This window comes from Dipteris shenzhenensis, chromosome 28 (assembly GCF_047967505.1).
Source record: "Dipteris shenzhenensis isolate YYH24624 ecotype China chromosome 28, Dip_SZ_1.0, whole genome shotgun sequence".
NCBI lineage: Eukaryota > Viridiplantae > Streptophyta > Polypodiopsida > Gleicheniales > Dipteridaceae > Dipteris > Dipteris shenzhenensis.
The window spans coordinates 6,478,183-6,622,361 of NC_141623.1; the positions used below are offsets into that span (position 1 = coordinate 6,478,183).

The 144,179-nt window shown below is 42.7% G+C and overlaps 3 protein-coding genes and 1 non-coding gene across 6 annotated transcripts; 3 read left to right on the forward strand and 1 right to left on the reverse strand.

Annotated features, from left to right (window-relative positions):
• The first annotated feature begins 9,728 nt into the window (after nucleotides 1-9,728).
• On the forward strand, nucleotides 9,729-11,843 carry LOC147883104 (hAT transposon superfamily protein). The gene is made up of 2 exons (XM_087399247.1): nucleotides 9,729-10,261; nucleotides 10,789-11,843. Exons 1-2 carry the CDS (start codon nucleotides 10,049-10,051, stop codon nucleotides 10,963-10,965), a joined length of 390 nt encoding a protein of 129 aa, XP_087255373.1. The 5' UTR covers nucleotides 9,729-10,048; the 3' UTR covers nucleotides 10,966-11,843.
• Nucleotides 11,844-12,670: 827 nt separating this feature from the next.
• ATZW10 (centromere/kinetochore protein, putative (ZW10)) lies at nucleotides 12,671-69,321 on the reverse strand. Of its 3 annotated transcripts, none has more exons than XM_087399943.1 (14): nucleotides 68,483-69,321; nucleotides 68,205-68,351; nucleotides 65,155-65,316; nucleotides 64,904-65,062; nucleotides 64,431-64,664; nucleotides 64,197-64,337; nucleotides 64,004-64,096; nucleotides 59,724-59,819; nucleotides 32,509-32,637; nucleotides 32,331-32,408; nucleotides 30,624-30,782; nucleotides 30,312-30,481; nucleotides 30,069-30,151; nucleotides 12,671-13,319 (listed from the first exon to the last, which is right to left on the reverse strand). In XM_087399943.1, exons 1-13 carry the CDS (start codon nucleotides 69,140-69,142, stop codon nucleotides 30,070-30,072), a joined length of 2,310 nt encoding a protein of 769 aa, XP_087256069.1. In that variant the 5' UTR covers nucleotides 69,143-69,321; the 3' UTR covers nucleotides 12,671-13,319; nucleotide 30,069. The 3 variants fall into 3 exon arrangements, with proteins under 3 accessions (XP_087256069.1, XP_087256068.1, XP_087256067.1); XM_087399942.1 differs by having other exon boundaries at nucleotides 12,675-13,319; nucleotides 30,316-30,481; nucleotides 64,197-64,334; nucleotides 68,483-69,318; XM_087399941.1 differs by having other exon boundaries at nucleotides 12,675-13,319; nucleotides 30,316-30,481; nucleotides 68,483-69,318.
• A 40,680-nt stretch (nucleotides 69,322-110,001) lies between these two features.
• On the forward strand, nucleotides 110,002-110,621 carry LOC147883106 (histone H2B.11-like). The gene has a single exon (XM_087399278.1). The coding sequence runs from the start codon at nucleotides 110,041-110,043 to the stop codon at nucleotides 110,470-110,472; it is 432 nt and encodes a 143-aa protein (XP_087255404.1). The 5' UTR covers nucleotides 110,002-110,040; the 3' UTR covers nucleotides 110,473-110,621.
• A 26,824-nt stretch (nucleotides 110,622-137,445) lies between these two features.
• LOC147883107 (U5 spliceosomal RNA) lies at nucleotides 137,446-137,560 on the forward strand. The gene has a single exon (XR_015543833.1). It is a non-coding gene; the product is annotated as a U5 spliceosomal RNA (small nuclear RNA).
• Nucleotides 137,561-144,179: the final 6,619 nt, after the last annotated feature.

The following is a 144,179-nucleotide window of genomic DNA, read 5'->3' on the forward strand; positions in this document are numbered from 1 at the left end:
ACAAGGAAACAAGTGGAGGAGAGAAGAGAAAGAGAGAGTGCCACTGCATGGGGTCCAATTCTTGCTTCCCATCTATAGTATTCATAATTGTAATTCCAAAAAGCAAAGAGCCAATAATAGTACACCCAAAAGCATCCCTTGTCCATAATCAGAGGGATTGCTCAACATAGCTCCATGAGCTTAAAATATCACAAGGCTTAATATGCCCTCATCCATAATTAATTAAAATAAATTAGCCCACGGCTTATAATTCATTACTTCACAATATGGCCCATGGCCTTTGATAGCCATTAGATACTTCGATCAATCCAAATCACCTTCACCATCTCCGTTCCTTGTTATCCCACTCATCATCTGTAATTAAGCCACCAATTATGTTAGTTGTTACAATGAATTGATGAATCATCACACCAACTAATCCCAACACAATTGTACGCTTGATATACAGACATCAAAATACATTCCTTGCGACCAATTGCAATAACACTAGTAACACTAGTGGCATTAGTATTAACATGGAATCACCCACAATACTAACCATCTAGCTTGGCAAAAACATAGGTAGTTAGGCATCCCCAATTAAACCCCACAAAGCATCCACTAGGACCCCCATCACGTTCGGTGCACCATAGTCACACTTGACTAAAATAAAATAATTTCCATAGGAAGAAATATCGGAAATAAAATTCTGTAACATCAAGTCATATCATTGGCACAAAATAACAAGTTTTCTTATGCAATTGAGTCCTCCTATCCCTCAACTTTGAGATGATATGGACAAGCCAAGGGTTGAAGGGGACTGCACAAGAGAAGGGAAGGAGGAAAAATATCTTTGTTTCCTTGGAGTTGAAGGTGAACACACATTATTTTTATGATTGTTAATAATGGAGAAATGGATTGAAAGATATAAAAGGAGCAAGAGGAAGATAAAAGAGCTCTTTAAAAAATCTATAATTGTCAACCTTATCATCCCAAGCAATTGCATTATTGAGAAAATGCACAATAGCAAATTGGAAAGTTGCAACTCTTTTAAGACATAGGGGCTAGATAGTGCCAAGGGTTGTGATCTTCATGTACATTACTTCTTGTTTTGTGATATTCATGTACCTTACTTCATGTTTTAATGCTACTCATAACTTTAAAGTAAGATACGAATGATCTTCCATCCATTGATTTGAGAATGTGAATGTAACATGTATCTACAAAAGCACTAGATGTATTTTGTGTCCAATGTTTCATTCAATGCAACATGTTCATATGGATACCCTGTCTACATAGCGAAGGTTGATTTGAAGTGCAATACCTTAAATAATGTTCATGGAATGCCTCTTGTAATAGATGTGAGCAAGTACAAGGGATCATAAACAATTATGTATGAAGTCAATTATGTCAAACCTAATAAGATATTATAAACATGAGTTGTAAAGAAATTGACTTGTTTAGCTTAATGAATGTCAAATGGGTCAAAGTGATGGTGTAGACTTGCTCAAGCAACTGTTACAAAAAACTACAATGGATGTTTTACCATTGACATAACCAAATATGGAAAAACCTCATGGATACATTTGTTTAACCTCATCACCTATACTAAGTGTGGTTAGTGGCTTTCATACCTCTACAAGGTTCTTTTTGAATAATTAGAAATGTAAAATTACATATCATTGATGGTTTCATAAAAAAAATCTCTTAGAATCTTTTTTTAAAAATCTCTTACAATATTTTCTAACTAGGTTCACTTGGATAGCAAGTGGTGGTATGTGGTTAACATTGCACATAGGAAATGACATGTCTTTGAAGATCCAAAGATTGAGGAAGAGATGAAAATTGTGCTCATCAATGATGTTTATTAGTGAGATGGCACTATGTGTTGCACAGAATGAGGATGCTTTGAGCTCCTCATATGACTCAAACTTAGATCTAGGAGAACTAATTTTAAATTGGAAGGACACCTAAGATTTAGCAAATGATGAGTGAAATAATTTATGGAAAGTCATGAGAGGCCCTCAATGAGCCATATCATTACTAAAAATATGTCTATGATTCAAGGACACACATTTTATGATTAAGTCTCCTCCAAATGATCTATTCATGGCTTTCATTATATGTGAATTTGATTTCTATGCATCTCTAATCCCTACATGTCCAAGTGTCAACCCCCATTGAAAATACTCTTTATATTCCTATCTATATTGTTTAAGCTTCCTTTGATTGTTTTTCCATCATTTTTCAGTATAGAAAATCTTGACGATTATTTTGATTTCCTCTTTTTTCCCAATTCAATACCATAGAAGAAAAGCATTTAAATTGGAAGCATGTAGTAGTTGTTCTCTCTCTCTCTCTCTCTCTCTCTCTCTCTCTCTCTCTCTCTCTCATTTGTAAGACTATTGTATGCAAATGTTGTCCTTTTTGTGTTCTCATCAACCATTTTTGATAATAGGGGGAGCCAATGTATTATTTTTTTATCTTAAATAAGTTATTTTTTATATCTCTAGGAAAAATTTACATCCAATTCCTATCATATATTATTCAGGAACTACAAGCAGTTTACATACCTTGTCATTCAGTATATATTCTATATGTTGCTAACATCATCATCAAGAAATAGCCAGTAGTACAAAGTGAACATCAATTGATGGGTCAGAAACTCATTTCCCATCCTAGTGGTCCTAATTATGTTCCTGCACCTACTTCAAGAGTTGAGCAAGTTGTTCATTAAACTTTAACACCTCTTGTGTTTTTAGCATTTCTTTTTCTTGTCCAACCATATCATTATGTGCTCTAATGTAGCTCCAATATTATGATTTGAGTTTAAAGGTATCCCCAAGTAACATACTTTTCTAGTCGATGGGATCTCCCAGATGAAGCTATAAAATTTTCTAGATTCTTCTAGTATGTGGGTAGGATATAAAAAGATGAAATACATCCGCCTTGTGACCCTAGCATTTTGCATTTTCAATGACTCATCCCAATTCTTTCCCCTCTAGAGTTAGGCCAAATTGCTTTCAATAGTAGACATTTCTTAGGTATGTCCATGTACCAAATCCTGTAAAATCTATCTTTCCAATAGTAAATATTGTTAGATAACTTTTGTTTTGAGAGTATCCATGTGCCCATGTGTTGAGAGTATTAGGTGTCCATGTGTCCATATTTTATGGGTATCCATGCCTTTCCAATAGTAATTAGTGTTAGCTAGATTTTGTTTTGATAGTATACATGTGCCTATTCTCTTTTGGATCCACAATGCAAGTGCTTTGACAAAACTTTTATATAGTTGAGCATAGTTTGAAGCCTCCAATTTCTTGATTCCATTTCCTTCTATTGTTAGGGAGTAGCTTTATTATACCCTCATTTATAGGATTGGGAAACTATACTTATGAAATAGTTTCATGCCAAAGAAGGAGGAGGCAAGGGCTAAGAGGCTCCCCAAAAAACTTTATAAACATCTATATGTGGCCCACCTTCCTGTGAAGTCTTCCCATTAGCCATCTACGACCTATTTCAACACCTTGAAAGTTAAAGGAGTTCCCAATAGAAGTGTCAAAGTTTTAAGATACCTTAACTCTAGCCTGTTGACATTTTATTCTAGCCCTAATTACCTCCTCATTGGGAATCACTATTTTGGACAATAGACCTTGAAAATGTGGAGGAAATTTGATCTATTCTCTTCAAAAGAATCCACTATGGAGGCATCATTTTTATTTAAAAAATGATTTTTTAAAGTTAACTTGAAGGTTTCCTTAGTGGGCCTATTAATGTGTCCTACCACCACTTAAAGATCCACCTAGTTTTTTAGAATTTTAGTAGCAAAAAATGACACATGTTGATGAAGAATAGATGTGAATTGGCACCAATACCATGTCCTTTTTTTTCCCATTGATAGTATGTCTTTGAGAATGTAGATCAAACAAACAGTCCAAAGAGCAGCTATTTGATACACTTCCTATGCCATTATTGATGTATGGGGTTGACGTTCTTTTTGGAGGGATGAGACCCACCTATAATTTTTAGAATGCTCTATAATCAATGTTGTCACTTTTCTATGATTTCCAAGTTTTGAGGTTTTTGTCTCTATAAACATGGTCAATTGTTCATCATAGTAGAGTGATGAAAGTTGTAGCATAGGGCCTTGTGTCATATTCTAGTTGGTGATGTAGGCTTAAGCATAGGAAATAATCCTTGCATGAGCGTTCGTATCTTCTTTCAAAGGGTTTGATGGGGGTTCTCATTTTGATATAGAGTTTCAATATTTATGAAGAATGTAGGGTTAAGGAGGGCTCTTAGGGTTAAGGGATGGAGAGCTTGTTTCCTTCATGGATCAAGGGGGGTAAGGGTTGAAAAATCAGAATGGAGCGTGAGAGAAGGAGCGGGGAGGATAGGGAGGAAAGAGTGCTGAAAAGGTGGAGAAGGAATGGGAGAGGAAAGGGAGAGAGGGAGAGGGAAGGAGGGGTTGGGACTACAAGAGTATGGGTTGCAAGGGTTCAAATTGTTGCAAGGGTGAAAGGTTCTTGCAAGTGTGAGAACATACTAGTATACATTGATAGTGTAAAAGGGAATATGGACACAATCGGTTAGAACATGCTAATATCCTATGTGTGTGTGTGTGTGTGTGTGTGTGTGTGTGTGTGTGCATGTGCGCGTGCACAATTTTCTTACTACGACTAGGGGCACGATAAGCAATGTGAGGAGGGGGAAAGGGGCAAGATGAATATTGGGAGGAAATAGAGGCAAGGGGTAAGACATGCATTGGGAGGGGATAGGGGAAAAAATAGGTGAGGCAATACCTTGTTTCATAGTAGCAAACATGAGAAGGGGCAAAGGCAAAATAGGCAAGGGGGGAGCGAGAAATGTGGAGGGAGAAACATTAGGACTGGGAAAAGAGGGGGGGTAGCAAAACAAAACAAGCAAAGTGAGGGTCTTCAAGGAGAACTACATGGGAAAAAACAAGCAAAGTGAGGGTCTTCGAGGAGAACTACATGGGAAAAGGGAGGGGAGGTTTCTAGAGAGCATGGAGGGGGGAAATTCAAGAGTGAGGGGTTCTTGAGGGACATGGGAAAATTGAGAAAAGGGGGGGAGGGGGGGGGTGGACCTATGTTAAAGGAAATAGAGAGGTGAGGGGGGAACACGAGGGGAGTGGTGATAGATGTCATGTACGAGTATGAACATTGTGGGGGGGATTATGAGGTGAGGTAATTTTCAAGGGAGGCTAGAGAGAAAGAGGGGGTTGAAAGCATAATGGGAAAGACAAAAAAGAAGAGGGAGAAAGAAGTGGAGGTGTTAGAGGTGGAGGGGGTGAAATTTGTGCAGGATATAAAAAGTGGAGGGTGGAAATGGTGGAGGGGGTCAAATTGGTGGTTGGATATAGATCGAAGGTGGTGGAAATGGTAGGAGGTGAAAATCCGTGGAAGAGACAGAGGAAGTACTATGAGAGAGGGTTCAAAAGAAAAAGGGGGGATGCAAAAATGAAGAAGGGTGGGGGGTTTTCAAGGATCATTGCTAGATTGATTCTAGCTTAGCTATACCAAAAGCATTTTCATTCTCCATGCCTTTAAGTTTTGGATTTTCTTTTTTACATTAGCTTATGCATTACTTGCATCTACTTGGGATGCTAGTCTCCTTAGCAACAATGCAAAATATTCTACTTTATTTATCATTTCCAAGTTTCAAGATTTTGGTCACTTTCAAATATGGTTGGTTGGTCATCATAGTAGAGTTATCATAGTTGCAACATACACCATTCCGATTGGAGAATTAGGCTTAAGCATGGAAAATGGTTCTTGCATAGGTCTTCATGAGGAGGGTCGATTCTTCAAATAGTTTGTTGAAGGTTCTCACCTCCATTGACGTTCAAGGGATTAGAAATAGGTTAGGGTTAAGAGGTATGACTAGGAGTTCAAGGTTGAGAAAGAGCTTAAGGATTTAGGAAGACAGGTGCTAGGTTGAGGGGTGGAGAGCTTGTCTCCTTCAGGAATTAAGGGGAGTAAGGTTTAAGAAGTCTAAAGTACAGTTCTTGGGATATAAATATAGAGTGGAAAATGGAGAGATGGACTGTGAAGATAAAATGGAGATAAGAATCGAGGGGGAGGGTAGATTTAACAAGAAGGAAGGAAAGAGTGGTGTGAGTAAGAGAGAGAAGGGGTGAGAGAGGACAAGGGAGAGAAGGAGGAGGGGTTGCGATTACAAGGGTGAGAGCATGCTAATACACTTTGATAGTATAAGGAAGCATGGATACAAGGAGATCAAGCACATGAACACAAAAAGTGAATTGAACACTAAATAAAAAAGAGTGGGCATTCTTTTAGGAGATATTTATATATGTTCTTGAGTTTCTATCTCTAGCCGAAAGATCTATGAAGGGTTAGTCTTTCTCTCTCTAGCCTCAAAATACAATTGGCTTTGGAAACAAGGGTCTTGGTGTAAAATGGTGTAAAATGGGTCTTGGTCTTTGGAAACCAGGCCCTTGGTGTAAAATGGATGCTACATTAGACAGAGGTGAAAATAGAGTCTTAATTATAGCATTGTCATCCTTTTTTCGTTGATCTTATAGTGAGCATCTTTCTCTCACTAATCTAGTATTTCTCTCTCTAAATCATGATTTTAGGAGCATGTCCATATGCTTTCAAGATCAAGATATTACAAATGCTATGCATTGCTTGTTGACTCTTTGGGATACTCTATAGATTGGTACACAAATAGCATTAGTATTAGACAAGAAATCTATACATTTAACTACTTGGGAAGGAGGGCATAGTAATATAGATTTTCAAGGTGCAAGTAGCATGCTAGCCAAGGCACGGAAGACCCATTTGCAAGGCTTGTATAGCCATCTCCAAAAAATAGACAATCGTTTCTCCTCTTCATTCCCAAGGTAGATAGATAAATGAATATGCAAATAGAATAAAATGAAGATATTAAGGAAAAACATGTAGGGCATTGAGAATAAAGAGAAGCCCCTTACTACAAGATGACCAGGGAAATCAAGTAGTATTCATGTAGAGGGTCATTTGTGCTTGTATATGGTATGCATGGTAGGTTGAGTTAGGGTACGTTGTGTGACTATTATCTACTCTAAGTTAGAGAGTAGATGTGTTCTTATGGACTAAAGGTAACCCTAGTAGGGTTCAAATATATTGTATCATGTTCATGAACATGATGTAGGAGGTGTGCATATTTATATGACACCTTGTGCTACATCTCTTGATTTTGTTACAGAGTAACCTCCTCACTATCCAACATGTTATTAGAGTTACATGTTTAACATGAAGTGGATGTCATGGAGACAAGTCCATTCCATACGTGATGAGTGAGTGTGAGCAAAAGGAGATTCTTATTTCACCATCTTGGGAAGTGGGAGTGAACGGGTTTGGGGAGTGCGAAGACTTGGGAAGTGGGATTGGCATAAACAAAGATCTAGCACGTGCCCCTCGCATTCCCCCCCGCTGGCCCGTGTGTGCCTTGGCCCTTCTCCTCCTTTTTTTAAATCTTTGGAAAGACATGATGCTTGTACAGTTATGGAAAGATGTTGCCAGTAAGCATGGCATACGCTATTGAAGGAGGTGATGAAGGGGCTAAAATATGAAGAGAAAAGGAAGAAGGAAAAAGAGGAGGGCATGAGGAGACGAAGGAAAGAGATAGTGGTCAATGGATTTGAACAACAATTGATCGAGAAGGGTACCAGAAGAAGGTGATGGCAAATGATTGTGAGGAAAGGGCAAGGATGTAAGGAGGACGTGGTGGAGGGAATGTGCAAGAAGTCCAGTTAGTTGATGTACATTGATAGAGGCAAAAGCAAATAAAATGACTAGAGGAGAGGGGCATGTAAAATTTGGTGTGGGACACGGCCAAAGACACTGCCATGAACTCCTAAGGTCATCTTCTTCCTCCTATTACCATTTATCGTCTTGCAATTGACCACTTCATTTCAACTCTAATTCTCAACCCATTGTGTAATAAGGGTTGTCCGTGGTGTTGAACCAAAAATACTTCCACATGTAGAAACACAAGGACAATGGCATGCGCTACCCAAATTAATTACAAAGCAAAACACTAATTCAAAAGCCTCATTTTTTTTGGGGGGGTTTAAAGGTGGAATTATCAAAATGCTTAATAGAGATACGAATACCCCAATTTTTGCATCAACCTATGGATGAAAAAGTGATTAACTAATTTAGGGAAGAATATCAATAAGGTTTTGAAAGGCAATGAAAACAAAGGGTGCCATGACTCTCAAGATATTTTCCAAGGCCAATGGGTTCCAAAAAAAAATTTGTGGATATTTTACATCCAAGATAGTCAAGTTTGTTTTTTTGTGAAGGTTGTGTTTATGGTACACTACCTTTTTAGGATGTTGTGTCATGACATTGAACTTTTTAACGCCTTGCAATCCATTTTTTGGTAGGTAGTTTTTTAGATATTTAGCAATGCAAAAGGAGCTCTACTTGATGCTTTGGTTTACTTGTCTTAGCAAAGAATGATCATTAACTTTTTTGATTTACTTTCTTATTTTGAGAGCACTCAATTATATTGTTACTTGACCAAAGGAAGATACAAGGGTGGGGCTAATATTCTGGTCACTACACTTGGTCCAACTTTTGTACACAATCTTGACAAATACGAGCTAATAGCAAAATTCCATCAAGCAATAAAATTAGCATTAGACATCCACAAGGTTACAACCATCAATTTTATCCTTTCATGGCAAGACAAGCTGTACAAATCCTCTCCCATGATCAACAATGTAGAATTGGAAAACAAAAAAGGAGACCTACAACAATAGATCACTTGTCAATGGTACAACAGAGTTGCTTTTTCTCAACAGACTATTGCTACTCAATTTTGATAAACAACTCTTGAGTCTATGATATTATGATTCTAAAGAAAACTTTCAAGATTTTTACATAAATTAAGGAAAAATGATATTTCTTCCATCAACATTTAGGTTTTTGGTTCTCAAAGAAGCATGCATGAGATTTAAACCAAGGCTACTGGAAACATGATTTCCATATGTTTCCCATTATCTGGCGTTTTTGAAATGTGGAAATGCTTGGGAAACGTCTGCATGCAAGTAGCGTTGGAAAAAATCAAAATTTGGGCCATTCAACATCGGTGGATTGGTCGTTGGCGATGAATTGAGATTTCCAAATCTCTTTGACGGATTAGCATCCCACGAAGCACTCTGATTGGAATTGCTTCCACAAATCTTCTGGCGAGATTTCTTGACGTAATCCCCTTCCTCACAGTCCTTGTGACTTGCATGCACCCATGTATGACAGAGAAAGGGGCGGAACTTGCATGCAGGCCGTTATTATCCCAATCCTGCGTCGACAGCGATGTGCTGTGTATTGCGTTGAGCACTTGGCAAGCCTTCGACTACCGTTCGTCTCCATCGACACTCGTTCTAGCAATGCAAGATAGTCGACGTTCTAGTCATGGTCAGTGATTACTTTCAAGTCCTTCACTTTTCGTGATAGTTTGACAATTTAACATGTTGGCGATCGCTTCTAGTTGATGCGCTGTGTAGGTGCAGGCTCGTTGTAGTTCATCTCTCTCTCTCTCTCTCTCTATCCTTCCTCTCCTTCTACTCTCTCTCTCTCTCTCTCTCTCTCTCTCTCTCTCTCTCTCTCGATCCTTCCTCTCCCTCTACTCTCTAGCACTCTTCTCAATCCATTCTATCCTCCCGCTCTCATATCTCCCCCTCCCCCCTCTCTCTCTCACGCACGCCCCCACCTTTCGCTCCCTCTACTCTCGAGCAATCTTCTCAATCCATTATTTCCTTCCGCTCGATGAATGACGGCACCAATGAGGATCAATTGCAGTGCTTTTGTATGCATTGCGTCTCAAGAGAACTCATCTTTTCTCAGTGCACCTGCCCGCTCAATCTCTCTTCTGCTCTCTCCCTTGATGATGCAATCTGTCAAAGGGCACTTCAACAAGTGCATAGATTTCATTTGCACACCTGAGTGGTACTGTCCCTTTTACCACCGACTAGAAGCTGCCTGCCAAGGGAACAACAAAAGATTTGTCACAATAAGGTCTTTTCACTTTGTTCAAGATGCCACGCTCTGCACAAGATCCTAAGCCGCTTTACAAGCATGTTGAAGAAAAGGGTACCTTTGCCAAAGGAGGTAGCAAGAAGTGGTCCTACTCTTTTTGTGGATTGGAATGTTGTGGATCATACTCTCGTGTGTGTGCCCATCTTCTAGGGATAAAGAACGTTGGTGTTCAAGTTTGCAAGAAGGTGCCAGCAGATGAGAAGCTAGCCATGGTAGGTTAAGATCATGAATCTTTTAGCAAGAAGCAGAAGGGTACTGTTGGTACCAATTTGAGTGCAGGCCCGAAGATTTTATCTCAGTTAACCATGCCAACAATATACAACAATGCTTCAAGGGAGGAGGCTGATGAGGCTGTGGCATGTTGCTTCTATGCCAATGGATTATAATTTTCTCTTGCATGGTCTCCATATTTCACACACATGGTAGGTGCAGTTGCTTCATTTGGAAGGGGATATCAACCTCCAAACTATGAGAAGCTCCATACCTCTCTTCTGGAGGAGAGAGCAAGAGTGTCAAGGAGCCGATCCACAATTGAATCTTCTTGGCCGTATTATGGATGTTCGATTGTTTTTGATGGCTGGACAAAGACTGCAAAGAGGCCTCTTCTTAACATTGTGTTTTGCAGTGCACAAGGAATTGTATTCAAGAGATCCATAGATACTAGTGGAGAGGCAAAGACTGGAGAATACATTGCAGCAGCATTAAGAGACTATATTGGGGGTGGTCCCTGAACATGTAGTTTCAGGTTGTTACTAGGAATGCCTCTAATTCCAAGCTAGCTGGTAATCTTGTGGAGCAAGAGTTCAAACATATCTTTTGGACCTTGTGTGCTGCCCATTGTTTGACCTTGTTGTTGAAGGACCTTTCAACCCTGGCGTGGATGGAGTTGGCAATCGGTCATGGCAAGGCATCTTGAATCATGAAGCACCAAGAGCCATGCTATCCAAATTTTCAAAACTGAAGTTGTTGAAGCCAAGTGATACTAGATTTGCAACAAACTTCATCATGCTCCATCGCTTGATAAAGGTAAAAGCGTGCTTGAAGCGGATGGCTGTCAAGCAAGATTGGGATGATTGGAGAGGTAGCAATGATGAAGCCCTTCGGATTCAAAACACCATACTGTCAACCTCTTTTTGGGATGTAGTGGAGAAGTATATGTGAGAGCATGTTGGCCTATCATGCTCATGTTATGATTGGTGGACAAGGGTGACGCATCTCTTGGTGTGATTTATGAAGGTATTGATCAAATGCTTGAGAATATAAAAGAGGCCCTAGCTTGAGAAAGCAATGGAGACATTATGTATGACGAAATAAGAGAGATTGCAAAAGTGAGATGGGATATACTTCATTGTCCTTTCCATGCAATAGTCTTTCTTCTAAATCCAAAATGGTTCTGCAAGAATCCACAAGAAGATGCTGAAGTGATGAGAGACTAGAGGCAAATTTTGGATAGAGTGGGGAAGGATGCTGCAGACAGAACTTTGATGAACGATCAATTGTCAATGTATCTTGGCCACGTTGTTCGCTTCTTCAAATAGAGGATGCTTGGTGGGAAAACTCTGATTCGGATACCCCTCAATTGCAAAAGTTGGCGATCAAGCTCCTCTCACAAGTATCGAGTTCCTCTATAACAGAGTCGAATTGGTCCACCAATGGATTTATCCAGTCTGTGAAACGCTATCGGCTTGCTCATAAAATGGCTGAGGATCTTGTGTATGTGCACAGCAACCTTAGGCCTCTTTTTAGAAGTGATCCATCATATAAGTCCGGCCCTTCTTAGAACTAGGAAGTTCACAAGGGGGAAGAGGATGATGGTGCACTTTCCATGTAATCTTTAACTTGTAATATCCATGTGCAATGAGCACATTTTATTTATATGCTGAAATTAATGACATCTAGCTTGTGTACGTGCATGTGTTGCCTGTAAATTACTTGCAAGTGTTGCCTGTAAATTCTTTATCAAGTACATGCTGCGAATTACTTGTCATGTACTTGCTGTAGCAATTAAAATTTTACTTAATGGATCGAACAAGTCATCTAGCTTCGCTCAGCCTACCCCTGCCACTTCATCACTCAGTTTTCACATGTCTTTACTCAGCCTACCCCTAACGTTTCCTATTGATCCAATCAACGTTTCGGAAATGGTTCAAGCACATGACGTTTCCTGCGTGGAAATGTTTCGTACAACATTGCTTTAAACTAGAACTTGTGATCTTGCAAATCTTTAGTTATCTCATTTGTACAAGACTGCTGAATCATTCTCAACTCCTACTTTCAAGCAAAAGACCAGTGTTAAGTATCATCTCTTTACATTTTAACTGGCATTGCAATGCATGTATGGAATTATTGGTGAAGTTTTTGGGAGATGGGTAAGTCACTCTCAAGTACAAGATGCTCTAGGCTGAGCTTGTAATTTTGTACTCCTTGATTTCCCTCTCTCTCTCTCTCTCTCTCTCTCTCTCTCTCTCGCGTACAAGATGCTCTAGGCTGAGCTTGCAATTTTGTACTCCTTGGATTCTCTCTCTCTCTCTCCAGTACAAGATGCTCTAAGCTGAGCTTGCAATTCTGTACTCCTTGGATTCTTCTCTCTCTCTATCTCTCTCTCTCTCTCTCTCTCGCTCGCTCTTTGCAGCAACAACAAGATTTTCAAAAGAGCAAAATTGAATTGATGATCTATTTACTTGTTTAATATGAGAGCACTCAATTTCACTGTTTTTTGTTTGAATTCCTCGCAATATTCATCTCTAAAATACTGCCCGACTCTAAATTGGCAGATCCTTTTTTATTTGCAGGTTTTACTCCCAATAGGCAAGATTTTAAAAAACAAATATAACTTGACAAGCACCATTGTAATTCTGGAAAGGCAATTTCTGTCACCATTTATGTAGAAGCATTTACTCGAGGTAGACTGGCCGCGTGCAGAAAAAGTAGGCCAATCTGTCACAGCTGCTGGGTGCAAAATGTTCCTTCATAGTGTGAACACTTAGCCATCGACCCTGCATTGGAAGGGGTCGTATTGTCTGGTTAAGTCATTTTCTACACTTTGATGTGAGAGGGGTGTATTTAAAGTGGCATATGTGCCATCTTCATCTTTGTGACCCACTTACGAGGTTTACTAGATTCTGACAGTAGTTGTGACGCTGAACGGCATACATATTCAATAGCCTATGAGCCTCTTCCATCCTCGGAAAACTGCTTTGCAGCAATTCTCTGAAGGCTTTCTTTCCTCAAACCTGTATCTGAGAATACAGCCTTGATGAGCTTGTGGATCTGCAAGAGATAACAAGACATAAGCTAACTACACAGTCCTCTTGCCCCCTGCCCCTCCGTGTTCTGTCTACTTGGGTTTGGTCTTTAAAGATCATTAAGATAATTTTGTGGACATCTCTCTCTCTCTCTCTCTCTCTCTCGCACACACACACAAAACACACCACCCCCCCCCTGTAAGAAAATAGTACGCAGCGGAAGATAACAACAAAACGCAAGTACACGATGGAAAGCTGGAGAGAATACAAAAATTCTGATATACCAAACTGCTGATACAACTGATGGTTGGCTGTCCACCCGTGCGCTCTACAGACAGAGCTTCGATGGTGATCTAGACAGATGCTGGACGGAGGACTATGAGCGTGAAGAACTGGTGATCTGATGATAGGGGGTGGCCACTTATATAGTGTAAGTGGTTGACGGTCGGCCCTGTAATAGGCAGTCGGCCTAATAGACAGTCGGCCTGGAAGACCACCGACCCTTCAGAAAACATGCCGTCGGGCAGATGAAGGATCGCGCATAGGTCATACCGTCGGGCCTGGGGCTACCGGCAGCCCCCGGACCCTGCCGCTGGGGGCTTTACCCCCAGACCCCCACCGGGGGCCTGCGCCCCCCGGACCCCCTGCTGGCGGGGGGGCTATCGCCCCCCCGAACCCCCCCTTTGTGCAGATGGGTATCTACTCTTGGCTCCTAAGCCGTCTCATAACCATCTGGTCTACTCTAAGACCCCTTCCAGTGTCTAAACTGGGGATCCCTCCCAATATCCGATACCCATCATGGCTTCTCCTCATATGGGGGCCTTACAACATTGGGTACACAGAATATTGGTGGGTTACATGAGAGGTGGATATTTGAGCTAACTCTAACACCCCCCCAAAAAAAAGAAAAACAAGAGAGAGAGAGATGGGAAGAACAAAAACAAAGACAAAAAAGGTTGCAAAACATAATCCATTTGCTTGTTTCAATTCTCAAAAAATTACAGATAAATGCGGGTTTTGACCTTATGATGGTCATCCACAAGGTTAAAACACACGTCTATCTGAAATTGTTTAACCTACAAGGGTTACAATAGGATATTATTGCTTTGTCAGGAATTACAACCAGTGCTCGAGATCTTGAATATGGGTACTGGCTGCTTCGTGACCATGGTCTGGAGCTTCCTGCACATACTGGGCCTCAGTTTTAGCCCCTGTTGAACTTATTGCAGGCTTGTTTTAAGACACCCGTTCGGCAGGACCCAGATATGGCCTTGGGCCGCTACTCATAAAGGGGCCTTCCGAATCTTGATCTTTTGAGTTCTTGTATCAGGGCATTTTCCTCAAATCTTCATGATAGTCCTGTAGGGTCTTCTCCATCCACTCCTAAAGATCTACCAAGACTTTTGATTTAGCCTCCCACTCGTCCTGAGGTTGCCCAATTGCAATTGGATTGCATCTCGTTCAGCTGTCACCTTGGTCCATGCTGAGGTTGCTGTAGGTGGAAACTCCTTTCGCGCAGCTAATCTTCTTTAGATGCTTGATTTTCTTGCTTTGATTATGGCTTCTAGGCTCACACTTGCCCAAACGAGCAATTAGTTCCATAAAGTATTTAGCACACCCACATGCTATGCATGCATTTCATCCACTTCGGTTTTCTAGATTTGTCCTTGAGCTACATGGACTTCAGCGAAAATGGCTTGTGAATTTGGGCATCTTGCACCTGGAGGTTGTGCAAGAGGTCGTTCAGCTCTTCTTGGAGCTTTCCTTTAACTATCCAGGTGTCATTGAAGCACATTACTCGCCGAGACACCCAATTTTATTGGATATAGTGTAGAGCGTGCAATGATCAGTTAGCTTGGGCAAGTCTTTCTTGGCAAAAAATTTGCATATACTGCCACTTAGCTCTCCTTCAGTGTGGAATAAGAATTTTCAAAGAGAGAGTGGAGGTGAAGGATTTTGTTCGTTATTAGACACCCTGTTCTCAGCTTTGGCCAGCTCGATTACGACCTGGCTGTGTCTGTTGTATCCTCCGGGTCTAAATCCTCCCCTTGCTTCCATAGATCGTCGCAGCTGTTCAGCAATTACCATGGTTGTCAACACTTCAACTAGCTTGGCTGTCTCATTCAATACTTTGCTGGTCACCAACTCACTTCATCGTGCTGATTGCTAGCTAGTTGTGCCCATCTCAGGCTTCCATTGCCTCAGTCCCATAATTTCTTTCCTGCAACCTCAAGGCTCGATCTTGGCTGCCCTCTTACTGGACTAGAAAGGGTTCTGCTGGAAGAGATTGAGTGGGCTTCTTAAGGGTCAATGCTTCCTCAGGCTTCTGTTAGATGGCAAACATTGAGTGGGTTTGGTTTGCTTCATAAGTCAAGTATAGGTCTAGAGGGGTCTGCCATATGGCACGTCTGCATGCATGGCGTGAGGATTCTAGGGGGTCAGAGACGGTTCCTTTGATCATGGGGACTACTTGGCACAACAGATCAAGGCGTAATTGTTGGTGGTGATAGCGGTGTCCAGTGTCTTTCACAAGAGTCGCTGGCGAGGTGCTTTGCACGTAAGAAGCCGCCCGAGATGTAGTCTATTCTGCAATACAAGGTTTCCTTGTCTATTCTTTGTGTCGGTTTTCCTTCTTTTGCTCAGTTTGTGAATTCAGTTAGTGGTGGTGAATAATTTAAAGTTTAACAATTAGTATCAAAGCCAGGTTGTAGCAGCAAGATGGAGTCCAAGGCTGAGGCGGCGAAGCTTGTTATCTTCACCAGTTCAAATTTCCCTGCATGGCAACTAACAGTCCGACTGTACCTCATGGAGAAGGGTCTATGGCCCATCGTTTCAGGTGCTGAGAAGGAAGACTCTGAGAGCAGCAAAAGGAGAACTTAGTGGCTGTGACTTGTGGCTGTGATAGAGTTAATGAAATAGAGGGTTTTAATAAGGATTTCATCCTCAGCAAGAATTCAATGCAGGTGAGATATTCTCACCAATGGACCAATCCAGAGATAACAAGTTGTGAAAAAAACAAAAAGGGTGCTTTTTCTCTTTCACTATCAATCAATTACTAAGCCCTACCCCTTTGGGGTAGGCCAAAAAGAGAAGTGGATAGAAAGCAAAAAGCAAGATAATCTAAATGAGCAAGGTGGTCCATTATTTTTTAATTTACATAGAATTAAATGTTAAAATTCACAAAAAGAGTTAAGAACTCGCCACTATAGCACTCCTCAAGGGAGGTAGTGCTAAAATCCTCATCTGTGTGTTCTCTTTAATAGCCTACGTTTATGTAGTATACTTTTACATAGTAATTCATGAAGATAAGAATGAAAAAGGATAAGAATGAACATGTGTATCTTCATTTTCATCTCTTGGTTCATCATATTCCAAGAATACATCATACGTGTTAGGAAATGCATGCACACTCGAGCATATTTCACACGACACCACTTTGAAGGCTATGGCCATACACAATGGCTACTTCAAAGCCAGGAGGAATGTATTTAGCTTATGGTGGCAATTAGCAATAGTAGGGGCACAATCACTAAGGTAGGATACACAAATATTTTCCATCTATTTCCAATTTTACTTTTATTCGAGTGAGTAGCAGAAAGATGGAATAAGGTATGCCGCTTAAAGAAAGCCCTCTGTGGATTGAAGCAAGTATCCCGGGCCTGGTATTCTAGGATACATGCTCATTTGCTTACACTTGGCTTTCAGAACAGCCCTACTGAGGCTACTCTTTACATCCGCAAGAGTGGGACAGATTTGCTGATTTTAGTTCTCTATGTGGATGACATGCTTGTGACTGTGACTCATGTTGAGCAAATTATAGCTTTTGAGCTTGACTTAAAGAAGACGTTTGCTTGTGTCTGATCTTGAAGCATGTCTTGAGATATCTCAAAGGCACTCAGCATTTGGGCCTCCTTGATGAGGCTGACTCTTCATTTGTTATAGAGATCAATCATCCCCTGTGCACCACTCTTGTGCATCTTTTTGTTTCTTTTAATGATAGTTCATGTATCTAGGATTCATTGTAGTGGGAGAGGCGGAATCTACGTGCCCTCGATATTCTGGGTAGGGCTCGTGGAGCCAGGTACAATCATCACTTGGATTTGACAGCAAGTGCGTCTGAAAACTGGAGAGCCCTTGAAACTCTGTTTGGAGCTCGAATTAAAATTTTTCGAAGGTAATACTGAAGCAGAAGTTCTTTAGTTTGAAGATGGTTTCCTGAGATGATTGCCACCTTACTGGATGATGAACGACGGCAGAAGCTTGAAGACAACTATCATACCGAGGGTGCCTATCTTGTGAAGACAGTTGCAGGCAAAGGTACGAAGACGGATCTGAAGTGCGGGTATTGTGGCAAGCAGGGCACAAGGAAGACTATTGCTTCAGGAAGAGAGATGACACTGAACGAAAGAACAAAGAAGCCGGAAAGCAAAAAGAGGCTGCCCATGCTGTCGCAAAAGAGTTTTCCGGGATGTGTGTTGTCAATGATTAGACACACTACAAAGATTATGCATTCTGAGGAAGACTATTGCTTCAGGAAGAGAGATGACACTGAACGAAAGAACAAAGAAGCCGAAAAAGTAAAAAGAGGCTGCCCATGCTGTCGCAGAAGGGATGTGTGTTGTCGTTGACAACACACACTACGAAGATTACGCATTCTGAGGTTGCAGAATGGTCTCTGGTGGACAACTAAGAGTCAATAAAGATTGTAATAAAAGCCAAAAACACCCGGTAGGGTTGAGGCCTTTAGTGTGTCTAGATTTGGTCAGTCAAGCTTTTTGGTGGGAATATACACAAAGGTGGAGGCTGAAAACAGTTTTCCTCTTCTTAGTTGTGAAAGCCAAAAGAACTCTTCTAGTACAAAAGAATAGGTGAACCCTATATGTGGGTCTTAAATCAAACTCAGCTACCTAAGGTGGCATACTAACTGAGCCACTAACTAGAGTACATAAAGATAGCTATCATCCAGCTATTATTCATGGGCGGTATACCAACCGCATCTGCAGCTAACAAGTCGGTGACATAAATGCACAACGGTCACCCTGGCATATCACGAGAGCTCGATATCTCAACATTTATTATGTTTCTAAAATATGCTTGTGATTTTATAGATGAGTGATAGGATGAAAGTGCATGTTCAAGAAAGAAATGCTCCCAAGAAAACTTCAACAAAATCCAAGAAGCAAAAGGTATGTTTTTCAAAACCGAAATGAAAAGCTCTAAAGGATTTCCTTACCACAGGAATTAAATGTTTTAGTACATTTTCTTTTTTTTAAATTTTGAATGTGGGATGTAACATGTTTTGAAATGTCCAATTTAATTTGATAATAGGACTTAGCACTACTTCCTCTTTACCAAGCTATAGTGATTGTCATTCGGTCGTGTCAGTGCATTGCAAATTTCTCAGGGCAGCATGCTTTTGAAAAGCACTCACTTGATTTGTGAGTTGGTCTAGCTGCTCAAGTGTGTCGTTCTGTCAAATTATATGCAGGGTTCTTTGTTTTGAATCTTGTGATTCTGTTGGCTGTATGCAACTCCTCTTGAGATTCACCCACTCTTGGTTTGAGGGGGGTGTTGGATGGCAAACCTTGAGTGGGTTTGGTTTGCTTCATAGGTCAAGTATAGGTCTAGGGGGGTCTGCCATATGGCACGTCTGCATGCATGGTGTGAGGATTCTAGGGCATCAAAGACGGTTCCTTTGATCATGGCGACTACTTGGCGCAACAGATCGATAGCGGTGTCCAACATCTTTTATGAGAGTCGTGGCAAGGTGTTTGCACATAAGAAGCCGCCCGAGATGTAGTCTATTCTGCAATACAAGCTTTACTTGTCTATTCTTTGTATCGGTTTTCCTTCTTTTGCTCAGTTCGTGAATTCAGTTAGTGGTGGGAGTAATTTAAAGTTTAATAGCTTCTCCTTGTGGAGCTAGAAGTAGATGAAGATGTCAAAGGAATAGAAGGCTGCCCCGAAGGCTTCTTTTGGAGGGGAAACTATTATCCTTGTGACACTTGCACCATTACTATGGCTTCTTGCCCAATGCGTGCTATCAGTTTCCTCTTCCAGCCATTTATAGCTCCACTTATCAGTTGGTTTTGTATCATACACAAATGAGGTCCCTATTTGCATTGATTATGTATCAACCTTTCAACTGTTCCTGAAGGGCTTCATGTAAAGCTCCCAGAAAGTCCAGAATTCTTGCCACAAAGGAAGATGGAATGTTGTTACGGCTGTGTCTCCTTCTTTGTTACCTTGCTAATCATGAACCCTTGAGACATTCTGAAACTTTCTGGCTGAACCAGCCAATCAGGAGGTAGAGATCGGGTGTTTTGAGTTCAAAGGCTTTCTCAATCAGCTTCAAGGTGACGGATCCTACTTGATCATGAATTTGCAAATTATTTCGGCCTCCGTCATAGCTTGTTAATGAGTGTGTATGCTTCTCCCTCCTAGAAAATCTGCCAATACAATACCTTGAATGCTGAGTTTCATCTATTGCAACAAACGCCTTGATTCCTTTGGCCCATTGAATCAAGTAGGGAGGTTGGATATAGGCTCGACCAGCCTTTTGGAGAGTTTCTGTTGTGCTTGGGTTTCTGAATGGCACTTGGGAGCCAACATGTGCTTGAAGGCAAAGCAAAGAAGACTTTAAGGAAAGGCTCGCACTACATTTCATGAAGTCAATAGCCACTACCACCACAACATTTGGAGTCTTGCATATGTGCAAGATGCCTGCCATTTCCCGAACCTCTTGGTTAGATCTGCCAACGTGTGATAATCATTACCAAGCAACCCTCTATCCACGTTCTGATTTTCGCATCTAACTGTACGTCAATCTGGTCTCTTGATGCCTCTTGGTTCGGGTTGATGTGACTACCACTTGGGCTGTAGGGTTTATGTGTGCTGATTTTGACCCACTTAAGAACTAGGTTCCTTGCAAATCTTTGAGATGTAAAGTCTCCAATGGGTTAGAATGTATGTTCTGCCTAGTTTATGATTAGGCTAGTCCTAATTGACAATTCTAAAGCAACACATGGATAACAATGTGCCTATCATGCCATGCTTTTCTTCGCCTTTGTATGGCATTTCAATTTTTACAACATACCTAAGTCATGATTAGATTTGACAATCCAACCTACAAAACCCAAATCACAAAATTGAGGATAGTTGGTTCGTTGAACTTTGGAAGAAAACCTTGAGATTGATTTAACAGAGGACTCGTGAAAGATCTGCATGCCCTCTAGAAAGGCAGTGATGTGTATCAACAAAAAACTAGGTTTAATGTAACACACATTTTTTTTTAAAAACAAGATGTATGGAGCCTTATATCACTAAGGCTCCACTCATATAGTTTCAAAGCATAAGATTTGGCATGATGTGGACTAATTTATCTGTTCAGAACTTAATGGGAATCAGGGCATAGAGGAGCTCCAGAGTTCCAAGCCGTTTCTGACAGCCAATAAGATCCTTAGCGACCAAAAGGTGGTACAGGTCACAAAGATTCATTACAACTCCTAGTTACATGAAAAGAACAAACCCAAAAGACAAGGAATTTGCCTGAACCTGCTATGTCAGATTTCATTGCTTAGTACCATTGATCTCAATGTAACTTGTTCCACTACCATGATCGTTAAATGTTTTCACTTGTTCTCCCACCTGAGATATGGACTGCCAGTCTGATCACAATTACACCTACTCCAGTTCGCCTTGTTAGTTTGCTTGTTTGTTGGATGCTATGCATGCTCATGTGGGTATGAGTACTTCACAATATCGACTTGGTATTGAGTTTGGGCAGAAGGCTCTTGTTTGTTGGCCTATGCCTTGGCCCTGTAGAGGAAAGCATTGTGTGGCCTGGATGGATGCACTATATGGTAGTGTTTTTGTTAAGGTCTTAATGTTTTTGCTATCTTTCATGCTGGGCAATATGCATGTGGGGGCTGGGGGGGGCCTAAGTCTCTTGATGAGTTCTTCTACAGTGGATGGCAATTTTACTCATTATGCTTTAGATACCGGATGATGGACCTTCCGTGGGAAGATGAGTCCATACAGCTGCTGAGCACGTGTTATGTACTCCGCAGCTGGGGGGGGGGGGGGGGATGTGATGTGAAAATCTATTTTATTGCTATATGAGGTGTTTTATGATTTTTAGTGATGCTGAGCGAGAGGCTATGTAAAGGTATTTTGTGAACCCCCCTCCGCTATGGAGTCTAGAGGGAGGTAGGGTGTTGTGTGAGCTCTTTGATGAGACCCGTTTCGTGCCAATCTGGTAACCGGAAGCCGAGATATGTAATTAAACGTGGTTTTGTTGGGTCTACATCCCAAGAGGGGGGATGTAGAGTGTCTTAATTAAAGGTTTAGACCTAGTGTAAAGAGGAGGATGGGGAATTCTCTCGAGGATTGGAGGTGAGTGTGTTTCCATTTATGAGGGTGTGTATAGAATGGGATGGAGAGTTTTCTTTGGATATACAGGAAGGCTTTTCGCTGTGCACGATGGTCTTCTCCCTCCTTCACCCCCTGCTTGCATCTCAAGCTTGAAATAGGCGTAGCACACGAATGGATAAATTGAGTTTCACCATTAACCTCCTACACCATCATTGTCTGTGAATTCAGTTATATGACATCGTGAGTGCCTACTACTAAGCTCAAGAAGTATGCTGAGTGTTTCATACAAGCTCACATCTATCTCAAGTGTTTTTTCTCAGCCAACGTTAAGCCTGGCTATCTTCGTGCTTGGTTTGCTAATTAACTATCAATCATGCATACCTCATTACCGACTCTCTAGCTGCATTGCTTTAGGTTCAGCTTACAAAACCTAGTTAAGATTGGATATTCAGCAACAAAACCATTTAACAACAGAAAGGAAAGAGAGGAAGTTAAAGAGAGATATTCTTTCTAATTATACGTCAACAAGACTTAACATTCCACGTCGTCTTTTCACTCGCATCTATCTTACACTTGAGTTTATACACAAGATTGCTCCAAATCCTTCAACCACCATGCACTTCACAATCCTTCCACACAATTGTTCTCTACCTAACCCCCTATGACAATTCCAATAGGGCTTTTTACCTCTCTCTTCTTTTCTACAAAGAGGGTGGTTCTTATATATAAAACTCCGGAACCTTCAGCACAGAACCTTCCACATCCCAAAATCACTCTCTGTGGATTCAAGAAAAGTCTGTGTTTCATTGTAAAAGCTCTTTGTTAATTCAAGTTTTGGCCTAATCTTGAATCTCCTTGGTGCTATCTAGCAAGATTCTTGGGCACACATGTGGCATTCCCCACTCTTCCCCATTAGCTACTTTTGAGTGGCATTCTTGGGGTGTCCAATAACAAATATTGCTTCAACATTGGATCTGGGTTGACAACATGGAGCAACACGAAGCAAAGCATTGTTTCTCTGTCCTCAATGGAAGGGTCAATATAGAAGAGCAACAATGCGATGAGACATCACCACCACCCGGAGTAGCTACATATTCATCATAGTTAGCTGAATGAGCACACCAAGCTAAAGCTGCAAGTAGAGGCGGCTAGGTGTGTGCAGAGTACTTATGCCATTCCTCACGAGCTATATGGGTATGGCAAGGTGACAAGATGAAAATACACTTTTCTAAACCATTGATCTAGTAGATGAAAGACATAAAACATGGCAAATGCATATGGATCCTCAAAAAATCTTGGAGATGACTACCTCCTTCCAGTGTGACAAGAAACGTTTCTAGATTTTACTAGGTGTTTCGTCTAGAAATGGGTATTTAAAATGTATTTTATATGAATTATATATAAAACATAAATAATTATCTTCAGATTCTCTCTCTCTCTCTCTGAAAAGAGCCCTCAAATACACATATACACATTGAGCACTCTCAAAAGAGTCAAGACACAGGTGACAACCTGTACTAGGGTGTTTCGCCTGTTTCGGCGAAACATTTAGTCTAGAAACATTTCTAAGTGTTTCGCTTGCTAGAAACACGTTTTTTGGTTACACTGCCTCCTTCTATAGTTAGTTGTTTTGGGTTGAGAAGCATACACCCTAGGTAATGCTACCTGAGAAGACGTTTGGTCCCAAGTTCCTCTGTTGTCATATAGCCCATGATGTGCCGATGGGAGGCCCCTTTTACAAACACTGAGATGCTTCAAGCCTTGAAGGCCCTTCTAGTACAGACGTGCCTCAGAGAAGATGGACTACCTTATGTATTTTTTCAACAATATTTAAGACATGATAGGTACTCCACTCTACTTTGCATATCAAGAGATTTTTAGTTAGGGAATATGCCCTCTTCTCTTTCGTATAGATGGATATGTTTGATCCTCAAGGGGAAGGGTAGGGCTGACATTTGCCAGTGGAGACCAGGCACTTGGACATAATCTATATACGATCTTATGTCCCATTTCCCACATCATTCACGACACGCACTTTGCCTTTCCCACCAAGACCGGAGCATCTTGGTCAACATGTTCACTTTCTAGGAGGCCATTGATTGGGCTCACAAAGAGTCTCACTCCCTTGTGATCCTTCAGTTGAAGTTCAACAAGACATATGGCATGGAGCCTTCTCCCAAGGAACCATGCAGTTTTGAGCATGTCAACTCAATGAGGTCTTCGTGTTGTATGCAAGCAACTACTCCAATCAGCTACTTATTGGAGGCGCCACGGAGGCGGCCTTCCCTCTCACATGCTCAATACGCTTTGCTTGCTGCCATCTTTCTTGTTCCTCTCTCTTGAGGAAGCGTTGGGATACTTTCTCTATTCACAGTAGTTAGGGATGGTTTGGATGCACCTTCTGATCCATCAAGAGGAACAAATTTTGGACAGAGTTTCTAGATAATCTACACTCTTTGTGGAGGGCTCATTTGCAAGGCTAGACTGAGTAAGACTCCTACCACATGTTTATTGACTGGCTTATGGAGCCATAACAATCACTTGGAACAATTGAGTGACATAGTCTTGAAAACAATGTATTATTAAGGCATTGGCCAATGTACCTATTAGTTGGAAGGTTACGGGCACTTACTATCCTTATCTAAGTTTTTTTTCTCCTAACTATTGTTAGAGGTTGAGTGACGAGTTAGTATTAGCACGTGTGGTTTTAACGCTAGTTGGGTGCCACCCTAGGGTTTTGTCATCTTGGGCAGTCCTTGTACTCTCATTCTTCATGTTGAATATTAAGTTCAGGTTGCTCCATCTCCCACACTTCCAAGCTCTCATTTTGTTCACGAGCTAGGTTGCCCTTCACTCCTAGCACCTCCCCTATAAAGAAAGTTCTCGGAGACAAATAAAACAACACTGAAGACTAATGATAGCTGAAGAAGAAATATATATCACCAAAGGAACTCAATACAAGAGAAGGTATGAGAGAGAAGCTTTGGAGGGAGCAAACATCAGTCCTCCAGGGCAGCCAATTGTAGTGGACTTCTGCACTAGCTCCACAAGTTGGAACTGAACCAGATCTGGGACAGCAAACTGATGCAAGGTTTGCTGCAGATTTGGAGCAAAAAGAACAAAGATGGAGCAGAAGTTGGGGCAGATCTAAAGCAGAAGTTGGGGGCAGATCTGGAGCAGAAGTAGGGGCAGATCTGGAGCAGAAGGAGAGGCAGAGAGGAGGCAGCCAGGAGGCAGGAAGGAGAGGCAGAGAGGAGGCAGCCAGGAGGCAGGAAGGAGGCAGGAGCTCAGGGTGTGCAGGAACCTCAGGAGCAGAAGTGGTGAGTGAGCACCTAGGCCCCCCCCTTTAAATAGGGAAGGGCCAGTCGGTCAACCAGCTGGTCGGCCCATGTGGCCGACCTGGCCAGTCTGGTCGGCTAGATTGGCTTGGTAAGAATGTCAGCATGATTATCGACAACTGGAACATATACCAATCGAATAGTACCCAATTCCACTTGCTCACGAGTAAAATGAAAGTGTACCCCAACATGTTTGGTGCGGTTGGAAAAAATGGGATTGCCGGCGAGAGCGATGGCACTTTTGTTGTCGATGTAGAGGATCGTTGGTTCAGTACAAGGAAAGTGTAGCTCTACCAGAAACTGCCGGAGATATATGGCCTCTGTGGTACAATCATACAAGGCCCAGTATTCAGCCTCAGTAGAAGATCCAGCAACAGTTTCTTGTTTACGGCTGGACCAAGAAACAGGTGCTGAGCTGAACGAGAAAATGTAGCCGCCATGAGAACGGCGATTGTCCGAGTCGCCAGCCCAGTCGGCAGTGTATCCCTGTAGTGTTAGTCCTGGTTTGAAATGTAAACCATAAGAGTAAGTACCACGTATGAACTGCAAGATACGAATACATGCATGCCAATGAGTGTGCTTGGGTTCATTAAAGTACTAACTGAGAATGGAAACTGAGTAAGAAAGATCCGGACCAGTGTGAATGAGCCAGAGCAGCTTGCCAACAACCTGACGATAGAGATGCTCATCAAAGGGAGGAGACTCCAAGTATTTTGAGAGCTTGGTTGTGGGATCCAAGGGAGTGGCAGCTAGCTTAGGCTCGTGGGGAATGATCTGATCAAGGAGTTGAAGAGCATATTTCTGTTGAGAAACAAAGATGCCACCAGAATGCTGAACAACTTCCATGCCCAAGAAATAGGAGAGAAGACTGAGATCGGTCATCTCGAATGTGGTGCTGAGTTGAGTTTTAATGAATTGAAGTGTGGTGGTGGTAGAGCCCAAAAGCAAAAGATCATCTACGTAAAGTAAGATAAAGCAAACCCCCTCTGAAGATTGATGTATATATAAATTCGGGATCAAAAGGAGTGGAATGAAACCCATTAGTTTTGAGGAAGGTGTCTATTCGGTGGAACCACGACCGAGGTGCTTGTTTAAGCCCATAAAGAGCTTTGCGGAGACGGAATACCTTATTTTCATGGCCAGGAGGAGAAAAACCTGGTGGGGGAGCCACATAGACTTCCTCATCAAGGTAGCCATTGAGAAAGGCACTCTTGACATCCATCTGATAGATAGACCAGCTGTGATGAGCGGCTAGGGCGAGAAGAAGGCGAAAGGATGTTAATCGAGCAGTAGGTGCAAAGGTTTCCTCATAATCGATACCATGTTTTTGGCGAAATCCTTGCACTACTAAGCGAGCTTTGTACTTGTCCAGTGTTCCATCGGCTTTGAGTTTTGTTCGGAAGATCCACTTGGTTCCTATGACCTTTTTGTGACTGGGTCGATCGACCAAAATCCAGGTCTCATTGCGATCAATGCTCTCAAGCTCATGTTTCCATGGCACATCAGCAGAGAGAATAGAGGAATTTTTTAGAACATCTCTTTCATTGAAGACCACATCACGGCGAACAACAACTTTGTTTGTGCGAGGATCAAATAAGCGATAAGCTTTGGCTTCCGCTGAGTAGCCAACGAGAAGTAGAAGTTCAGCACGAGGTTCTAGTTTACCGCGAGCATCATTGGGAGTATGAGTGTACGCCCGGCGTCCAAAGATGCGGATATGAGAAATAGAGGGTCAGTAGCCATAGAAGGCCTCAAAAGGCGTCATGTTCGGGATGGGCTGAGTAGGGCAACGATTAAGGAGATAGACAGAAGTATTCACAGCTTCTGGCTAGAGACGTTCAAGCAACTCGGCTGCAAAAAGCATGAAACGTGCCATGTTCATGACTGTGCGTTGTCTCCGTTCGACACGAGCATTTTGGGAGGGCGAATTGGGAGATGTGAGATGGCGTTGGATACCATACTCGTGAAGGAAGTGAGTGAATTCATGGGAAATGAATTCACCACCATTATCACTACGAGCAATCCCAATAGGCTTTCCCGTTTGGTTCATGACCAATCGAGCCCAAGTAGCAAAGAAGGAAAAAGTGTCAGATTTCTCTTTCATGAAGAACACCCATTGATATTGAGAGTAATCATCCACAATTAAGAAGAAATATTGTGAGCCATTCAATGAAGGAACAGGAGATTTGCCACTAATATCGAGGTGGATTAGACGCAATATCTCACTGGCTCGAGAAGTGGAATGAGAAGGAAAAGGAGTTCGGCTTTGTTTGCCTAATTGGCATGGACGGCAAATATCTTTGGCTCGCGATAATTTAGGTAGGCCATCAACCAGATGATCCCAAGACATTTCATATAAAGAGTCATAGGACAAATGTCCCAGACGATAATGCCATAATCGTTCTGTGTCAGTTGGATCTTTCAAGGTAGCAAGACCATGAAGCCGATGAAACTTAGAGCCGGTATTGGAGGGAGTCTCAAGAAATTGAGTTATGAGGTACAGACCATGAGGTTGGGCTTCGCCCCGAGCTAAAAGGAGTCCCGATGTCTCATCTATGATTTCGACATGCATCTTTGTAAATAGCACCGCGCGACCAAGAAGGCAAAGTTGATGGACGGAAAGAAGATTGACCCCTAATTGGGGGACATAAAACACTTGATCCAATCGAGCAAGATTGGGGCCTTTGTCGGTATCAAATGTGATTGAACCAACGCCATGAATAGCGACAGAGTTATGGCCACAACGGACTCCCCCTGTTGCCGGTTGGCGAGAAATGAAGAGATCATGATGAGGGGTCATATGATGAGTGGCTCCACTATCCACAATCCAAGGGGCTTTAGAGCCACATGGAAGAGTATGAAATGCTGATCCAGATATGGATGGGGAGGAGTCAAGCTCGGTGATATGGATCAAGGCTTGAGAAGTGAAGTCTAGAGAATCTCCAGTGGACCAGTCAGACAGGCCTTCGGGAGTTATGAAAGGAGGGGATGGGGTGAAATGATTAGTGACATGGCCCTGTGGTCTCCAAAGACCAGCGTTAGGTGGAGGAGGACCACTCCTAGGGCACCAACGAGGTGGCAGAGGAGTCGTGGTGGGGGGCTGTGGAAGAATGCCTTTGGCTTTGGAGCGACATTCGTCATCAACATGCCCAACTTTCTGGCAATGCTGACAAAACCGATTCTTTTTGGGAAGGTTGTGCTAGGCGGGTTTAATACCAAAGGAGTTATTGGAGTTAGGAGTGGGAGAGGGCTTCCCAGAGCTGAGTTGATCTTTTTGAATCCCCGAGAGAAGAGCCCCCTCTGAAGCAGGAACACTATGTTTTTGGTGGACCTGAGAGTAGAGACGAGCATAACGCAAAAGTTGACATTCGAACTCATAAAAAGTAGGAAGGGAGGGTTGAGAAATGATTTGCTGCATAAAACTAAAATACTTGGCCGGGAGATTGTTCAAAAAGAAAGTAACTTGGTCATCCTCGGATTTGGGAGGACCAGTTGTGGCAAATTCAGCAACTAACCGCCGGTAGTTTGCCAGTTTGACCTTGAGATCATCGTCAGCAGTGACCTCAATGCTTCAGCCACAGAGATCAAAGCCAAGCTCGAGAATCTTTATGCCACATCTACTGGACCTGACCGACGAGCTTTATCTGTTCTATTGCATGATCTATCACTCTCTGAAGTAATAGATAATGGTAAGTAATATTTGGGTACTCTACCCTGGGTTGTTTCCCAAAAATGAATGAAATAAATGATGTGTGTTGAGTCTAAAGGTCCTCTGCCTTGGATAGTCCTCCTAAAATGATGTATTGCTTTTATATTTATGGTGTGTGGCTTCATGTCCCTAATTAGTCCCTGGAGCCAAGAGGGGGATGTACTATGGGAGCCATGTATTGGCTTTGATAGGGTCTCATTATCAGGCCTGGCATGTGAGTTCCAAGATTTGGTGCATTGGTTTCCTAGACCACTGAGTTATTAATGCATCCATGCTGAGACATGAGCCTCTAAGTCATGTTTGGGACGTCAAGCCATGTGAGTGCTCAATCCGACCTCTAAACCATGCTCAGACTTCAGCCTCTGAGTTAGTATGGGAGCCATGTCTAGTTCTGACATTGCATAGCGTAAGAGATTCCGTCATTGTCATGTTCTGTCCTTGGTTCCATTCCAGTAGTCTCTCACCTTGCCTACATGGGGGGGTGTTAGAACATGAAGTCAAGTTGAGTCAGTTTAGTGTGTTCTAGTGAGTTCAAGTGTGAGTTTTAGTCTAGTGTGTCCTATGCATGCCACGTGTGTGGGCTCTATATAAGAGTTGTACTTATCAAGCCTACAAGCTCTTTGGTCTACAAGTGAGTACTTTCATTTTGGTTCATTGCTATTGCTATTTCATTTCCATTTCATTACGTCTCTCTTTGAGTATCAATATCTCTCTCCCTAGCCTACCCTCTCTGTCTCTCCCTCTCCACCATGTGCCTTCAGGCAACACGTTCATCTTGCCACCACTCTCTTCAATATATGGATAAACACTATTTTCTCCTTGTGTGCAATTTGAAAGCAAGGCACAAAGGGTTCCAGGAAGACCACCAAGCATTGTGAGCATTTCTGCACGGCATGGCCTGCACGTAACTTCTACATTCTCATGCCACTGGTTGTATAGCCCACCGTACTGAGTGTTTGCACCTACTTCCGGCTTATGATAACCGATGAGCCATGACCTGGAGAAGCAAGCTACAAGACAGCCAAGATTCTCTTTTTTTTCCAGAAAAGACAACCAGGATTCTCCTTCAGGGGCTCACGCATAGCTGATTCTTCGTATTGTTTTCAAAGCCTTTAGTAGAACATCCTTTTTCCACCTCAGATGAGGGGGGGTTGCGCTTGAAAGAGTATCAGGAGATTCTGATACCAGCCTTGCATTCAGCCCAACCTTTCTGTCTACATGGGATTCCTGCCCTACCCTCCCTGCTACTTTTACAACCCCAGCATACAGATTCCAACTCCTGCTAGGACAATATATAAACAGTCTTACCAAACTTGCAATGTAATGAAGGCGACAAGGAGTTTCCAATAACAACCTCAATGGAAGAAAATCCACACACGCTTAAGTTGCCACTCTCCCATGCTTGAGTGATGGCTATCAAGGACATGTCCAAAAGCTCTGCAAAAAAGAGACATTAAAAGCAAACCGGTTAAGTTAGCAAAAGCAGTAATTTTTTCAATAAGAAGCGAGCTTTTCCCTTCATAATCAGCATGTACAACTATTCTAAAACAACAGCACTGAGATGCTATTGGAACCCGTCATGAAAAGAATTGCATACTTGCCTGCGAGCCGCAAAAGTTTACACCAGCTTGGAACCAACTCTCCTATTTGGTTCAGTGGACTCTGAGATCTTCTGTTTGATTTGTTTTGGTTCTCAGGAGCATCACTGACTAAGCTTTGCAGCATTGGAAGCAATCTTTCCTCTAGGGAAAAGATCAATCTACGAAGCTAATATCAACCAAGACAATGATTAAGTACCAAAATTGAAACAGTGGTAATTTGCAAAGCTGATAACACCACAAATTCGATATACATAGAAACAAACTGCGACCTCCCCACCCCGGGGGGGGGAAGAGAGGAGGAATAACACCTGCTCAGTCTCCTTCATATCCATGTCGTCCAGGTCGAGAATCTCAGATGCCAACCGTTCAAAGACTGAATTCAGCAATGATCCCATTGATTTTGTGTATATACTGCTTCCCATTACTGTTTGCCAAATCATACGAACCTTTTCCAGCAGAAAAACTACCTGTAGTCCATCCATTCAACTCACACTATATTTTTTTACAGAGTCAATCAAGCCAAGGCTTCTTCAAGAACAAGTGCAACTAGCTGTTACTTGTAAACATTCAACATCAGAAGCAAGGACCCCCCCCCCCCCTCCCCTAGCTCTATACATGACAGGCTTTGGGAGGGGATTAGGAGTTCCCCACCAAGACCCGGTTCTACCACGATCGCTTTTTGAGAGTATCAGAGGATGGAGTGATTGTCAAACCCCAATACCTAGTGCACAGAGGAGACTCACATGCATTGAGGATAGCCACTGGGCAAATGCGGGTCTCGTCCCAACAACTGAGAATTAAGACAGGGAGAGCCGCAAGCACACCAGAAGATCAGCAGATCTGCAGGTTATGCACACTAGAGGAGCTGGAGACCAAGAAGCATTTGCCCGATCTACTATGAGATCCGTGGACACTACAATTGTCTCTTTCGGGAGGGGCTTGGTTTTGGGCCACTCTCGTGATTGATCCACTTTCATGACCAAGTCTGCGTTGGCCTCTATATGATTCAGATGCAACAACACTGAGAGAGCCTACTGAGACAAACCAAACACCAAGAGGTAGGGGTAGAGATAGATCGAGCACAGCAACATGTCACCGATTTCTATGTATTTGAGTCAGCCCTAGGGCATGGTGGCACAGCAACATGTCACCGATTTCTATGCATTTGAGTCAGCCCTAGGGCATGGTGGCATATAGGAGTAAGAGCAGAGTGGATCAACAAGAAGACACGACGTGGAGCGGCGGAGCCAAAGACAGAGACCACGCACGATGCAGAGTATGACCAGACCACGTACGATGGAGGTCCAGCCTATCTCATCTCTCCTTAGAGGGAACCGTCTGAGCTGAGGTTTTTGCTTGTCGAATATAGAGATCGCGGAGACCACACCCCCTGCCACAGTGAGAGAAAATTCAACGAATATCAATACGAGATATCTTTGCAGCTCACCGGAGAGCCACCATGGCACCTGGCTATGTATTTTGACTACTGGTACTAGTTTTGAGTTTTGAGTTTTGAGCTTCAAGCTTATTAGTATTAGTATAGCACTCCACAAGGGCCGTAACAAGCCCTTTGCCTCAGCCCACAATGGCTTGTATTAGTTACTTTGATTGTACTTTGTCTCATATGGTTGCTAGGCCTCCCGAAGACGTAAACCTCTCTCTCTCTCTCTCTCTCCCCCCACTCCCCCGGTGCATGCAAAACAAGTTTTCATGAGGAAGACAATAAACACTCCATAGCACAGCCTCTGATCACAAGGTAAACAAAGGTAAGGAGCCTCAATGCCAGTCATATGACCATGATTATCTTCACTGATTCACACATGAATCTAAATTCAGCCGTAAAACCATGTCTAGCACACAAAATGATTTGTACATGGATAAAAGGGGCTAACTCTGTCTTCAGGCAAGAAAATCTAGAGCAGCACACAACCTCCTCATATTATAACATAATAGTCAACCTTCACTATAAAAAAAAGAGGCTGAAATGTGAAGTAGAAAGAGAATTCAGAATTAACCTGGTCAATGGCAAGGCTTGCCATCTCATAAGCTTGGATTTTATTTGTATTCTGAAACCCATTCCCCTGATCGAGAGCCTGTAAGCCACAGTGAATTAAGATATAATCAAAATCCCTCTCTGCGAAGGTCACCTTAATGCAAGACAAGAATAGCACAGTTCAATCCGAGAATATATACCTGATCAAGGCTAGACCTAATGATCTGAAGCTGTTGCTCAAGAGTATCAGCTGCTATTCCTTGAAAAAGGAGAGCTAAATCAACAACTACAAATCTTTCTTTCAGCTTTAGAGGGAGTGTTTCTCTATACTGCACATGAAGCACCACTGAAAGAACTTTTATAAGAGTCAAAACAGGCAAAATGAAATTTCCAACAACCTTGCAAATAAATCCAAAATAAAGCATGTGGCATAGATAACAAATGCCCTCTCAATTGATATTTCATTTTGAAACCAGCATCAGGACCCACAGACCAAATTTTGTTAATTGCTCCTCTTTAAACTCAATTTGCTTGAACTTTTTTTTATAGAGAATCATGTGTAACAGTCCATCCTACATTATGCTCAAGTAAGAGAGAGGAATCATCAATGCCTAGGTGTTCGACATATGTGCAAACATAGATAGGACTAATAATCAAAATCCTTTGTGCATCCTACCTAAAGAACTTGGAAGTTAAAAAGACTCATAATAAAAGAAAACAACCACTATAAGTGGCAAGCTTTCCCATATTGCCACATTGGAAACACACACAAGTATTTTTATGCCCAAATAACACCAATTGAAGATGACTTTGGGTTAAGTTCTACGCCTCGGTAAAATACCTTGGTGTACCTAGGAGATATACCCAGTGGCTCCATACACTTTATCTAAGTCAATTTGCTTACCTCAACACAATCTGATGTACCTGTGACTCCAGCCTATCTGACAGATATCACACATCAAAACGTTTCTGCCACTAAAGCCTTTTGTTCATATAGGCACCTTACCACTGTGTGTTGAGGTGATTCATTTGCGTGCCGCCCATATACGTCCTTCAGTCCGCTGCAGCGCCTTTGGATCTGTATCCCATTACTGTTCATCAGAGTTTGGATGGAGCTCTGCAGTTCCCTCACAACATGCAGAGTACTTCCCTCAATGCACAACGATTGCGAATGGCTGGCTAGTACACATGCTCACACACAAACGACGATTGTGATTGGCTACACACGTACACATGCACAATACGGGAGTGGCTGCAATCTTGCAATCTTCCATATGAAACTTCTTCAGGAGACTGTCACACACTTTAGCTGACCCATGAAGGTGCTATCTGAATCTCTCCAGAACCCAATTCCAAGACAATAGTCCATAAGTCCAAGATCTTTCATGTCGAACTCTACAGAAGATAAGTCTTTTCAACCTTTTGATGAAGCTATCATTGCTTCCAGTGACAACCAGATCATATACGTACAAAAGTGCAATAGTAATGTCTTCCCCTATTTTCGTATAGATTCTAGCTTTGATGCTATGTTGATTTCACCGCCAATTGGGCATAGAAAGCAAGCCATGTATGACAATGTGGGAATGCAGCCACGCATGCAAGCCATAGCATATGCTCCCATGCCTAATGTTCAGCCAAGCATGGCTCTCCCTAGTAAAGGGAATGCTGCAAATATACAACCATCTTTGGGACAGCCAATATCAAATGTATATAAAGAATTTAAGGATGGTGGTTCTCATGTCAAGTTTGATACATATAATGGAGTATAGGATAGGTACAAAGCCCTCACATTCCTTCAACAGTTTGATGCTGCATTTCTTGGGGGTTTGTTTACAGAAGCATCCAAGATGAGGAAGGTCGCCACATTTTTGAAAGGCAATGCACTTAAGTGGTACACCAACCTTATGCTTCATGGAGATGCACCTGCTACTTGGCTGGAATTTAAGCAAGTGTTCTCTTCTACTTGGCTTACTCCAACTTTTGAAGTTGAAGTACTTTCACACTGGCATGACTTGTCATACAAACTTTGCAAGAATCTTGATGATTACACCCAAAGGTTTTGGGATGTTTTGCTGCCATTGAGCTCTTACAGGCATGTTTCTTTGAAAGAGCAAATAGAGAGGTACTATTGTGGATTGCCTAGTGAGCTACGTGATTATTGCATCAAAACCAAGGTGGGTTCTATGACTCAATTAATTGAGAATGCAAGGACAGCATATGCATGGATGGAGGAGAAGAATTTGGGCTTTATGGACAGCAAGAAAGAAGACAACAAATGGGCTGCCAGACACCAGGATAAGGACATCAAATCTGAAAATAAAAATTATGGCAAACGACCGTTTCAAAAGGGAGGAAAAGCCCAATTCAAAGCTGGTCAAAGGCGTGGACAGCCTAATAAACAACCCCGTACCAAGTTATCTGATGAAGAGAAAAAGTCACTCATGGAGCAAAACAAATGTTTTATATACAAAGGAGAGAGACACCACTCTTATAATTGCCCATTCAAGAAAAGAGACAGGTCAGATGATGATAAGAATGGTGATAAACAGGCTGATCGGAAGGGCAAAAGGCCTAAACCTTCCACAGGACTTCTTCCAAATGTGATTGGGAGTTTGCCACATGCACATGATGAAGAAGAAACGAAAAAGCATGAGATGTGCAGAGCATGGGGAAAAATCAGAAATCAGAATTGTTTGTTTTTCTTTGATTCTGGGGCAAAGGCGAATTTCATAACTCCTGTTATGGCAGGAAGGCTTGGCATCAAGCCTGAGGAAATGGGGCCATCCGGCATGTGTGATATGGCCAACCCTAAACTCAACACACCTGTCACTCCTATCATTGGCAAGTTGAGGATGCATATCCAAGGATATCAGGATGCAGAGGACTTCTACATTATGCCTTTGCCAGAGTGTGATGCTTTGCTTGGGATGCTTTGGATGTACAGGGTGGGGGCTGATGTGCAGATGAGAAACAAGAAGATTTCTTTAACTCATAGAGGCAAAAATCATGTACTTGATGTAAAGTTGAAAGGGGAGTCCATCCCTGTAGTTTCAGCTTCTTGTATTTCCAATGTAATAAAGCGTCATATTTCAGCGTACTTGATTTTTGTCAAAGAGGACAGCCAACCAGTTCAAGAAGGCTCTACTCTTTCTGCTTTAGATAGAGAAAGGGCTACTTTTATTTCAGATTTTCAGGATTGTTTCTCAGATGCACTTCCTCAAGAATTACCTCCCAAGCGGCCCGAGGATCATCAAATTGATATAATTCCAGGAAGCTCACCGCCTAATATACCTCCCTATCGTGTCAGTAAGGCACAACACGAAGAGATAATGTCACAAGTGAAGGAACTCTTGGAAAAGGAATTAATACAGCCAAGTAATTCTCCTTACTGTTCCCATGTGTTGCTTGTGCAAAAGAAGAATGGCAGTTGAAGAATGTGTATTGATTATAGGGCTTTGAATAAAGTCACAATTAAGAACCGTTTTCCAATTCCACACATTGATGATATTTTGGATCGGTTGGAAGGTTCCTCAATGTTCAGTCGTATTGACCTTAAAAGTGGATACCATCAGACAAGGATACGGCCTGAAGATGTCTACAAGACTGCCTTCCGCACTTCATTTGGCTTATATGAGTTCCTTGTGATGCCTTTTGGTTTGACTAATGCACCTACCACTTTCAATAGAATGATGGACATAATTTTTAGAGCACACAGAAAGTTTGTGGGCACTTTCTTCGATGACATCATTGTGTTCTCTAAAAATGAGCAGGAGATGCATGAGATTCATTTTCTCGGTCATATAGTGTCAGAGGATGGAGTCAAGATGGATCCTGCAAAAGTTGAGGCCATAAGGAGTTGGCCAATTTTGAAAAATCTGCATGAAGTCAGAAGCTTTCTTGGGTTGTGTTCATACTATCGGAGGTTTATAAAGTACTTTGCAGAAATTGCTTCTCCTTTGCATGCTTTACAAAAGAAAGCTGTACCGTTTCGGTGGGGACCAAAAGAAAATGCAGCTTTTGAAGAGCTGAAGCAAAAGTTGTGTTCTGAACCCGTTATTATCTTGCCAGATCTTGCAAAACCCTTTGCTGTAACTTGTGATGCATGTGGGAACAGCATAGGAGGCACTTTGATGCAGGATGGCAGAGTGGTTGCATATGAGAGTAGAGTTCTCAAAGATGCTGAATTGTACTTGCAGACATACGAGAAGGAAATGTTAGCAGTGATACATGCTTTGACCACATGGAAACATTACCTTCTTGGAGCTGATTTTTATGTGCAGACAAATCATCAGTCACTTAGATATTTTCACGCAGAGAAAATTATCTGAAAAGCACATGAGATGGGCTAACTTCCTCTCAATGTTTCATTTTCAAATTGTACATGTGCCGGGTAACAAAAATGTCGTGGCTAATCCACTTTCCAAGAAACCACAGCCTGAAGCAGTCTCCAAGAAACCCAATGTTTCAGCAGTGAGCATTGCTTACAACAATGTGTTAGATGTGATGAAAGATCAATATGTTAATGATGCCGATTTTTCAACTATTTATGATCAGCTTTGTGATGGTCAAAGGCATGATCACTATATGTTGAAAGAGGGTTTCATTTTGATGCATGGACGACTCTATGTCACTGATCAGATGCGATAGAAAGTCATAATGGAAAGTCATGCTCCTCCATATGCAGGACATAGGGGAATTACAGCAACAATTACAGCAGTGGAGCAATACTTTTATTGGCCATCTTTGAGGAAAGATGTGGAAGAATATGTGAGAACATGCATGGTTTGTCAGAAAGTAAAGTCCAACAGGCAGAAGGCACCTCGGTTGTTACCGCAGGGAATTGGTATTCACAGAAGGTGATTGGGTTTTGCTGCGTTTTCAGAAGGCAAGGCTGAAAAATAAGAAAGGCAAGGAAAGGTTGTACACAAAGCTGAACATACATTACTATGGTCCTTTCCACGTTTCTGAAAAGATAAACGAGGTAGCTTACAGGTTGAAGTTGCCTCCGCATTGGAAGATACATAATGCCTTTCATGTGAGCTTATTAAAGCAATATCATGGAGATATTCCCGAGGATTTACCTGATGAGATGCAGCCTGAAGTGGAAGAACATGATGAACTTTTGGTCCCAGAGCAGATTCTGGCACACAGAGATAGAAAGCTCAAGGGTAAAGTTATCCGTTGCTACTTGGTAAAATTTCAAAATTACCCATCACTTGATGCGAAATGGATGGAGGAAGGTGAACTGGTAGATTCACCTGGGATATTGCAGCTTTACCTTGATGCTTTCCAATTAAAGCCGACTGCCGGGCTCCTACTGGTAGTTTAGCAGAGCGAGCGTCTGGAGCATTACCTGCTGTTCGAGAGGGGGATAGCACCTCCACTCCCTCAGTACAGACAGGCTCACCTTAATTTCATGAGGTCGCTTGATGATACTGTATGTTTCATCCGAGATACTGAGCTCACAGTATTTCTGCTGTGAGACTTCATGATATTGATGCATCTTGACTATTGATCGCTGAGGATCACATAGATTTTGAGCAGTGTATATGGATGGATGCATGCCTCTCCTAGCCATATTTTCACTGTCTCTGTATACTATAGCTGCGGCTTTCTTGTATACTCTTTTATGCTATATTTCGTGCTCACTCCTGTGTTTTGGGGCAGCAAACTGTGGTTTGCTGTTTCAAGAGTGGGGTATGTCACGGGGGCATGAAATTCTAAGTACTTTAATGTACTACAAGACCATGACAACGTTGGTTTTAAAAGTCCAAGCATGGGCTTAATAATGTGTAATTAAACGCGGCATGGTGCCTAGCACATAAGCGTAATTAATCCCTAGGCCCAAAGGCATTCCAAGGAATTAAAAGAGTGGTTGTTGGAAAATAATGATGTGGCATTTTTAATGGGCCCCCTAGAGGGCCATGTACCTTCAGTGGCCCCCCCTAGAGTTCCAGGTGGCTCTAGTACCTTCTACATGCTCCTTTGCCATTCCTGGACCTTCCTGAGCCTTCTAAACTTCACGTGTTTGGTTTTCTCTCTCATCTTCTCCCTTTGTTGAGATTTTGGACTGGTTTTTCAGCCTCCTTCAGCTGAATTCCGTTTTTCTTCATAACTCCTCACCTGTTTGGATTCCTCGACTTCCATTTGGCCCGATGGCTTCCCCTCTGCCTCCCCTTCGTAGTGACATGCTTTTCCCTCCGTGCATTTGGTAGAAGGGGCAGAGCTGAGCACTTTTTTTGCTGGTCGAATTTGCAAAAGTGGCTTTTTCTGGACCTTTTTGCTTCTACCGCCTCCTGGGCCTCTCCTCTTGCAAAGCTACAGCTTTCTGTTGAATTTCGAGTGGTCCCACGCGCTGGTTGACTTGTTTTTCTCAGTTTTGGAGGACTTTCCGGCAATGAAACTTCTCCAAAACCTTCTCAATGCATTCCTCTCTGAAGCACGCTTCTTTTGAGCCCAAGAACTCCCATTTCTTCGTGATAGAAGTGCTTCTTTTCGCATTTTTCAGTGGAATTCTTGCTGGTCGGCTCTTGTAAATGCTCTTTCTTCATGCCTTTGCACTCCTCTTTGGCTGAGAATGCAATTGGGCATTGGCTACTATGTCCTCTTGGCGATTGAGGACTTGGTTCGAGTTTTCAAGGCTTGGTGAGTTGTGATTTTACTGCTGCAATTTCTTTTTGCCATAAGCTATTGGTTGGCCTCGTGTGCCGCCTCTTTCTAGGCTCACAGGTGCCCAGGCAGTGCTACATGAGTCATTATTTGGTTGGGTACTTTGCTGATTTTATTTTGGAGCTTTGAAAAGCTTTGTGAATGCCATCTGGAAACGACTCAAAGAGAGTGCAGCTGGGGTGCAGTGTGATTGCATCTGGACAGCCAATGGAATTGCACTCGGAAAAGAGAATGCCTTTGGGTTGAGCCTATGGGTTAAGTGCACTTATGTGATGGTGTTCTATGCTTGAAAGCCTTGCGAAGGCTTAGTGAATTGGGGCTGCGTGCTCAGTTGCAGGGAAGGTCTCCCAGATGCAACTTGTAATCATTTCACTGTGAAATATAAAGAAATACCGAAAGGGGCGCCACGGTGTTTGGGGCCCATCGGGTGCACTTGTCTATGTTTGTTGAGCAGGGGCATTCTAGCCTCCATCCCTTTTTCAGTGGTTTTGTTTGTGAACAAATGGGTAAATGCCAAATGGTGATCATGCAATGGTTAATGGTTGTGATATATGCTTTGTGAGCTGTAAATAAGTGCTGAAGTGATTAAAGGTTAAGTTCCACTGCCCTCTGAGTGATAAGAGGCCGGTTTCAGACCCTCCATCATAATAGATACATATGGGACCTAGCTTTTTGGAATCAAGCAATGGTGGAGGATCTCCTTTTCAAATATGTGCTGGTATTTTTTGATGACATCCTCATCTACAACAAGGATAAGCAAGAGCACATCAGAAATGTCAAGCAAGTGCTGGAAATTTTGAGGTTGCATCAGCTTTATACTAAACCCAACAAATGCACTTTTATGGCACAAGAGGTTGAGTATCTTGGTCACATTGTGAGCAAGGATGGCATTCGATTGGATCCTGCAAAGGTGAAATGCATTGAGGATTGGCCGCAGCCACGCAACCCTACTCAATTGAGGGGATTCCTAGGTCTTGCTTCCTTCTACAGGCGCTTTATTCACAAGTTTGCCGAGAGGGCAGCCCCTCTGACAGACCTTTTGAAGAAGGATGCTTTTATGTGGTCTACAGATGCACAGCGCAGCTTTGAAGACCTGAAATTCGCCCTCACTCATGCTCCTGTGTTGGTATGCCCTGATTTTTCACGTACTTTCATTGTGGAGGCAGATGCCAGTGGCAAAGGATTAGGGGTTGTGCTAAAACAGGAACATGGGGTAATTGCAGGAAATTGGATGCCAAGGAACTAGATTATCATTTGTATGATCAGGAAATGTTGGCTATCCTCCATGCTTTCGAAAAATGGCACCACTACTTGTATGGTAGCAAAATCAAGGTTAAGACAAATCATAGGACACTCAGGTATTTCCTTACGCAGCCAAACTTGTCAATGAAGCAAAAGAGGTGGCTGGCTAAGGTTCAGTCTTATGATTTCGACATCGAGTACAAGAAACGGAAAGAAAACATGGTTGCAGATGCCTTATCCCGTATGTGGGCTTGCAGTTTGTCTGCCATTTCTACCATCTACCAGGAGTGGATTCATGGTATTCAAGAAGAATACATGCACGATTCTAAGGCAGCTTCCATATTTGTGGAGTTATAGAGGCCATCGAGCCAGGGGCATGATGAATTTAAGCTGCATAATGGGCTGTTGTGGTCCAAGGACAGAATTTATTTGGTGCCAGATTCAAAGTACCGGCATGCTGAATTTAAGCTGCATAATGGGCTGTTGTGGTGCAAGGACAGAACTTATTTGGTGCCAGATTCAAAGTACCGACTGCTGGTCTTGCAGGACATGCACTCATCTCCTATGGCAGGACATGCGGGTATTACTAAGACATATGAAAAGGTCAAACATAGCTTTATCTGGGATGGCTTGTGGCGGGATGTAGTTAAATTTGTCATTGAATGTTTGCCCTGCCAGCAAAATAAAGTGGACAGCCGGTTACCTGCGGGTCTCTTGCAGCCATCACCTATTCCAGAAGGCAAATGGACTCACACTGCTATGGATTTCATCACAGGGTTGCCTTCCACAGAGCGGGGATGGGATAGCAATTTTCTGGTGGTTGACAGAATGGCAAAGCAAGCAAGCCCATTTCATACCCACTAAGACCCGTTATTCAGCATCATAGGTTGCTTGGCAGTTCATCAAGCATGTTTTTTTGGATCATGCTTTCCCTCAGGAGATTGTCAGCGACAAAGATGCAAAATTTATGGGTCACTTTTGGCAGGAATTATTTACAGGAGTGGGTACTTCTCTTACACCTAGCACTGCTTACCACCCTAAGATGGATGGACAAGTATTTGAGGCATTTCTGTCATGACACACAGAAGTCTTAGGATAAGTGGTTGGCACTCGCTCAATTTTGTTACAACAGTACCAAGCACATCTCTATTGGCATGAGCCCGTTCGAGGCTATGTATGGATGCACAGTGGGTATGCCATCTTTAGTTGCAGACATGGCTGTGAAAAATCAGCAAGCAAGAAATGACTTGGAGAGTATGGATGCCCTTCTGCAATTGGCTAAAACGAATATGTAGGATGCCCAAGCCAAGCTGAAGAAGTATGCGGATGAACGCAGGAGGTATCTGTCTTTTAAAGAAGGGGATTATGTGCACTTACGCCTCCATAAGAACCGTTATGCCTCGCTGAAGGGTAACACCAACACGAAGCTTGCTCACAGGTATTGCGGTCCCTACAGAATCATCCACAAAGTTGGCGAGGTGCCATATGAGTTGGAGCTACCCAGGACCTCCAGGATTCATAATGTTTTCCATGTGTCCTTGCTGAAGCCACATGTCGGACAGCATGTCCAAGTACTTCCTGAGCTACCACCTATGGATGAGGAGGGCCACATACTCTATGTTCCGGAGCGCATCATGGGTTTCAGGGATCACGTATTCCGAAACAAAGTCTACACCGAGTATCTTATCAAGTGGCAAGGACTCCCTGAAGATGAGAACTCATGGCAGCCAGAGAGCATTGTCTAGGACAATCCCTATCTCCTACCGGGCTGATTATTATTTGCTGTTTGCTGCACCTATTTAACAGCCCACATATGAAATTTTGAGGGCAAAATTCTATGGGAAGGGATGGCTGTAATGAAGGGGGAAAAGAGGCCAAGTTAGAGGCCCTTTAGGGGGGAAATGTGGAGGGACTATATAAGTCTCCATCCACCCCCTACTATGTACTTTTTGATGTGACATCTAATCCTATCTACTCTCCCTTCCTCCTTCTTGCCTACGCTCACTCACTCTCTCTCTCTCTTCCCTACTCCATTTCAATCTCTCCCTCTCTTTCCTACTTCATTCTCTCTCCTACCCTTTTCCCTCCCTCTTCCCCTCTCTCTCTCTCTTTCCCCTTTCTGCTCCTCTATCCCCCTTTCTCCAAATCTGTCCCTACCCCTTCTCTATAGGGTCCACCTCTGCCTCAGCTTCAGCTTCAACTTCAGTCTCAGCTCCGGTCTCAGTTACATCGTCATCCTCAGCTTCAACCTCATCGTCAGCTCCCAGTTCCAGTTTCAGCTCCACTTCCATCCACAGTTACAACTACTGGCTCTGATATACCCCTACCCATGACATCGATTGCTCCACCCTCCCCTAGGATAGAGGGGTTGTCACTGACACCATCTCTTCCATCTCTCCCTTTTTCTCCCACTACAACTCTCTCTCCGATTATGACACCTACAGCAAAGGCTTTTATGACATTGACTAGGCAAGAAGCAAAGGCAAAAAGTCTACTACAAGCTATGTTGTTCCACTCAGCGAGGACAGTATTTCCTAGGTGAGCAAGAAACAAAATACGATTGCTCTTTCTTCCACTGAGGCTAAGTACATGGCAGCAAATGCAGGAATGTGTGAAGTGACTACCTGGTGATCTTAGCATAGTACAGGAGACTGAAGTCCCTACTGGTTACAACAGTCAATCATGCATTGCTTTGGCTAAGAAACATGTGGATCACTTGAGAATGAAGCACATTGATATAGATATCCCTTCATCCATGAAAGGTGGAAAATCAGCAGATCCAAATGATCTATTTTTCTACCAAGGACAATCCAATAGACATGCTCACCAAAACTATATTAACAAAGGAGAAAATTTTTATATGCAGGCATCTCCTTTATATATAAGGTAACTTTTTTGGAGGGAAATTGATGTTGCATGATGATGTAATCTCTAAGAATCGAGTCGGACTCCTATAACCATTTTGCATTATGGGTAGGATTGTTGGGCTGCGCCAACATGGATTGGGCCCTCATGGGTTTGTAATTGTCAACGTTGCACACATTGCGGAAGCATAAACTTGAGAGAGTAATTGAAAAAGAAAGACAAAAATAAAGTTTATTAAAGTTTGCTAAAGACCGATGGGTCTACGACACGTCCACCATAATCATATAGAGCCATCCTGGCATCATCATCCTCATGTGGGGTACATGTCCACCAGAATCATATAGCCATCCTGGCATCATCATTCTCATGTGGGGATGCACTCTGATCCAATACAATACAATAGACAAACAAAACGTCAAGCTACACCCAACGGCAGACTAGGCAGTGTAGGCAAGAAGCCCGTAATGGATTGTTGTCTGCTATCTGGGTGAGTAATCTATCGTGCCCTCCTAGCCACTACCCAACCTCTGACGAGCGCCAATGTAACCCCGGTCGGCTGCACCCCAGGTCTGAAAATAGATATGTCAGCGAGTGTGATATGTGCGTCTGTCCTCTGCCAAGTGTGCCGCATCTCGGTTTCATGGTCTATGCCTCTCCTACTAACCGTGGTTGGGATAGCAACCTGCTCTACCTGGAAGAACTCTGTGATCCTACTCTGGGATGGACCGGCACGGTCCCCTACTCCTGTCTCCTCGATCTGATCGGACAATCTCTATGCCAAACTGCCTCGTGAATAAAAGCTACCAAGCATCTCTCATCTAGGTATAGGAGGAGTCTGGAGAGGCCCTCAAATCCGTCTCTGAAAAGGCAATGTAATCTCATAGTAGACTGGGCAATGGAAGAAAAAGTGCTCCTCTGACTCCACCTCATGGCACTCACACAATGTGCAAATACGACCGTCCCTGGGTATCCCCTCTCCTCACCCACTCTCGGTACAGAGTCGATGCGATGATATACGTAACTGTCCAAGGGCAATCCTGAGTGAATGTGGTCGATGGATCTAGGTGTACCCTGGTGGATGATGCCCTCCGCTCAAAAGTGCAAGCAATGGTCCCAATAGAAACTGAGCTCTGCATGTGCTAGCCAAGTCCTGAATGTGTGTAGCTGCAGGATATCCTCCCGAATGATTGGGTTGAATTCGTTGCCCCGAAATAGGACAAATCGAGCGTCAATGCTGTACTGGAAGGGTGGCAGCCTGTCTATATGAAACCCAATCTCTCAAACCACCGCATGTGCATGCATACCAACATCTCTGATCACCCTGAGCTGCTGATGCCATGGAAGATGCTAGTGCCAACCAACGTAGCATGCATCGCCATGTGGTACATGAGCCATACGCGCGCACACGATAGAGGTAAGTGCTAGTCTAGAATGCCGCATCTAACTATAGTGGGGATGCCCTGAACTCAGCCCGAATGATCTGATGAGGAACAGATGGCTTGCTGCGTATCATCCGTAAGAGTAGAAGAGCGTGTAATCTCTCCACTCAAATCCACTCTGTGTCAAAGAGGTCTGGTCCCCAACAAGTGCTACCATACATGCCCGAGACATGCCCACGGTCTCGGACCAAGGAGTTGAAAAGGAGAACCTTGGTCCGCAGGACTTGATAGTGCGAGTGGAAGCATTGTCTCTCCAATCGGGCTAGAGAGGCGTAACCTCTACTCATGCAGCCCTACATCGCCGGTCTCATCGTGAAGATAGGTCCAGAAAACAGAACTCCCAAGTATGTGTCACGAGGACGTGAAATTATGGGACTTGTGATTTGCAACTCCCGTAATTTGCACACGACTGACTTGAGCCTCTCTGGGGCGTAAGGGTCCGGCCATGGGGCGAGACTTGGGGAATTAAAATTCCCTAGTGGGCCCTTGGAAATAGTGAATGTGCGCCCAATTACTAGGCAATTAATTCCTAGGGCCAAAGTGTGCAACAGGGGGGCCAAAAGAGTGGTGCAATTAAAAATTGCTAATTTTAGCACACGACTCCAAAAAGAGCCTAGAGGCCTTCTTTTGGATTCGGAAGGCCAAATCAGTTCAAGAAGAAGAAGCCAGATCATCAGTTGTGAGCTGCTAGAGCCTGCCAGGTGCTGCTAGAGCAAAATCACCTTTTACTAGGAGCTTCCAGAGCCTGCCAGGGAAAATCATCATCAACCAGGGCCAGTACCAATGCATCCACGGCCTGCCGGACAAAATCGCACTTGATCCAGGAGCCTATTGCAAATTGCGATTTCAGCCAGGGTGTCCTGTGCAGATTGTGATTTCACTTGTGAGTCCTCTGGGCTGTGCTAGGTGATTGCACCCTGTTCTGGAGCTGTTTTCAGGTGTTTCCAAGCTGCTACATGAAACTGCGATCTGTTTCCAGGTGTTTCCAAGCTACTACAGAAAATTGTGATTTGTTTCCAGGTGTATCCAGGCTCTGCAGGATCTGGATTTTCCAGCCCCGGTGACCTTTCTTATGTGGATACGGGTAGAAGAAGGCTTGTCTTTGCCAGCTTTTGTTGTTCCTGGATTGGTTGCTAGCTAGTCATTGCATTTGGGTTTCTTTCCTCGCGAAGAAAGGCTGATTTATGTTGTTGGGCAGTGGCCAGAGAGGCTATAGATTGAGGCTACCCGTTGGGCTATGTGGCTGCAACTCCTCATGCGGGCCCATCAGCCCATGCACGCATCATCACTGAAAGCGGAGAGGCTAGGAACGGGGAGTGGAAAGGCTGGATGTGAGTCCTGAGCTTTCTAATGAGGGAGTGACTGGTACACTGTGATTCTCAAAAGCTAACTCTGCTTGGACATTCTTCAGCTTTAAGTCTAGCAGCTTGTTCTTCTCCTCCCACAGGGCCTTCTCCTTCTCCCGCCAATACTGCTTGTCCTCCACGTTCAATGACCTTCTCCGCCTGCTCGATGGAGAGAGAGAGAGAGAGAGAGAGAGAGAGAGAGACACACACACACACACACACACACACAGGTTGAGGCAAGATAACTTCGTTAACAGCATGGAGATGCATTGCTAGCAAATGGTGTGGGTGGAAGAAATGGAATGATCAAAGTGTGAAAAGGGGGACCTCTTTATAGGGGAATCCCTGGCAGTATAAAGAGAATCCCTGGCAGAACTGACCGACCAGCCGACTGGTACCCAGCCGCTTGGCCTAACCTAACTGACCGACTGACCCAACCCAGATCTGGTCGGGTTAACTCAACCTAGTCTAGGTCTCAAGTTGGCCTCTAGCTGGCCATTAACATGCCTGGTTATTAGCCCATTATGTGGCTTATACCAGGCCCTAAACCCACTTGCTAACACACTATACCTCTATCTCGGTAGGCACACCCACAGAGCACCCCTTATTGGAATGGATAAGACGAAAAGTCTTTCCACACACTTACGTACACAAGACAAGAGATGTGAATCGGCTTAGTAACCGATTGCAACCGCAAACGTCCTATAAGATGTAACTGTACTCATGCAATACGGTCATTCTTTGTGTGCATCCCCCCGAGTCTTCTCGCTCTCGCTATGGCTTTCTTGCTGAGTTTTCTCAAGCCTCTTGGCTCTTTGTCTCTTTCTGACATGGTATCAGATGTTCTTTTCTCTCCTGAGACCTGTGCTCAGCCCATAACTTCCGCTGCCCAGCGTCTCCCTGCTGGTCAATCTATCTATGGCGCACTCTTTGCTTCCTTGCAAGAATCCTTGACACTTCAATCTCGTCCTTTACTTGTTTTTCAATGCGAAGACAATTCCCCAGGCACTGCTCCTTTCCTGCTACACCGACCTAATCTAAACCGCTTAAGTGATGACCCTCCTGCAAGCTCCCACACAGGCGCCGTCACTCAACCTCCCAGTGACCATAGTCTGAAGCATCCCCCTGCAGACACCTCCCATGTCGCTTCCCTGTTCAAAGGCGCACTCTCTACGATGACGCTCATTTCCTCAAGCGCTCACCCAGATGCATCGCACGTTGTTGCATCTGCTCAAGGAGCTCCTTTTATGGACGGACTTCCCTTGAGTATCATCAAAGGCCCTGCTGTGATTCTCAAAGGCCCTGCTGCAGCCACAGCTAATGGCTTGATTCAGGCCTCTGCTGCCTCTATCGCCTTGACAAGAGGCTATGCCTCCAAAGGCTTCAACGTCCAGCCATCACCAAGTTCTCACAGCAGCATACACCTTGTGCATAGTGCTATTCAGCCGCCCAATGTTGCAAGCTTTACTTCCTCCCTCAATCTTGGCGATGCTTTGTATCTTGATAACAACACCGTTGCACTTAGTCCGGACGAGCAATCAGCTGCCTCTCATCACGTTGCAGACAAATTTGACAAAGATTTCTCTGTTGGTGGACTTCTCTCTGTAGGCACTGATCACAACTCCATAATTGTTGATCGCCACATTGCAAATACAATTATTGCATCTTGCAACTACATCGACAACCTGCTCAATGAAATCAAAGCTCCACCTACCGTTTGGTTCTCCATTCTGCCGATGTTTCACTGCGATGACCATTTCTTGGTGCATTTGATCACCTCCTACAGTGACAACACAACCAGTCAAGATTTTTCTGTTGCATACGGTGCCTCCTTCAGGCTGCATAACAATTTTCCACACGTTGCTGTGATGTTCGTGCCAACTGATGTTCCTCCGGGCACCTGTTTCACTCTGCTCAGCCATGGTTCACGAAGCCTCATCGATGGCTGTGCTCACTTGCTTCCATGCAGAGATCCGGGCGCACTTCATGCAAATGTGGTTGCATTTCAAGATCAAGCTCTAAGCAACGTCAAGTTCCTTCCTTGCTATGTGGAAATCTTTATGGCATTACTGTTGTCTACGCACCTATGACTTTCTTTCATACAGTCTTGATCAACTACCACATCTACTGCAACAACAATCTTTACGGACCGTTCCCAAGTTTTGTTTCCTCTGCTTTGAATTATTGTTCCTTGCTGACCAGAAAACCTTTCTTCGAGCAATATTTAGCCTTCATCCATGGCCCACCTCACCAAGCTGCAGCCCAGACTGAAGTATTATCTAGCAATAGAACAATTCAGATTGCAAAGGACTTCCTACATGCTGCTCCTTTCATACACACTGAGTATGCAGATGATTCCACACTTCTCTATCCAGCACTTGCAGCTTCTCATGCACGCCTCTCATTTCGTGCAGTTTCGGTTCGAGCAAACACTGAGGATTGTAATGCCCACATGTTCACTCTCCACTCTCTCTTGAAAGCGGACGCGCAGAGGGTATCCCACGAGAGGGCCGCCTTTGCCCACTTTGCGACTTGTAGGAGATTGAGTCGGAGGAGCACTTTGCTTTTAGATGTCCTATCTATTATGCCATTCGAGGCCGGTACCATTGCCTCTTCCGCGACGGATTCGGCCCCCTCCAACACATGCTGCAGTTCCCGGATCAGCGATGCCTAGCCGCTTTCTTACATGAGATGACTCGCCACCGAGATACCTCTCTCCGAGCACGGCGACACGCGCAGCACACACAGCGTGAGGACACCCAGCGGCCCATCACTGATTTCTTCCAGTCACAGGATACCTCTCCTCAGTCTAGCCGACGACGCGGACGTGAGCGAGAGCCAGAGCCACGACAGCTGCACCAGCGGACAGACTCACACATCCGGGTCCATGACATCTCCTCTCTGCTCTCTACCCGCCCCACCGGGGTTACCGTTGCCCTCATCCACAGGGCCACCCGCCACCCCCGACGACCGAGCTCGACTAGGCCGCGTGACGTCAGAGGCCAATCATCTATCGCAGGGTTTTTTCCGGCCTCCCATTTGACGGCCCCTCTATGATTGGTCTCTGACGATCACCACCTGCACATATATATTGTATCTCCCCCCTCTGCCCCATTTTTGGTGCCCCCCCCTTCTTTTTTGTATCATCTGGAGGTTGACACATATTTTTTGTATCAGGACTAGACACACCATCCTTCATAACCTCTTTTTTGTAGAAACGGTTGGCTGGCCCGTTTGGAGACCGCCACCGTTATGCTCATTGTATCAGTTATCTTTAGTCTCATAGACCTTCACGGTCTCCCGAAGACTTTAATAAACTCTCTTTCTTTCTTTCTTTCTCTCTCTCTCTCCAGCTTCATACGTCTAGGGCTTGAGGGGGAGAGGAGTTCCCCACCAAGATCGAGTTCTACGATGACCACTTCCTGAGGGTCTCGGAGTATGGTCTCATCATCAGACCTCAGTGTCTCGTGGAAAGGAGAGTCTCACATGCACTGAGGATCGCCATCAAACAGTTGCGAGTCTCATCACATCAACTGAGGATTGAGGCAGGGAGAGCAGCAGGCATACCCAGAGAGTAGAGGATCTACAGACTATGCCCGATGGGGGAGGTCGAGACAAAGGAGCACTTTCTACGTGTCGTCCAGTCTACTATGAGATCTGAGGGCGATATAACTGCCTCTTTCAGGAGGGGCATGGCTTTGGTCCACTTACACGGCTGATCCATTTCTCCGACCAGGCTTGTGTTGGGCTCTATCTGCTGATTGAGATGCGACGACACAAAGATATATTGATGCGACAGACCAAAGAGCAGCAACAAGCGATGCCACAGGTCACTGAGATCGACCGAGCACAGACACGTGTTACAGACTTCTATGCATCTAAGTCAACTACCGGGGAGGCTGAGGGATAGGAGCTTGATGAGATGAGAGCATCATGGATTATAGTGAGAGTCACCACCACGATGCTGCTAGACGAGAGGCACACACTCCACATGCGGCACGGAGAGTGACCAAAGCACACACGATCGAGGTCCGGTTTAATTCAGCCCTCCTCAGAGGAGACTACCAGAGACGAGGTGTTACCCTTGACACAGCCCATATACAAAGATTGAGGAGACCACACCCTCCGCTGCCTCGACAGCAAGAGCTCATCACATTCCATTAGAGAGCCACCAGGGTACTTGGATATATGGAGCCTGGACATATATAGGAGCATTAGCTTTGAGCACCTAATACTATTTTGCTATTTTGCTCTGAGCAGCTGTCAGAAAACAACAGAAAAATCAGAGAAAATCCTCCTCCATTCCCCTCCACATTCACCCATTCTCCTCCGCTCCAACCTACAGCCCCGACCCATAGCCCCGCCTTCTGCCCCCTCCATTAAGCTCTCCCGCTCCCCGCCTTTTTTCAGCCCCCTGGGGGTACCTCCCGTCATGGGGGGGGGGGCTCATGCTCCCGCTCCTGCAGTAAGACCTGCACCGAACACGGGTCAGTCAAACGAAATGGGGAAAGGTGGCAAAGATACAGATAAAGTCGCCAAGAAAGATGACAACAAAGACAAGAAACAAACACAGCTGAAACTCGAGGATGTGAACACACGCTACAACCGCAGTGGACTCAGAGTTGACAGCAAAGCAAAGGCGGGGTCTGTAATGAAGGGGAAAAAGAGGCCAAGTTAGAGGCCCTTTAGGGGGGAAATGTGGAGGGACTATATAAGTCTCCATCCACCCCCTACTATGTACTTTTTGATGTGAGATCTAATCCTATCTACTCTCCCTTCCTCCTTCCTACCTATGCTCACTCACTCTCTCTCTCTCTCTTCCCTACTCCCTTTCAATCTCTCCCTCCCTTTCCTACTTCATTCTCTCTCTCCTACCCTTTTCCCTCCCTCTTCCCCTCTCTCTCTCTCCTTTCTGCTCCTATCCCCCTTTCTCCAAATCTGTCCCTACCCCTTCTCTACATTGGTATCAGAGCCCCTTCCTAGGGCCCTGTTTCGGAACTAGCTTCAACATCAAGCTGTCAACGCCAAATCTTACCCAGCCAACGTAAATCTGTCAAAGCTCCTATCAACGCCAAATCCTACCGTACGATGCACGTGATTTCTGGCAGAATGTGGAGCATTTGCTAGCTGCAACGAATCCCAGCTCCAAGCATCGTCAAATCTGCTGGCCTTTCAATTGGTAAATCCCGAGGGCTGTGGCATCAAATTCCAAGGGCTGAAGGCATCCTTCAAACCCGTGCGACGTGCAGCTAGAGCCGTGTGCATCCCGACGTGCACCATCAACCATGCGATGTGCAGACCCGTGTGCTAGAGCCGTGTGCATTCCGACGTGCGCCATCAACGAGACCAAGAGCCCGTCCGTCAAATCTTCGAGACGCCGTCCTATTCACCGCCCTCCCGCGCCCATGCGTTGCCCTAATCGACGCCGTCGCCGCTCCGCTTTTTTTTCTTTCCTGCAAACCTTAGCCTACAAGGTTTGCTACCTATGTGAGACTAACAAGGGTTGGGTTAGTTTGGTTAGGTTTGGTTAGGTCTAGCTAGTTTTGTGGGTTGAGTTACTTTGATTAGGTTTAGTTAGTTTGGTTGGGTTTAGGTTCAATTAGTTGGCTAGGTTAGGTTAGTGCTAACTAGGGTTAAATGGTCTAGTCAGGTTATCTTAGGTCAATGTCCTAACTGTCTTACCAGTCATAGGTTAGGAGTCCTAACTGTCTTAGGTGACTTAGGGAACCCCACCCCCCTAAAAAAAAGAAGAAGAAGAACAAGAAGAAGAAGAGGGTAAACAGTTCACTTTCAGCCTCTTTTTAGGGGCCTTTCAGAGCCCGTTTGGAGCCATTTTGGCTCTGTTTCGAAGCTTCTTCGGCGACCTTTCTTCTGAGCCTCTCCATCAACATTTTCGTGTTTTCCACACACTATCTCAGGGCTCATTACAGCAGAGTTTTGTTATCCATTTCTCCTTGCCTACATTCGAGCTCCTCTCCAAGAACAGTCACCATGGCACCGAAGCATGTCCCTCGTGATATATCGCATGACACTGATGAGGCTACTCAGTATGAGCAAGTGCCCACCACAGTGGTTGCATCCATTGGTGGCGCAGAGGTTCCTTCCACTCAGCCTCTCTCTCCTGCATCCCACGAAGTGCAAGCAGCGCAAGTGCAAGCAGCGCAGACGCAGTTTCTAGATGCCCTTTCCTCTATGCTCCAAGGTGCTTTCTGCCAGATAGGACAGGAGTTCAGCCAACAGCTTACCACAGCCATGGCTATGCAGGATACGGCTCTTGTCCAGATGGGACAGCAGATCACATCTGCCATTGCTATGCAGGATAAGGGTAAGCAGCCCGCACCCCAGCAAGGGGACCATTCAGACAGTCAGGATGTTTTGTCTGCTCCACGCAAGGGTTTTACGATAGATGCCCATCGTGCCTATGAGCATCAGTCTTCTGGACCATTGCATGTACCCCAACTTGGGGATTATCTGGACATAGATGATGCATTTTCTGTGCCACAGAGCACCTTCTTGCAGGATGTCAGGCCATCTTTTGGCTCTCAGCTTTCTGCATCTATGCAAGCTGAGCCGTCTCTTTTGGGCCGACCCGTTGGTGTGCATCCAGCTTGTGCATCCAGCTAGTGCTCCTTTCACCGCACCAAGGAGTATGCCTAGAGTTGGCTTGGGTTTACATGGCAACCCACACCCTTGGGAGAGAGGTCAGTCCTCTTCTTAGCCCTTTGGTATGCCATCATTTCGGAGAGATGCATTTGGTAGAGAGACCCAGCCCGGAGTTCATGCTCCTATCCCTCCGCCAGTGTGCACATATAGCCAGACGCAGCCAGTGCATCATATGGCAACAGCTTCTACACAGTAGGGGGTTGGTGGTGGGCAACAAGCCACTTTTGATGACATGTTGGCAGATTCTTTGCGTTCATAAAGGGCCCTACTTGAGGCCATCAACCTTGAGATACCCTTCTCCGATTATGTGAACCTCAAGCGTGATGATGCCCGCACTTTTGGAGGTCACACACACAAGAATTATGCAGCCAAGGATATGAAGGACAAACTCACAGTGCATAAGTTTAAAGGAGACACTCGCACTCCCAATGAGTTGGAGGAGTGGCTCATGAAGCTGGAAGACTATTTCCGCTTCTACCCCAGCTTTAAGACCTGAAATTCGCCCTCACTCATGCTCCTGTGTTGGTATGCCCTGATTTTTCACGTACTTTCATTGTGGAGACAGATGCCAGTGGCAAAGGATTAGGGGTTGTGCTAAGACAGGAACACGGGGTGATTGCAGGAAATTGGATGCCAAGGAGCTAGATTATCATTTGTATGATCAGGAAATGTTGGCTATCCTCCATGCTTTCGAAAAATGGCACCACTACCTGTATGGTAGCAAAATCAAGGTTAAGACAGATCATAGGACACTCAGGTATTTCCCTACGCAGCCGAACTTGTCAATGAAGCAGAGAGGTGGCTGGCTAAGGTTCAGTCTTATGATTTCGACATCGAGCACAGGAAAGGGAAAGAAAACATGGTTGCAGATGCCTTATCCCGTATGTGGGCTTGCAGTTTGTCTGCCATTTCTACCATCTACCAGGAGTGGATTCATGGTATTCAAGAAGAATACATGCAGGATTCTAAGGCAGCTTCCATATTTGTGGAGTTACAGAGGCCATCGAGCAAGGGGCATGCTGAATTTAAGCTGCATAATGGGCTGTTGTGGTGCAAGGACAGAATTTATTTGGTGCCAGATTCAAAGTACCGGCATGCTGAATTTAAGCTGCATAATGGGCTGTTGTGGTGCAAGGACAGAATCTATTTGGTGCCAGATTCAAAGTACCGACTGCTGGTCTTACAGGACATGCACTCATCTCCTATGGTAGGACATGCAGGTATTACTAAGACATATGAAAAGGTCAAACATAGCTTTATCTGGGATGGCTTGTGGCGGGATGTAGTTGAATTTGTCATTGAATGTTTGCCCTGCCAGCAAAATAAAGTGGACAGCCGGTTACCCGCAGGTCTCTTGCAGCCATTACCTATTCCAGAAGGCAAATGGACTCACATTGCTATGGATTCCATCACAGGGTTGCCTTCCACAGAGCAGGGATGGGATAGCATTTTTGTGGTGGTTGACAGAATGACGAAGCAAGCCATTTCATACCCACTAAGACCCGTTATTCAGCATCACAGGTTGCTTGGCAGTTCATCGAGCATGTTTTTAAGCATCATGGTTTACCTCAGGAGATTGTCAGCGACAGAGATGCAAAATTTATGGGTCACTTTTGGCAGGAATTATTTACAGCAGTGGGTACTTCTCTTACACCTAGCACTGCTTACCACCCTGAGACGGATGGACAGTCAGAAAGGGTGAACAAATGGCTGGAGGAGTATTTGAGGCATTTCTGCCATGACACATAGAAGTCTTGGGATAAGTGGTTGGCACTTGCTGAATTTTGTTACAACAGTACCAAGCACATCTCTATTGGCATGAGCCCGTTCGAGGCTATGTATGGATGCACAGTGGGTATGCCATCTTTAGTTGCAGACATGGCTGTGAAAAATCAGCAAGCAAGAAATGACTTGGAGAGTATGGATGCCCTTCTACAATTGGCTAAAAAGAATATGCAGGATGCCCAAGCCAAGCAGAAGAAGTATGCGGATGAATGCAGAAGGTATCTGTCTTTTGAAGAAGGGGATTATGTGCACTTACGCCTCCATAAGAACCGTTATGCCTCGCTGAAGGGTAACACCAACACGAAGCTTGCTCACAGGTATTGCGGTCCCTACAGGATCATCCACAAAGTTGGCGAGGTGGCGTATGAGTTGGAGCTACCCAGGACCTCCAAGATTCATAATGTTTTCCATGTGTCCTTGCTGAAGCCACATGTCGGACAGCATGTCCAAGTACTTCCTGAGCTACCACCTATGGATGAGGAGGGCCACATACTCTATGTTCCAGAGTGCATCATGGGTTTCAGCGATCACGTACTCCGAAACAAAGTCTACACCGAGTATCTTATCAAGTGGCAAGGACTCCCTGAAGATGAGAACTCATGGTAGCCAGAGAGCATTGTCTAGGACAATCCCTATCTCCTACCGGGCTGATTATTATTTGCTGTTTGCTGCACCTATTTAACAGCCCGCATATGAAATTTTGAGGGCAAAATTCTATGGGAAGGGATGGCTGTAATGAAGGGGGAAAAGAGGCCAAGTTAGAGGCCCTTTAATGGGGAAATGTGGAGGGACTATATAAGTATCCATCCACCCCCTACTATGTACTTTTTGATGTGGCATCTAATCCTATCTACTCTCCCTTCCTCCTTACTACCTACGCTCACTCACTCTCTCTCTCTCTTCCCTACTCCCTTTCAATCTCTCCCTCTCTTTCCTACTTCATTCTCTCTCTCCTACCCTTTTCCCTCCCTCTTCCCCTCTCTCTCTCTCCTTTCTGCTCCTCTATCCCCCTTTCTCCAAATCTGTCCCTACCCCTTCTCTACAGGGTCCACCTCTGCCTCAGCTTCAGCTTCAGCTTCAGTCTCAGCTCCGGTATCAGTTACATCCTCATCCTCAGCTTTAGCGCCAGCCTCAGCTTCAACCTCAGTGTCAGCTCCAGTTCCAGTTTCAGCTCCACTTTCAGCTCCACTTCCGTCCACAGCCTCTACAGTTACAGCTACTGGCTCTAATATACCCCTACGCATGATACCGATTGCTCCACCCTCCCCTAGGATAGAGGGGTTGTCACTGACACCATCTCTCCCTTTTTCTCCCACTACAATTCTCTCTCTGATTATGACACCTACTTTGGAGGGTCATACACTGTTCTGCACTACTCGACCTTTTTCTCCCCTCTGCCTCTCTGTCAGCCCGTGTTCCCACACCCCCCTGGGATCGCCTCCTCCAGGCCACTATCATATCCATACCGCACCCATCTCACCCAATCATCACCCAGCCTCCAGTCTCATCCTCACACTTTCATGCCACAATCCTTTCAATTACCGCTAGAGCACGGACGAGCTGACCTACCAGAGGCTTGCGAGAACTTGCTGATGGAGGCTCATAGCATCCGAGAGCGCGAGAGGGAGCTGTCACGCTTCGCACAAGAGCACACACGCTTCTCCCAAGAGCAGGCGCGTCTCATATAGGAGCAGTCTCAGGCTAGCGATCTCCATGGATGAGGATCTCACTCCACTACAGGTTGAGGAGAGGCGCTTTCTGTTGCAGCAGCGGGATCACGCCCGCAAGGAGGGGAAAAGTAGTACGAGATGGACGACTCCTTATAGGCTCCCGTCAGGCACCCACCTCTCCTCCCGCATAGGGAGGCGGGGTCTATGAGACTCAAACATTCGAGACTCTATCCTGTACCATCTAGAACTGTAATGGTACCTTACGGTCAGAACCAAGGAACTTCTCGGAATCCTATACAGGTCACGACATAGTCTTTTATACAGAGGCACATCAGAGTCCAGAGCGCCCACTCCCAGTAGTCAGCGGGTATACATGGGAGTCTGCCTACAGAGATGAGACGAGGGCTACAGGAGGCGTTCGAGGGTCAGGAGGAGTTGCAGTCCTTTACAGATCCACACTTTTGGGGGTCTCAATGGAGCAAAGAGATACACATTCTAGGTTTCTCTGGATCCGGATTCGGCACATGGATAGCCACTTCCCCCCCCCCCCCCGAGACCTCCCGCTTTGCTAGAGATATTCGAGGGAAGGATGAGACATCCCCATTTGCTGCTCTTTATCAGTCCATTGTTGACTTCTCTAGCCACGAAGAAGTCCTCCTAGTTCGGGACTTCAACGCGAAGACCGGCGCTCGTCAGACACCACTCCTCGACTTCAGGGATGATTTCACTCTACTGCCAGGCATTGACCTCAAGGAGGTAGGTATGCTACGAGTTTCGGCTGACAGAGGAGGACCGTTCACATCTTATGGACAGGCCCTATTAGACCTCAGCAGGATGCATGATCTCATTATTTATAATGGTCTTGACAAATGGCCCACATCAGGTGGCTTCACGTGTTTTCCACATGGGGGAGGCTTCAAGGTTGTGGACTACATCATGGGATCCCCTGCCTTCACATCTCGCATCACTGACTTTACCGTAGCACCTCTCCCTCCAGGGGCTGATCATACCTATCTTTTCTTTAGCATTTCTACCCCCCGTTGCACAGCACTTTCTACCCCGTTGAGTTCTTACTCCACCTACCATGATATACGCTTTAATCGCGATCACTCACCTACTTACTCTGGTCGTCTGTACATACTTCTCGCATACATTGACTTTATACCCCTATTAGAGGATAGTGTTGTCCTAGTCACCCGCTCACTACATGAGACTGCTCTTCACGCATTTCCCCACACCGCCCGCTCCACTTGCCCACCACCACCTGGGACCGTACCCTGTAATAGCTGGTACGATGATGATTGTAAGGCTTTACGCTATCAGCTCAGATTTGAAACCAAAAACAATCTTCCGAGCGAACCAGAGACGCTACGCGAGTACCGTCGATTGGTACGCAGGAAGAAACTTGACTTTGTGTGCCGGAACGAGGAGTAGCTACTGAACATTATGTTCAGTAACAACTCTAAGGACTTTTGGCAGAGATTTCTAGAGGGACGGTCCCCCTCACCACTCACTGACATGCCACGTCCCACATCCTACACCCTCTTCACTGGGGGGGGGTAAAAGGATGCCGTAATGAAACTTCATAATGGCCGAGCGAAGGATCATGAGGGACTATGCACTGAGTTCATTGCATATGGAATTAATCTCCTAGCCCCGATCTTAGCAAAGCTATTCAATGAAGCTGTTTGCTTGGGGTTTCCACGCACCTGGACCATTAACACTATCTCACCCATTCACAAGGCAAGGGATCCCATGAGCCCGGAGAACTACGGGACCATTATGATTAGAGCCGTTCCTCACCAAATCATTTGGGCGGAGTTTGGGTCACCCCCATTACAGCTAGATGCTGCATTTCAGGTCATCACGTATCTGTACCGAGTCAGGGAGTGTGGGGACTACACCTCTGGGCGTAGTAGGATGCCATGGCTAGCACTGTCCTCTTCTATGGCACTAGCAACAGGGGGACACCAGAGGTCCTTGTATGCACGCACAGAGAGATGGTTTGAGGGACTAGAGCTCCCCATGGACAGACTACCTCCATTCCAGTATAGCATGGATGCTCCGTTCTCTCCCCTCCTATCACATGACGTCAACCAGGTTATCCGTGAGGATCTACTACAGCTACACACATTCCACAATTGGTTGAGCTCGAGTGATCTTCCAGTAAAGATGGGCTTCTACAGAGATCACTTCTTACATATCACAACGGAGAGTTTCATTGATCCACCAGGATACACACAGATTCACCTACCCCTCTCGTTGAGGATCTCTCTTGGGCAGTTCCTGGTCTCTTCACACAGACTTCGTATCGAGAGCGGCAGAGCAGAGCAATCACCCAAGGAGAGACGCATATGCACACTGTGTGACATGCAGGAGGTTGGGACAGAGGAGCATTTCATCTTCAGGTGTTCTATTTACTATGAGATCCGAGGGTGTTTCTACTGTCTCTTCAAAGATAGTTATGGGGTTTTGGCCCGTTTCCTCTCCTACCCAAACCAACGGTGTTTGGCTGGTTTCATTCATGAGGTGCTTAGAAACTGCGAGAGGATACTCTGAGCACGGAGACAGGAGCAGACTTCTTTCTCGATTGATACCTCTCAGAGCTCTATCATGGAGTTCTTTCAGCCAGATCACATAGACCCCCACGAGACGAGACCTCGACATGACCGTGACCCAGAGCCTGTGACCCGACAGCTCAGACAGAGGGTTGACACACATATCATACTTGGGGACATCCCCTCCTTGTTTAGGGTCGGAGCCCGACCGACGGGGGTCACAGTGGCCCGAGTTAGACGCAGAACTACGACCAGGAGACGTACCAGGACTGCACCCTTGAGGGGTTGATAGCGCTCTATTGCTGACCTCATGCCTCCACTGCCTCATCCATCCTGATGTCCTGCTGCTGCTGATGATGATGATGATGATGATGATGATGATGATGATGATGATGATGTTGATGATGATGATGATGATGATGCTGAGATTGATATATAGTCGACTATCGACATGACTATGTTGTACTATGTTGTACTTAGGACTTAGTACTGCCATTTTTCATTTTTTGCATTCTGCATTGGTGTGGATGCTCATTTAGTACAGCTCGTTGCATCAGGTTTTTCACAGTCTCATAGACCCATCGGTCTTCCGAAGACTTTAATAAACTTTCTTTTTTTCTTTCTTTCTTTCACTAGTTTAGCACATTAGCTTTCAGCAAGGGCCTTAGTGAGGCCTTTGCTGCAGCCCATAGCGGCTTGTATGAGTTACTTTTGGTTTTGTACTTTGTCTCATAGGCCCGTAAGGCCTCCTGCAGTCATTAATACATCTCTCTCTCTCTCTCTCTCTCTCTCTCTCTCTCTCCATATATATATATATATATATATATATAAACTTGAGAAAGCTGAAATACATTGCACGCATTAGAAAGTATAAAGGATTGTTGATTTTGTAGAAAACCATTAACACTAGACTAATATATTACACACACACACACACACACACACATATATATGAATCAAGGCACATGCCCAAACTCATTCTCTAAAAACACAACACATAGTGCAGATTCAATCGCATGGCAAGCACTCATAAGGTTGAAAACCACAAACTCCATCATGCATAGTAGGGACTAGCTACTATGTGTGTTCAAACTGTGTGTTCAAACTGTGTGTGAAGATGTGATTCTATAATTCACCAATGGTAAATGCTACAAATTCTGCAATAGAGAGCAATGCACCTGATAGGATAGCCCAAGAATTTCATGGGCAAGGTAAAGACAATCGTTGTGGTAAATTATAGCCTCTTGACTTAAGCTATGTAATTCCCTAGCAAGCTGCAGCACAATCAACTCAGCTTAAATATCCAACTGGAGATCAACCTGACCTTCAATGATCTAGTAATAAGTCAAATATGGCTTTCAATAAATTCCCTGTAACTTTCCATGACAAAGAATAAGAAGCCAAACCAGGACACAGCATGTATGATACATGTAGTAACCCCTAACACTACAAGCTTTTGTTGAATACTTGATATATGTAAAAAACACTCAAATGCGAAGGTAAGAACACATGCATTTTTTAATCGAAAAAGTTGTACCTCACAAGCATATTTGTACGCATTTGATACACACATATGGTTAGCATATGTGTATCTAAGCAAGTCTTGTGAGAATGTACATACCAATGAGATGATGAGTGTATGCATGTGTATTTGAGCAAGTCTACCTGTGTATATAAATATGCAATTCTGTGTCTTTCCATCATATATATGCATGTGTGCACATTCAAATAAAATGCATGTGTGTGCATGCTTATGCAAGCATATCTCTCTCTACATTCTAATCCAGTCAGAATTTTGTACATGCCCAAACACTTGTATGTACATAAATGTACGTATGCTTTCTCTCTGTACCTGAAGGACATCACCAGACTCCAAAGCTCCCAGCCCTTCTAGAAGATCATCAACTTGCTGTGGTTAGGGTTTCCAGCCCTACTTGGTGCCCATAGATGCTGCAAATTGACTCCAAAGCACCCAGACCTGCTGCGAATAGGATTCCAAGGAGCCTAGCACTGCTGCGATTTGGTCTAAGGGTGCCCAAGATCCTCTACAAGCTATTCCAGGAAGTAGAGCCATATTGTGATTTGTTCCAGAAGCTGTTTTGTGTGTTGCAAACTGCTCAAAAGTGTCATGACAACAGTGATTTTATTGCTCAAGAATTTTCAAGTATCTTAAGGTTTGGTTACAAATAGTGCATGCATCACAATGTGATTATTTGCAGAATGAAGTGCATCCCCAACCTCCTCTAACTCCACACTGCTGCAGCACTCTCTCCTCTCAGAACGAGTAGTTGCTACAAAAACATGTCTCCGACTTCAGAAAACCTTTGAAAATGTTTTCCAGAAACGTGCCTTGTGGTTGGTACCCTAGCCTTTCATTGAGCTGGGAAATCGCCATACATTGGCTACTGATATGTGTATATACTTGTAAACTACAAAAGAAATTAAATTTATGTATTGACATGTATTTCAACATTCCAGCCTTCAAGTTTCACGAACTTATTACTGAGAAACAAATAATAAGAAACCTAACATGAGCACAGATACTCACTATCATGCCTGTTGAATTAGTTTCTTTCATACTTGTTACATAGCATGCGTGTTTTTTAACTGGGTCGCTTCACAAAAAAGCTTTCAGAAGGTTTTAAAACTGCAAATGTTTTCCACTTTTTGGAATGTTTGGTTGCAAGTGTGCTCAGAATCTGCTCTTCCCATCTTTTCCAACTCCCTTCTTTCTCCTCCTCCTCTGCTAACTCCATTCCCTTCCATCGACTTGCTATTCCCCCTTCACCTATTGGTATCAGACCCCAACCTGGGCCCATCGCCCAGACAGCTCTCCTTCGCTCAGCACCCTCTGTTCCCCTCCACGCGGGCTGCAGGGCCATCTTCACTTGCTGGTCTGGGCAACCCACTTGCACATTGCGCACACCAGAATATGAGATAGTGGGAGTGATTTACAGCAAAGCATGTGGCACAGTAACCCTCCATTTGAAGGCAACAATGTTGCCAACCATCACAGCTAACTCACATGTAACCCACAGCTCACAAGCCTGCCAGAGCAGCTCATCTAGCCTATGAGCGGCAACACACAACCCCAAAATAGTTGGGGCTTAATTCTGAGGTCTCATACAAGCAAACCTTGAGTTTTAACCCTCCCATCGAACCATAGCAAGCACTATGCGGAGGTGCAGCCACGTTTAACTAGTTTTTCAGCTGTTTGGACACCAGTCCCAAGAGGAGCAACTTCCAAGAAAACGGGATGTGCATTCAAATTAGCCCTCACTAAGGCCGACAAACCAGAAAATTCCAATAAAGATGCCCCTCTGCGGTATGGGCCAGATGTGTAGAAATTTGACTTAGGCGTGCATTATGAAGGGGGCAAAATCAGCTGTACAAATGGTTTCTTAAGGGGCTCAACACGAGACAACATTGAACACCCATACAGTCTAGCAAGAATGAGTTCCAACAGCACAAACACCCAGGTGCAAGAAGATTGGCAGATTCCACAACATCAGAATCTTGAGCCTTCAATTAAAGAAAATCTATGACTTTGCTCTGCACGAGAAGCCCATCATAGCATAAGAATGGCTTTCGGCACAAAATAGATGGATAAGCTGCCTACGGCGGCGATGTGGCACACACCAAGGCCCTGTATGTTTCAACTATCAATCCTCATCGAAGGGAGAAGGTAGCATAGAACACCTTACCCACCCACAACATCTACCACTTCGAAGGTCCCTTCACCTTGAATCCCTCCAGATTGGAGAGTAATGCCCTTCTTCGGTTGAGGCCTAGGGAGCTGAGAATGCATGGGAAAGTGACCGGTGTCCTTAGAAATTGGAGGCTTGAAACGAGACGAGCACCTGCCGCCTTCTTCTGTGCCCAGTTTCTGCTTTTGGGTTTCTTTCTCCTCGTAAGTGCGTTGACCAATTCGCCCGCAACAACCATAGTGCTTTATGAAGAATAGTCCTCTCCATTGCTCCATTGCAGCGCAGGATCCACAAACCGAACCGGTAGATACCCGTTGGGTCACCGCCTCTGTAGCAACACTTGGATATGTTGACTTGTTCATAAGCTAGACTGTTTGGGGTCCATTCAGACAAATGTATCTGATGGTTTCCCTATGCATAGGGTACGAGCTAGGTAGTGAATTCCCCTTTTCAATCCACTGTAAAGAAAGGCCTTCTTTAGTTGAAGAACAACGAAAAAAGTGACCATTGCTCTTCCTGCTAGTGATTGTGAAATGCTGCTGCTATTTGCACTGAAGGCCATTCGAAGGGAGAGAGAAGCAACCTGTGATTCACATGATTGATTTCTTCAGCATTGCCTCACTAACTAAATTAGCCTGCTACTCGTTCATCTTGGCGCACTCAAAAGGTTGTAGCGTTAGCTGTTTCTTTGTTGCATCAAAGTTGCTGGCTGCCCAGAGTCTGCTGCTATTGGTCGATCTCTAGAAAGGACTGCAAACAAACGTGAAAAGAAGCGGCAACTGAGAGTTTCTTGCTGCTGCAATTACTCTGGGTTTTGGCCTCGAATGCTTGCTGCTGCATCAATACCCATTTTACTGCTGCAGTTCATGGCCTGATACAAACCTGTAAGTTGCCCCCCTTTTCTTAATTGCTGTCAAGACTCAAGTATTTCCAGTTAGCATTCTAGTCCGTGGACTTTGCATTGGTAGCAAATATTTGCGAATTCAAGAGGGCAACAGGCTTGTATCTGAGGCAGAGTATGCAGGCACTTGAGGCACTCTGTGTATTATAGTGACATCTGCGGGTTATGCAGTATATCTGAGGCACTTCCGACACTCTGTGTATATGCTTAAAGCAATAGTGATTTTTGTGTTGGCACTAGTTGGTATCTTTCTTTCAGAGCAGGCAGTTGCATTGGGTAGCAAGTTTATGACGCATGGAATGGATCTCAGCGAATGCAGGCAGTGGTGAAACCTTGTGAGGTTGTGCACACACTTTGTGAGGGTGTCTGTGATTCAACAGTGGCCCTTTGTATGCAGGCAGCTAGTTGGTATTTTTCTTTTGGAACAGACTGTTGCATTGGACAGTAAGGTTATGAGACAGCATATATGCCTTCATCCAGAAAAATGTCACTGCCAAAGTTTAGCATGACTTAGAGAGGGTGAAGACTCTTGCAGCTGACAAAAAGCGAAAAAAGTGCCCAAGTCAGGGTTAAAAAGTAAGCAGATGAACATGAGAGGCATTGAAACTTTGTGAGTGAGACTGTCCGCGCTTGCAGATTACACAGATACTAGACAGCAACCCTTTGCTAAAGGGCTCACCATGGAGATCTGTCAATGGTAATTTTAAGGGGCATATTCTCTTTGGGCTAAGATTGTTCTGAATTGGTAAAGGATGCCCATTTTTGTTCCCATGGGACTACAATGCATTATTCTGTACCTTTTTTTCAGGATGGAAAAAAAAAATGAAGTATATAAAGTAGTCAATGCTACCTTCACAGGTACAATAGCAGAATAAAGAAGGAGAGCGTCACGAGCCGTATCATAAAGCTCAACTGATATTCTTGAGGCAGCCAAACATGCATCCTGCAGTCAAGGACGGTAATTATTGTTAGATGTAAACGCTAGTAATGATAATGTCGGAAAACTTTATAGATTTTTATAGTCAAGGTAGCTGAATCTATACCTCCAGAACTTCATGCACAATCTGCATCAACTGCTTGGCTGCAGGGGAAATTACACACCTCTCACATTGAAATAGTAATTCGGCTGAGTTTTCTTCAGAGACCTTGTCTGTAGAACCCTGTTCATTTCTTTTTTCCCTCTGCTGCAATAGCAGTCAATTAGCATACAGCCAGACAGCAAGCCGAAAAAAAGTTTTGGAGAACAGCACTTTGGAGTTTAAGGTTCTTGAATTTACTGAGAAAACATTGAAATCAGATCGAACAAGCAATCGTCTAGTTCTTGCTAGGACTCGGATTTTCTTCCTCGAAGCAAAGTGCAATTCAACATCTGAAGCAAACTTCCCAAGCCTGTCACTGTCCCCATGTAGCTTAGGAATGAAATTGAGTCCGCTCAAAGCTGTTTCAAATTCGTTTGTCAAATTAGCCAATTCCTGGAAATGAGCAACCTCTGTGGCCTCATTAGGTACAGCCTGTAATATACCAGAAACAATGTATTGAAATGTCTCCAAAATGGCAAAAAGATGAAGAAGTATGAGCAGCTAATTGACCCCATTCTTGAATATGAGAAAGTCTTGTCCCATATGATCATAAGACTTTCCATTCAGTCCATGGACTCTTCTTCAGAGTGGATAAAAGGGAAGCAGAAAGTAGCATTGCCTGGATATGCCAATTAATAGAAGATGCACAGAGAGAGAGAGAGAGAGAGTACCTTTGAAAGGTAGCCAGAGATGATTGCATCAGCCATCCGAGGCCAAATAAACCGGCCTAATTCTTTTATCCAGGGGTCATGATTACAGCATAAATGCTGGCGAAGAAATCCCACTACCTTTAGAAGCTTTGGATACAAAGGACCCAGTACTTTGCCATCCTAGAAAAGTCATTACCAATCAGAAACCATCCCAAAACTTCCCAATAGCCAAAGCCAAATCCTTCCATCCTAAGAAGAGAGGAGTTGCATACCTCAGAGGTAGATCTACAAGACCAAAGCAGAACAGCTTTTTCCGTTGCAGAGCCTGCTTCAGAAATGTTAATCTTGAAAGGATCTTGCAGTATAGAGCCTATGACAGACTTCAATAATTTATCTGCGAACTTTGCAAATGCTGTCTCTAGCACTCCAATTTTCTGCCAAAACACACATGGCATCAGTGAAGAACCACAATCCTGTGTTGAAAGAAATCAAGTAAATTGTTTTTTGGGGAAGATCAACAAAGAAAGGCAACCTGCCTTGATCCACACTATGTTTTCCTTGCTAGCGAGACCTCCACATGAAAAAAGACAGTGCAGACAGAGAGAACACATTCATTTCATCAGTGGCCACAACCATTCTGCTGATGGCAATGTTACACAGACTTCTTTCCATGAGGCTTCCAGTGCACACATATCATTGCGACCAGTAGACAGCAGGAATCATGGCCCTACTGCCCTTTGGCCCACCTCTGAATAACCAACACTCTATATGTGCACCTTGTATGCTTCAGACATGGAACAGCCACCAAAAAACTCAATTGAGGAGCCTTAAGTCTCTCAAGGTCTATCTCAAATTTTCCTGCGCCTTAGACAGCATGGTATGCCAACTATGATATCTATGTGTACAAAATTTTAAAACCTTACAAGTTGTTTAAGTAGCCACTTTTCCAAATATTCACAAAGCATTCAATAACGATATCTCTTCTACAATGATTCCACGCTGAAGGTCACATCCCCTCTCCTCTTCATTCCCTGCTCACTGCTTGGGGTCGCTATGTAGACTACTGACCTCTAATCTGGAGAGCATAGCTTGGGAGAGCACATCAACACATGTACAATCTTGTAATCCAGCCTGCTTTGGAGCAGCATCTTGCAAACGATGAGACCTCCTGTTTATCCCATCATTGTTCTTCAAGGTGTGGACCAATCATGTATAGTTGCTTCAGTCTATGCATATCAAGATGCTGATTCTCTCAAAGTGTATCAGAGCCAAGCTTGTTCACTATTGAGGCTGCATGGAGGCGACATCAAGAGTGGTAGAGTAAAGAGGAACTCCACACAAAAGCTCTTCAAGCCCACACAACTTGAAGACAGCAATCCCAAAGGTCACTTGAAAGCATCACACTCATTAGCGGGTCACACCCTCCACCAGGCTGTGCCATAGGAGACTGAAACACCTTCACACAACCATGGGGTTTCTGTATCCACCTTCCAACACCTTCAACGGGGCATGGGGGTGCGTTTATAAAGATACAAAACCAATGAGGTAGGCCAGATGTCACATAGGAAGCCCAGTAAGTCGTAGAGGTGGAAACTTCAGGACATGTCTTATTGGAAGTCAATGCTCCACCCTCTCTTACCCTTCATCTCTATCCTAGTTGCCCATCTGGAAGGCTCCCAAATGAGGTGAAGCCATAAGCATGTCAGGATAGGTAAAGATGAGATTCATGAGCATCAATATGCAGCCATCCATGAGGTTTGCTGCATGTTCAACACAGCATGTCTGTCCATAGAATCTCCATGCATTCAGCTGAATGCAAAAGTGGAAAACAGCCACCAGAGCAGATGACATGAGATGCAGGCATGTGGCACTATACGGACTGTACATCAGCTCTTGATGTCGTAGTATCCACAAGCACATGGCACTGTACGGATGATTGAAGGATTAAATCCTCATGGTCGTAATTGTGTGCCAAACACTAGGTTACTTTGGTCGCTAGGACAGGGACTTGTGCAACCAGTGTTCAAGGTCTCGGAGCTCATTATCTACGAGTCAGACCTAAAATATAACATTAGTAAAGCTAAGGCATCTAGGGTCCTCTAGAATATGGTGCCATGTGTCGTCTTGTGATTTGATCAGACTGGACCAGCGGGAATAGTGGATCAGCAGGAAGAGATGACGTGGAGCTGTGGACCCGGAGCCATGTGCGATGCAGAGGTTGACCAGATCACACGCGATGGAGGTCCAGCCTATCTCAGCTCTCCTCATCGGGGACCGTCAGAACCAGATCTTCGCATCCCACCAGAGACCCACCATGGCACCTGGTTTTGTATTTTAAGTACTAGTTTTGAGCTTTGAGCTTTTGAGGTTCTTAGCATAGCAAAGCACTCAACAAGGGCCCTATTTGTAGCAGGCAAATTGCCGTACAGAATTTACTGTAGAGTACAATATGGCACGTTCTGTACAGTCCAAAACATGTACAGTTTTTCCTTTTTGTGTGTGTGGGTGTGCGCGCCTGTGGTCAGATGTGTCCCCCTTCCTTCAAATGTATACCTGTAATTATAAAACGTATCCAAAATCCCTTCACCCTTTTGCTGGTTGCTGCCCCTTCCTTCAGCCCACACAGTCCCCTTTGCACATCCTCCTCTTCCAAGCTATAGTCACTGGTCCCCACAGCCCCATAGACTACAGAGTATAAAATCGTTCCACGTGTCCCTCCTTACGAGGGACATAAATACTCACAAACAAGCCTATGAGTACTACATTAAGCTATCCAGCTTGAAGTCGCCATATTGCTCGACTAGCTCTGTTAACAACATATGCCAATTTACATCATCATCAACAAATGAAGTCCAACCCTATGAACCACCTGAAAGGAAATTGGCTGATTGCCAATGCTATTTTCTCGAATAGGCACTAATCTCCAACCGTTCACCTTGCTGAACTATTTGTTCATCCCCTCAAATTTAAGGACACATTCTTTGAGGAAGGAATGTTTATAACATAGGCACTACTACTTCTAAATTAGGTCTACTATGGTGCAGGATGGAAGAGTTCCGAGATATATATTTGGGGAAGAATTGATCCTAGAGCCACGCACGCACTGCCTCCCTTAATAAAATGAAAGACGAGTTGTATGTAGACAATTTCAATCTGCTATGACCACTTCTACATCTATAATTTGCAATGCTATGAGACTGGTCTCATTATGTTCTAAAAAGATGCGTCAAAACAACTTGATGGGAGTAGAAGAGACCTGTGAGAGTTACACCGGTGATTATGGAATACTCAACAAGAATTGAAGTCAGAAGATATAACTCACGTCCATGGCTGTTAGTATTGTAGTTAATTGAGCTCCATTTGAACCCGCACCTTGCTCTCCGTTCAAGAAAGCGTGCACATACAGTTTTGAATCCTTCTCATCCATAACAATTGCTTTGTCAAAAAGCCCTCCTAGAGACAGCGACATCTGCAGCCCACGCAAAGAGTAAAATTATAATAATTGATTGTCGAATGGCAACAATCACATTTGCATGGCGTAAGAAACTCACATGTTATGATAGACACGCAGTAGAATCTAGATGTTCTGTCAGTATTCACCTGGGAAAAGATGTCGACCCAAACTTGTCTCAGGAAATTGTACGCTCTAGCTTCATCTCCAAGGGAGATATCTTCCTCCTCGCGGTCAATTAAACCACCGATCGCATTCCGTACGTCCAACAAATTCTGCGCCGCTTTTAGAAAGTCGCCTTCGTGAAATTCTTTTTTAGCGCTCATGAGTTTATCCTGCAAGCGAGAGATGCACTCGACCACAACCAAAGCCTTCCGCTTCTCTTTAGCTTCTTTGGTTGCCTTCCGCGACTCCTCCACAAGACCACATAGCTCCAAGTAGAAAGAAGAGACGTCAGTTGTTTGCTGTCCCGTTTGCAGGCTGTCGTTAGGAAGTTTTCCGGGAGCAATGAGGGTGAAGCGGTTCAAGAGCAAATCAAGCTGGTTGGAGACGGTTTCGAACTGGGCCAAGGAGGTATTAGCACGCGAGATAGTGAGGGCGAACTCTTGATGCTGGGAGGTGATGCAACGACGCACGCGATCTTTGACGTGCTCAGAATGGATGTGCATTCGATTGATGAGGGAGTGAAGGTCAGGGGCAGAGAGAGGGGCAGAGGTATCCAAATCGGGGAAGTCCGGAAGGCCGAGCAGCTGCAAAAGCTCCATGGCACCTGCATCTGCATCTGCTGCATCAACCTTCTTCTCCTCCATTTGCACTGCCTGCACTCTACAACATCTACATCTACATCTATATCTATCTACATTATTATTTCAACAACACTCAATGCCACTTGAGTCTTGTACTTGTCTATTTTCTTTTTGGCCTCCCCTCTGGGTAGAAAAATCCAAGATCTCAACCCTCCAGGCATAGTTGGGCACCTTCAACACGACTTTACAAATCAATTTGTAACGTAGCAAGAAGAGGGGATATGTACAAAAGGTAGTTCTAACATTAGAATAAAACGTCGAAGCAAATGGATCTCGATATCCTTGAGATCAAGTGCCACAACAATGAAGCTTCCCACACCCAAAATTGAGAAAGACAGTAGAGAGATTAGATTGGATGCATTGAAGTAAGATTAGATTGGATGCATTGAAGCAAGAATGGACTGATAATGTAAAGATTAGAGAAGACTTGAAGCATTTGTACATGGTGGGAATCCTCAGGCAAATATTCTCTAGATCTCAATTCACTTTATGTCTCATTCCATGTTGCACTCAATGCATCTTAGAGTCAAGAATGAGATGCAGTGCCAAGTTAGCATACAACAACTATGCCTTAGCCTATTCATACTGTATTAAGTTCACTGACTCAAGTCAACTCATTGCCCCCAATGTGCACTTTATAAAATTCATCACTTGGTTAGTCTATATTCATTAGTGATCACTAGTAGCTAAAGCTCCTCTACCCACACAACTGGTTCAAGCACCCTAATCCATTAGGTTTGTGCCATACTATCTTCTCTTTCCTAAAAAATTGTTGCTTGATACACTTGCTCTATCCACACCATTTGAAAAGACATTAACTGAAATGAATGTTCAAGATCTTTTGCCTCTAAGTGATGCCATACATGTTGGAGTTTATAAGGTCACCTCCTACATCTGTGAGCCCCCAAATGAGGAGAGCATGGGGGAGGTGCACTAATAGTGGTTAGATGTTAAGTGGGTAAAGAGAGAGTCTACCAACGTTGGCAAATCTACCAAGGTGTGCAAGGCTATCACATGGGAAGCATGTAGGCTACCATGTGAGTAGATGTACAACTTGAGAAGAAGGTTTGACCTACGGAATTACCACATGATAGTTAGTTAGAGTCTACAAAGTTAGAGCAGGCTATGCGTTAGGATTTAGAATTTCAAATATGCAGCTAATCCTGATATAGCAATGAATCTTGAGAATACATTGTTGAGGGGTATCTTGGTAACGTATCTTGATATGTAACAGTCAGACTATTGTCTGACAGTATTCAATTTGTGTATTCCCTTTTGCCAAGTTCTATGCTGATGCTATGCACTATTCTCTATGTTCTTGAATGAAGGGAATTATCTTTGCTGCCCATCCTATTGTTCACTATTGGTTTCTAATGTAACTTGTACCTTGATTATTGTTCAACTTTCTAATTGTCTTGCTGTGTATAATTGTGTTTGATTCATGTTAATGGTGAGAAAGGTTTAGTTTACAAATGTTCAGGGCTGGATCGACCCTAAACAATTTGGCGATCCTGCAGTTGGTTCGTTCTTTAGAAGTTTTGCAAAAATTGATGCTTGATGAAGAAGGTCAATGCTAATTTTCTCAAAGTTTATAACACATGGAGGAGTTCAAGGAGATGAAGGGGAAACAGTACTTCCTTTGAGCAATTTGCATTTCGGGAGAGTGACCTTGGATTGGCACATTCTTTCAATCGAAAGCATTGAAGAAGTGATTGATCTTAACTTCATCCCCAACTCACAACACGTTTCAAAGATTTCATTTCCAAGGTTTGAAAAGATGATAGAGATGCTAGCAGTGGAGAAAGAGAAGTAAAGAACAAGTAGAGAAGACAAAGAATTCCAAGCTATGCAACATGACCAAAAGCGAGTTGATCATCAACGGCAAATGGAGGAAAGATTTTCTTGAAGAAAGTTGTTATCGTCATCAGTCTTGTTCTGCTTCAAAGGTGACCTCTCTAAAGTGTAGCCTACTGCTAGTAATCAACGATGTAAGGAGGCACACAAAACCCATATGATCCTCTTGCTTGTTGTTGCATTCTCGATGCCCTTATCTTATGACCCATGCTAACAAGCATGGTGGACTACTAATAAAGAATGGCAATGTTTGATGAGGAAGGTTGTAGTGGCTACACATCAAATGTCATAGAAAGAAGGGCAATGTGACCTTATGAGGATCAAGAACAAGAGAAGAGATGAAGAAAAAGATGATGATGATATTCAATAAATTTTGGAGCTTCAACAATAGAATCGTATCTGCAAAGCGTATGTCAATTTCACATGTATGCTGGTGTAAGACATTTGATCATATGCTTTACACACTTGTTTCTTCTATAGGTTGTCCATGCAAGAACAATAGCAAATTCTATCAAGACATGCTCTAGCAAATCAATGCCTTTAATGCTTGACCACGTGGAGAATGAAAAGCTCTGCTCCCTTGCATATTTGAAAATTTTAAAGGAAATCCTTGCATATTATATATGGCACTTGTCACCATACCCTGGATTTTGGATAAGGGTAGTAACATATTACATATTGAGTTGTGCCCCAGGGCTTCTGCAACCAATGGTGTTGCCGGTAGCCTCTACCTACTACTTGCTCAAGAATGAACGAAAAGATGGCAGCTTGCATGCCAAGATTTATACATCACTGCCCACAAACGCTTCATCAACAACCACGATGCAATCAAATGAAAAGGCCGCTTGCTTACTATCAACTAAGGAGAAAGTTATCTATGTTGTAGTCAATGTTCAAGAGGGAATAATTTTGCTGAATATGTTGAAGCAGATGAGGATAAAAGCAACATGCAAGGAATGGAAATTTCATCAACTGGTCCATCTCTATGAATTGCACATTTTCTTTTCAACTTGCAGCTCATAAAATTTTTCCCTATGCTCTCCAAGCCAAGAAGCCTACCTATTCCACTATAAGAACTAGTAGTTTAAGATTTCATGCTTGATCATTAGTGAGGGAGATCTTTCAAGTTTATCTTTTGATGGGTACTTCAACTATGGTTTTTTCATGGGTGTTGAGCTTCATGATGGTGGCTCTCATCGATGTGTTTTATGGGTTCTTGCTCATTCTGGTGAGATAGCAATAGTAGCAAGAGAGCTAGGTCTATGGAGCAAAGCTTGTGAGCAATTCAACCTACTATTGTAGCAAAGTCAGCCTATAGCAATGTATTCAACTCAGACCCACAAAAAAGCCATATGTTAGCGTATGATGACTAAAGATGGAGCCACCCAATAATTTTTGCCATACTTGCAAATACTTGACATGCTATGAAAGGATTGAGGCAAAGTGAAAATAATTAACATCTTGGAGAGCAACTAGCCCATACATGTATGCAATAGTACCAAGTTTCAAACTCAAATCAAATTCAAGAGAAAGTTTATGGACAAGCGGATGCAATTCTCAATCTTTAGGGGGCAAGAGGACATTCAAGCACAAAACAAAGATTGTAATTCTATAGTCTAAAGCATAAATCATAGGTACTTTTATCTCTCTATTTTTTAATTTGCCTCAACAACAAGTTTCATATTTTCTAACCATGTCATGGCAAAGACGAAGAAAAAGTCTCGGAGGAAGATTTGTTTGTTGTCTAAATATTTTGATCATAAGGAAAAGGATTGGTATTGCATTTGTGCAAGCATTGCAAGCAACATGATCATCGAAGGAAATATTGTCCATCACCTTTGGATGACAAGTTCTATGATATCTTTCCAATAGTTTGTGAGACACAATCTGATCAAAAGGTTAGGAAGCTCTTGGCTAAACTTTCAAATTATTCCACTTTGCTTGAAAAGGCAAAATCTTGGCATATTAAAACTTTCAAATTATTCCACTTTGCTTGAAAAGGCAAAATCTTGGCATATTAAATTTCATAGGGGTAACTGGAGATCTAATCAACATATCAATGATATCTTAGAACTCCAACAAAGGGTTCAGATTCTATGGTCGGAATATGGGCATCAAGAGAATGATGATTCCAAGTCTGGCTTAGATTTAAAAGATGGTGGTAAGATTTGCAATGATAATTCAACTATTTTTGTTCATAATCAAATGGATGTAAATGTTTCAGATCACGTCCAATTGGACATCTAGTTCAAATAGTTGGACAATAATCCAATCACAATCTGATTGGAGTCAGACAATAAACTTCAACAATTGGACAACCACCTGAAACAATTGGGCAGTAAGATTCAAAAGTCAGATAGCAACTTGTAACAGTCAAACAGTAACGTTCAACGGTTAGACAACAACCCTGAAATAGTCAGATAGTGATTTTGAGGAGCCAAATACCCATTCCAATCAATCCAATAGCAATGAAGCTGTGTATGAAGACTATGCAATGCCAATCACTTCTAGGTTTCTTCGTCGACAAATGGAACAACAAGAAAGAGATTTATCCAATGATGATAAAGATTCAAAAGATGATTGCTTCTCACTGAAGATGATCAAAGTTCAAAAGGTTCATATGATGAGAGTGCGTGCTTTGTATTTGCACTATATTTTGCTATTGATGTTACGTGGAAGCAAGAGAAAATCTATCCAAATGCAATCTATGAGGAGCCTAACTATAGAAGCCCTTACAACAAAGAAGGTTTGGGATATATTATTTCATTGTGAAGCAATTCAAAGCAATGAAGCTGATGTTGTTTTTTATTGTTATGGATAGATTGCAAATTTAATGTGTCAGGATGATGATGATAATGAGATTTTTCCTTATTTGGGATGAACCAATGGATCAACCGTCAAAGTCAAAAATGAATCTACAGTTTGATGCCAATGATGAAGACAATATTTCAGCTTGTTATGTTTCTGATGTTGATATTCAAGTTGATAATTGTATGTGTGAAGAGGATGTTGTAATTCAACAATTCAATCAATTTTTTCCAAGTTATTCTAGATGATCAAACATCTATTTCCAATGTTAAAAAATGCATGAAGTCTAAAATTTGTGATGATGATACAAGCATTGATGAAAGAATTATAGAGATGGTCCAGATTCTAAATGATGAAGAAGATGTAAGCAAAGAAAAGAAGTCAGATCCAAAAAAGGCTGAAGACAATTGTTTGACGGTCAGGATAATGAAATTATGAAATTTCTTCTTTCTTTTGAGCATAATCAAATTATTGATCAGTTTCTAGATTGAATTCAACTCAATTATTATGGGTGAACAAAAGGAGGTAGACAATGTTCAAGAGGAATCACTCATTGAGTGGTTTCATAAGCAAAATTTAAGATTTGATGATTGATGGGTCCAAAATGTTTTTTCATGCTTTAACTAAGTTTGAACATGAATAGTTTGATGCAGGTGATGGTACTACTCCATCAAATTTTGGTTTACAATGAGATCCCAATTTTGGCAAAGTTCCAATCATTTGGTAGGACTTGAGTGCAAAAGCACAAACAAAACATTTAGAAACAAAAACAAGTAGTAAAAATATTGATGTTTATGCTCATGTTTATGAAATGCAAAGGATGAAAGGTGAGGGTAAATGGAGGAGCATAATACGGAGCCAAAAGAGCCCAAAATGGAGTCAAAAGAGCCCAAATAACTTCCCTAATCACCTCTACTTCATACTTAACATGGACAAGCAGTCCGATGACAATCCGACTAGTTTCGACAATCCACAAAAACTAATCCAAAGTCAAAATTCAGTCATGGAAATCATTCTAATTCAGAATTCAGTATTCCAGTGGTTCAATCAAGGTCAAATTTAGATTATTGAGAGGAAAATGATGGATTTCTTTGAGGACTCTACACCAACATATGTTGTGGATATGGGAGATTCATCGACATATTCCTATTTTGCATGATTGAAGTGATATTTCCATTCCATGCCAGTGGAATATGAACACGTTGATTCATGCATGGTTCTATTTATTTATCCTGTATGAACTAGCATGGATGGCATTATATTTCATGGGTTCCCAAACCTGGCATGTGGCCATGAAATAGAATCTATGGACCATTTCAACTACTCTATCATGGTGATTCTTGATGTGATTCAGTCGTGTATGGCACATATGCTATGTGGAGGATAAGCTCTTTATGATACAGTCCTATTTTGATAGTCCCCGACCTGCCACAGCCTGCCAACTATTGTTCTTCTATTTTTGATCTATTATTCATAATCTGACTTGTTGACATCATGTTTCTTCATTGTGTGAGCTTTTCGAATATGTTTTTGGATTCTGAAATGGAAAATACTTGCTTGTCAAATTGAGGTTCGACGTGTGTTAAGGTCCAATTTGGCCTACAACACATTTAGCTGAAGGAATACTCTATAGGAAGGGTTTGTGTCTTAGTCTTTTTGTTCCAAAAATATCTATGCACTGGGAAGTGCCAAGTGTTGAGGGGTATTTAGGCACCTAGGCTAAGTCATAGGCTAAGATAGTCATGTGGAAGTTGGAAGGTCACAAGGCAAATATATGAGTGACCATTATCAAGAACCAAGGGGGTTAGTTTTAACTCCTTTTGGGATCTTCTTGGTAATGGTATCTTGATATGTAACACTCAAACTGTTGTCTGACAGTATTCATTCTATGTATTCCCTTTTGCCAAGTTCTATGTTGATGCTATGCACTATTCTCTATGTTCTTGAATGAAAGGAAGTATCTTTGCTCTGCAGTTCCATTGTTCACTATTGGTCTCTAATGTAACTTGTATATTGATTATTGTTCATCTTTCCAATTTCTTTTGATTATGTATAATTGTGTTTGATTCACGTTAGTGGTGAGAAAAATTTAGTACCTTGAACATATAGCTGCATAAAATGTCATGAGTTTATTTCTAAAAAATAAACTAACCTCCACCCATCCCTATGAGGCTTGTTGTGGAGCTACAAGCATGCAGTTGATGCCTCAATGGCTTACGACTCAACACTACAAGTTGGATATAAAAGTCTTCACATAGATTGAGCCATACTACAAACTCCTACTCCATAAAATGATAGAACTCGACACACAAGCAGAGACTAGAAATCACACTAGCTACAAGACATGGAGCATATGTTACTTGGAATGTCTCCATATAGGATCTTATGAGGGTGACACACCTATACTTGAACCCATTTTGCCACTCTTGTATGGAAGAAAGCCACCACATAAACTAATGTTGGAACATCTGCAAGCAACTTCAAATCACCAACCAGCCAGCCCATATGACCTATAACCCTCAAGCAACTCTAAATCACTAGCTATCCCATACAACCTATCACAAGAGTTAATTTGCAACAAGGGGGCTACCAAAAGTCGTGCCTACTTGTGATCTTTGGGTACATCTCCTCAAAAGGACTCTCATGATCTCAAACTCTTAAAAGAGGCAACCTCCACTACTTGCAATAATACCTCAAGAAGCCTCAATACATAGATATATGTATGAAAGGTTGCTATGTGACACAACACACACTATTGTAGAGCCTTAGGAAGGTGAAGTGCCCCCCCCCCCCCCTCGAGTTAGTTTTCTGTGGAGGGGGCTATTAGCAAAACTTAATTAAAGAATAAATTAATTAAAGTATCTTCATCTCTAAAATTGACTGCAACCCAAAAATAAGTGGGGTGAAGAAAATAATTAAAGCACCATCATCTAATCTAATCACAAACTAACACATCTTTAAGAAACCATAATCCAAATCCATGTCAATAACTAGTGGTGAGTCTCCTTTGATTAGTCCTGCAAAATGATCATCCCATTCTTCATCAATTAGGTAGAGCTTTGAGCTTTTACTAGCATGTTTTCGTTCTTTATACTTGTTGTTGAATTCTTTTGTATAACAGCTTCTCTCATCATGTCCTTCTCATCCACAATAGCCACGAACTGGTGAAATCTTCTTACCTTTATCTTTGGCTTCCTCTTTTCTTTGGTGACAAAGTCTTAGTCTCGAGCACTTATTGTGCTCAACTCCACTCTTCTATCCTCATTGAGCAGCATAGCAATGACATTTTGAAATTTAAGGCATTTGAATTAACAACTAAGAATAGTAACAAGTCATTATATCTTGGTGGAAGACTAGTGAGCAGTATTGCTTTTGCATCATCATCATCTACTTGGATAGAAAGTAATTGTAGTTGCTTTACAATGGATTGCATTTGATTAAGGTGGCTAGCAAATTAGTCACCATGTCCCATTTGGTGTGTAAAAAGTACTTGCCTTATCATTATTTTCAAATTCTTTACTCTTGAGCCAAACAAACTCTGTGGCATAGATAGATTTTGGGTCATAGTCTTTGTGATATCAACATCGTGAAAAGATTCCATGCCTAGAGATCTCCCTAGGAGACCCAAAGCTCATTCATTTTCTAGATCCCATGCTTGCAGCTTCTCCATCCCTTGGTTATTTTTGGAATCCCATGCTTGCATCTTCTCCATCCCTTGGTTATTTGTGGGCCTTTTCTTAGTACACGAAACAACTCCTAGAGCCTTTCCTCCATAAAGAGCAATTGAACAAACAATTGCCAAGATGGAAAGTTTCTCCTATCAAATGTAACAATTGAGGTATCTGGCAAGCCAAATTTTGATAGAATATTTGACTAGTTCTCTATTTCTACTCGACTAAAATGATCACAAGCTTTTGACTACACATAAACCCTTACCAATTTCTTTGATACCACTTTTGTTAAGATTTAGAATTCAAAATATATGCAACAAATCTCAGTATCACAAATGAAGCTTGAGAATATAACCTTATAAAATGTCACGAGTTTATTTCTAGAAAATAAATTGACTTCTAGCATCCCTATATGGGGCTTGTTGTGGAGGTCTACAAGCATGCAACTAATGCCTCAAAGGCTTACAACTCATCCATGCATCCCTATGAGTCTTATTGTGGAGGTCTATAAGCATGCAAATAATGCCTAAAAGGATTACAAATCAACACTGAAGGTTGGCTACAAAAGGCACACATAGACCGGAGCCACATCTATAAACTCTTGATGCATAAAATGATGGATCTCAACACATAGGTAGAGACTAGAAATCACACTGGTTATGATACACATAGCATATGTTAGTTGGAATAGGTCCACATAGGATATCATGTGAGAGCAACACATGTTATGCACCTGAAAGCAGTTGTGGCACTCTTATATGGAAGCAAATCACCTCATAATTTGACGTTGGAACACCTACACACATCTCTAAATCACCAGCCAGCCCATACAACTATTATAGGCATTGAGCTACATCTGTGGGAAGCATTAATTGTAATAACAAATATCCACCATTCTATAATTTCTAACAATAGAAGAAGATGAGGATGGCCTTGAATAAATAACCATTGAGAAAGGACTAGAATTGGGCAAAATTAAAGTGTAGGCCAAAGAAAAAGTACAAGAGCCAAGTATTTACCTACAAATGACTCACAAATTTGAGTGCAAGCAAGGCCTAATCAAGCAAGGTATGCATACAATAAATTGAGTTAAGAGTGGCCATTCCTAGTGGTGTAATTCTAGAAAGCCCATATACATTAGGAGTGATATTTAAATCAAGACTTATATAAGGGTCCTACATTGGATTCGCTTTATTAAAATATAAAATTTAATGAAATTTGGATTTAAAAAATCTCCTTTAATATTATGTTTTATCACGTTATTGGGATTAAAAGGCCTCCTATAATGAATTGCATCACATGGTTACATATTTTTAGATACACCCCTTAGAGTGAACATAGCCATTTCCAAGATACAACTAGAGTCTATTGTAGAAGATACCTTCAACATTTTGAAGACCACAAGTAGGACCAAGTTTGGTAAGGCAAGCAGAGTGTAGGCGAGGTGAAGGATGTCCAGAATTGAGAACATATAGATGAAGGCAAGGATGGACAAGTTTTTTGCTTCATTGTTCCATACAACAATTACTCAAAAACGTAAAAAACATTTCTACATATACATGCAATCATTTAATCATTAAAAAAGGGAGCTACATGAGATTCCATCAACCAAAGGACACACCTAATTGAGAACATTTGGTATGGTTTAAGGGGCCTCTGATGTTGTACTGAAATTATGCACACCTTTTCGAGGGCACACTCCAACATAAATTCTTCTTGTTGAAAACTAAAAAGGATTGAAAAAATGGAATCAAAACTTATGGGACTAATGCATGGTGGTTTTAAAACATTAAAATTTGCCCATATTGGTGTCTTTATCACCCTAGAATGGATGAACTAGAAAATATTGAACTCATGCATGTGCAAAGATCTTTGAATAAATCTAATACTATTTATAATTTTGCATTGCTTCTTTTTCCATGCACTTCCTTACTTTAAGGTCCATAATAAATTCAAATCTCATTGCATTTCATAATTCATATAATCAAACATGCTAGTGTGCCCTTTGGCCTCTAAATTTCAAACAATTTAAGCCACATTGCATTTGCTTTTTGGAAAACTAGTATCTCCAATTTGCTGAGGTGCATTGCCCGAGGAGGGAATACGGTGGCAAAATTTTGTGGATGTTTCCATTAAAATTGATTCTCAGGGGTGCATCATGTTTGAGCAATTTGGCTACACGGTCAGTGGTTAGAGATTGCTACCCTTCTCACAACCTTCCTACACCCCAATCACTAAGATATAGTAGACGCTTAACAAATTGCAACATATAGTGCCTTGCACTATTGCATGATCCAGAAGGCAACAAGCAACAACTAACTCTAGGTAGATTGATCTCTCATGAGCATAAGTAATTGTATCAATGAGTAATTGGATTGCAAGTACTACATCACCAAAATTGAGATTAATGTAGAGCTATATTTATAGAAAAATAGAGTCCTTATCATTGATAGATTAGATTGATACTTGATCGATGAATACATCATGATATATGAAGTAATTGTGATGGTTGCTGAGAGTCGTGATGATTCATATCATCTGTTCTTGATCACGTGTGAATGGTGTGAATAAGACTTTGTGCCTTAGTTCCTATACTCCTTAAGATGTAAAGTCTTATGAGTAATAAAGTATGACATGTGTGATTCACCACTTTTCAAGTTTGAGGTGAGTTGCCAATTATCTGCTATAGAGTATTTACAATTATGCAATGCAATGCTTCATCCCAAATCCAACAGAGCATGAATGATTATCATCATGAAGATTTAGTCTCCATTTTGCTTGGAGTATAAGACGCTTTATTTTCATTGATTTCTTGAGCTTGTATGCCATTTCTCCCCCTCAAGTGAGAGAGATCTTGAGCTTGATCTTTAGTATCTATATTTTTGTCATCATCGCCTTAGTATGATTTTTCATGTTGATCAATTAGGTCTCGATCCTTTATATCATCCTCTTCTGTGTCTAGTTATGCACTGTTGCCAAAATTTTGACCGTTTCTTGCAATATAATGGTTAGTAGCATCAATTTCACGAGCAATATGTCCTTCTTCTATATGGTCTTCATCGTGATTTGCATGCTCTTTGTCAAGATCAATTCTGCCTTTGGTAGTATGTTCTCCATTTGCATCTCCTACTTGATCTTCTACTACTAATCAATTGCAAATGTAGAAGTTATCCCTTTCTCACCTGGGTGAAAAGGAGATTAAATCATGATGCAGAGAAGAAGGGAATTATTATTCTTTCAACCTCAAAAGGGGTCTGGGCATCAAATTAAAAAGAGTAAGAAAAGATGTGATGAATGACATCGTAGATGACAATGCTAACAAATGGACATATTGGAGCAATGGAGTAATGAGATACAATTAGGATGTTGCACCCAATAGAGATGAAAATTAGGTCGAGCAGGAGTGAGGGAAATCATCAAACCCTCAGGGCGAGTGGAGGAAACCGAAGAACCTGAGAGCACACCAGAAGAGTAGACATGCAAAAGACGACACCTAGAGGCATGGGCTAAAGCATAAGAATAAGCTAGGCCAATCAAAATTTAAATGGCCCACGAGACAAGGTGACGCCAACTGGAGCAGCAACACCCACCATGGCATAATCAAACTACAAATTTTTCGCATGCTCAACAAACAACTGGTGGCAAGTCTTTGCCAAACCTACAAAAGAGAGTAGCTCTTGTAAGAGGCAAAGGTGGACATGGAGGTGGAGGTGGATGTGGATGTGGATGTGTGGGTGGAGGTGGTGGAGAAGGTGGAGGACTGCCGAGAGGGAGGTGTCTTCATACAAAGCCTAGCATGAAGGCTTTGTTTGAAATCTAGAAGTATCAAAAGAGGGTGGAGCCTCTCATTAAGAGAGTTTCGTTTGCTCGATAAGTAAAGGAAGTCATGCAAGAGTACAAAGATGACCTCTAGATTTAGTCTCTTGTATTGTCATCTTTACAAGAGTCATGTGGAATGGCTTTGGTATCCGTTCTTAAGGACACCAACTTGTGTGTCATCCATGCTAAGAGGGTTATGATCATGACCAAAGACATGAAGTTGGCTAGGCGGATCAGAGGTGATCCAACCTTTAGGCCATGAATGGTTTGAAAACCATCTTATAATATTTGAGGCTGTAATTAGTTTTTTGGCAATACAATATATTTGGACACCAAATTTGGTTGTTGTAGCATTTTTTAGTTGTTTTGAGTAAATGATGAATTGTGATCTTTATTTCTCATGAATACTTTTGGTTATTTGTAGTTTGCCCTAAATCTTTTGCTAAGATTTTTAATAATTATAAAAATAGTAAAAGTTTGGCAAGGTGTACATGCCCTTAAGCCCATGGCAAGATTTTTTTTTTTTTTTCAAAGAAATGGACCTTCTATTAATGCATGAAAAACTTCATACAAAATAGCAGCCCCAAAGTTGTCGAGTATGGAAAAAACCAAAAAAAGGCTAAAAAAACACCTGGCCTGTTCTAGAGAAACCCAGCTCACTGCCTAGGAGATCTATGGTACTCGGGCTAATAGCCAGGTGGGGGACTATACAACCAGTGAATCCCTCACGGAGTGAAAATGTAAAAAACTCCTTCAGGCCAAGCCTTGCAGAATCGAGCACACCTCACGATAGTCACCCTAGAGCATGGGGTCCCATGCTCCCAGGTGGAGTGGAGGGTGTAGATCATATCCTGCTAGATGGCGCCCAAGGTAGCCGACGGTGGAACCGAATGCTCACCCATCACCAGACTGCAGCAACAAGCAACCCAAATGTTCCACGCAGCGATATTGGCTACTACCTCCCAAACACTTTCCTCAAGAGGAGGAGGAGCTAGGCTATCAGGGGGGACTGCCTCATGGAGCTATGTCCTTTGAATGCTCTGACCCTGTATCTAGTAAGCTTGGGAGATCTCATCAATTTGGAATGTGTATCCTCCCTCAGTCAACCAAGCCACCATACTCCAAGTGTAGTCCCTCTGAAGACTCTGCATACAGGTCATAATCCTAAGGGCTCCCATCCAAATCCTCACTGCACTACGACAGCTCCAAAGGTAGTGCGGGATCATGTCCAAAAAACAAGCAAAGCAACCGTGACACTGCCCCTCCACCCGCATAGCCATGGGCCGATGGGCAAGCCTCCGTGAGTGGCTAACCACATGAAGTAGGATATCTTCCTCGGCTGCAAACTGGACCATAACCGCATCCAAAACCTAGAACAGACATCCCGGGGCACTCTCTGGGCCACCCAATGCCTCTCCCTTGAAGGGGTCCATGTCAAAAAATCCATCTAAAGCCTCCTGCCAATCCATGTGGTGTAGAAAAAGAAGGGCACCTCGTCCACCTGCTTGACAAGGCCACCCCTGGGGAGGGCCCAAACCACTCTCTCAAATCCCACTGGACTTCCCTCAAGGGCCTCCCCTCCCAAAGATAGAGGCGCCATCTAGGAGCATCTTGCTTTAAGATACTCAGAGGGTCATGTGCCACCCCTTCCCCAAACATCCCACCAGTCTGATCATCTGCAAGTGAATCCCATCCAGACTCCCATCCATCTCGGGGTCTCTCTCAGTGAGGTCCTACATGGAAAAAACCAGGCTGTGTATTGCCTCACTACATCATCATCCTCAAGGGAATACCAGTCCGAGAAAATTGGCCCAATCATCTGTTGTCCATCCATGCGCAAAGTCCCTCCCATTAGGACTTAGGGATAGCTATGTCGATCTCTCTCATCCTCTACCCTACCCCTTGTAGATGTGCTATAGTGCCAAGCCTCGCCTCTGCCTCCATGGGTAATCTGCTCCATCTGTCAAAGGAACCAACCAGCAGTCCACTATCCCACCGTGCCCAACCAATGTAAGTCCACTGTCCGAGCATACGTCCCTCCTGATCTCGGATCTCTGGGTGCCAAATAAGGGGCTAATGCTCGAACTCCTCTCTCCATCTAGGTGGGCTGAGCTTGAATGAGGCCCCCTGCTAATCTCTACCAGACCCAATGGAGGTTCCTCATCAAGGGGGAACCCTTCCTCGTAAGGGGGGACTCTGAGAAGATCCATCTGTGTGAAAGCTACCACAGCCCCGTAGTGCATGGAGTGTTCCTGAGAAGCCCTCATTGTTGTAAGAGAAGCTTCCAAGGCTCTGCACCTAGTGTGAGGCCATGAATAACCAACTTTCCCAAGAGGGATTTGCTTTGCATCCCTAGATCGATGATACTCAAGCCTCCCAGTCATGATCACATCTGCCAAGTGACCCAGGCTCTAGTGTTCCTCGTGTCATCCGAACTTGCCTAAAGGAAGTTTTGAACCAACCGTCGGAGTTGCCCAATGCACCCTCTATGAAAACACCAGCAAGAGACAATATACCAAAGCTGTGGCAAGAAGGACCCAGTTTGCCACTAGAGTTTGGCCGAGCTCCAGTAGAGAAGCTTGCGCTGAACAATGTAAAGGACCGGTGCGATCTGATGCTCTGCTGTAATGTCAATACCAACCTAGCATCCAAGGTATTTTGTCGTCTAGCCCTGTGGTATCCATCTGAAGCCAAAGTCGCTCCCCCACTCACAAATATCCTATGTCTCCTCATACCCTTTGAAAAAATCTATGGAGTTTTTCTAGTTGATTCGTGCACCTGAGGCCTCAAAGTAGATAGACAAGGTTCCCTTGACTCTCTCCAAGCTTGCTGTGGTGCCCTTTACATACAAGGCCGTGTCATCTGCAAACTCGGAGTCCAACATCTCATCCTCTTGCCTGATTGGGAGCCTCAACCATGTGAGGCCCACCACCTGCAATCTCAAGTAGTAGCCCAAAGCCTCTGCCACAAAAAGAAGAGGAAGGGAGCAAGGGGCAACCCTAGCGGAACGACTGAGAGAGAGGAAAGGCCTCACCCATGTGTCCTCTGATAAGCATCTGGCTAGGGCTCCCTACATAAAGTGCAAAAACTCTTATGACCCATCTGTCTGAGAAACCCAATTTCCGCATAGTACCCTCCAGGAAGGACCACTCCACCCTCTTGTAGGCCTTCTCAAAATCCAAGAGGAGGACGGCCAATGTCTGTGACTCTCCGTGGACCATCCACTACCTCCCAGAATGTGAAGATGCTATCTAGGATGCTACGCTCTTAGACGAACCCGGTCTGTGTCATGACTAATGTCAATAAGATGGGGTCGTAATTACAAACTCAAGAGCTTGGCGAGGTAATATCAAGCAAAGTTATCGGTCTCCACTGCCAAATATGTGAACTATCTCCCCCTTTCGGGATCAAACAAATCCTCCCCCTACTCAGGGATTGAGGGAGGGAGCCTGTGTCAAAAATCTAATGGCAAGCTAGTCGGAAAGGGGTGAAGATGATCTCCCTGAAGTTCTAGAAGAAGGCCACAATCAAGCCATCCTCACCATGACACTTCTGGGTCAGGAGAGCCTTGAGGCTTTCCAAAACATAGCCCAAGCAAGGGGCACATGAGGCTAAAAGCAGGCCATGAAAAGGGAGTAGTCAGACATCTAAATCTGGCTGACTCATGTCCTCAAGATCTTGACGATAGGCAATAGTGACATTGTTCACTGGAGGTATTCGGGATAAAGCATTTGCACTAGTGGTGGCTGGTCAACTTTTGCTACTACTGCCCCATCCATTCTCATATTCCAGGAGATCAAAACAAAGGATGGATGTGTCTCCACAAGACACCCTGAGGTCTATTAAATAGGGCTAGGCTAGGAGCTTTTCCCAATAAGAGGAGGTGGCTAGTGTGGTTGTCTCTTCATCATCAAAGCCATCTTGGATGACGACTTTATCCTTACCCTTACTAATCCTTGTAGCACCTCTCATATTAACGTGCAGATTTTGCTTGTTCAACTGATTGTGAAGTTCTTGCCTTGTCTCTCTTAGCCTATTTTCTATACTCTTGGGCAAAATCCTTGGCTTGCAACCTCATGATGGCATTCAGAGACACTGTAGTAACTTGCCCCTTTTTTATGCTTAATAGGTTGAGACTAGTTTTGGGATCTTTTGCAGGAGTGAGAGGTCGACACATAAGACAATCCTTATACAAATGATCTTCTCCATATTTTACATGCACCAAGTCTTTTTTACAAATCAATGGGCATACTTTTCAAAAATCTTGCAAGATCTGCATGGATATGTAAACGAAAAGAAAATCTACAAGGGCATGACCTCATAACAAAAGAAGTCAAAACAAAGCCCGGCCTGGAAAAAATCCTACAATTAGATCTTGGGTATCGAGACATGGTACATCTGCGAACATCACCAGACTATTTGGAGTAGCTACGAAAATAAGCGTTCACAATGATCAAATAGCTAGGACCTCCATTTTTCATGACATTGACAAGTTCTGAAACTAGGTGGACTCATTTAACAATTGCTTTAAAAAAATTATTGGTACAAGAACTAGACATAAATGGAAAAATATTTCCATGCATGAACTTATACAAAATGATCCTATGACTTATGAATGCTATTACAACCATCGAATACAAGCACTATTAAAAACCCATGGGACATGTGTGGACAAGTAGATGATTTCTTCTAAGTCATAGAGGCCCAAAATTGAGAAGCCTTCATGAGCATCTACTTCTTTGGATAAGAAATGCTCCCCAGTACAATAATGCAACATATGACGAGGTTGAAGAATTCATAGATAAATACATATCCTATGACAAAACACTACTAGATCCTACCATTTTGACATCCAAACACATCGCCACACTCACACTTGCAAAAAAATGGCCAACAAACACGTCAACTCCATTGCCCTTTACTGCCAATGAACAAAACAACAATTCTTACACTGCTAAAAAAACATTATAGAGCAACAATGAAAAATATACCAAGCATTAAACTTTATGACAAGTTCTAATGATCACACGCTCACAAAATTCTTAGAGGATCTTAACTTAGATGAAAGAAAGTACATAAAGTGCCTTCAAAGGGTTTTGCACTCTCTTCTTGAAAAGACAACTATATAGCATATGGACAAGTTGCTTCAATAAACATGCAACACCTCTTTGACAAGCAACTATAGATGTACAATTCATACTACATCCTTTCACAAACAACAACAAGATATTGCACATCGTAAATCACTAAGGTTGACAAGACAATTACAAAAGGATTGCATGAAATAATGAAACAACGCCATCAAAAGCAACCAGATGCAGTAACCGGATCTGAAAAGTAGAAAGCATGTTTTCGAAAGCATATTTTTGAACATGTATCAAATGTCATGACAACAAGTAGTGTACATGATTGTTTCTCTTCCAATGCATCATTCATCCAAAACATGCCAATTCATCAACACTCATCACCAGAAGACTATGCTTTCATGCTAAAACCACCTATGTCACTGCAAAACTTAACAAATGATTCTACTAATGCCATATGTCCATTTGCAATCAATAGGTATACTGGTCATCCAATCTCCATCGATAACTTGTCACTACTCAAACTAACATTATACTATAACATGTACAAATCCTTCAAAGAAAGGAAAAAGGCACAAATCATTTGATATATTCCCTGCAAAATATTAAGTGACCCAATCAACTATTACAGAGAACATGTACTCCTCTACTTACCTTTCCACGGAAACGAAGAGAACTTGAAAAACCATAGTTAAACATGGTACGATTTTTTTACAATAAATAATTTTAATATAAAAGAAGTCTAGAGTAAGTTCACATGCATCATGCAAACAACTTGTCACAACAACAATATACAATGGGGTGAGATCCTCACTACACTGAATGGCTGGTGACATGTCCTTTTTACCAAAAAAAATAGTACACTTAGCCTGACTGAAAGTGACATTAGAGCTTTATGGCTTGGTGATGTTAAGCTGGTTTATGGATGAGTGCCAATGTGAGTCTTGATTAAATTGATTTTATGAGAAAGAAAGGAGATGCGAACCTCATGTGCTCCTTGTACCTTCTATAGGAAAAGTATAAAGTCACATAGACCGAAGCATCTAAGGGTTTGTGTGTTTTGGGGCTGCATTTGTTTTATCCCTTTACCAAATGATTGGCATACATTATGTCCATGCTCTTTCAGATAAGATGTAGGGTCGGTATGACATGTTCCGCACAATGTGTTGTCAAAAAATTGATTTCAAAGCTTGCTTAAGCAATAATCTCATTTAATAAATTAGTACATACTGTATGCTATTTCCTTGCTCAAGGGCTACCTTAAACGTATGCATAGGCAAGGTTCTACATTTATTTCGTTCACTTTTAATTAAATATCATTTTTTAAAGAGTTATCGATGCACACGGTTTACGCACATAGTGTGGACTATTTTTCAATATGTGCACACAAACTGCTATAATTGGCATGGATTCTTCCTTCTGTGACCTCACAATCATTATGACCGTTCATACGATCTAGTTATATTGCACTCATGTGTCTTTGAAAAAAAGGTTTATTGTGCTTTGTGAACAATGAGTATCATTCATATGACATTATCATCAATCTTAAATTCGATGATATACTTAGTACCATACCAAGCTATTTTATGTATTCGTCCTACATATTCACTCCAAGCTATTTTATGTATTCATCCAAACTGTCGCTATCGTGGTAATCAGGATGAATACATAAAATAATTAATAATCAATCCTACCTACCCTCCTTTTTGCCCCCTCCTCTCTCCGTGCCTTTGTTGTCTGGTCCTAAGTGTCCTTCTATAGGTGTATAGAAACTTTTAGAGAGGCAGGTGATTTTTTGTAGAGCAACATAGGTTAATTGGGCATGCACGAGCTGTGTCAAATTAATTATTTTTTGATGTGGGACCATATTATAGATGATTATATATTCACATTGTATTATATATTCACATGACTGAAAGTCATCATTTCATCAATACAGTGTTAATGAGTAGTCTATATAGAACCCTCATAGACTAAATGTGGCAGACTCTCTCAGGAAGAATTTCATTCCCAATGCCATTGAGTTAAAGTGACTTTCAACACCAAGACTGTAGCCACGATTCATATGAACAAAAAACACATTAATAATTCCCTTCACACCAAATCTTACAATCACCATTCAACTTGGGACATGTGTTGGGTCTTTAGAAGAAATTTCCAATTTCAACAAGGTGAAAATCACAATAATAATTGATTTTTATAAATAAAAGACAAATCAATAATTTCCATCACACCAAATTTTAAAATCACCATTCAACAAGTTATCTCAGAAGAGATTTCAACTTCAACAAGGTGAAAATTGCAATTGGCTTAGTAGAGTAAATAAATCACAATTTGAGTACATAAAAGAGAAAAGAATGTGTGTGTGTGCGCGCGCGTGGGCGCATGCACCTACTGATCAGGGTGGAAGCAAAGCTGAGGAGGATGGCACACTAAACAAATTCTCAAATTGTGTGTTGCTTATCAAGATGCACAAAGAGGCCTATAACTAACACATCTACTGAGAGGCTGGAACTGGGCAACCATTGACAGATTCTAAGCTCTTTGACCAAACTTGGCACAAACTGAGAGATGGGTAAGGGTATGACCTTTTTGGCTTGTACAACTACCTCACCTACTCAATAAATCTAGCAAATTAATAAATGCTCACAATAACTCAAAACAGAACCAAACTGAAGCCCAATTGGAATGGCATGTTAGTCTGATACTCAAGAATGCATGAATACATTTTCCCCCATGGTGTGGATATCTCAATGTGCATCGATATGATGACAATATCAAAGATAAAGGTAGAGCATGCATCAATAAAGATCGAAAGACACAAATAACTTTTATAGACCACCAAAAGACAAGTCAACTAGCTCAACCATTGCCTTGCTGCTGCTGGTTAGTTAGCCAACCTAGCCACTTAAGTCTATGATAGCCATCTTGGTTAGTTAGCCAACCTACCCTTGGCTCATTAGTAAACCAGGGATGACCCCACCTATAAAGAAATAGCTCCCCCTCCATCAGAAGGTCCTAGTTGGTAGTGCCTAGTACCAAGATAGCCAGCAACACATACGATCATCCACCACATTATACACTCCATTATGGCTAGCAGCCCTTTGTTGTAGCGAGTCGACAACTGCATGTTTGTTTTGGTAGATGCAGAGAGTGTGCATGCATTGTCACTCCCATAAACATAAAAGCAAAGTATCCTCTATCCAAAGTTACTTTGACAAACAAACCAATTAAGAATCTCCTACACAAAATCCAAAACTCACACGTTTCAGTTTTGAGTTTTGGCTGAACTTTCATTCCTCTTGACTTGTTACTAGAGTTCTAAATTTACACTCCTTTAATTCTCCCCCTCACAAACCCATGTTTTCATAGACAAAAGAACTCCCCTCTGTTGAGACAGACTAATCATTCCACATCCAAGAATGGATAAAATGATTCTAAAAATCTTTGCAAGTTCAGAAATTGAAAATCAACATCTAAATCAAACATAATATGTTGGCATGCAAATGATGGAATCTCTTAAAAAGTGGGAACAAAAATAGATATGGCTGGATAATATGCAAACCCAGAATTATAATTCTATACATGTCTGTTCTACAAGACATAGTCAATGTAGCCAAAGCTGGCTCCTTCAAGGTTAGGGAGCTATATAGAGATACTAATGTAATAAAGCTTGCAGATCCTCCCTTTACATGTCATGGAGATGATGCAAATATTTCAAGCAACCCTTTGACAGGTGAGGTCCAACAAATTCTTCATGTTCAGGTAGTTAATGGCATGTTCATAATACCCAAGAGAGTTTTAGAACAATACAAACATGGAGGTGCGAGGAATTGCAAAACAAACTACATACAAGGTACTCACACATCCAGCAAATTCTTGATGTTTAGGTAGTTGGTGGCGTGTTCAAGTTTTTTAAGAAAATCAAAGATTTATTGCGGTGTTGATCATACACCTTTTGAACATGTATATACCACAAGTATAGGACTCTGTTGTGGATTTCTCATGCTTTATACGTGATTGAATACATACTTTTGAAGCACATCATATGTAATAGTAAGTCTTGGATCGTGTTGTGACTTCATGTATTCACTCATTGCAAAAATTAGTGTGTATTGTATAATTTTAACGCATGGGCATTAGGATAGCTTCTACAAAGAATAGGATATGAACTTGATTCACCTTTTTCAAAGCTAATCTAATCTTATATTTGTTTTGCAATATGATCTCCACGACCTATGGACAAATGGCCAAACTTTGATCCTGGAAGAAGATGCAATGTGAGTACCTTGTATTTATGTAGTCTATTTTGGAATTCCTTGCACCTCCATGTTTGTGTTATTCTGAAACTCTCTTGGGTATTACGAACAAGCCACCAACTACCTGAACATCAAGAATTTGCTGGACTTGTGAGTACCTTATATGTAGTGAGTACCTTGTATGTACTTTGTTTTGAAATTCCTCGCACCTCCATGTTTGTGTTGTTCTGAAACTCTCTTGGGTATTGCGACCTTCACCCTCAAAGATGATGCTCCCTCCAGCACTCCGACCATGGAGTTGTACCTGAACACATAAGAAATGGTGGCTTGCAAAAGAGACAAAAACAAGGTAAACAACAAGGCGATGTGTTTGACAGTAAGCAAATGCAAAACAGACTTACATGCTTTTGAAGGAAAGCATACACAAGCTAAACAGAGACACAATTCAGCTTCGGAGTGCACATAACGATGTCAATGTCTAATGTCTTCCTTTCTCCTATTCTACGCTCAAGGTCCGCTAGTGTGATCAACTTTAGCCCATCAAACTAAATCAAGGGCATAATACCTATTTTTCCTTTCATCTTCACTAAGGCCTTGCAAGCCAAGAAGGGTGCAGGGAAGGGATGATACAAGCAAGAGTGTGTTTCATGGCTTCTGGAATCTGCACTAGTGCCTCCATCTTCGAACCTTGCTTGTGTGCACACGATATGTCAGACGCAAAGAGCGAAATGCTTTAAAAAGTATAGTGGGGATGTCATAGTAGCTAGTCCCTACTATGCGTGATGGAGTTTATGGTTTTCAATCTTATGAGTGACTATCGTGAGATTGAAACTGCACTATGTTTTGTTTTTAGAGGATAAGTTTGGGAATGTTCCTGGATTCATCTAGGTATATGCTTCGGCCGTATTAGCGGACATGCAAATTTCACCTCGTGAAGTTTTCATCCAAGTTGCGGCCTGCTAGTATTGCGATATTCTTTCTATCTTAAATGGTGTGTTGCCCTATTAGCTAGATTTAAATGCTCGTGTTGTGCTTTGTCAACATCTGCCATGACATGTATGACACTTCCACGAAGTTGATATTGGCTTTCATAGTTCAACTCTTGAATTTAGGCGAATGGTATTCTTATAGACACCAATCGTGCCTCGATTTGATTAAGCTTTTGAACATGCTTGCTGCACCTATTCATTTGTATTATGGAACTTGGGAAAAGCTTTGGAACTTTGCCATGGTTCAACAAATTTGCACACATTTCTTACATGTATAGACTATTTGTTTATGGATATTTTGATTGTCTTCATGGGATGCACTATTTAAAGTGGTTACACCCGCATTGCTTAGTCTTTGAAGGTCCTTTATGAACATCAATTTTTTGCAAGAACTGCACATATTGGAAGGTGTGTTAGCTATAGTTCTGAAATAGCTGAGTTTCTTGCTTGGCATGTTTTCAATAGTTGCTTGATGTTGTTGCCTTGTTCCTAAACCAAGCTGAAGGTCTCTTTGTTTCTTCTGTAGTCTATAAACCTTATCATCTTGGATTTGCTTATCTGTTGCTCTTGTTGCTAGATAGATTGTTCTAAATTGAGCAACAATTTTTGGTGCAGGAAGTCTTCTCTCAGCTTCCTTCAATGCATTTAATATTTCTTCTTCTGGAAGCCAATGAAGATGTTTTTGCTTGCATTTGATAATCCTTCGTCCTGGGAATATAAGAAAGCTATCATCAAGCATATCAAGGACTATAATCACCTTAAGATCACTCCCACTAGCATCTGTACTATATGTTACATCTTCCATTCTTTGAAGATTCTTGTAATGTGTCACCAACATAGTCCAATTCAGTTCAAAGCTGTTTCAAGGAGAGAAAGAATTCTATCTCGTGTAGTTGATTTGTCCAAATTTAGTTCATTGGTTTTGAAAAACGAATTTCAAACAAGCATAGTATCTTCCTCTCGAAGCTCTAATGCTTCAATTATCTTTGAATGTACGACTCAGGAGGAGAATGCTGACCATCTACGAATTGCAAATCTCTATTGGAAGGGAATGATTGAAAGAAATCTGAATCAATTTGCAAATGGTTGATGTCATCAACAGTCAACATCGTTAAAAATTCTGTTTGCATTCACTAATTTGCATCGAATGATACAAAATAAGTATGCTTTGCAAAAAAACACAATAAGCCACAATTGAGTTTTGATGATAGAGACTTTCCTTATCCAACATCAACAAAATGATGGCCATTTTTCTAAAGTTTCCTGCGAACTTGAGAATGCCTTGAGATTTGAAGTACAAAAAGGGCAGTCCAAAAAAGTACACAGCAATGTTATCCTAGTTTCCTTGTCCAGGCTGAAACTCGACAACATGGCCTTGATGGTTAATAGAAAATGCACCGGCTTTTCTCACATCAGCTAAGATAGTCTTCGCTTTCATCGGACTCTTGGAATAGATGCATAGAAAGGGCTCCTCGAGAGAGAGAATCTTGTCAACAGATTTAAATACTTTCTTCCATGCACGAGAAAGGCGTCTCGGACAAAGAATCCCGACTGTCAGCCGCCAGCTTGTATGTAAAAGCTGCATTATTTCTCTAACCCGTTGAATAGAAAACAAGTGTTGAAGGTGCAAGAAGAACACTTCGTATAAGAAAGAAGCAAAGAGAGCCGCGTAAAAGAAGAAGGGGGGAGGAAGAGCATTGCAGATGGATGGAATACTCAAACAAGGAGAATGCTGCGTTCGTCTTCAACACTCGGCTAAAAGCCATCCTAGTGCGGAAGGACAATGCTTCGTATCGCAAGGGAGGAGCGAGAGGTGACTGCTAAGAGAGGAATCTCCTGAGAGAACCACGGAGCCGAAAGTTCACCCAGCCTTCCACTGAGCTTCCTCTCACGGCTCCGAGAAGCAGGAAGATCTCCAAGCCTCAGCTCCCCGGCCTTAGCTCCACCTTCTTCTCACGCTCCTCTCATGGCTCGCAGCACCGGAGATACCTCCAAGCTCAAGCTCGCAGCACCGGAGATACCTCCAAGCTCAAGCTCGCAGCACCGGAGAGAACAGGTAGAGCCACGACCGAGGAAGCGGAGGGAAATATTTGATTGCATCCAAGCCAGGAGTAACAGAACGCACTCAAAATTAAGTGTGTTTTCCAAACTTCCAATGAGAATGGAAGATGAAGCTGCCCATCCTTGAATTCTTTATAGACTGGATGGAAGCCCAAACTTGAAAATGCTTGCCTGGATGCTAACTCGAGCCCATAAGCTAGCTTTCTTTTTCCAGGCACCCATGCCCGCCCAAAGGATGGGCACAAGGTGCCTCGCCAATCAGGCCTCTTCCCGCCTGCTGACGAGAATCTTTTGTCAAGCTTCTTGGCGAGATTCAACACTCCATCAGAGGTAGAGCATACTGTCAGGCGTCTGCCCTCTACTCCAACTCTTCTGCGGTATGTGCTCTGTCGAACCTCTTTCGCCTGTTTCGTTTGCAGATTCCCTTTTGCTTGTCGTATGGACATACCGAGCCAATGTTTTGCTTTTGGATTCGCTTAGCGAATGAAAGCTTCACTCAATGTCTGATGCTTTATATACGAGCACGTTTCCACCCAATTTTTCCGATTGCTGCATCTCTGTTGATATGTTTGGCGATTGATTGAGTTTCGACTCCTCTTAAAGATTAACGATTAATGTTGCGTATCTTTCCATTTGTTGTGTTGCTTTCGATTTGCTTAGCGATTAATTTGCAATCCTTATTTTACTTGTATACGAACTCCGAAATCACATATTTTAAATCGCTTGTGGGAAGTCCGGCTTGAAGCCTCAAATTCTATAGACCAGGTTGAGCCCGTCGACAAATTGATTTGTTCGTGGAAAGGCAATTTTCTTCCGTTCTTGCGGCTTTGGGATTGCTGAAACACAAAGGATATCAATGACCATCCACTTCCAAATCAAACGTCCCACAATCCACTGGAAGCTTGAGTTTAAGTGATGCTTGCGTGCTCTTCTAGTTACATTATGTTGTAGGTATTTGCTGCGACCAGAGAGGGACCAAGACGAAGAAGAGTCATTGTTTTGGCTAGCTAAATCGACCCTCTGTGAATGGTAGATGGTTTTTCAGTGTTACGATCTACGTTAAGCCATAGCTAGCAAGTTGACTTGTAATTGAGCTGCTTCTCTTACAATGAGGTAATAAACTAGGACAATTGTATAGCGATTAATGTTGTGATTGAGATGAGTATTTTATGAGTATAAGAACTCGTATTGTTGTGGTCATCAATGTGGAGTCGCTTTTGTGGTTGGATTGCTCATCTTACATACGAATTGGGATGATTCTGTTAGGATTACTGCTCTCCAAAGTTCTATCTACTTTGTAGCTGCCAATTACATCAGACTCTACCAATCAGGTATGCATTGTAATCTACTAAAGCTGTTGTTCAAAATAAAATGCATAAGACATGCAATAAACAAATCAACATACCAAAGGATCCACAAGCAACAACTGGCTTACACACAACATTGGCATTGAAGAAAGGTATGATAGTTGAAATATGTGCAAGCAATATAGATATTCTTGATAGGCTACTAAATGGTGCCAATGGTCTGTCTCAACATGCAAGCAATAAAGAATAGCAACCAATCATCTTAATTCACTTTCAAGACAACAATATAGACACAAAAACACGCAAAATGAGTGAAGCCATATCACCAACGTGGACACCACTATACCAAATCACCAAGGAATTAGGCAAAAATTTCCTGAACATGTTCACACGAAAATAATCCCCAATACAACCAGCTAATGCACGAACAATACACAGGTCCCAAGGTCTAACAATGGCAACTGTAGCATTCAACCCATAGAAGATTCGAGCTCATGGTCTTACGTATATAGCTCTATATTCTTGCTCAAGCAACTAGAAAAGGCACACATCAAAGTTGATCAAGGAAATATCACGACTACAAACAACAACAAGCCTCCAAAAGCGACTATCTGCATATAAAACAATCATTGAATCATTGAATGTTGTCTCACTCAACACGCACAAAGAAGACATTTCCGTAGATGACAATCTAATGGCTGCTAATATTTTGTGCCTCCAAGAAACAAGGAATACAACATCAACATAAAGTATGCTACCAGGGTTCAAAGAAATTTCTTGCTTCAATAACTATGGGCTTTCACTTTTAACACAATGTCTAATCAGCAGTACAAGCATAGCAGAAAATGGCATGGAGCTAATAACAACGACCTTCAGAAACCAAACATTCCCTAGAATGCATAGGGTGGGAACGTATAATTCCCCCAAAACAAACACGAAGTACTTCGCAACAATTCTACAAAACACACTAGCTAGACTTGAACGTAGTGATCCAATCATCATCATTGGAGACTTTAACATTAATAACAATGACAGAACACAAGCATCGAATGCGCTTGCTAGCAATATGCAAGAAATCTCATGCATCCAAGCAATAAACAACCCAACAACAACATATGGATCAACACTGGACCATATTTGGACAAACATTAACATCAAAGAAGCCATTTCAAATACAAACTATTGCTATTGGTCCGACCACTCAACCACCTACATTCTCATTCCAAAGCAACGAATCACCAATCTGATTATCAATAGCAAACTTACTTCATGGAATAAGCTCTCCTTCAATCCCAAAGACACAGAAAACAAACAACAACCTCATGCAAAAATAGAGACACCTAGCAAAAGCTTTCAGAAGACCTCACTTCAATTACTTTTCCAATATCTTTGAAAAATTTTCAAAAACTTTCAAGCCATACGTCTGTCAACCAACTTTTCCTATCCTTCAAGTTCCACCCAGCAGGCCAAGTGAAACCTTTCACCTTATTACTCTAATCATCATCTATGGTATTCATCAAGGGCAGGAGAAAATCCATTAACCCAAGCTAGCTATAGCCCAAAAAAGTAAGGTAGCGGGCAGAGGAGTTTCTAGAACAATATGAGGTTGCAAATCAGCTAAGAAGGAAGATCTGCAGCACGAACATGATGCGAGCAAAATTATAAAGGCCAAAGGTGTTGACTTTGGTCTTCACTTGTTGTTTACTTTTGGAAAATAGAGGCAAGCTCCTTGCTCCAAACTTGGTGTCTTCTCTCTTGCTCCCTCTTGCCCTTCATGTGTGCGACGCTTACGATTTTCCCCTTCACCATGCCCCATGCTTCTCCCCCTCTCTTCTCCTTCTCTCTCCCCTCTTCTCTACTTGTGGACACACGATTGCAACAACCCGAGAGCCATGATTGATGACCATGGAAGGCGTATCCCTTGCATTGCTCACAACTCGAGTGGCTTGGAGGTTGAGCTCTCCATCGACACATCTCAAGTTTCCCACGACACGTTAGGTCCGTCGATCGTAACACAGAACCACAAGAACTTTCACAGCAGCCATTTTTATGAATGGTGGCCATGAAGATACAAACGGAAGCCCAAGAGTTATTCGCAAAGCAGTCCACCAAGTTCACAACCACAATGAAGCAATGCTCAACATGGTTCACCAAGAGATATGCTGTAGCCATCAAGTAAGTTGTACTGGCCACCCCTCAAGGCCGTTAGTCACCACCACGAGTTGGGGATTTGGCCCCAAAGGAAAGGGTGGCAGACAAAGTCAAGGAGGTAGCCGCACAAGAACCTACCTTCCCTGCTACAAAAAAGAAGCCCCTAGCGGTGCAACAATGGAAACCTAAAGTTTTACCCTGCCGAAGCTTAAAGAGATCCAAGGGATAGCCCCACAAGAACCTATCCCTTTGGGTAAAAAGACTGCAAGTCCCAACAATGAAGCCACAAAGGTAGCTTACACAAACCGGCCTTGTCATCCACTCAAGCAACAAGCATAGACGTGGACAAAGCGCATCTACAGATTACATGGAAAAAGGCTTATGAAGGACCAAGGCAGAATGAGTTTCTTGTGATCCCTATATTTCACCCTTTGATTATTTAACACCACGACTAATTCACTAGACCCATTCTTAATTTTACTAAGTTACACTAGTACTTACACCCAACTGTGCCCCAAAATGTACTATCAATTGTTGTGACAATTTAGAGGACCTTTCTAGAACCCATGCTATACCTTTTCAACCATAGTGCTCAAAATTAGGAGTTTTGACCCAAGTATTATCAAAACTCCTCTTATTTCAATGTCTTCACCACAATTGCATACAATATAACTAGCACCAACTTATTGGATTGTAGAGAAACTCAAAGACAAATGCCTAGAAAAAATGCAATCCATTGAGTGGGGTATTAATGAAACCAAACCCCCCTTGGCCAAAAGAAAAAAAAAAGAACGAAGAAGAAGAAAAAAAAAGACTCGGGTAGTCATAAAGCAAAGTCCCACGAGACATGCAACAATCAAGGTAGGAGTCATGATAATACTTGGACACTTACTCCACTACTAGTAACTTTGCATCCACCCCACTAAAAACATCTCATTGACTTAACCTTTAGAATTGACCTTCTAACTTTTTAATTTCTCCTCTAAAAGGGCACAAGAACTCACAACCGTCTACCATGGTTCGAATCCAACCACTCTCCAATAGATCATTCCATCAATAGACGCGTGCAATGGAGTCCAATACTAGAAGCAAAGTAGCACAATCGACATGGTGCCACACACCATTAGGCACCCACAAACTCTCCTACCACTGATTTTCATTGACAACCCGGCACTAGCACAATCCATGGGATTGGATTGACAATAGGAAGGGGAGCATGTTAACCCATAAATGGGCTAACATAAGGGTTCTGCTGACATTTTGATACCATATGCTATAGGAATCATTCTTTGTACATATGCGGAATCCATTTATTAAAGGGGTAGAGAAAGTAGCCATCCTTGTGTATATTATTCCCAATGCTACTAGGAAGAGGCTGCACCAATCAGATCTCAGTTTGGACCACTTTAGGCCATTCTTAAGAATTAGGTCTAGTTGTGGGAATAGGGTTAGACCAACCCTTTGTAAAAGGTCATGTATAAAAGCCAAGTCTTTTGACTTTGGTCTTCATTCTCGTATGCAAGGAATACAAGGTACTAATTTCTCTCCACTCCCTTGTGTTGTGATTATTGTGGTTTCCTTTCCTTTCCTCCTGTTGTTGCCACATAGACTACATTCCCCATTCCCCCACACTACCCTCTCCTCCTTCCCATCCCCCTTCCCCTTCTTGTGGAGCAACATCGAGTGAGAATTCGGCGGCTTTGGAGTGTGACACCCGAAGATGAGCTTGGATCCACATGCATGCTGAAACAATAGCATGTGGCATGAGGTTGAGCACCTCATTGGCATCTTTCAACATCCCCACAACACATTGAGTTTGAGGTAGGAGCACTTCTTCCCTTAACAATCTATGACGTGGAACTACATCTAATTCAATAGGAGCAAATATATGTGGCTATATTTTGATGTTTATCTATATCTACATCAAAGAATCATTCTTAAATCTGCACCAAGGAATTGAGGTATTTTTGCGTGACCTTTCTAATTCTACATAATTGACTGACCTAATTTTGCATGATGAATTGGTCAAGAATTAGTTTGCATATTAACTTTTTATAGAAAGTTACGTATGTCAGTCTAAATCTATGGCACTGAATTGGTTTTTGGGTGGTAGGGAACTGGTATTCTATGTCACAAATTTGTTTTTGGCATGACTGGGCTAATTCCGCATCTTCACAGATGATATTTTGTCGATAGATTTTTTGATGATTTTGGGGCAAAATGATGTTTTTGTTCACGTTTTTTTTGCATAAGGGGGTTCTAAGGGTGCCTATTATACCAAACTACAAAGACACAAAAAACAAACCACTTTTCAGTGCAAAATGAGAGATTTGAGATTTTCCTTAAAACTAGCTATGAAAACCACTTCAAAATTTGACCAAAAACGAGATTCATGGAGGTTTTTTTGCAAAAGCTAGCTTGATAGAGACCTTAGCAATCTGACCAACTAGCTTCCACTTGAATCTTACAACAAAATAACAACAAAAACACCCTCAAACCTTTGAAAATCAGAAAATCACCTCTCTTTCCAAGCCTCTTCCTACAACACCAAAACCGTATGCTTTTTGCTATTCTAATAAGCAACGAAAAATGGGTAGATAATGAGAGAAGAAATAGGAACAAATGCATACCTAGAACTCATCGACAACAATGCCAAAAATGTGTAGTCTCAGCGGTGACTCACGTGTCGTGGGGATCTTGCAAGTGCACATGCGAGGAAACTCCTCCCCTCAACTCGTGGTCGCAAGTAGTTATAGTCCAATCATGTCACTTGTATGGCTCTCATATTCTTGCAATCGTGAATCAAACAATAGAGAAGAGGGCAAGAGGGAGGGGGAGTCACAAGAAAGAAGAAGGGAGAAGGGAGGACATGGCATTCATGATAGGCACAATGAGGGAAAACAATAGAACACTCAAACACTTAAAAACCATAACTGATCACATAAATTGAGAACTTGAGCATGGATGAGCATGAGAGGCTGAAATAGATGAGCATCAAGCATGAGATTACATCCTTGAGCAATGAAGAGGCTTTATAGTGGCGAGATGACATAGAAAAAGAAAGATACATCCTTTTAGTAGAGCTAGTTTGTAAGCAAGTTCTCCAATTCTCTTAAGTGTATTAAGAATGGTCTATAATACCTAAGATAAAATTTCTCTTTTTCTTTGAATTTGCAGCCCCGAAAAGGGGGTTCGATCAGCATAGTGGGCTCCTAGACACACCCAGTTTGGAGATTCCACTTCGCATCCACAGGGTTGGAGAAGTGGTACAGAGCGGAGCACCTAGGAGCAGTTCATTTTCATGATTAGTGGTAGAGACCCATGGCAAGAGCCAGATTTCAGCAGGATACTTGGCAGCCTCCTCTTCTCTTTTGGATACCTGGCAGCTTCCTCTTCTCTTTTGGATAGAGGAGACATGATGGACTGCTTGAGAGGCTAGACTACTTCTACGTTGGGGACTGCTGGGCACTACACAGAGGCACCTCTACCGAGATTCAAGTAGGTACCATGATGTCATACCACTCTCCAGTAGTACTTCACTTAGAGTAGCCCCACAGAGGTCTTCCCTAAAAGGGGGTCCGCATTCTAGAGGACCTCCTATAGGACGAGGAGATTCAGTAGGTCATGGTAGGGACATGATAGAGATTTGGCAGTAGTCAAAGATGGCACCTGTGAGGGTAGGGCTTTGTGGGTGGCTGATGCAATCCAGAGGAGCAGTGAGGAGTTGCAGGCTTATGCCTTAGGTGGAGGAGGACTCTTCAAGAGCGCGATTAGGCATTGAGGAGAGACCTCGCCTCCATAGAGCATCTTAGGGAGCAGGACCCAATATCTCAATGGCTTAGGGACAGGTTTGTGGCACTCGCCTTAAGCTTCAAGACACGGAGGTTCAGCGAATTGAGTTCTCCTATCACTCTTCCCTGGCTCGGTGGGTATATGAGGGGGACAAGATGACGAAGTAGTTTTTTCATACCACTGGGCCCCGATCGACAAGCACGTAGCTGTAGCATCTTTGAGATCTGTAGGACATCATGCACATTGACCCACAAGAGATTTTAGAACTGACCACACGTTTTTAAAGCCAGCTCTTTTAGACAAAGAGGATGACTTCAGCTGGTCTTGTAGCCTGAGAGGTAGTTTGGGATCACGTTCCGACGGTAGTTTGTCTAGGTGTACTACACCGTTCTCCAATGGGTACAAGGGGCTTATTGACTCGGACCCTAAGGCTTGGAGACTAACACATGTAGCTTGTGCCTAACATATCCTTGAACTAGGGCTCACAAGATGGCAATGTCATACCACAAAATGTTCCTATCTAGGATCTACTTTCATACATGATCTGCACTGATGATAAGCCAGTTTGTCACCATGCACCTTAGTGGAGAGGTGGGTCAATTGTACTGTGTGCCTTTCAAAACCAGCATGTCCTTTGGCTTTCTGCCCAGCTCTATTGACTTTATTTCAAATAATTTTTTTTAGCAAGAGGACTAGAGGTTGGGACCTGCTGTCTTGAATTCAAGTAGAGCTAATCATGAAACACTTGAATTGAATATTATTTTTCACATTTAGCTCAGTTCAAAGGCTATTTACGAATACATATAACTTCATGGAAAATGCCCAAAGACATCTCATAAAAAAGTGCAATTTATAACTTCAATGACTACCAATCAATTATAAACCATCAACTCCATTGTGCATACTAGGGACCACTTACTATGACAGCCCCACTAACGTCATCAGCGCCCAATAGTGGGTGTAGAACTTTGTATCAATGTATCTTGGGGCGCCAACTCCCTTTAGTAAGAAAACCTATCAAAATATTTAGTATGAGATGAATTTAACAATATGCCATGAGTAGAAATTATTCAAATTAACATGGTTGTGTTCTACACTAAAAGAGCTTCAAATATGTCTTTACACCTTGAAATTTGGGTAACATATAAAAATTTTACATTAATATGAAAGGAGATGGGTTTTCATATTTTAGTGTATTTTTTGAATTACCCCCCCCCCCCCCCATCCAAAAGACCCCCCCTTTGGGCCTCACATATTATGAAAAATATGTACAAATTGTAAAATCTTGCATTATTTTTAAGGTACATACCTTATATTTTGTGGAAGTAAAATTTTTATATTTTCCCCTTGCATATTTGAAAATTTTAAAGGAGATCCATGCATATTATATATGGACCTTGTCCCCCCATACCTTGGATTTTGGACGAGAGTAGTAACATATTACATATTGAGTTGGAGCCCCAAGCAATGTATACATGCATACATTTCTACAAAGGTAAGTGTATTGAGTTTCTATCACAGCTTTGGAGATGCAAGGCAGACTCAACCATATTGAAGGCTAGCACTTACAATATATACATTTACACCTTCATTCAATGTTACCACTTTATTAAAATTTAAGCACTCCACATGAGATTATGATGATTCATACTGCAATCCTCTATAGGCTGAGGTGCCCATCAAGTAAACTTTTAGGGGTTTACGTAGCTATTTACCACCCAAATAACTTCATGCATTTAGCTAATGAAGGTTTTTTATGCCTAACCGAAATATGAGACATCCCAACATATAACAACATAAAGAGATACAAAAGAATGTTAGTAGCAATGCGAATCAATTTTTAGAGAAACAAATTGGTTATATGTAATTCACAACAATCCTCGATCGAGGCATGTATTTCAAGTTAACGGACACTGCTACCATTGACTTACATTTAGATTTGAGATCATCCATTGCATCTGATGATGTTGAAGGACTTGTAGCTCCGCTTGAGGATGGGGGCACAAATGATTGGGATGATGGAGATGATGAAGGTAATGGACATGATGGAGACAATGGAGGTGATGATGAAGAAAATGTGGGCAATGAGGACGTTGATGATGATTTTCCAAAACCTGATAACAATGTCAAAGTAGTCAATTCACTTCTGTTTCTTCCAATAGAAGCAGAGGAGGCTTTACTTGATGAGGAAGAGGACTTTGATGTAGGGCATGAGCTACATGATGATTGATGCAAAGTACGAAGCCTTCATTCTCAACTCTTCTCAAATTTTTTACTAATCCTAACCCAACAATGCATTCTGAAAACATTTCAAAGTGCATTGTTGGGTGAGGAAGAAAGCTTTCTGTTGAGAAGCCATCTTGGCTTACACTAGGGTTTGATTCCCTTAAAGCTCAAATGTGTTCATAAAATTAAAGAAATGTTTATTCTTTTAACATTAATTTAAAAGAAACTCTATACATTGCTATTTGCACATAAAACATTTTTCAATGACATAGCTAGTACATAAAAGTAAGATTCAAGTAAGTATGAAAAATAATTTTACAATACCTATCATTATCATGCCTACATCTGACAAGCTCAACCATCTCCCTTCCGATCAACTTCCATGACCACCCATCTCCAAAATCCTTCTCTAATTGTGCCAATACTTGCTTCTTGGCATTCTCATCTTGATCCTTGCACATAAGCAAGGGTTACTAAAATCTTGTTTAGCATTGCACAAAAGTTGACACTTTAAAATACCAAATAAAATCATAAAACAAATTCAATATGTTCTTATGGCCATTTACGATGTACTTTGGGGAGGTAGATCGATACTAGATCCCCCATGCATCTAATTGATGCACACCCAATAGTGTTATGGTGGATAGCACCAGTCTTAGAATAGATAATAAGGTTGACTATTGTGCTATTCGAGATGTTCACACCACCAACAATAGTGCTAGATACCATTGAAACCAAATATTGCAAAGGAAAGACACCATCAAAACCATTTTTGATAAATCATGATTCAAAAAACCTGAAACTTAAAAAAACTCAAATCATGATTTTTGAAAAATTTTAAAAACTCTGGTCATGATTCATGAGCATTAAAACATAAAATTGAAATCCTACGGGCCAATCCTTTGGTATATCAAGCATAAGGAATACCGAATGTTGGCATAACATTTTGTGCTCTTCCTCGGCTACATACACAATTGCCGTTTCCTCTCTCTCTCTCTCTCTCTCTCTCTCTCTCTCTTTCTCTCCGTGCACGCACTTGTGTGTGTCTTGCTTCTTGTTGCATTCACTCTCTTCACATGGTAAAAGATGTCAGGCCGACTTGAGATTTAGAGAGGGCTACTAATAGCTACTGCAAGCATACTCATGTATTCTCAGGGGGGTATCCCCTTCCATTCTTGCTGCAAGTTCTCTCCCTTTTACTTCAGATTTGTGCTCCAGTTCTTTTCCTGGCTGCTTCTAATGTGGCTGCACCCCAAGATGGTTGCTACTCATGTGGTTGTATCCAAGGATAGTGTTGAAGTAGTTTCATTCTTCAAGTCAATGTTGTTTGTTTGTCATCATCCTCTCATGTGGTTTGTAGTGGGAATTGAGCTCGAATTGAGGTGTTTTGATCCTAGCGATGTAGTCTTGAAGGGATTTCTTTTCGTTCTATTTCACCTCATATAATTGATTAATCGGGCTCCACTTGTTACCATTGGGGGTGAACCCGGCTTTTCATAACCCCTCATAGGTAACTTTCTCCTCTAGGTTGAGAGCCTTATACCATTGGCCTACCTTGCCATGTAGGCTGAGGCCGAATGCATTAACCGTTTCTAGATCTTTGGGAGCACCGAATGCATCACATATTTGTTTGAATTGCTCCACGTGGGAGATTGGATCTCCTTCCCCGAGAAATTTAGTTATCAATTAGGAGATGGCATGGCATAAAAAGATGTTGTCCGTGTGCCAATCATGTACGAGTTTGCATATTTGCTAGAAGGGACTACCTAGGATTGCTTCATATCTAGGTTGCTGGGTGAAGTCCATGACCACAAATTGAATGGGGTATGTGAAACTGAACACCTTAATATTAATACCGGTGAGAACTCCCAAGGGTTCAGTGGTTCCACCATTGGTTTGCTTTGCAACACCAATTTATTATTTCAATAAAGGACTCTAAGTCTCCTCAAAACATCAAAACATACATCTTACATGCTTGCAAAGTATTTTATTGACTATCGATATCACTGATGGAATAGCAAGGGAAGCATGGAGTGAATCAATAATGAAGAGAAAACTAGTGTTTATTCAAGAATAGAAGAGCCCTTATAAGGGCAACTGATACAATGCATATGCCCAAGGGAGAGCGCCTTTAGATCCACAAATTACTCCACTGATCTCTCAATCAAGTCCATGAATCTCTCAATCACACCTAATGGAACTTTCTACCACCTAACCTGGTCACACTAACCACCATGTGGTGACACAAAAACTCACACAAACCTTGTACCCCTTGGTACACCCCATTACATCAGTTTGTCTAACATACCCCCCCACAAATTGATGACCTCACCCAAGCAGTAGTACATGGGAAGCTTCATGGATTGTTCACACCTAGTAACAACACTCATGACCACAACCTATAACTCACTCTGGTTATGGCTCTTGGTTTACAACTGGGAGGATGGACAATGACTATGCGTGGGAAATACCCATGGGTCTAAGAAGGTAATAACTCAAACATAAGACTAACAATCATTTAAGGGGGACATCCCAAGGCAGAGAACCCTTATTCTCCACACACATAAAACAACTTTAGAAGATATATGGGTCATCACCCTTATCAAGATTAACTTAAGTGGTGAAAGCTATGAGAGCTTTAACATCCTCTAGATCTTCTTCTTCTTCTTTCTCTGCTTCTTCCACAAGATTTGCTGAAAATTTCTTCTTTGCATCACACTCTTTCTCAAAATGTCTAGGCTTTCCACAAAAGTTGCACTTCATGTTGCTCTTGCTGGTAGATCCCTTGAAGTTGCCTTTGACCAAATATGCCCCATTTTTTTTGTAATCATTACTCTGTTTAATCTTCCTTTCCTCTTCCAAGAGGGATGCATTTATTTCCACCAAACTGATCTCTTGTAGATTGGTGAGGGTAGTTACAATAGTGGCATACTCCTCAGATAGACTTTTGAGCAAGATAGCAATTACAATGTCATCATCAAGATCAAACTTGATGCTACCTAACCGAGTTTAAATGGAGTTTAAATGTGAAAAGATTGATTCTCCTCCATCCTACTTCAGATCAAAGAACTTAATGAGAAAATTATACTTGGAACACTTCGCCTGTGCTCCAAAGACAATCTCAAGATGCCTCCATGCTACATGTGCAGTTTCACAACCATCAATGAGATGGATAAAGCAATCACTCAATATAAGTGCAATTATGGCTAGTGCCTTTTCATCCCTAGGTAAAATAAAGCCTCTCCTTCCCTAGTAGTTGGTTTCTTCTCTTTCCTATTAGCAATATTCTAGGTCCCCTTCTTCATGAGAATAAACTTGAGTTTGGCCTACCATGCATGAAATCCCTCTCCCTCAAACTTATCTATCTTTGTTTTGGAGGCCATAGGGAAGGTCTTACCAATACTAGCAGTGTTGAATCCCTTTACAATTATTCAAACTGAACCATCACCATATAGATGCATATTGTAAGCAAAAGATTTTGAAAAACCAAGGTCCTTTGCATAATGATATTAGTGAGGGACTTGGGTTTTGTCTTGGAGCCTAGTGACCTTCCTATTGGTCTATTTTGAAGCTCTCTTCTTCTTTATCTTCCTAATACATGGAGTATTTCTAGAACCACAAGCAGAAGGCATTTTCAACAACAACCGTCCATTAATCCAAAGTTATGAAGGAAAGGTTCTAAATACACCAAGTAGTATTTGTAGATGAATGAGACTCCCACAAGTCATATAACTGAATTCTAGTACTCAAGCACTATCGACACTGAGAGATCTTTCAGTCAAAATGGGAAGCCCCAAATTTTAATTGACTTGGTCAACCTGCAAAACTATAAGACTCCAAATTTGAACCTAGAAACAAGAAGAGATTCGATGTTGAAACTCATCCACACAAAAGTGACTTTGAGAGGGCTTTTGCAACATAAATAAAGCTCTAGTACCAGAGAACTTCCACTAGAGAGGAATTGTGCTATTTCACGCCAGGTCATCTATGAGATGCATGCCTTTCTCGACTAGTTTTTTTCTCCATTGCGCCTCAAATACTGGAGCATTTGCCTTCAAATTCAAACTGTAAATAGCTCTTGGTGTTGCCCAGCCTCCCCTAAGAGGAATTAAAGAGATATGTCTTTAGTTGGTCAAATTTGGTGAAATGGTGTGGACTACATATTGTGTCGGCACATGTAAATGAAGCGAGCATTGCCTAATTCCTCCTAGCCAGAGATTTTTTGTAGCATGCAGATGCTTGAATTCAAAGGGTGTCGCCAATGGTTCATAGATGGAAGAGAACAAGATTAAGGGGAAAACGTGGGAAGAGAGGGAAGAAAGCCTTCATTTGGGAAGAAGATCATGACATGGCACTGAAAATAAGGCCCAAGGAGGGTGAAGAAGCTATGATACCACAGATGGAACATCAAGGAAAGCATGGAGTGAATCGACAATGAAGAGAAAAGTAGTGTTTATTCAAGAGTAGAAGAGCCCTTATAAGGGCAACTGATACAATGCATGTGCCCAAGGGAGAGCACCTCCAGATCCACAAATTACTTCATTGATCTCTCAATCACATTTAATAGAACCTTCTACCACCTAACTTGGTCACACTAACCACCATGTGGTGACACACAAACTCACACAAACCTTGTATCCCTTATTACATTAATTTGTTCAACAATCACTGCACTCGGAGTGTCATTGAGGTGTTAGTATTGATAAAATCATTCATTTCCTCCTCAAGAAGATCATACCCTTCTTGAATGATGTACTCTCATCATGACCACAATACATGATGAGATCTATGTATGTCTCCTTGCACGTATCTTGACGACTAAAGATGATACTTTTCTTGAATGATGTATTCTTGATTCACGAAGTCACGAACACAATACTTGATGAGATCAGTGTATATATCCTTGCATGTATCTCAATGATCTCTCTTTCTCCATAGCTTACTGACTTCTTGCCCATTCAAATGCAGTATTCTCATAGAAGAGCCTCTCAATAGACCATGTATGTGCTACCACATTGCATTCGATCCTAGAGTCTATCAAGTTTCTCTCAAACATAGTATAGTAAAGTATCCATCCCTATTATCAAGTGGGTATCGTTCAAGGGTAGGACGCTCCATTCATCTAGAGACATTAAGTGTGTAAGGAAGGATTTGTGAATGTGTTGACAAAGTGAAAAAAAACAAAAACTAAATGTCTTTGCAAATGGAAAAAACCTCAAAAGCATGAAAGGAGTAGAGTGAGGGGGAAAAAAAGAGGGAAGAAAGAAGAGGGGCTAAATTTATGAAGGGGATGGAGGAGAGGAGAGGGGGTTTAGGAGAGATGGTGGCCGAAAGAATGGCTAGATTTAGGGGGGGATGGATGGGAGGGGATGGATGAGAGATATCAAGTCTTTGCTGCAAAGGACATAGGAGACTTAGCACATGATGAATATGATGGTGTTGATGCATTATTAGAGGATAATGCACAAGATTCATCTAATGATTCACATAATTGACTATGCAACACAAATTTGTCATGTTATACCCGTCTTGCATACTACTCATGGATTATGTTATGGTTTAAATCTAGCTTCTTGTTTACTAAAGGTTTTACACACAACTTCCATGCAATAGACTATGAAAAATTAGAATGTATCCTATCAAAGTGAGGCATGGAAACATTTGCAAGCTTGTAGATTTTGAGTTTATTGCATAAGCATTATTGATGCTCATTTTGATGTCTACTTTGGTGCTTGTTCCAACGGATATTATATTGATGCCCGCCAATTTTATTGAGAATATATCATAAATTTGCTAGTTTAATATCTTATGTGCGATAGGAGGGCGGCCCTTTTTTTATCATTTTGTATCTACTTGGAATTCTATTTTCCAGAACCTTTACACATTGGCCATATCTAGGTTCAAGTCGTAGAATTGTTCAAGGAAGAGGCACCTAAAAAAGGAAGAATATATATTTAAAACATTGCTCCTAGCACCATGAGGCAATCCAAAAAAAAAAAAATCAACACAAAAATAGACAGAGTGTGCAAGTACATGTGGCAATTGCCTCCTAGTATAATGGTAAAACGAGCGATTTTGGATGCAAACTAGATAGCAAATGATTTTTTAAAGGCGTTGGGCTATTAAAAGGCAATTTTTATAGGATGACCTCTATAAATGGCAATTTAAACACATTGCTTGAATTTTTTAAAATTATATGTGGAAATTCATGAAAGGAGTTTCAATCCTCTACTATAGCAACAAGGAGGTAGTACTATGAGGCTGTGCACACGAGCTAGTTTGTGCGTGGTTGGACTGCGCACGAGCTGCACACGGGCCGCACATTCAAGGTCCCCTTTAATGACAATCACAGTTCACACAATTTATTTTTAGGGGAGCTCTGCCATGAGGTAGCCGTTGGGTTGTATATACAAGTGTGTCTCCCCTTTGCACACCTTGCTCTGTCACGAGGGAGGTGTTGGGTGATACAAGTTTGTCCCTCCTATGGAGACAGCTAGAAAACCTGCGATCCATTGCCACTTGAAATGGGGTGGTGCAAATTGGTTGGCGCCGTTAAAAACGAAGTCCCAAATTTGAGAATGTCGATGATCATGAGAGAGGCCATAGGACGGTGGGAGGTTGCGCTACGACAGTCCATAGAGCGAGATGGAAAATTTGAATGCTTGGTGGGAAGGAAATTTGAATTCGGAGGCATGAATTTGAATCGGGAGCCGATCGGATGGTGGGAATTGGAGCGATCACGATCCGGGGAGTGGCTTCTGATTCGCGAGGAACAGGAAGCATCCCCTATATAATAATCATCAATCATCTTTCATTTTGTAGCTTCCATTTCGCTTCGCATCTCGTATATCCTTTGCATCCTCTCTTTCAGCTTGCATCCATGGCGCCCAAGTCCAAAGAACCCACCCCTGCCGTCGAGGCCGAGCAGAAGGCCCTCAAGACCAAGGCCGGCAAAAAGCCCATCAAGAAAGCTGAGAAGAAGCCTGCCAAGGAAGGTGTCCCTGCTGACAAGAAGAAGAAGAAGGCCAAGAAGTCCGTTGAGACCTACAAAATCTATATCTTCAAGGTGCTCAAGCAGGTGCACCCGGACACCGGGATCTCTTCTAAGGCCATGGGCATCATGAACTCCTTCATCAATGACATCTTTGAAAAGCTTGCTCAGGAGGCTGCTCGCCTTGCTCGTTACAACAAGAAGCCTACCATCACCTCCCGGGAGATTCAGACCGCTGTCAGGCTCATCTTGCCTGGAGAGCTTGCCAAACATGCCGTGTCGGAGGGCACCAAGGCCGTCACCAAGTTTACGAGTGCATAAATTCGTTGTCTCATCGTCGTTCTTTAGCATAACCATCTTTCTCATCGGTGTTCTTAAACACCACCTTCCTTTGAGGATGTTTGCTCTTTTTGTAGTGGTGGGTTCAATTGGTTAAAACTGCTTACACAGGTTTCCCAGTGTTTAAACGGCGTCAACAGTTCTGTACTTCGCTGTAGATTTGCTTTGTATTCGCTGTAGATTTGCTTTGTATTCCTGAAAAGCAAAGCAAGACTCGTGAGATGCAAGAATACGCGCGCTTGGCTTTCATCATGTTAAGCTGCACGGATTTGTTATGTTCGTTTCATAGTTCGTTTCATAGTTTTAACAGGCAGAATATACTGCAGAGAACTGTCGAATCTAATTGATTTATCTAGTAACGCTTGATTCGTGGATCGTGCCTTCGGGGTCCAACACACCGAGTCGTTGCTGGTAACTGCGACTTATGTCGGCGAAACAACAGACGAAGTGGATGCGATCGAAAATGTGTTGTAATTTGCAGTAATTTGTTTGGTTTCTTTTCTGGATGCGAGAATTGAATCGTATTTGGAATTTGCAAGGATCAGGTTTTTGATTCATTGCAAAGAGTCTCTAGGGAAGCAATGACTGACGCTATCGAAGATAGATTCAGCGTGCGTTCAGGGACTTGAAGCGGCATAAAAATGTTTTGTAGATTTAAACGGAGCCTTCCTACGAAATCAGAGCAGAATTTGGATTCTGTGGAGGCGGATATATTTTCATTGGTCTTTTACTCGAGCATTAAAAATGTTTGTAATTTCGTTCTCAGCATAGTTGATATAGGCGAATTTTTAGTCTAAGATGATTTACATGGAGACAGTCTTGTGTAATTTGAGGATAGAATGAGCGCAACCATAAGAACCCTAATGTTTAGCATAGGCCCAAGTGCATAACAATTCCATTTAGAATGTTTAACATGGCACAATGAAGAAGTGAAGACACACTCTTGGTGTGAGGCAATGGAAGAATTTGAGAACCAAAATTTTAGAAGCTAGTTTTATTCTTATTCTCCTTAACTTTTTCTAATTTTCCATAACGTTTTCCTTAATTTCCTAATTTTACTTTACTTTATCTTGTTTCCAAATATTCCCTTTTCCTTAATAACTTATAGTATTATATACCTTTTTCCTTTTTGTTCTTCTTGATCTCCTTCTTTCTTAAACTCTTGCCTTTGTTTGCTTGCTTATATTGTGGTTGCTTGCTTAAATTTTACCCAAGATAGTCTTCCTCTCCTCTTTTGCACACCCACATGTGCTTCTTGGTTCCTTTGTCATGTTTTTTATTGTCTCATTGACTCTTGATATGCCCACATTATGAGTTGTGCACCACTCTCCTAACTTCCCTCCTTCTCGAGTCTCCCTTCCTTGACTAATTGTCTCCCTTGACTATATAAAGCTCATTATCAACTAGCTTTGCTCTACTCCCATTTGGTTTGCTATGTTATCTTGCCCTTTCATGTCAAAGGTGAAAGCATTAATGATGGATGTTGGAATGGTATCATTTGAGGAGCTTAATGCATTGTTGCATAAATCTTTGCATGTGGTTGGATCATTGGTGAACTCATGTTTTGTATCTACATTTGGTGTGATAGTAGATGGAGTTGGATCCATGCATAAATGTGATGGTTGTGCACCACTAGAATCAAATTGACTTGATGTAGATGAGATTGCCTTGTAGTGAGGACTTATTTTCAAATTTGCCTTGTGCTAAAGGACTTACTATTGAATGTGCCTCAAGGTGAGGTCTTACCAAGAAATGTGCATGATAAAAAAGAGTGGGTTGATCCATGCTAACATGTGAAGAATTTGCATCCATACTCTCAAGACCAATGAGGCTCAAGTTTGCATCATATATAGATACATTCCCTATGGTAATAAATGGTTAAAGAGTTCTCTTTCCACTCATGAATTTTGTTTTGAGTCATGCTTGGTATATCATTAACTATGTGATATGCCCCTAACAGGAATATTAACCAATCAGCCTTTTGAGAAATGGGGCATAGATTTTATTGGCCCTATAAGCCCAACAGCTAAAGGAACAGGGCTAGATACATTATTCTAGTGACATATTATTTCACCAAATGGGTGGAGGGCTGAGCCACAAGGAAAGATGATGCACGGTCCACAACTAAGTTTTTATATGAACAAATCATCACACGGTTTGGGTGTCCCTTGGAACCGGTCAGTGCGATCGAGGAACTCATTTCTTCAATGAAACAATAGCGATCCTAACTAGTGAGTTCATATCATACATAGGAAATCTACATCGTATTATCCCAGAGCAAATGGCTTAATAGCCACAAGCTCAAACAAAACGTGCTGCACAATTATCACTTGCATAATTGAAGCCAGCCATACTGACTGGGAGCACAAGCTCATTGCAACATTATGGGCCTACCGAACATCTTACAAAGTGGCAATGAATTGCACCCCCTTCAGCTTAGCCTTCGAGGTGGAGGCAGTTATGCTGATGGAGTATGTAATTCCCAACCTTTGCATTATAGTCAAAGAAAGGCTCACCAAAAATGCTTTGGCGAAGTGCTTGATCTATCTTGAATGACTAGATGATATGAGATTGCGCGTTGCCTATTGCCTTTGAGTGGAGGGGGATCTAGCACTCAAAGAACAAGGTCCTTGTTCTTCGACCAGTGCAACCTCAAGAACAAGGACCTTGAGGAGGGGGATCTGGCACTCCTTTATAGCACCTATAACACCAAGCACAAATTTAAATATAGGGGCATGGGTCCCTACCACGTAGTGGAGATTACTTCGCAAGGCGCATGTTGAACAACTACCCTAGATGGAGTTGAGATGGATGGTTACCTTAATGGTAGCAAATTGAAAAGATTTTATGGACCGCTCATTCTACATACCCTCGAGGCCATACACAGGGAAAAGGAGCTCAAGGTTGAGGTAGCTTGGATGAAATGCCAGGCTATTGAAGAAGCCAAGATATGTGGAACACCTGGGTTTGGCTGATGAACTAACAGTAGATCTAGCTAGGTTGAGTGTCCAATTACAGGGCCTGAGTACACCCATTCGGGCACTTGTGGATCTGGGAGCAACCCATAAATTCATCTCCTACGAGATATGGGAAGCGTTAAATGTAACCCTAACCCTTAATGTTGCTTCAGTTCGGGTTATCAACAGTCAAGTTTGGGTTATGTGGACTTGAAACTAATTGCTATTTGCCAAAGGTAGAGATTCATTTTTATGTTCTTCCCATAGAGATGACCGACAAACAAATGATCTTGGGAAGGACCTGGTGCTATGCCGTAAATTGCCAAATCGATTGGAAAGGGAGAACGGCCACCCTCGCATGTGGTGAAGGACCTCCATAATTTTGCTGTGTAAGGACCATTCCACTTCCCCTACAACATGACCACCCATGAGGGACAATGAATTTTGAAACGATGGCAACTCTCGAGCTCCAGATGCCTCCAATGCCCTCTGCTCTGGTCCCCAGAAGGAAGTCCTTGCAAATGCCAATCAAAGTCCTAGCCCAATCTCAATAAAGGAAAACCCTTGCCACAAACTACTCTCCCGCCTTTACTCCCCGCGCCCAATGCCAAGAGCCCTAGCCAAAAATTCTGTGAACAACGGGTGCATGAGGCTGTCCTTTGTGCACAACACCACTCCAAAAGAGGAAGACAACCTAGAATGACCATAGCCATTAAAGACTTCCAGACCCCTCCTAGCTCAGTGCTGCTAACATAGGAAATTCCTTCAAAAAACACGCCCCAATGATGCCTATAGCCTTGCCACAGTAAGAACACATCCCAACACTCCCCAAGCAGAAGTTTCACAAGCATTGGGTTGCTACAAGGCTCTTGGAGACTCAAGGCTACTATCAAGGTGAGCGATACATTTGGATTCCGAAGCTTCCAACAACAATGCCGAAAGCACACTCTCAACTCACTGGGATTCATAGGGTAATGACATAAGAACATACGTCAACTCCGGAGGTAGTCCCACAAGAACCTACCCTCGAGCCTAGCATGATAGACTATTTTGCGTCCCCAAATATCATGATTCCACATATATTGCAACTCAATGAGAGAGTCACCAAGGTCAGGAGCAACACAACAACCTACCCCCTCTAGCAGGGCAGTTACACAAGAACCTTCCTCCAAGTCCTTGCGAGCCCCATCAAAAGTCATCGTAACACATAGGCCTACTTCTCCCATCAAAGAAAAGGTCGCGGTACCACAAGAACTTGCCCTCGCTATGCGTACAATCACATAAGAACCCGCACGCCTTGTTTTGAGATAGGCTTCCATAGCTACCTGCCTCTTTCCATACTGTCTCCTAGCCCATCATTTGGATGTCCTCAACCTCGTCCTCCTCCATAAACTCATTTGTTACCCACTTATCTTCTTTATTTACCATGGATCTTGAGAATGAATTCTTTGAATTCGAAAGGGAACTCGGCCTCCACCACCCAAATCAATCCTTTTGAATCCCAAAGCACGCCCTCAGGGTCGATCAGAATGCCATCGAACATCCCAATAGTAGTCGACTTACAAACAAAAGAGGAGATCTTAACTCAACAAATCTCTCAAACACCACTCATTAGCGGCTGCAACCCCTCCCTCCTAATCATCCAGGAAGCACACTCCCAGCTCCAACATAGGGGGAGTACAAGGTCTTAAGGTCACTAACGCACTCCCCGCTTAGGGAAGCATGGCTCCAACATCTTAACGACTGCGTGATCCATTCTAAGTATGTGTACCAAGTGCTCAAGAATCTTAAGGACTGCGTGATCCATTCTAAGTATGTGTACCAAGCGCTCAAGAATCTTGAGGTATAAGCATCCCTGGTGATGACAGGTCTCAAGCCAGTTGTGGACCGCTTGCGATGCCACCTCAACATGAAGCTGCTCGGGGAGTTCATCGGCACAAATAATTCCAATTCACACAGTGCTGTACTCCGTAATGCAATAGGGATCCCCCACTTCCACCACCTCAATGTGGACATGGTGCACTCTCCTCCCAATCATTGTAGAAAAATATACCCACAAGAAGAATCTGAACGAGCCCCTTGGCAAGATGTGCAACTACGATAGGAAGAAGAGCAAGGGTCGTATCCACTTCTCTGAACTGACGGTGCCCAAGCTAGATAAATCAACACGAGTGCTTCAGTGGTTGAACCAAGTTAAGCACATAGACCAGCATTAGTCAATAGTGCCGAACATCCTTGCGAGGCTGGTAGAGTTGCAGGTCACCAACTGGGTAGACTATTTCTGCACGTAGATGAGGGAACACTTGAAGACACATGGTAATATCCTGGGCAAACCAATGCTATAGATGCCCATACTTTAGCATATGTTGGAGTAGCAACAACCACTTGGATGTGGGATGGCTGACAAGGAATCCACGGGAGATGTTCCAATAGAAGAAGAGCCAGTTGTGGCCACCCTCAAAAGGCTCGGAATCGCGATCTGAGTGCTACCCCCTCCAGCTGTTCTACTCAATAGCCGCTTGACAGTCAATTGCAATAGCAATACAAAGACTTCCAAGTGTGGGAATTCTTGAGGAGAAAACAACACCTCAAGGCCTCCACCCAATAATCTAAAGGTAAGGCAACCATCCAGGACCCCATTGATGAGGAAAGTTTCCATGGGGATGATACTATAAATATTGGCCTCCACCCCTAGGCAACAAGCATTCCCCCCACCCCTCTTCTCCCCAGGACCACTACCCTAGTATAGTCTCTTCCTCTTCTCCATGGGCTGGGCTCATAGAAGCCCTACATTTTTGCAGCACACCTGAGTATTAAGCACCTGGAGGCCATAGTGACATGGTGGCCGCATAGCTATCACAGGCAGACCACATGGAGCTCCAACTACTAGATGCAATGGTCCAACTACCTCAGGTATTGTGCACAATTTTGTAGTAGAGGCAAGAGCACGTCTCCCAACTATTCTCCTCTTTATTACAAGCACAAGTCAAGGCCCACGATAGCCACACCCTCATGGTTGCACAAGCTACTGGGCAAACTGCCCTCGACAGAGTAAAGGAGTACTGGGCAAAGGTAAAGGAGATGAAGGTCACTCTTACCATGCTTAAAGATGAGATCTCCACCATCTCTAGTTAAAACCATGATAGACCAGCTAGACAAGCCAAAATCAAGCCTCCATACAATGGAAGAATGATGGCCATCAAGCTGAGGCAAAGTACACGAGGCTCAAGGAGGGGGACCGACAACAGATACAAAAACTTCAAGATCTCCTCGCATAGGAGCGATCCCTCACTGTTACCATGGAAGCAGACAACGAGCAACTTTGCACCTCTGGCCACCCATAGGAATCCATGCTGGAAGACAGAGAGCAGCAAGAGTTCACGATGTATAGGGAGGTCTCCACACAACTTGCCACCTACACCCTAGCCCCATGCACCATCCCCCAAACACTTGAGATGCACTTTGACACATGCTGTGCCCAAAACCTCATCTTCCACATAGATCTCACCACCTCTCTCCCACCCAACACACTCCATACCATCCTCCATTGCAATCCTGACCACTGTTGCCCCATTTTAGCTATGTCTTACTTCTCCCTAGAACTACATCCTGCCAGACTATCTCCATCTGCCCCTTTGATCTTCAAACCTTAGCAACCCACCCCACACTCCTAAACTTCCATGTGGTGTGTCGAGTAATCCACTGAGTCCACCAATCATTTACAGGATGCTGACGTGATGTAGTAGCCAAGCCCATGGGTATGTACTCCTAAAAGCATACAAGCCAACATTGACTGGATGCAAACTTATGACCGAAGAGCTTCCATAGTTCAAACTCATGGGCACTTAGTTGCATATCGCTCCATAGCCTACCAGCCCCTCGGTATCATCATTTTGTCCTATTGAGTGCTACAAGCTCTCCACCAGGACTCAAACTCATGTAGCATATCCCAAAGTTGTAACTGAGGAGGAGGGTCAAGAGCCATCTCCATCTTCAACCCTACTGCCCCCCTTCACCCATTATTGACCCTGATTCCAAACAACCCCCAAATCCCATCCACCCTCCTTAACAATCTGCCAATCTCGTTTTCCCTCCCCTTCCCCACACAAACCAACCCGAATACTCCTCTCATGCTTCCAACACTAGCACTGCACAACACGGGACTTCCCAATCCATCTCCTCCAATGCTCCTGTCGACCTCCCAAACAAAGCTCTCAATACACTACGGTGGCCAAAAAATTTTGTCCACATGCCCATCGACCTATCACCAGTAGGGAATGCAGAGGAGGATCCCATGCCAAATGTCGATAATGATGTCTGTGTTGAGATATCGAGCTCCACTTGTGATATGCCAGGGTGACCGTTGTGCATTTATGTCACCGACTTATTAGCTGTAGATGCGGTTGGTACACCGCCCATGAATAATAGCTGGATGACAATTATCTTTATGTACTCTAGTTAGTGGCTCAGTTAGTATGCCACCTTAGTTAGCTGAGTTTGGTTTGAGACCCACATATAGGGTTCACCTATTCTTTTGTACTTAGAGTTCTTTTGGCTTTCACAACTAAGAAGAGAAAAACTGTTTTGAGCCTCTACCTTTGTGTATATTCCCCATTGTGTATGTGAGAAAGTTGCAAGTGAGACTCCTTCCTTCTCTCTCACTCTCTTCACATGGTATCAAAACTCGGTTCGTGGTAAGGAGCTCAAGAAAGAAATCCAAGTTCACGGTGTCCTAGTAAGAGGATCAGTGTTGATTCCCTTTTTTTTGAGTTTGGGAGCAAATCTCTACAGGTAGCACAGCCGGAAAGTGCAAGAATGCACTGTCTCAGATTGGGATGCCCTTCGCGGTTTGGCAAAAGGGAAGTATATGCAAAATTATTTTTTTAATTCGAGGCCATTTTGGGGCCCGTTTTGGTGGTGGAAGTTTTTTGCAGGCACTCAGGAGAGTGCCCTGTTTTTGCTGTGCGACCACTGTTCTGCACGTTGGTGAAAAGTTATTGCAGAAATTACATCATATGCCTATGCGTAGAGATATTGGGAGTGACATAATCATTCTTATTGCCTATTGATGCATAATCGTCACTAGGAAGTGACTATGTGGTCAAATACCACTTTCGTCAGTTTTGCAGATTTGCCCTTGTGAGGCAGAAGTTGTGTTTTTTTGCAGTGACAATATTTTGCAGTGTTCTGTAATGGCGTTTGATGGTCTTTCATAGATTGTCATTGAAAATCTTGACAAGAACAACTTCCAAGCATGGAAGTTTAGAATGACGAATTTCCTTAAGGGAAAAGGCTATTGGGAGTTCATTACTGGAGCTGAATAAGAACCAGTTATTCCTAATGTTCCCAATCAACAGGAGTTGCAGGCATTTAAAGGCTGGCATGAGAGAGCCAAAAAAGTTATGTACTGGCTATCTATCAATATTTCAGATTCTATGATTGTGCATATTTAGGATGCAAGCACGCCGAAGGAGGCATGGGATACTTTGACAAAAATGTATAGCACAAATATGCAAGCCAGGAAAATGCAGCTCAAGCAAGAGTTGCATAATGTGCAGAGAGAAAATATGAGCATCAATGACTACCACATGAAAGTGAAGAAGATTGCAGATGCACTTGCTTCTATTGGGTCGCCAGTGGAAGATGATGATTTAGTTTCTATGATGTTGAATGGTCTAGGAAAGGATTATGCACAATTCTGGACATCCATTGCCGTCCGTGAGAATTTTCCTAATTTTAAGGAGTTGATTGCTCTTCTAATTTCTGAAGAGTAGAGAAATGGTGGTGCATCTTCTTCAGGAGAAACTTCAAAAGAAGCTGTCTTCTACTCAAATGCTAGAAGAGGTAGAGGCAGAGGTAGAGCAGGCCGATTTGGAGGCCGTGGCAGAAATTAGAATATGCAGCAAATTCAAGAAAACTAGTCCTATGGATGAAGACACGGTAACTTTAGAGGCAGGGGGAGCCAAAGAGGTCGTGGTGGATGGCAGAGAGGCCAAAATGCAAACAACAATGTTGAATGCTACTACTATGGTAAAATGGGTCATAGGGTTAAAGACTACTATAAAAAGCAGAATGACATCATGACTGGAAAATTGCAGTAAGGCAATTATGCATCCTCTAGTAGACAGGGTGATGATACAAATGAGCATCTGTTTATGGTGCAGCACATGACCAATTCTATGACAAGTGCAAAAGAAAGCAATGATGTGTGGTATGTTGACTCAGGTGCATCAAACCACATGACACGTCATGCAGAATGGATGCAAGATGCAAGGAAAATGGAAAGATCAAGATTTGTGGAGACTGGTGATGATACTACACATCCTATTGTGCAGATTGGTAAAATTCCTTTGTCTATGCAAGATGGAAAAAAGAAATACCTATCTGATGCATTTCATGTCCCGAATATCACCAAGAACCTGGTTTCTGTTGGTCAAATGGTTGAGCAGGGCTTGCAGGTTAGATTTAATCCCCATGGATGCTTTGTTGAGGATATGAAAAATGAAGGTCGCTTGATAGCAAAAGGGAAGAAGAAGGGTGGGATGTTTACATTGGATGCAGACATGCCTGAATTAAGTGCAGCAATTTTGGACATGGGACCGGTGTAGTTGCAGATATTGATATCTGGCATAAACGCATTGGTCGTGTTAATGTGCGACGACTCAAATTAATGCAGGCTCAAAATATTGTTGCAGGATTACCTAAGTTCAAGGTTGCAAAAATGTATAAGGTATGTGAAGCCTGTCAATTTGGAAAACAGGCAAGGAAACCATTTCCTAGACATGTTCAAGAGAGTAAGAGGCCATTGGAATTAATCCACTCTGATGTGTGGACTACTAAAGCTGCATCTATTGGAGGCTGTCATTATTTTATCACTTTTATTGATGACTACAGCAGAAAAGTTTGGGTGTATTTTATGAAAAGAAAAGTGAAGTGTTTGGGCATTTCAAAGCCTTTAAAGCAATGGTTGAAAAAGAAACAAGCTTGCAAATAAAATGCCTATAAAGCATTTATAAAAGCTGCCAATCTTTCATGTAGTATTTTTATAAAGGTTGTTTCTTGAGCTCTTTACGTGTTTCAACCTCTCAAATGAGTTTGCAAGTTTCCTGCAGGAGCATGGCATAAAGCAACAATATTCATGCAGTGATACCCCACAGCAAAATGGACTTGCTGAAAGGAAAAACAGGCATATTGGAGGGGTATCTCGTGCCATGATCAACGAAAAAGTCCTGCCAGATTATTATTGGGTTGAAGCAGTTGCTACAACAGTCTACATAATGAACATGACTCCCACTACAACAATACATGGCATGACACCAGAGGAGATGTATACTGGTAGAAAACCAGATATTTCTCATTTGAAAGTTTTTGGTTGCATTGCCTATGTTCATGTGCCAAATGAGTTGAGATCCAAGTTGGATCCAAAAGCTAAGAAGTGCATCTTTATTGGTTATTCTTTGCAGCAGAAAAGGTATAGATGCTATAACCCTTCTACTCATAAGTTTACAGTGAGTAGAGATGTTGTTTTTGATGAGATGAGCAGCTGGTATAAACCAGTAAATGTGATTGATGATGTAGATGCACAAAATCGTAATGCTACACAGAATTCACAGCAGCAATCACAAAATATTAGTGGACCTGTAGTGTCCTCTAGCAATGGTTCACATACTTCACCATGGACGGGCAGATTGAGATCAGGAGGATCTCCTCAAAGCAATGCAGATAGTGGTATGCAAGTATCACAAAAAGGAAAAGAGAAAGTAGATCAGCCCATGGTTGATGCGAATGCAGGTCACTCTTATGTGGATGGTAAATCCAGTGGCTCAAAAGAGCCTTGATGATGAGTTGGGTATTCCTTCTATTGTTACATTTGGAATAAGGAAGACAAGGGATGTTTTGAGAGCACTTGGTAGTGAGCCTATTTTGCACAGGACTACTAGAGCTATGTATCCTATGGATAGGCTGAAATATGATGGATTTATAGCCATTCACTATGCCTATATGGTCAAAGTGATACATGAACCAGAACCCACTTCTTTTGAGCAAGCCATGGGAAAAGAAAAATGGAAGAAAGCCATGGATGAAGAAATGGATGCCTTGGAAGCAAATGCTACATGGGAATTGGTGCCTTTGCCTAAAGACAAGAATGCAATTGGCTACAAGTGGGTTTATAAGGTGAAGCACAATGCAGATGGTTCTGTGAACAGATATAAGGTAAGATTAGTTGTCAAGGGGTATGCACAGACATATGGCATTGATTATGAAGAAACATTCAGTCCGGTTGCAAGGATGGAAACTATAAGAGCAGTCATTGCTATGGCTGCATGAAAGGGATGGTCTTTACATTAGATGGATGTAAAGAATGCCTTCTTGCATGGTGATTTGCAAGAAGAGGTCTATATGGAGCAACCCCTAGGCTATGTCCATGCTGTTCATCCTGAGTTTGTTTGCAATTGAAGAAAGCCTTGTATGGCTTGAAGCAAGCATCCAGAGCATGGTCTGACAAGATAGGACAATATCTTATCACTATTGGCTTTCAGATTTCCAAGGCAGATTTCTCACTTTATGTGAGAAAAATAGAGAAAGGTATTACACTGCTTTTCATTTATGTTGATGATTTGATCATCATAGGTGATAGTGATGAAGATATCCTTCATGTGAAAATGCTATTGAAGTAGAAGTTTAAGATGAAGGATTTGGGAGAGCTACGTTACTTCTTGGGCATTGAGGTGATTAGATCCACAAGTGGGATATGGCTCTTACAGAGGCAGTATGGATTGGACATGCTGTTCAAATATGGGATGACAGGCTGTAAGCCTATTTCAGTTTCTTTGGAGTAGAATGTGAAGTTGAGCGTAGATGCAGGTGAGCTTCTGGAAGACCCTACTATGTACAAATGCATAGTAGGAAGTTTGATTTATATGACTATTACCAGGCCAGATTTGAGCTATGCTGTTGGGTTGGTAAGTCAGTTTATGTAGGCTCCAAGGAAATCACATTTGGATGCGGCTAGACACATATTGAGGTATGTGAAGTCCACATTATAGTATGGACTATTTTATGAGACTGGGGTTCAGATACAATTGCATGGATACACTGATGTTGATTGGGCTAGTAGTATTTTTGATAGACGATCTACAAGTGGATATATGTTCTCTTTTGGAAGTGCTGCAGTCACGTGGAGCATCAAGAAATAGCCTACAGTTGCCTTGTCGAGCATAGAGGCTGAGTACAGGGGTGCAGCAATGGCTGCATGTGAGGTAGCTTGCTTGCATAAGCTACTTTATGATATGCATCAGTCTATAGATGGCCAGTTGTCATTTATTGTGACAACATGAGTAGTATACACTTGGCAAATGACCCAATCTATCATGCCAGAACAAAGCACATTGAGGTGCATTATCACTATGTGCAGGAGAAGGTTCTAGTAGGTTTTATTGCTCTAGTTTATGTCAGCATAGAGGATCAGGTAGTTGACATATTCACGAAGGCATTGGGTGCAGAGAAGCTATGCAAGTTTAGAGACCTGCTTGGTGTGCAGGAATTGGGATTGAGCTCGAGGGGGAGTGTTGAGATATCAAGCTCCACTCGTGATATGCCAGGGTGACTGTTGTGCATTTATGTCACTGACTTGTTTGCTGCAGATGTGGTTGGTACACTGCCCATGAATAATAGCTAGATGACAGCTATCTTTATGTACTCTAGTTAGTGGCTCAGTTAGTATGCCACCTTAGTTAGCTAAGTTGGTTTGAGACCCACATATAGGGTTCACCTATTCTTTTGTACTTAGAGTTCTTTTGGCTTTCACAACTAAGAAGAGGAAAATTGTTTTCAGCCTCCACCTTTGTGTATATTCCCCCATTGTGTATGTGAGAAAGCTGCAAGTGAGACTCCTTTCTTGTCTCCCACTCTCTTCACAATCCGTATAGCACCCCCCTCCTTACTGGTCAAAGATGTGCACTGGCGGCCCGACCTCCAATCCTTCTTGGACTTACCCGATAGTGCTCTTATGCATCACTGGAAGGCCCAACTTGAAAGCTCTCACCTCCACTTGTAGGAGATAATTGAAGCTTGCCCACTTATGCAGTTTATCACATAGTCCTTCAATAACTAGAGGCAAGCCCACTAGAAGTGCACGTGGTAGCTATAACATAGCTCTAGACGTGCCCATTTTCCTCATCATTGACATAGATGCCGACCTTCAACCCCGTTGGCGCATCCCCTTTTTGAAAAAATGAGTAATTTTGGCACTACTATCATAGTGCACAACTCGAGCGGCATATTCATCCTCTCTACATGCCCATGGAAAGATGATGGTCCTGGGCTCAATTCTGAGAGCTCCAACAACAAAAGGATCCCAGTATTATAAACAACTTCTCGAAGTATGACTTCCCCAAGGAAATGACTCAGGAAGGAATTTTCTTTTGCCTCTAGTCATTCAATGATACCTACGGCTCGCTTCCCAACCCCACGATGGTTGCAGCAGTGCACTTCAACTACCTTATCCTCTTACTACTTTGCAATCTCCCCGCCCATAGTTGGCCCATTGATGACAAACTACATAACCTTCACAACCAGATTGTCTTCAACCTCGACATCGGTCCCTCCCAATTCCAAGTCTTACGCTTGTATCTTTGGGTCTGAAATCTTCATGGCCACCACATCCACATCTTTGAGGACATGCGAGGCATCCACTTTTGGAAGTATAGAGCTTATTTCACATGGATCAGCCCCCAACAATTGGACCACTACGTAGTCCTACAGACAGTCCTCTCCACTCACCTACTGGAGCGGGGCTGATCCAAGGATGGTCAGCAACAATAGGAAGGGGGGCATGTTAATAGCCATTGAGCATGTTGACGGATCTGGCCCATCCAAACCCTATGGGTTTTGAGCCACAAATCGCTTGGTTTTGATGTAGTCGCCGTGATCACTCCAATAGTAAAGGATTGCACAAGAGCCATTTTGATCTCATATATGGATAACACAAGAGCTATTTGAAGGCAAAGAGAAGGTTGAGCAAGTCAGCATATGCCTTGGCGCCATATGGGTCCAAGTGGTTGCAACAAAAGAGATAAAGAGAGAGAGTGGTACAAGGAATAGGGTTGGCCCTCAAAAAGATGACATGTATAAAAGGCCAAATGGTTGACTTTGGTCTTCATTGTTGTTGGCAACCTTTGAGAAATATAAGCTCTCTTCTTGCTCATGTGTTGAGATTGAGGTCTCCTTGTTTGCCTTTGGTGTTTGCCATGATTCCCCTTCCCCTTCTTCTCCTTCTCCATTCCCCTTCCTTCTTCCCTCCCCCTCTCCTCTGTCTCATCCTTTCACCCCCTTCTTCTCGGTGGAAACTCCATTGCAATGATCCAGTAGGCACTCGAGTGACATGAGTGAAGGATTTACTATGCAATGCTCCTGCAAGGAGTAGCATGGGAGTGAGGAGCCCCATCGGTACACTTCAAGCTTCCCCATGATGTGTGTGTATGACAGAGACACACATCAAAATAAATACTTTGATTTTATCTAGGAGAGAGCTAGTAGACTTTTTGAGTGAGGTTAGTGCTCATAGCACTCCTTATGGGCAATTTCCAAAGAGCAAGATGTACGCAATCGAGAAAGAGCTATCCAAAAAAAAAAAGATAATTCTTTATTTTAGTTGTGACCATATGACTATGAAGAGATGCAATAAATAGAGTACTGGGTTGCTTGTCGGATAAATATAGTTAATGGTGGTAATGTCTTTTAGTGACTATAATTTGGAGGCTTATTGTAACTGTTTGAAGGTATTTCTTAACACCATTACTAAATACTATGAGAGTTTACAAGTGCTTTTGATGTAACTATTAATGTCATGCTACTCATAGAGGATATGGAAGTCTATGTAAGATGTTACATTAAATTTCATAATTTTAATTTTATTTGCTTTAAAAAACTCTTAAAATTTGCTTACTTTTTTGTCTTAATTATTTTTTTCAATAGTAGTTTTTAAATTTTTTTGGTCCAAAAGTACTTATCAAAATAAATTTGGACATTGCATAGTCCAAAATTAATGAATAATGTGTTTAAAATAAATAAAACTATTTGTTAGTATTATGGTACATGTAGTCATAGATGATGAAAGCTCTATACAAAGAATCACAAATGAATAATTACTTTAGGGGGAGTCAAGGGCCAAGGTGCCCTCACATTATGGCTTCTATACAACAATTAGCATAAGAAAATGAAGGCAAAGCATGGCAATGACCTTATAGGATGCCCTTGATGATAAGGCTAGTCTAAATATGAGGCATGCCAATGATGTGGAGGTGAGCAGGTCAGATCCTAGAAGACAAAGGACTAGGGTGGAGATGGAGGATGAGGGTGTAGATGAAGTTGTGAGAATATTGCAAATAATGAGGCACAAGAAGGAGGACGATAGTGGCTAAACTATATTTTTGAATTGCATTCAGAGTCCCATTAAGTAGAAATCTCTCCATCAAACAATTTGCCAATTACAACCAACGTATCATCGGGTTTCTTGAATTTTTTATCTTCTTATTTCTAAATGTCAACAACCTCAAAACCTCCTTTTTCCTTTCTTGAGAGGCAAAAGGTCCCCCTTGAATAAGGAGATCTAGACTTTTTCCTTCTTCCCTCCCCATGGGAAATAATGAGATAAAATAATCCAACGCTTTTTTGGAGGGCACACAACATGAAAGGTAGAAGATAGCTCTAGGACAAAATAATCCCCATAGGAAATAATGAGATGCAAGAATAATCCAATGCTTTTTTGAAGGGCATACAACATGAAAGGTAGAAGATAGCTCTACGATAGATAGTAACCTAAACTACTCACTTGATGCAACTCTAAGATACCTTTTTTTGCTTAGAATACCTTCTCAAATTCCCAAAGAGCTAGAAGCTGTCACCAAACCCCTTGACCTTCAAAGGGGCATATCTTGAGTTTAAGTGCTCAAAATGAGGGGCTCTTCATGAAGAGAAAGACTCGAGCTTTAAAACAACCTAATGGAAGGATGATGCTTTCAAGAAGATTTGGTGGCTTGACAAATGCAAGAGCTTTGACTAGAAAGGAACACACACAATAGGATCTATATACATGGATGGGGGGATAGGGCCCTTAGTCCACTTTACTTAATCTTTTTGGGGAAATTGCACCTATAGAACTGCAATTTATAAATTATGACATTTAAAAAATTAGACGAAGCTAGTACATGTTTACATCCATTTTCATGATATTTATTTGGTAGTAGAGTAAAAATAAAATTTTGTTTCATGTCACATTGTATGCAACATATGTTGGTGGGAATGCAAGGTCACATAGATTGCTTTACTAAGGCATCATTGGATTTCCGAGAGGTGAAAGAAAAAAGAAAGAGCAATAATTTGCGAAAACCACATATTTGGTCACTTATATATGAAGAGAGGCTCCATGAACCTAGGAAAAGTAAATCATGTAGGGAAATAACTTGGGAACCGATCTCAAACAATAGTGACCCAACATTAAAACAATATAATACTGAATAAGGGGAGGATGACACATTAAGGACATCAATAGAGCCTATGACTTTTGGATGTGTCTTCGATGAGACAGTCAATTGGCTAAATGCTCATGAAAATATATGTGGATGTATGCAACTAGCAAGCTCTTGTTACCTACTTGGCACCATGTCATCTTTGAGCAATCTGGAGCCTTAATTCTTGTGGGCTAGGGCAAACAAGTGCTCTTGAGTAGGGTAAGCCCAGATCTTTTCCTAGACCAAAATTTTCACATGAATGAAAGCCTAAATAATTGTAAAACCCAAGCTAATGCTTCCTGTAGAGAGGGGACTTAAAACTGAATCGTTTTATCATGCTATGCATGATGTTTTTGAGCCAAGGTAGCTTAACCTTCATAATAAGTGATAATAAAAACTCCACAGCTTCACCAAGTTTTCTTATCACATTAAATCTATGAGCTAGATTTACATTGAGTTGCCTTATATAGGTGTATGGTACCATGAGAACTTTAATTATGGGGGACATACTCGATGAGTATGTATGGTACTATGAGCTAGATTTACATTGAGTATGCCCCCCTAGAGAGCTTTAAATCATATTTCCTATTAATTAGTTGTGGAGAAAAAAAGAGGGGCTAAAAGGAAGAGGGCAAGGGCATGAGGCATGCATTGTACAAGTTGGCCCTCATAAGTTAGCTCTATGATTTTTACAAATGGGATTCTTATGGAAAGCAAGTGAGCCTCAACGTCATTAACTGTTTTGGTGATTGCTTTTGGTGTCACCATTTTCATGGTCTTGTTCGACAATATCTGCAGTGTTGTTGTCCTTACACCCTTTGCACATGTTGAGCATAATTCTTGTTGATTTACCTTGCATGGTCTTGTTGTCGCCAAGGAATTGAATCCCTTGCTTGCTCACCCTTTTCAGCTTCAGCACACACAAGCAAATTGAGGTGTGTCCTTGATCCGGAGGGCGTCCTCGTTCTATGGGTGACTGTTTGTTCTATAAACATTGCACCTTTTATGTGGCTAGCTAGCTACCTCGATTGCGACAGCCAAGAACCCATGTGGCCTTGGCTCTTTCGATGTTGGTACAACATGCCTTGATGGGCTGTGCTTGAGGGATTGGTTCTATTGGGTGATATGGGCCACATCATGTTTTGCACATAGCAACCTATACACTTTGCTCATGATCACCTTCAAAGCGAGTGGTTTCTCTAGATAGCTTGTGTTGTATGCTTGTGCCACTTCTCGAGAGGAAAGGCTATGCGATGCTTCAATAAGCTATTTCAATTGTTTCTCATCTTTGTTTGACCACATCGCGTACCACTGAGAACATGATTTTTGTGAGAAAGGGATTAGAGTATTAGGTTCTATAGTTTCATCAAGTCACCGTTGAACCGTTTGTGTGGGGTGTTTGGGCTCATAAGAAAACACGAACTTAATTTCATCACCATCATATTCAAGTAGCTCAAATAGCATGCATAGAGTGTTTGCAAGTCATCCTAGGCAATTTGCAACACCCGATACCTTGATGATAGCCCTAGATGCTGATGCACCTCCACAATTCTTAGCTCACCGCTCACATGGTTAGATGGCATGAAGGCAAGTGAAAACCACAGTGTTGCCTTGGGACTTGTGGATGTGAGAGTGGACATACATAGAGCGTTGAACAAACTCTCATATGTTTGTTTCCTACATGCTGCAAATGCACAATGCAATATGTCGGTGTTGTGGGGAATTGAAGCTTGAATTTTTCGTACATTGGCATGTGAAAGTGCAACTTGGGTGCTTGTGTGTCCATCCCCTTCAAAGCACTTAAGCAGTGCAAGCGTACTACTTAAGTGTGAGTTGGGCAACAAATACTGCAGTGAAATGTGAATGGAAATCAAAAGAACCTATGTGTAGAAGTTTTAGTGCAAGAGGGTAGCGGATGGTATGTTTGGAGGAGAGAAGTGGAAAAACACCACACTAACAATTATCATTAGAAGGAGAGGGTCGCATGTAAAGAAACTTGCTTGCACTTAGTTGTGCAAGGAAACATAAGATACTGGCATGTAATGCGAAAGTGAAAGTAACAAATCCACACTGTATTTACAAGGGGAAATATGTATCTGCAACCATAGCCACAGTTGTGAGCAGGACTGGCCACGCTGTATGCATAAAGGTGAATATGTAGTGACAACTGGAAACAAAACCAGAAGCAAGGGTATGATGGTTGCAACGGTCTCTCAAACATCAAACTTGAAGTCAATGACAAAGCCTACACTATTGATCGTAAAGCTCCCTATGGGCTTTATGTCGAGCAAAATGGCATGTGCATGTGCAGAACACTCTCAGAATGCACTTCGAGCGCTTCCCGTTAGGTCCACAATGGTGCCGCCTCCACCAGTTGCCCAAATGGTGCTATCAGATGAGGCGATGTGCATCCTACTGAATGCACTAGGAAGGGGGGCCACACCACCCGCACTTGTACCAGTGTTTCTAGCATGGCTCACAAACCCCTCAAGGAGTCGAGTGACCCATAGCCATCTCTAAGTTGATGACCAAATTCTTTGGGGAAGGAAACCTGGTCTCCCATGTGGAGCAATTTGAGTAGATATGTGAAGCCTTTCTCCCAGAGATCTAGAAATGGCTAATGCGTTTGGTCTCAGTCTTGATGGCAATGCAAGCCAATGGTATAGGGCTCTTACCTCGGAAGAAAAAGTCAATTGGGAGATGCTGAGAAAAGCCTTCATTGTAGGGTTTGCCCCCAGTGGACATAAATGGAGCCTGATTAATCAGTTATATGAGGTAAAGCAGCATGACAAGGAATCCCTTCAAGATTACATAGCTAGGATCAAGCACCTCAATTCTCGCTGCTGTGAACCATACGAGCAGATGAGCGATGAGAGATTGTTGCCCTGCTTCCTCATCGGATTGGCAGATGTGATGAATGACATGGTAGATGACAATGCTAACAAATGGACATATTGGAGCAATGGAGTAATGAGATACAATTAGGATGTTGCACCTAATAGAGATGAAAATTAGGTCGAGTAGGAGTGAGGGAAATCATCAAACCCTCAGGGTGAGTGGAGGAAACTGAAGAACCTAAGAGCACACCAGAAGAGTAGACATGCAAAAGACGACACCTAGAGGCATGGGCTAAAGCACAAGAATAAGCTAGGCCAATCAAAATTCAAATGGCCCACGAGACAAGGTGACGCCAACTGGAGCAGCAACACCCACCATGGCAGAATCAAACTACAAATTTTTTGCATGCTCAACAAACAACTGGTGGCAAGTCTTTGCCAAACCTACAAAAGAGAGCAGCTCTTGTAAGAGGGAGGTAAGAGGCAAAGGTGGACATGGAGGTGGAGGTGGAACGAAGCTGCACTGATGGTTATGAATCCTACCTCCTTCGAACTATGCAGCAAGGTAGCTATCTGTATAAGTGATACTATGATGGACAAGGATAACTTTGATAAAACCTCAAACCCATTAGAAGTATCACCATCAATCAGGTCTTCTAGTGTGGAGACGACCAAGAAGGAGATCAATAAGCCCAAGGGCTTGGATATGAGTGAGATGGCCTCAAAATTGCTGAATCAGTTGGGCCAATAGTGGAGGTCAAGGACTTGCAAGGAGGTGCCAAGCAAACCCCCACTTGTTTCCATAGAGAGACAATGTCTGGTGTGGGATATGTAATGGCAACCATCCCTCCAATGAGTGTCAAGGCCAAACCTCTATTGCGCACACTGTCATAGATGGGGGAGCCACAATACCTCCCAATGCCAATTTTTGAGGTCCGTGCCCCAAACTATGTATCCATCAAGACCCCCATTAGTGCTGACGGCTCCACCTAATGTACAATGCACAAGGTGCCCCTTTGGCTAATCCAGGTCAGTACATAGGACAACAGGCTCTGCTACCACCGCCCATATTGGGTCCTCAACCTCCCCTACCCCGTATAGCTCTCGTCAATCAAGTGTTGGTTGAGGAAGTGCCCAATGATTGGGAGGAGACGGTGGATCCAGACCATGGACCCCTCAACTACTACCCTTATCGAGGAAGGAAGTGGTACTCTAAGTCACTACCTCCTACAAGAGGACACATGCAAAGACCTTTTATAGACCACCAAAAGACAAGTCAGCCAGCTCAACCATTGCCTTGCTACTAGTTAGTTAGCCAACTTTCCCTTGGCTCCTGGGGATGGCCCAACCTACTCTACCTCCACTAGTTCATCATTAGTCACTCCTAGGCATCACCTAGTACCAAGACAGCCAGCATCTATGATAGCCATCCTGGTTAGTTAGCCAACCTACCCTTGGCTCATTAGTAAACCAGGGATGGACCCCACCTATAAAGAAATAAATCCCCCTCTAATAGAAGGTCCTAGTTGGGCAGTGCCTAGTACCATGACAACCAGCAACACAGACAATCATCCACCACGTTATAAACCAGAACTCCATTATGGCTAGTAGCCCTTTGCTGTAGCCAGTCGATAAGTGCATGTTTGTTTTGGTAGATGCAGAGAGTGTGCACGCATTGTCACTCCCACAAACACAAAAACAAAGTGTCCTCTATCCAAAATTAGTATGACAAACAAACCAATTAAGAATCTCCTACACAAAATCCAAAAGTCACACATTTCAGTTCTGAGTTTTGACTGAACTTTAATTCCTCCTGACTTGTTACTACAATTCTAAATTTACACTACCGGAGGTGCGGGGAATTGCAAAACAGACTACATATAAGGTACTCACTACATATAAGGTACCCACATGTCCAACAAATTCTTGATGTTCAGGTAGTTGGTAATACCCAAGAGAGTTTCAGAACAACACAAACATGGAGGTGCGAGGAATTCCAAAACAGACTACATACATACAAGGTACTCACACTACATCTTCTAGGTAAACAACAAGGCAATGTGTTTGCAATGTGTTTCACAAAGCAAATGCAAAACAAACTTACATGCTTTTGAAGGAAAGCATGCACAAGCTGAACAGAGATGCAATTCAGCTTTACAGTGCACATAACGATGTCAATATTTGATGTCTGCCTTTCTCCTATTCTATGCTCAAGATCTGCTAGTGCGATCACCTTCAGCCCTAAGTTTAGGAGAACCTGCACATTATTGACAACAAATGGAGGATCTTGTGTGGTGGGAAGACAGTATCCTCCAACCACTGCCCAATGCATGGTAGAGTAGATCACAAAAAAGGTGGCTGCTCGATCCTACCTTTCCTGTCCAAGAAATAAGGCTTGGAGCTCTACCCATATCTCATGGTTGCATGGGCAGACACTGATAGTGATGCATCGATTCAAGCAGAGTGCTCTCTGCTTCTAAAAGAAAAGCCTCGAAGGCCTCAGCTTCATGTAACGGTGTGCGTTGGTCATTCCTTGCCCTCAGCAAATACACGTATCGTATTTGCTTTGCCTACGTCCCTTTGAAGGGCTTTGATCTCCCCTTGCCCACAAACTTGTTCTTATAATCTTTCCTTTGCTCATCTTGATTCACCTTAAAACATCTTCTAAGATGATAATCCATCCATATAGCCACATACTGAACCAAATCCATTGCACACACCTTGATTGAGGATTGGAGCAGGTTTGCAAAAAAGTTAATGGCATCTATCTTTTGAGAAAGATCCTGCAAGGCAATAAAAAATCTCAGAAGTCTTATTTTTCTCTCATGAAAAAATTTGATTGCATCCAAGCCAGGAGAAAGACACTCTTATCTTCTTCTCAACAGTATGTAGTCACAATTAATTTTAGCTAGATTTAGGCAACAAAAAGCTAACTATTTTTTAGGCGACCACAAAGCTGTTATGATTGTTATACTTTTTAAAACATTTCACTCTCTGCATCTGACATACCGTGTACAAGAAGGAACTCACGTCTTGCATTCATAAGATCAAATGTAGGAAATTGTATTCAAATAATTTCAGCCACCATTCCACTACGATAGCAATGATTATGTTAGGGAGTTGCAGGTACATAGAGAGAGTGTGTGATATTTTTGAGAGTTTGTGTGGTTTGTTGTGCTGCCCTAATGTCTAGAAGCAACTCATGTCCTGCATTCATAAGATCAAACATAGGAAATTGTATTCAAATAATTTCAACCCTTTCAAGTGCCTAGTATAGAATCACGTAGAAAACGCGATGAATTTCATTCATGTGGCTTGGAGAGAGAGAGAGAGAGAGAGAGAGAGAGAGAGAGAGAGAGAGAGAGGGGGAGGGAGGGAGGGAGGGAGGGAGGGAGAAGAGAGAGAGAGAGAGAGAGAGAGAGAAAGAGAGAGAGGGAGGGGGATTGCCTAGAAAAAAGAAGAACGAGAGATGGAGAGAGAAGGGGGGGGGCTTGCGAGAGAGAGAGAGAGAGAGAACTTCATTGACATGTCGTCCATTCACTTGAACAGAAACTTCACCACCCTCTAGAATCAAGATGCGTCCATATAGTGATTACGAAACTTGGATAATCTCTTTGGCATTGTTGTAAGTGTAGTAGTGTGGCTGTGCAGGGTGTCGGCTAATGCGTATGCCCCCATAGCTTGAACATTGGTATTGAGTGAGCTAGCCATTGAGGTTGCTAAACTGCAAGATGCCGGATACCTGCTACAAAGAGTATGTGTTTCAAGTAATTGAAAACCAATGGCTTAGTAGCTAGCAATGCGAAAGCTCATCAGTGAAAGAGAAAATGCCTTTCTCCCATAGCCCAAACTAGACATCTGCATGATGAATGCATCTCGGAGCTCGTCACTCTTACTTTCATCCGAAACATCGCCGAGTATTGTGGAATCAAAAGCTCCCAATGTGTTGCATGCTTTCATGAAGGACATGTTCTTTAGTACGTATATGACAATTCCTTTCTCATTTTACTCTTGCACCAACCGTGCTTACATGGCAGTTGCGTTGCAGCCAAATGTGAAGATCTACCTCGTAATAAAAATGTGGGCACAACAAAATGGGCTCAGATGGTGTATGTACCGCAATGCAATCTTCATGGCATGGGCTGTTCGCAATTATCATCTAATCGTTCGAAGCAGTATCACTATCCACTTTGATGATCACAAAGCAAATAGTTTGCATCACCTGATATTGATCCTCCATGGTAATTCACTAGACTGGAAGCATGTGAAACATATGAAGCGATCAATGTTTTCGGTGAGAAGCTAATGGTTCCCTCAAATGGCTCCCCTTGAGCAATTGCGGTGGCAAAATTCACATGCAACGCATAGCTACAGGAACCTCCCTTGCTTGTGGCCCTTGGAACAACTGAGGGACCCTTGACTCGATTGAATGAATCTGTAGTTATTTTTGTGTAGGAGTGTCATGTTTTCTCTATAGTACATCCCTATCCCTATGCCTATTGCATGGTGAGCATGCTGGAATCCTTGAATGTTGAGTGTACTTGTTTTTTGCATGTGTGTTTCCTGGAGGCACAGTATGGATGATGCAATCATGCTTTTGTTGGCGAGAATGTTTGCCTTGTGCACATGGAAGGACCTTGTGGTAAGTGACTGTATGATGGTGCCGTTGTTTGTTCGTATTGAGAAGTCAACTTGTTGCAGCATCCAAGCTGATTCTAAACGCAGCCTTTCAATTACTTGCAAGACCTCCTTGTCCACTTTAATGTTCTTGTGTTGGAGTCCTCTAAAATGTACAAGTTTACTGGGTCTTGCACTCATAAGAGCTCTGTATACTAAGCCATGGCTCTAATGCTCGTTGTGTTGGACACTAGTGTGTCCATTGTAAGACCCTATTCTCAGTGGATTGTATGTGTCGTTGCCAGATAAATAGGGAATTGTGTTCGGCAGATGGTATTCATGTGGTTCTTGCTGATTTGGAATTCTCTATCAATGCATCGCAGTAGGGTCAAGCTTGTAGGTGTTGAGTCAAATTACAATGGTGCATTCATTGCCCTTGTTTGTTGGCCGAACTTGCAGTCAATTTTTGTGTCAGTAGCTGTTTCTCACGCCTACAACCGACACCCTTTCAATTGGCCCTTTTGTATTCTGACCCATCTCGCTGTCAACAGGACTTGACACACTAGCATTTTCATGGTCTTGAAGAGGAGGTTCTCTATGGATATTACAAATCGATAGTTTTTGTTTTGTAGCTCCTAGCATCGTATTTCTTGGTACGAAGTTCGTGGTGGTATGTTGTCTGTGTGTGGGTGCCCATAGAATAGTTTGGGGAAGGCTAGCTCTTCACAGTGTGTGTCCTTGAAGATGTTGAGTGGTGGAAAGTCCTATCACAAGGCAATTAATATGGGCTTGTCCTCAAAGTCAACGACTTGTTGTGCACTATAAATGCCATGAACAAAAGTGTCTGCAACGAATGTCTCTTCATTTGGATGCACTTCCTCCACATTGAATTATGTGGTGCTATCATTCTCTCTTTTCTTCAGTCCTCCCAAGATGTGCTGCGATGACCATCAGTCGTTGAGGGACACATTGTTGTCCTTGTATAGCAGTGTCAAGTTTTCATTTAGTGTCCTCATTGTTAGTGTTGTGCACGAGCCCACTAATGTAGCTATGCTTGTAACTCAACTTGCGCTTGATTGTTGCGATGACAACTGTTGCTATGTCTGTTATAAAGCACAACAATACACATTGGGCTCTATCGATGTCTGTGAATATGTTGACCACACTACCGCGCAACCCAAGTTGGCCCTCATAAGTTAGCTCTCTGATTTAGTGTTTTGGTGATTGCTTTTGGCATCACCATTTTCATGCTCTTGTTTGACACTATCGGCAGTGCTGTTGTCCTTACATCCTTTGTACATGTTGAGCATAATGCTTTTTGATTTACCTTGCATGGTCATGTGGTCAAGTTATTTTCAGAATACCTTGCTCGCTGGCAAACTAAGGTGTGTCCTTGATCTGTGGGTGATTGTTTGTTCTATAGACCTGGCACCTTTTATGTGACTAGGTAGCTATCTCGATCACAACGGTCAAGAACCGAGTAAGAACCCATCTGTCCTTGGTCTTTCAATGTTGGTATAGCATGCCTTGGCGGGCTGCACTTGAGGGATAGGTTCTGTTGCATGATATGGGCCGCATTGTGTTTTGCATGTAGCAACGTATACACTTTGCTCATGATCAGCTTCAAAGTGAGCGGTTTCTCTAGATAGCTTGTGTTGTATGCCTGCGCCAAGGCCATGCGATGCTTTGATAAGCTATTTCAGTTGTGCGTCATCTTTTTTCGATCACATCATGTACCACCAAGAACACGCTTTTTGTGAGAAAGGGTTAGAGCATTAGGTTTTGTAGTTTCATCAAGTAGTCGCTGAACTGTTTGTGTGGGGTGTTCGAGATTGTGAGCAAACACGAACTTAACTTCATCACCATTGTATCAAATTAGCTCAAATTGCATGCATAGAATATTCGCAAGTCATCTTAGGCAATTTGAAATCAGTGCCCGAGATCCCAATGATAGTCATAGTTGTTGACGTAGGTCCACGATTCCTAGCTCACCGCTCACATGGTTAGATTATGTGAAGGTAAGTAAAAACCATGGTGTTGCTCTAGGAGTTGTGGACGTGAGAATGGACATGCATAGAGCGTCGAACAAACTCTCGTACGTTTGTTGCGTACATGCCGCGAGCGCACAATGCAATATGTCAGTGCTATGCGGGAGTTGAAGCTTGAATTTTTTGTACATTGGCGTGGGAAAGTGCAACTTGGGTGCTTGTGCATCCATTCTCCTCAGCTAAAATTGACCTCTACATTCAACATTCTTGACCTCAGCTAAAACTGCCTCTACATGCACATGTAGACAACACCCATAGCACATATAACTCATGTATAACCCACATACCTTTTCAAACACAAATTTTCCTACACACGTAGGATAGAGCACAACCGCGTCCAAGAACCATAAACACTTAAATTTAGGAGTTTAAAACGAGTTTCATATTGATTTTATAGGCCTTGTGTAGGAAATTTACTCATGTGAATGCTTTTGGATGCAGTTTAGCGTGCTTTGGAAGCTCTCTAAAAAGGAAAGAGCTCTAAAGCTCTAGAGGAGCTGCAGAGCAGCCAAGCTGGGGTGGCGGCCAACGTATGTAAAGACACATCACCCCCACGAGCTCCCACGAAGCTAGAAGGCTGAGCTACAGTCGAGATGGCAATGTGACCGCCAACAAAGAGCTGTGACAAGGTTAAGGAAGGCAACAAAGCGTGCAGAAGCAACTCGACGAATGCATCACGAACAGCAACACAAAGCTTGTGTAAAAGCAAGCCTCCACAGTGGAGGCAGTCGTCAAAACGATGACACATGAGCTTGAAAAGAGCAAGGAGCAATCTCGAACTGCAAAGAACGTTTGTAGCTGGGGAGTTACACATTGGGCTGGGCCGCAAATGTCCTTAGGGAGCATAAGAGGCAGCCTCCAAAAAAGAGGGGTGAAAACTGCATTGGACACGTGCCTGGTTCTTTGTCCCACATACCAGCTTGTGTAAAGTTTCACAGCGTCATGCCCTATATAAACACACACATGCTCAATTACAAAACTTGGAAGTTGCGGGTTGGGCACAGAGCGAATTATTCTTCAGCTTTTATGTAAGAATACCGTGTGCTCGGCACAAAAAACATCATATCCGAATTTTTGGTACGACTCTCTGTGTGTGAGGGGGGCTGCTCATGGAAATGCGAGATGGTAAACCGCGTTTACGGGTTGAGGGTAAGGGAAACTCCTGGTCAATCTCTCCCCCCTCAAAATGCTATTCCGTTGGTGTTGCTCTCTTTACTCTTTGGCCTGATATTGATGCGTAATGTCGCGTAGCTCTAGTGCTTTTTCGGCACCTATCCTCTCTCCAGCAGACGCTTCATTTCAGTGTTCTTACAAGTCTTCCTCGTATAGACCCTTTTCAGAAGATTTGTCCTATGGACTCTTTGAGGTATCATTAGGAGTTTGCCTGAAGCGTGCATTATCAGAGGCAAGGTCTAATGCATCTACCTACAAGCGTTGGAAAAACCAATCGTTTGATTTGGTAGGGCCTGTTGTATGCAAACATGAGCAGTCCAGGGTCTGGAGGCGGTGCAGGTGTTGCACTAATACAGTATCCTCTGTTTCTGTCTGCTTGTCGGAACGTGGTTTTTTCGGGAATTGTGGGGATGATGCCATTAGTTTTTCTACTGTTTTGCATATATCATACACGGTGCCCTTTTGCCAAGCCATGGTTCCAACATGCATCTTCATTCAGCTTCCTGCACAAGATCCTGAAGGACACTGTAATGTCCCACGACAACTGCCCAGCTAGCTTCGTGTATTGCTATATATAACCTGCTTCGTTATTGTGGATGTTTGGACACTCAGTTTTCCAATAAAGCTTGGAGCTTGGTGTGATTTGCCTGCCAGTCTTGAATCAGATACGGAATTATGGCCAAAGAGCAGCTAAGGCTCAAGTTTGGGGTGTTCTTTGCAGTAGAGATCAATGTGCAAGAATGGGAATTTCGAGTAGCCCTTGTCTGTGCTCCAAATTCCTGTAATCAGAGAGCCTGGTTGTGGGATGAGCTTAAAGGCAAGCTCCAAGGTGACGGGAACATGACTGAGAGGCACGAAGAGCGTCCTCATGGAAGAAGAGTACAACGAATGCAGGAGGTCGATGGTTGGGCCGAATTCGTGGACTCTGCAGATTTCAACCCTGGGCAGGGTGCAGGAAAGTCAGGGCAGGATTGTCACAGAACGCTCCCAAACAGATGTTTTCAACTCAGCAGAATCACAGGGGCAGGCCTGGTTTGTCATACTCAATGGCCTAGCCCATTTCCATCAAGAATTGTTCAAAATATGGATGACTTCAAGAGCTCTCCAAATACCCTCTATAGGGCATAGTAGAATGGACAAATAATCTATAATCCATTCTATGAATTGTGAATCGAGATATAGGACTTAGATTTTGAAGAGAAATGCTAATGCAACGCATCATTGTCCGTTTCTCTATTACTCATCCCCTCCATTCGTAGCCATCATCCCGGATGAGCTAAGGATTGTTGTCTAGTAGAGCAATGGACTTCTGAGAATAGGACGTAAGAAACACAACCTTGAAGAAATGCATGATACATCTGGGTGTCCCAAATGGAGGCAGTCTTTCTGAATGAATTGCTTAGGATCCTAGGTTCAATTCTTTGCTTGACGTTTCTAGCAAGCACACTAGATATTTTGCAAAATTTCCTACCCATATCTCCCAAGGAATGTGCAACAAAGATCCGAATGAGGCATGGTCCTCGATTTCCAAGGGTCTACCCATGACAATCATCTTAAATAAAGGTGAAACTAAGCCAATCTAAAGCATCCATTGATATATTACCAAATCACAATCTTGATTCAACGGATTGCCTTCCAATAAAACGTGAAAATAGATCAATGAGTTTCCCTCTTGGATGATAGTGCAAGAATTCATTCACAAGCATTCATTTAAATGATTAAATAATGAACTGTTGAATGAAAAATAATTGACAAAAGCATATATGAGACAATACAGAAATGAAGGCAAAGAATATCGAGTCAAAGATAGATTCCATCTTCGAGTTGCGATAAAGGTGAAATTTCTTCTGACTAATACAAGGGAAAAGATGTTCATTCCTCCAGTCTCTCTTCTTGCACCCGATCTACAAGCTTCTAAATTTCTCTCTTCCAATATGAAAATTCCAGTTGCGATTCCGTTTGTGGCTCATTTTCTTCACCTTTTTGAATCCAAAGATGATCAAGCAAGCCATCTTCTATCTCAACTAGAGTCACATTCCTCTCTTTTACAAATACTCTATGAGAACGGAAAGAATGCACAAATTTGGGAACCCATTTAGCTTGCCTTTGGCCTATAATTCTTCACTACATGGAGCTCTTGGCACATTTTATTTTCAACTATCATGAGATGTACATCAAGCTTTAGTGACCAAAGACCAAGTGGTCGATGAAGCCCACTAATTCCTATCAAAAGGAGTCCAGGGTATTGCTCTCATTCAACATCCAGTCACCTTTTCCTTGGAGGATGCCATGCATGCACCTTATAAATTCATCATCAATGAGCTTAAGGAAGGGAAGGTCAAGGAATGAAAGCATGGTATTCTATATCCTGTCCCCCTTGATTGCATGCAGCCTTCCCTGTGCTTGTAGTGGTAAGTCATCTCTTAAAGTTCACTCACATTATTTGGGATAGCAGAAGTGAGAGAAGAAGAGAGAGAGAGGAGTGCACATGATATAGCTACCTATACACTAAGTTGTATTGAACATGAACATGAAAATATACATGTACATGTCAACCCCGTAGGGTTAGGGTTAGGGTTTGCTTGTAATGCCTTAGAGGTATGGTGCAATTTACACCATCCTCAACACCCCCTCTTAATTTGCACTGGTGAGTAGAGGGTGCATGTACAAGACCTTTTTATAGATTTTGTTTGGTGCATATGATAGCATCCAAAATTGAAAAGAAAACTAAAAGAAATCAGAATAGTATGTGCATATGTGAGCACAGTGACTACGTAGCAAAAGCATGTACAATGAGTACAACTTATGATCCTATACATAATGTGCATTTCCCCCTCTTAGGATGTGGGTCATATTTTGCCTTTGGGAATAAAACCCAGAAGATAGGCCGAAGGGAAGAGGAAGGAAATATGCAGAAAGTCAAGTCCACTTGGATCAAAGACTAGTCAATTGAAAGATGACTGCATGAAGAATTGTGTGTATAGCAGCTCCATGCTAAACATGTCAAGGTTGAACGTGTCATAAGTCATCATGGACTGTGCAGCTGCTCTATAGAAGAGGCAAACAGATGTGAGGCTAGTCGATGTAGTGATGGAGAAAGAATCCGATAGGTTGTGACATACGAGGGTGTCACCAAACAAAAGAAACGGACATCAATGGTGGAGGTATGCTAGAGTAGAGTAATATCTATCATATCATGTAGGGTCGAAGAAGGCTGCATAGTCGATGTGGACAGAGTGATCCAGGGGCTACATAGAAGCTGGGGCCGAAGGTGTAGATGTGATAAACTACTCTGGTGATGGAGAGGCCCGTATAAATGACAAGGTATAGAAACCTATCGAACCTGTAACTGTCATGAGCTAAAGGTGATGTGATGTGTGCATAGCTAAACATCCATCATCATGGGAATACTACATCTGCATCAAGTAAGGACTGTATACTACAACCATAAGTGCATGCTGGAATATTGAGTCTCCCCAGTTTGCGTTATGGTGGCTAAACCTCATGATGTCCATTGCATTGGGGCAGGACTGCACTGATGCATGAATATCCTTATGCTGAGGAATGATTTGCTGATTGAAGCTTGTGATAACTAGATCCAAGGGTCGTACAATGCAACATAATTGAGCCGATGCTGGAATGTCCTGAAGATTGATCTGTTGATCTATGCCGCTGAAGGGAACTAATCCCAAGATATGCTCCATGTTAGAGGTGAAAACATAAGTGATGGATGCTGGAATGGAGTCACCTAAGGAGCTAAATGCACTATGGCATGTATCTCTACATGTTGCAGAAGATGTGAGTGCCTCAATAACTACATGATCATTGGTGAACTCCTGCTGAGTATCTACAACATCTGGTGTGATAGTAAATGGAGTCGGATCCATGCATGAAAGTGATGGATGTGCATAGTCAAAATCAATCTGTGCTTATGTTAATGGGACTTCCTTGTGTTGAGGGCTTACGGTCAAATGTGCCTCATGCTGAGGACTTACGGAGAAGTGTGCCTCATGTTGAGGGCTTATCGTCGAATGTGCATGATCAGAAACTGTGGGCTAATCCATGCTAGCATCTGAAGCATCTACATCTAGTCTCTCGAGACCAATGAGGCTTGAGTCAGCATCATACACTGGTGCATACCCTGTGGCAATGAATGGTCAAAGAAGGTTCTCTCTCCACTCATGGATCTCATTCAAAGTCATGATTGGTGTATCATCAACTGTGTGATGTGAATAGCTCCATGCTAGAGGTGGTCTAGTGCTCTGTCCAAGAGGCTTACTTGTGTACCGCCGACAGTGTCTACCCATGAGAACATTGTGGGAGAGATGCCACTATGGGACTGACGCTAAAATGTCAATCTAAACCAAGTCATGTGATGGAAGAACAACTGTGTGTGTACCAAGGATCAAGCCAGTAACATAACGGTGACAACTGTGTGTCGGGATAGCCAAGAGGCAATACAAGGCTAATGTATGTGTGCAGGAACCAATCCCAAAAAAGAGTCAACAATGTGTGACTTTACATGGGTGGCATGTGTGTGCAGGATGTGTGCAACAATCTTGAATCTAAGAGAGATCACTGCCAAGTGTCACATTGATGTGATTAACTGCTGCCAAATGCCAAGATAACTGAACTGATGTTAGATGTGTGAATGTGTACACCGATGATAGAAACGAATGAGACTAATGCCATTGGGAACTAATCGGGTGATATGGCAATGGCTTACTTGGCTTGGTGGAGTTGGATCTCCTCTAAGGCAACGTGCTAGGCTATAGCTAGAGTACACGTTGAGATGCAAAATGCAGCAAAAGAATTCGATCTCGATCCATTTATGCATTGGGTACGCTGTAATGGATTAGGAGGTGGTTTCGATGATGAGGATTTAATGATTCTGACCTGTGGAAATGTAAAAAAATTCAAATCTGAGGTGCTCAGCACGTAGAGCGTGATCCAGTGATCATTTTTGCTTTTGAGATCACCTCCAAATTCCACCTAGATCAAAAGTTATGGCTCTCGGAAGGATTGCCAATTTTTGATCCTAAGGAGAGAAAACACTGTCTAATAAGAGGGTGTGCCACGTGGAACACCAGATTGTGTAAGCTGAGGTGGCATGTTGCTTATGTGGCACATGGTGATTGGACTATAGTGACATGGCATTGCCATGTGGCATGCTGATTGGGCATGGCAATGATGACATGCCAAGATGATGATGTGGCCAATCACTGGCCATGTGGCACAAGTGAGCTTGTAGCTGCAAGTAGGCCTATCTACCACATGGTACTTCACTGACCACTACGGCTAACCCAGGGTCAAGTTGGCCTAGCCTTGGTCTGAGGCTATCTGACACATGGCACTATATTGACCAAGGACTAGACTAACCAAACCCATGCGTAAGTAACTTAACCAGCCTGATTTTCCACATGGCATTTCCACGTGGCATAAGGTCTTTGACCTTGGAACTCTGTGGCATCCGCGACGATCGTGAAGCTTTGCGCAATGAGGTATAGCTTGGAATTTGGTTGTTTGTTGTCATTGTCAAGGTCCCATGTGATGGAGGATTTCTTTGCTGCTCGTGTGCCTCCCATGAGTGTTGTGGTTACGTTGTTGGTGCGAGCATGGGCTACTCCTGAGTGGTTCAACTTTGGAGAGGGCCGTTGGCTCAGCTTTGTGGTTGATGCAGTCATTGAGGCTGCTTATAAAGGTGCGTAGAGTTGCTGGGTCTGTAGGTGGTTTGATGCTTCATTGGCATTCCAGTCAAGGCTCGTTGAGGCTGAAGCTTGGCTGAAGGAACCGTTTGCTTCGATGCCTTGTTGGCGGAGGCGCAGTTGCAATTGCACGTTGGAGCTAGAGCTTGTGGCGACGGTTGATGATTGTGATAGCGGGAGTCCAAGCGCTTTCATTGGAAGGCTGTTGAAGGTGGACTCTGTCATTGCGGGTGTTGAGTGCCTTAGTGAACGTTGGAGGAGCTAAGGTGTATGGCGTTGTAGCAGAGCCGGTCTTTGGAGCCCCGGGAGGCCTTCGTTGTAGCGGCGTGTTGTAGAGAGAGGCGTTGTAGAGCTGATGAGCCGTGTCATTGTGGAAGGAGCTTGTTGGCCATTGGAGGCTTCTTGAACATGGCATTGATGCTATTGAAAGTGAGAGCGTGCTTTGGCGTTTGGAGCTATGGCTAGTTGTGGAGGCCACTCGCAAGTCAATTGGGGGCCTATTGTGGAGCTGGTAGAAGGGGGTTAAGCCTTTGAGTCACATTGGCTCGAGGCTCGACTCATTGAAGCTTGGAGTCTGTCTGATGGAGAATCAACTGAGCAAGATTGAAGTGTGTAGATGCTTCAAACTGTTGTTGTGAAAGAAACTAACCAGAAGAGAGCATCCTGCGAACAAAAATATGTGCAGGAACACCTTTTTCTCACATGAACCTTTGAGACTATCCCTCAATCCTCTTACCATCATCAAAGCTTTGGCCAATCCTTTTACCATGATCTCTTATAATAGAAGCCCAACCAAGTCACAAAAGGGGAGACCGTTCTTCGTGGACATAGACCCAAGTCC

Coding starts and splice junctions, on each gene's coding strand:
- LOC147883104 (XM_087399247.1), top strand. CDS start 10,049: ATGCCACGCTCTGCACAAGATCCTAAGCCGCTTTACAAGCATGTTGAA. Junction 10,262..10,788: donor CAGATGAGAAGCTAGCCATG/GTAGGTTAAGAT, acceptor CTGAACATGTAG/TTTCAGGTTGTTACTAGGAA.
- ATZW10 (XM_087399941.1), bottom strand. CDS start 69,142: ATGGAGGAGAAGAAGGTTGATGCAGCAGATGCAGATGCAGGTGCCATG. Junction 65,063..65,154: donor CTTGTAGATCTACCTCTGAG/GTATGCAACTCC, acceptor TGACTTTTCTAG/GATGGCAAAGTACTGGGTCC. Junction 64,665..64,903: donor TCTCTGGCTACCTTTCAAAG/GTACTCTCTCTC, acceptor GGTATATTACAG/GCTGTACCTAATGAGGCCAC.
- LOC147883106 (XM_087399278.1), top strand. CDS start 110,041: ATGGCGCCCAAGTCCAAAGAACCCACCCCTGCCGTCGAGGCCGAGCAG.